The sequence below is a fragment of the Schistocerca cancellata genome, chromosome 9 (assembly GCF_023864275.1).
Source record: "Schistocerca cancellata isolate TAMUIC-IGC-003103 chromosome 9, iqSchCanc2.1, whole genome shotgun sequence".
Classification (NCBI taxonomy): Eukaryota; Metazoa; Arthropoda; class Insecta; order Orthoptera; family Acrididae; genus Schistocerca; species Schistocerca cancellata.
In genome coordinates, this window is record NC_064634.1 from 344,787,125 (window position 1) to 344,907,608 (window position 120,484).

The 120,484-nt window shown below is 41.8% G+C and overlaps 3 protein-coding genes across 5 annotated transcripts; 2 read left to right on the forward strand and 1 right to left on the reverse strand.

Annotated features, from left to right (window-relative positions):
- Window positions 1-11,600: 11,600 nt before the first annotated feature.
- On the forward strand, window positions 11,601-24,875 carry LOC126100942 (c-Myc-binding protein-like). Of its 2 annotated transcripts, none has more exons than XM_049911604.1 (2): window positions 11,601-11,854; window positions 24,248-24,875. In XM_049911604.1, the coding sequence occupies exons 1-2, from the start codon at window positions 11,800-11,802 to the stop codon at window positions 24,664-24,666; spliced, it is 474 nt and encodes a 157-aa protein (XP_049767561.1). In that variant the 5' UTR covers window positions 11,601-11,799; the 3' UTR covers window positions 24,667-24,875. The 2 variants fall into 2 exon arrangements, with proteins under 2 accessions (XP_049767561.1, XP_049767562.1); XM_049911605.1 differs by lacking the exon at window positions 11,601-11,854 and adding an exon at window positions 14,875-15,037.
- Window positions 24,876-28,408: 3,533 nt separating this feature from the next.
- Window positions 28,409-75,664, reverse strand: LOC126100250 (uracil phosphoribosyltransferase homolog). The gene is made up of 6 exons (XM_049910833.1): window positions 75,371-75,664; window positions 75,240-75,282; window positions 75,001-75,150; window positions 74,692-74,836; window positions 74,290-74,420; window positions 28,409-31,002 (listed from the first exon to the last, which is right to left on the reverse strand). The coding sequence occupies exons 1-6, from the start codon at window positions 75,511-75,513 to the stop codon at window positions 30,928-30,930; spliced, it is 687 nt and encodes a 228-aa protein (XP_049766790.1). The 5' UTR covers window positions 75,514-75,664; the 3' UTR covers window positions 28,409-30,927.
- Window positions 75,663-110,312, forward strand: LOC126100251 (trafficking protein particle complex subunit 3). Of its 2 annotated transcripts, none has more exons than XM_049910834.1 (4): window positions 75,663-75,830; window positions 87,465-87,659; window positions 87,738-87,920; window positions 109,302-110,312. In XM_049910834.1, exons 1-4 carry the CDS (start codon window positions 75,792-75,794, stop codon window positions 109,419-109,421), a joined length of 537 nt encoding a protein of 178 aa, XP_049766791.1. In that variant the 5' UTR covers window positions 75,663-75,791; the 3' UTR covers window positions 109,422-110,312. The 2 variants fall into 2 exon arrangements, with proteins under 2 accessions (XP_049766791.1, XP_049766792.1); XM_049910835.1 differs by lacking the exon at window positions 75,663-75,830 and adding an exon at window positions 75,839-75,934.
- Window positions 110,313-120,484: the final 10,172 nt, after the last annotated feature.

Sequence of the window (120,484 nt, forward strand, 5' to 3'; positions counted from 1 at the left end):
TTCCCTTCTTTGCTTAGAACTGGGTTGCCATCTGAGCTCTTGATATTCATACAAGTGGTTCTCTTCTCTCCAAAGGTCTCTTTAATTTTCCTGTAGGCATTATCTATCTTACCCCTAGTGAGACAAGCCTCTACATCCTTACATTTGTCCTATAGCCATCCCTGCTTAGCCATTTTGCACTTCCTGTCGATTTCATTTTTGAGACGTTTGTATTCCTTTTTGCCTGCTTCATTTACTGCATTTTTATATTTTCTCCTTTCATCAATTAAATTCAATATTTCTTCTGTTACCCAAGGATTTGTACTAGCCCTCGTCTTTTTACCTTCTTGATCCTCTGCTGCCTTCACCACTTCATCCCTCAGAGCTACCCATTCTTCTTCTACTGTATTTCTTTCCCCCATTCCTGTCAATTGTTCCCTAATGCTCTCCCTGAAACTCTCTACAACCTCTGGTTCTTTCAGTTTATCCAGGTCCCATCTCCTTAAATTCCCACCTTCTTGCAGTTTCTTCAGTTTCAATCTGCAGTTCATAGCCAATAGATTGTGGTCAGAATCTACATCTGCCGCAGGAAATGTCTTACAGTTTAAAACCTGGTTCCTAAATCTCTGTCTTACCATTATATAATCTATCTGAAACCTGTCAGTATCTCCAGGCTTCTTCCATGTATACAGCCTCCTTTCATGATTCAGGTATGTACACCAAATAAATTAATAAGAGATTGTATTGAACCCCCTTATACAAAAACAGGTCAGAACACTGTTGCCGGATGCAACGAAAAAAGAGTGCCAAATTTGAAAGAATGCGAAATATCCCAGATCGGCGATCTTTTACTGAAACTCGAAAATGCTCGAGCTCTGCCTCAAAATCTGGCAGAAAATCCATAGAGATACTGGTCGTATTTAAAGTACAGGGTGGTTATAATTAAACTTTCGGTGCTAGAGAATATCCCCAAGAAAAACGAGTGATCGTAGACAATGAAACTTTGTGCAAACGTTTGCGAGAAAATGCGGAATAACGAATAAACCATTGAAAGAAATACATATTTATTTGCACGTGAGAGGGTAACATTTCTTAACTTCTTGTCATGTTTGCGTCCCAGGATACAAACGTTGCTCGCAGCGACGACCATCTGCATCTACGATAGACAGGAACCGCACTAGAGACATCATTTCACAATTATTCGCACCATTTTTCGAACGGTGAGCCATGGAATGTTCAATTATCGTGACGTACCTCGTCACCTTTTGCAGATCACATACTGCGTCGAGCATTCTCAGCCATGGCAACAATAACTTCTTCAACAATGTGTGGGTCCGCAGCTCGTGGTCGTGCGGTAGCGTTCTCGCTTCCCGAGCCCGGGTTCCCGGGTTCGATTCCCGGCGGGGTCAGGGATTTTCTCTGCCTCGTGATGACTGGGTGTTGTGTGATGTCCTTAGGTTAGTTAGGTTTAAGTAGTTCTAAGTTCTAGGGGACTGATGACCATAGATGTTAAGTCCCATAGTGCTCAGAGCCATTTGAACCATTTGAACAATGTGTGGCGCAATTGGCCATCGGCCTCTCCCAGCGGCGATTCCCAAATCGAACTTCCGACTTATATGTTTTTCAACTCCGTTGCGGAAAGAGGACCTGTCCTTACAATGCGTCGACGTTCGCGAAGAATAGCAGCACTATTGGTGGTGTTTTGATAGAACAGCTTTACGGGTGAAGCCTTGCTCACCTTGTCCAGACGCACATTGACCGTCCGCAACTGTACGGCGCGCTGAAGCTTGGGTTTCAACCCTGCGTCGCTACCAGCACCGGCGCCTAACGGCGAAGCAGTGTGCGATTTGCAGGGGGGGATGGCGGGGATTTCCCCCCCTCTGCATCAGACCATCCCCTCCTCTGGTTTTAGTTTATGCATCCCAACCTGGGATGTTTATTTCCCATGCACTGGAGTAAAACTTTACATATAATTTAAATTTGTGGAGCCGAGCAATGAAAGTTTTTAATACAGTCTTACTATTAATACTATTATTATGCTCGGTTATTAATTTTGAAAAAGTGTTATGTAGTAGGTAAGCATTTCAAAACATTTAGAACTAAATGACAAGACGACGCACGCCACATTTCCGTAGCATGCCACAATGTTGCAAGACGTCGCCCCAGCGTAAACGAGGCTTTCTAAGCCACGTCTGTATTGCATGGTGGATGTGATGTGTTGCGTACGAAACTAAAACCTGCAATCAGATCCAAACGACGTGGAAAACTGTGGAGAGGTGTCATCCTTCAGCAAGATAACGCTCGCCCACATTCTGCCAAACGGACAGCCGACGCAATAAGGGAGTTGAGATTCGAGGTGCTGTAACACCCACCATACAGTCCAGACCTGGCTCCAAGCGATTTTCACATGTTTGGACCCTTAACGGAAGCACTACAGGGAAGAAGATTTGAAAGTGATGAAGACGTCATTGCTGCGGTGCAAAATTGGTTACAGATGCAACTGATGAACGTATTTTCTGATGAAATAAAAAAAACTCGTAAAACGTCGGGAAAACTGCATTGAAGTCCAGGGAGGTTACGTAGAAAAATAACGCATGTTTCAGTTTTCTATCATCAGAATAAGTACAGCTTTTCACAAATGTGCCTTTACTTTTTGAATTCCCCTCGTATACCTGTATGTCGATGATTTTGTAAATAAGCTTCACCTATAATGTACTTTTAAAGATTTAACAAGGGATGGCTTTCCTAATAGTGCATACGCGTGAATAGTGAGTTTCGGCATTAACATCTATTTATAAATAACTGTTTAACCATGGGTAACGCCACAGTCAAAGCTAGTAACGTATATAATTTTATTAACCCCCTAAGAGATCCCCCCACTGGTAAAAGCACAAATCGCACACTGCGGCGAAGGATGACTCTTACACTACCAGACGCGAATTCTGCACCTCAGAATCAGAACATCATTCCTACAAAGTTGGGTACCCATTATGCAAATAGTGGCTCCAGTAGGGAAAGTTCCATTATAACCACCACACCAGCGGCAAGACTCAATCAATACCTTCACTGCACAATGTCAATGGTAATGTAACTGGCAACAGTGTCACTAAAACAGTGTTACTGAACACAATTTTTCGAAGTTCATTCATCAAAGAAGACGAAGTGAATACTCCAGAATTCGGGTCAAGAACAACTGCATCACTAGTAACTTTGAAATATTTACCCTTTGTGAAGCGAAGCAGCTCAAATCACTTAATAAAGGCAAGGCCTCCCGTCCAGATTGTATACCAGTTAGATTCCTTTCAGAGAATGCTGATATACAATAAATCCATACTTAGAAATCAAATGCAATCGCTGGATCGTCGAAAGATCCTTACTGAAAAATTGTGTAGGTCACACCAACACTCAGGAAGGGAAATAAGAGTAATCCGATGAATTAAAGAACTAGATCACTAACGTCGATTTGCTGCAGGATTTTGGAACATATACTATGTTTGAGCATTATGAATTACCTCGAAGAAAACGATTTATTGACAAAACAGCCAACACTGATTCAGAAAACATCGTTGCTATCGACAGGAAATCTCAAATTGATTCCATATTTTTAGATTTCCAGAAGACTTTCGACATTGTTACTCGCAAAACGACTTCTAATCGAACTGCGTGCCTTCTTAGTTCTGTGACTGAATTCGTGAGTTCTTGTCAGAAAGGTCATAGTTCGTAATAATTGATGGAAAGTCATTGAGTAAAACACAAGTAATATCTAGCGTCACTCAAGGAAGCGTAACAGGCTTTCTGCTGTTCCTGATATGTATAAATGATTTAGGAGACAGTCTGAGCTGCCCTCTTAGATTGTTTGCAGATGATGATGTCATTTGCCGTCTTGTAGAGTCATCAGATGACAGAAACCAATTGCAAAATGATTTAGACAAGATATCTGTACGCATGAAAAGTAGCAGTTGATTGTAAATAATGAAAAGTGTGAAGTCATCCACATGAGCAAAAAAATAAAAAAAAATAAAAAAATACACTAATATCCATTGCATTATAAATCACACAAATCTAAAGCTGTGAATTCAACTAAGTACTTAACAATTACAGATATGAATAACTTAAACTGGACCACATAGGTAATGTTATGAGGAAACCTTACCAAAGACTGCGCTTTATTGATAGAAAACATAGAAAATGCAGTGGGTCTACACTGGCTTGTCCGTCCTCTTCTGGAGTACAGATGCGCGGTCCACGGAGGACATCGCAAAAGTTCAAAGAAGGCCAGTTCGTTTAGTATTATCATGAAATAGGGGCGAGAGTGTCACGGATATGATACTCGGACAGTGGTGACAATAATTAAAACTAAGACGTTCGAGAGTGGAACGGTAAGCCGCGCCCACACCGGCCGCGCAACAACGAACAAGTTCCGCGCAGTGTCGTCGGTACATCGAAGGAAATGGTTCGATCGTGCACGATACTATTTGGACGGCTTTTCTCGTTTGTCGTTGTTATTGACGAGCGCGCACACACACACTGGAACATTGCTACTCACCTACGAATTATCTGCTTCATTCTGCAAAGTTTTGCGGCGTTCTGCACTGCTCTGCGCCGCGCAGATTTGCAGTACCTTTTGTGGCATTAATTTATAAAATAATTTACTTTGTATTTTACTTTATATAAATGGGTATTTTTACATGGAGTTCGAAAAACTGTTGCAGTTAAGCTTCTAATTTTAAGAGAGACGAGGTTTTTATTTTTGAGTAGAGGTTGTTGTCGAATTACTAATAGTGGGAAAATCTGAATGAAAAAAATATTCAGATTGTAAATCAGAGTATCTAGTTTATGGTGTATCAAAATTATACAAGATATTTAAGTTCTTTGGTATATAAATGAGAAACAGCAGTGCTTCTTAGCCTGATGTATCAAAATTATACAAGATATTTAAGTTCTTTGGTATATAAATGAGAAACAGCAGTGCTGCTTAGCCTAGTATTCCGTGAATTTACTATTGTTGTATTCTTAGGTATCCGTTTTTTTCCTGTCTTTTTGGCATCAAGAGGAGGTTTACCGGAAGTTTCCATTTTAAGATCTGTAAGTAACACTCATACGGTGCCACATTTTTTTTGTAGCATTGCATTATTAAACGAAAGGGGGAGTATATTACGAACTTCCGTAGCATAATTCGCTGCCTTAATGCCAAAGTACATTGCTCACAGTCCCTGTTACCTTAATTAACAAACAGAAATATAGAATGAGAATCTTTATCACAACACAGTAAACATACAAAACGGCTTCAGAAGATTTTAATGGGGAAATCTGCCGTATCTACATCGACATCTGCATCTGTACTCTGGAAACCACTGTGAAGCGCAGAGGATACGTTCCATTGTATCAGTTATTAGGACTCCTTCGCATTCAGTTCACTATGGAAGCGCGGGAAAATGATTGTTTAAAAGCTTCTGTGCGCGCTGTAATTAACCTAATCCTGTCCCTTAATCCCTAGGAGAGCGATAGGTAGGGTGTTGTGTATTCCTAGAGGGATCATTCAAATCCGGTTCTTAAAACTTTGTAAGGAAGCTTCCTCAGAATAGTTTGCGTCTCTCGTCAAGTGTCAGCCAGTTCAGTTCCCTCATTATCTCTGTGGCATTCTCCCGCTTGTCAAACAAATCTGTGAGCATTCGTGCTGCCCTTCAATATCCCCTGTTAGTCCTACTTGGAACGAGTTCCACACACTTGAGCAATATTCTAGGATCTGTCAGACGAGTGTTTCGTATGCAGACTCTCTTGTACAATGATTGTACAGCCCCAGTATTCTGCAAATGAACCGCAGTCTTCCGTCTGCTTTACCCACGAATGGCCAATGTGATCGTTCCCCTTCATGTCCCTGCTGTACGCCCTGGTATTTATATGGGTTTATCGATTCTCCATGTGATATTCATAAAGATACTGTGTTTTTTGCGTTTTGTGTGGTGCGCAGGTTTGCATTTCTGAACATTTAAAGCAAGTTGTCAGTATTTACACCAATTTCAAGTTTTATCAAAATCTGAATATTTTGCAGCTTTTCTCCTACAGTAGCTCATTACAGATAACAGCATCAACTACAAAAAGACCGAGGTTACTGTAAATGTTGTCCGCTAGGGCACTAACATACAAATGTACGGCAAAAGTCCCAACACACTTTATTTCGCCCTCATCTAGACTTGTGCCAGAAGACATACTGCGCCCTCCCTACTGAAAAATCCTCTATTTAGTCAAATTTCGTTTGATATCCCATACGATCATATTTCTCAAAATAAGCGTAGAGGTGGTACTGAGTCAACTGCTATTCGTAAATAGAGAAATACTGCACTTACTTGACTGTCTTGATCGTTGGTTTGCTGATGTTACGAAAGAAAAGGGCGAGCTGTCTTTCACATGTTCGATGTTTTCGGAATCATTGCTGCTTGGCATGGATGAGGCAATTTTATTCGAGATGCCTCATTGCGTTTGAGTTAAGTATATGTTCTAACGTTCTATATGTGAGGTTTGTGTCTTCGGAGTTCTGTCTTAGGAAAATCTTTGATACCATACATTGTTTTGTGCTACGGACGAAACAAAGACAAAATGTTCCTGTCGCAGTAACCATGGGCTGGACTCTCCATAATGACAGGTTTGTGGCAGATAACTTTATTACCTTGTAGTTTCTTTTTAGTACGTTTCCTTCTAGAGAAAAAAGTTATGCTCAGTGTCTTGTTGGTCTACGTGTTATTGTTTCATATTTCTTGCTTCCATTCATCTGCTATGTCTCTTAGTGCTTTACGACTTTTTGTTATAAAGAAAAGCTGGTTCGAATGTAGTTGAACCATCCGAAATCTTGGTCATGGTGTAAAAATGATCTCGAGGTCTTAAGTTAGCTCAGGTGAGGATTTGGGGATCCTGTGCGATTGTCGTCGTCTTCCCTAGTGGCATGATGGAGAAAGTTGCTGTGCAAACATTTCTTGTCCCTCCGTAATTTTTTTTTCCCCAAAACGTCTTATATTTGTTCTTTTAGCTTCTTTCATGACTGTATCACAGACATCCCAAGAGCTCCATGCCATGATACACACGTCGATTTCCATGTAATAGTGGTGGGCAGGAAATCGCGTATCTGTTAGAAATCACAGTGACTGAGAAGTCACAGATATCACAGTAGCAACTTTACAGAATCTAACTGCGATTTCAGTCACAGTTAGCAATCGCAAGAAGTATTTCATATTCAAAGACGTGAGCCATCTATTGCTCGAATTTAGCACTGCTTTCTGCGATTTCAGTGACAAGTCGCAACTAAGAGTCGCAAGTAGCAACTAAAAAGCGCGGTTAACAGTGGCATCTGTTGGCCAAAGTTCGTACTACGTCCATCTCTTCGATACGGTATCGGGTCTAACTGCGATTTCCGTGACAAATCGCAACTAAGAGTCGCAAGTAGCAACTAGAAAGCGCGGTTAACAGTGCCATCTGTTGGCCAAAGTTTGTACTACGTCCATCTCTGCGATACGGTATCGGGTCTAACTGCGATTTCCGTGACAAGTCGCAACTAAGAGTCGCAAGTAGCAACTAGAAAGCGCGGTTAACAGTGCCATCTTTTGGCCAAAGTTCGTACTACGTCCATCTCTGCTATGCGGTATCAAGTCTAACTGCGATTTCCGTGACAAGTCGCAACTAAGAGTCACAAGTAGCAACTAAAAAGCGCAGTTAGCACTGCCATCTGTTGAGCAAAGTTCATACTACGCTATTCGCTACCGAGGCAAACTGCGATTTCTGTGACAAATCGCAACTAAGAGTCGCAAGTAGCAACTAAAAAGCGCAGTTAACATACTTTTCCTAGTGTCATCTGTTGACGGACGTACGTACTTCGTTATGAGAGCCTTGTGCCTCACGAGTTCGATGTGCTGTGTGTGCATATGAAGGGCTTATTTCAATAGTGGTACAAGTCCATTTTTGTTCATTTTGAGATACAGAGTCGTAAAGTTAAATGAGCGCTGACAAATCTGCATTTGAGATACCAGAAATATTCAAGCATATGGCTTCTTGCTAGAGGTGAACCTTTATTTATGTTTGTTTGGATCACTAATTTCAGACGCATTATAGACAGAAAAGTGGAGGTAATGGACTTGTACCACTATTGAAATAAGCCCTTCATATTATATGACGACATGCACATTCAGCATCAGTTATGGTTGGTCAAATACTGCTGTGACTCTGAATGTATTATATTAACATTGCCTTTTTCTCCTGAAAATATCAAGTAACGTAACAAATGTGTTTGATTCTGCTTCCAATATGACAGTTTTGGTTAATACTCCACATGCCTACAGGACTTTGTAGTGTTAACACAGCAGAACTCAGACATCTGTATAAGTGTAGAGAAATGAAAACAGTCATATGAATGCCTCACTTTTGTTCCGACACAGTTCAAGACTCGGGAGAAAAGTTTTACACCTGGTGTTCTACATGGCAACTTCACACACAAGAACTTTTTGCCGACACTACTACCACCTACATAAGTAAGCTTTTCCTGTGTTACTTTCAAGTAATGCACTTAAGCTATTCCTGATTTAACTGGAAGATCTGTACTTCCCACTTTCATATCAACAGCCTCAAAATGCATATTGTAGACTTCGGGATAAGTTACAGGTCAGTGTCACACCAAGATTGTGGAGAAAGGGGGGGGGGGGGGGCGGCATGTCACTCTCCAACAAGTGTTTACCAATAAGTAAGTGGCGGAAAATTATGGGTATAGGGCGGCTTAAACATGTGGAAAATGAGATTTTTATTATTCACTCACTGTATTTGACATTTATTATTCCTTTAAAATCGCACAACAACTTCAATAAAACACAGTGTAATCATTCACACACTTATTTCACTTTTAAACTGCAAATCCTCTAAGAACTGTCTTGAATCTTCACGAGTCTCTCTCAAAAACAGCCTTGATGTGGATAGATACGTACAGCAACCAGTAATCAGAGTCAGAACTGAGTCTGCAAAAACACAAGGATTATTAAACAATTTTTGCTGTCATTAATTACTAGCAATATAATTGACAGAGTAGATTGCTAATATTTGCTATAATGAATATCACATTTGCAAGAACGATCACACTGAAGTAATTAAGTCCATCGAAACGCTTAGAAACTAACCTCTCGTCTGACGAAAACGGTCTAAAGACGCAGTGGCAATTTCTTCAGATCTGTTGACAATGATATTTTGAGTTATCACTTTACTGAGTGACTGAAATGTAGTTCAGGTACCTGTGAACATAACAATATGTTACAATTCATTTTCTAAATACGAACTATTACGGTACTGTACGGCTACTTACATATTAATTACACTATTAATATTTTCACAGTTGTTTCTTTAATACAAAATTAAAGCCAACGGAAGAAAAAACGTAAAACATACTTGCCAAAGACAGGTTTGTTGAGATGCAATTTTCTGTGTTGACAGATGTAACTTTCTCATACAGTGGTAAGTCGCAGAAATCGCAGGAATCACAGAAATCGCAGAAGTAGCAGAAGTCACAGAAATAGCAGAAGTCGCAGAAGTCGCAGAAATCGCAGAAGTAGCAGAAATCGCAGAAGTAGCAGAAGTCACAGAAATCGCAGAAATCGCGGAAGTAGCAGAAATCGCAGAAATAGCAGTGGCGGAGGGATACACGACCTATGTTCCTTAACTGCGACTCTTAACTGCGACAAATCACAGTTAAGAATCACAGATACTCAAAAGTAGCATTCACAGAAGTCACTGATATCGGAAAATCGCAGTTTAGCCCATCACTACCATGTAAGAAATTTATCATTTACTTCCGTTCGTGCTATTTATCGACGTCTCCACTCGATCTATTATATACAGATAGTTTGATTGTTGCGACAGGCCTGCTCGTTTCGATAAAATGTTCGTTTGGTCGGAGTTTTGACTGGACATACATCCATGTAGCCTTTTTGCGATACATTATCGCATGATTTCATTACGAAAAATATCTTGTTTCTATTTTATCCCGCACTGTATATTGCCGTCTCTGCTGCTGCCCTTTTTTTTTTCTACAGCGATTATCTATGTATGACTTCCTTCAGACGGAATTGTTCAGCTTTCTTTCTTTTTTTTTAAGGGGTGTACTGCAGGTTTTAACTCAAACTATGTAGCTAAAGCTTTTTTTGCAATAATTCTCCTTCGTATTTGTATGTCGCAGTTTTAACTTGAACTACATACGGAATTTTATGGACTATAAGACGGACTTCTTTCTTCGAAAAATTGACTCCAAAATTCGGGTGCGTCTTATACTCGAAATTATTGTAAAAATGACCTGTGAATCATTTAAAATTCCCAAAATGGCCATATATTCGATGCCGAGAGAAGTGTATCTCCATCTGGCAACACTGGATTCAACTGGCGGCAGCAGTGCACCGATGCGGAGAACATGAGTTGCGGGGATTCACAAGCTTGCTAACACTGTCTCCATTCGGCCCCGCCATCACTGACAGTCTCTTCTCTATGTAGCAACCTCGAGTCTCGTCTGTGTGCGTCATTGTAATCTGCAGTGACAGTGAACTTGAACTGAAAGTGATTTGTATTGTCGGTAACAGTACAACAGTTTTGTTAGGAGCTAGTTTAGTAATAGAAAAAATAAATAAAAGGTGTTCATGTGAAGCGGGTTATGATTTTATAGTAACAGCGTATGCAGAAGAACATGGAAACAGAGCAGCTGAACGGCGTTTCGGCCCTATACCAACAGAAAAAATCTTTCGCGATTGGCTGGTTAGTAAAGGAGAACTGAAAAAAATGAGGAACACTAAATGTGCAAATAGACGACTGAATGCCATATGGCCAAACTAGAAGATGACGTATAGGATGGATTCAAGGACACCGTCAAAATGGCATTGGAATTAATACAAAAATGACTCGAATACACGCTCGTAAGCTAACGCTACCGTGGAACTTAAACGACTTTAAGGGTGGAGTTGGTGGGTGCTACAAGTTAATGAAGCTTAATGGACTTAGCATGCGAACCAAAACAAAAATATCTCAAAAAATACCACTAGAGTATGAAGAGAAAATATTATGTTTCCATCGCTTTATTATTCAGCATCGAAAGAAAACCAGTATGGAACTAAGCCAAATAGTGAATTTGGACGAAAGAAATTCCACTGCCATTTGATGAGCCAAGTAACATGAAACGTGCTAGAATTGTAACAATCAAAACACGTGGACACGAAAAAAATGCACTACAGTGTTGTCATTTCATGTTATCCTGACGGTAACAAAATTAATCCAATGATCATTTTCAAGCACAAAACAGTGCCAAAACCTTCTGAAACACCACCAGGTGTTGTTCTTCACGTACATGACGAAGGTTGGATGGACGAGGCTGGTATGAAATTATGGATTAACCGAGTGTGGCAGAGAGGGAAAGGTGTTTTATTGAAGAAGAGTTCTCTTCTTGTGCTAGATCTGTGTAGTAGTCATTTGAAAAAGTCTGTGCTTTGTATTTCCATGTCTCAGTTTGACAGGGAAATACAAAGCTTGCTGCTATTCCTGGAGGACACGCAGCGTCTTGATTTATCGATAAATAAACCATTTAAAGAGTATATGAGAGAGGAATGAAACAAATGGATGGCGGATGAAACCCAACACGAGTTCACGACGAAGGGAGCTTTAAAACGACATACAATCAAACGAGTGTGTCACTGAGTAAAACAGTCGTAGTCTAGGGTGAGAAAAGACATTGTTGTTGAATCCTTCAAGAAATGCGGCATAAGAAATGCTCTCGATGGCAGTGGAGAACATCTTAATATATGAAGAGGACTGATGATGAAGAGAAAAAAGAAGAACGTTCAGGTGACGATTTCCAGGGATTTTAAAGGTCAGTTCGGTTTTACAAACTAAGAATTGTTTATTAGTCGGGCTTTTCAATCTAATAATAAACATGTAATTTTTTTAAAGACTTGCTTAAAAATTAAGCTAAGTCTTAATATATAGTCCGTCGCGTCTTATAGTCCGTAAAATAGGGTAGTTCAAGTTTGGCTTGCGGTACATAATATTTTTCCTAATCAAAACTGTCGGTTTCATTTATTTTACATAATTGGTATTTATTTGTCATTCATTAAAGGACTCTTCTCAATTGAGAATCTTAAATTTTTTGGGCTGTCGACAAATGCTTTGTATAACGTGACAATGGGTGACGCGGTATTTATATAAGTTAAACCTCCTTTCTTTAAAGAATCGAACGCCCAAGTAAAAACAGCTTCAAACGTCTGATTACTTGACAAATGAGATAATGTGGGTAATATTTGCCTTTAAACACCTGAGCGACAAAAATTTTAGGAGAGGTTTGAAATTATGATTTGAGTTTGTTGGAAGTCACTAAGTGCTCTCATATTATTGTGAAACTGGATAATTTGCGTTCCATATTAAGGAAAAGCCAGTTCTTTACGCATCTAAATATTTATGAGGTCGTATCTCCTGGTTTGCATGTCGAGCAGTGATATAATGGTGCACGTACATTGAGTGGTGTATGTAGATACTATCTGCAAAGTGTTGCGAATAAAGGAAGTACTAAAGAAGTAATAAATTAAAACAAAAAGTCTTACTGCGCGCCATTTCAACCGAACGCTAGCTTTTCAAGCATTTAAATGTTACGACTTCATTTCTCCTGAACTATGTTTCGTACAATGATATAATTTTGCAGATACATTTAGTGTTATATGTGGATACTATCTGCAATCTGTGTTGCGAATATACTTAAGAGTAAACAAGTAATAAATTAAAACGTCGTGCATGTACAGAGGAAAATGTAGCAAGCGATAATGTTTTTTTTTTTTTTTTTTTTTTTTTTTTCATCGCCGGCTTTTGTGGCCGAGAGGTTCTAGGCGCTTCACTCTGGAACCGCGCGACCGCTACGGTCGCAGGTTCGAATCCTGCCTCGGGCATGGATGTGTGTGATGTCCTTAGGTTAGTTAGGTTTAAGTAGTTCTAAATTCTAGGGTACTGATGACTTCAGATGTTAAGTCCCATAGTGCTCAGAGCCATTTGAACCATTTTTTCTTTTCATCATTTTATAGGGGGTGTCAGCGAGGAAAAAAATCTAAGAGGTTTGAAATTGTGTGTGAATTTTGATGGAAGTCGCTGAGTGCTGTTATTCTTAAATACTGAATGAATAAAGTCGGTGCAATTGCGCTCCGTTATGTTCGTTGCCACAAGACAAAAGCACAGTTTCTAACTGTAATACTTGATATACAGTGTTAAAATTTTAACTTGAGATTATTCCTAATTATCAGTAGACTATGACAGCAATTTAAATTTTTAAATTTGATTAATAATCACGCGACATACTGAAAATCAAATTTTTGTTTACCCTGGAGGCCTTTAGATAGGCAACCCGCTAGACATAATTTCCTTGTGGAGTTGGTTTTTAACCTGCAGCCAAAGCATTCTGCATGACTGCTGGAAGCCAGGTGAAAAGGTGCGGCAAGAAAGTGTTGAATACCATTACAGGTGCAAATCTTTTGAAGTCAGAGTTATCAGTTTGGAGTCATAGTTATCAGAAATTAGGTGCTTTCAAGGGCAAAGATATTTTTGCAAGGCCGTGGTAGTAGCAGAACTAGTGTTCTGAGAAACGCAGAACACAAAAGGTAAGCGAGAGAAAGAATCAATCACATGTATCCAAAAAGCTGGCCAGCAAAATCCAAGTTGATACAGATTCACAGCATCAGGCCAGGGAGCCAACTGCTGAGGAGCTGCAGCTTGATGAGCTTGACAAGCAGAATAGTGGCAGACCAGGTCCATTTTGTCGGTGTTAATATTTGGCAAAATATGTGTTATCATGCCAGACATTTCATCCAGGACAAGCGCCAGTGTGCAGGAGGTGTAGCACTCGTGGCCGAAAAGACGAAGGAATCAGGATGCGGCAGAGGTCCTCATCCAAGACCTACACCAGAAGCCCTTGATTTAGATGTAGTTGATCTCGTGGTGGCCAGTAGGGACAAAACTCAGGCCTGGGAGGCATGTTCTAGCTGCCTGTGTTGTATAAAGTGAGCAACACTACATGATATCGAACTCTTCCGATTGCAGCCATGGATGTTAAGGGAAAGGATGGAACAGACAAACACATACTGGAGTCAGCCTGGAAACACACCATTTAAGTTGGTCAGACAGTGGGTCTGGTCTGGTGCGGATCTGGGACAACATATCCATGTTTATGTGTAATGCTGCTGCTTGATAACCGAGAGATTAATGAAAATTAGATAAGTACAGCACCGAGAGCTGATAAGCAATGCGTAAAGCCAACTATGGTGAGTAGAGGGCAATTATTTGTGATAAGATGAAATTTCTGCCTGTTAAGGAATAATTTAAATTTATGAACTGGATAAGTGATAGTGAGGACCTCTCTCTCTCTGTCTGAGAATAGCTGAGAATTGGCCATGTCTTAGAAGCACATGTAAAAGGATGCTCAGTGCTATATGGTAATTATGGTACAGGACTGTGCCACTATTGTGGGGGAAAGTGTCAGTTACTGTCAGAGGTGGACCAGAGGAGTATGTTGTCAAACACAACATCCACTTATGGCAATCATTTAAAATCTGGGAAGATTGTTGACAGCAAGGTGACCATTTGCAATATTTGCCTTGGTGTCATATCTGGTTCATTGGGTAACAGGATTCTGTGATAGGTTTGCAATGAATTGGACATAATAATCGATCTTAACTAGAAATACTTGTAAACCTTTTATAACAGGGAGAGGGGGGGGGGGGGGGCATTACACTTTATCGGTCACAACAATATAATTCCTCATTGGTTCCAGTCTATTTGCTGAGAGTTTAAATCCTAAATATGTAAGGAAGACTGCATAAGGGAACACTTGTACAGGTTGCAATTAAGTTCTTTTACTGTCAGTGTTTGGGACAAAAGCTCGAAGTTGTAAAATGATCATCCAAAGTTGACTCTGTGACAAAAATATCATCATGCAGCATGTCACAGTTGGGAATATTTCATAGTAATTGACCCATAAAGTGCTGAAATATGACAGAGGGCTGAGAAGTTCCAAAAGGTAAGTGATTACAGTATAATGATAAAGGTTGTATGACATTTTAGCTGCCCCCTGCGGGTTCGGGGGTTAGAATAGGCCCGCGGTATTCCTGCCTGTCGTAAGAGGCGACTAAAAGGGGTTTCAAACGTTTCGGCCTTATGTGCTGGTCCCCTGTCGTGTTTGATCTCCATATCTCAAAATTTTTCCGAAGAGCGAGCCGATTGGGGAAGGGCGCCTTACTTGGTGCATTGTGTCCATGTTGTGTTGAGAACTTTCGCCATCTTATTCGTCGTTGCATTGCAGTCCTGCCCCCTCTCCATTGCTTGGGCATGGATACGCTCCTGCGTGCACTTTCTGCCAAGCACTGTGCAGGGCCATTTTCTGCACTGACGACGCCCATGGACCACATGTCACCTAACATCCAGCACGGTAGCCAGTCCGTTGTGGTGGGGCCGCCATGTACCCTCTTGGTTGTAGCCCCCTGACAACACAGGGCTCGCTCTACTGATGCCTGCGCCGTTAACTCCCCACGTATGCCAAGGAGTAGGTGCCCATCTCCCTGGGGCATCGGGACTCCCGGCAATGGCCATCCTGCCAGGTGGCCTTTGCTGTGGCTGGGTGGCGCCCGTGGGGAGGGCCCTTGGTCGGAGTAGGTGGCATCAGGGCGGATGACCCGCAATGAAGCGCGGTACATCATCTCTCGCTGGCGGCCAGCCGTCAGCAGTCTCTAAGCGTTCCAAAGCTCACTTTAAGGCTAATGTGTATGACCCCAAATTGTTCCCCTCCCTCGCCACACCATGGGAGGAACGAAAGGCATTGCATGAAAGTGAGACGTATTCGCCCAGATATCTTGTCTGTACCAGAGCTGATGGGGAATCTTTTATGTCCGTGAAGCCTCAGTTCTTTGTAGAACATTTAGAGGACAAGTTTGGGGAGGTGGAGGGTTTGTCCAAGATGCGGTCCGGATCGGTGTTGATAAAAACGGCATCCTCAGCCCAGTTGCGGCCTTGCTCGCTTGTACTAAGCTGGGGGATGTCTCCGTCACTATCACGCCCCATAAAAGTCTGAATATGGTCCAGGGCATTATCTTCCACAGGGATCTCCTTTTACAGTCCGATGACGAGCTGCGCGCCAACTTGGAGCGCCGCGGTGTCCATTTCGTCCGGCGCGTCCACCGGGGTCCGAGGGATCGTCAAGTTGCCACCGGTGCCTTCATCTTGGCCTTCGAGGGTGACACGTTACCTGAGAAGGTCAAGGTGATGGTGTACCGTTGTGATGTCAAGCCTTATATCCCTCCCCCGATGCGGTGCTTCAAGTGTTGGAAGTTCGGCCATATGTCTTCACGCTGTGCTTCCGACCTCGTCTGTCGCGATTGCGGTCGACCATCCCATCCTGATCATCCCTGTGCCCCGCCTCCAATCTGTGTGAACTGTGGTGCGCACCATCTGCCTTGCTCGCCAGACTGTCCGATTCTGCAGAGGGAGCGGAAGATCATGGAAATCAAGACTCTCGACCGCCTGACGTACACTGAGGCGAAGCGGAAATATGATCGGCTTCATCCAGTGCGCATGACAGCTTCTTATGCCACAACTGTCACTCCTGCTACAGTTCCATCCGCTCCAGTCAGCTCTCAGAGTCGAAGTCCCACACCTGCCCTCTTGATGGTGGGGGGCACTAAACCACTGTTGCTCCTGCTCCATCTACTTCAGGAGCAACACCCCCCCAACCATCGGGGACATCAGTCCCCCCTTCCCAGCCGGAGAAGCGTAAGACTTCTTCGGCTACTCTCGTAAGGAAGGGGTCCCTTGGGGACCTCCCTTCGCACGTTCCGACCAGTTCCAAAGCCGACGGCCACAAGTGGCTCAAACAACCGCCAGTCCCTGGTCGTTGAGACACACGGTCATCGTCTGTCCCTGAGACTGACCCAGTGACGCCCTCCCAGCCTGAACCACCCAAGGCGCAGTGCGAGAAGCAGAAGAAGAAGAAACTCCCCAAGGCTACCGACATTGCGGTGGCCCCCATTCCACCGCTTCCTACAAGCTCTGCGTCTGAGGATGAGGTGGAGATTCTGGCGTCTACTGAGGACATGGATCTCGCCAGTCCCTCGGATGCAATAGATAGCTGTTGTCCAGGTGGTGACTCAGTAGCAGCAGGGGCCCCGGAGGCGTAATCTGCCTCCCCAATCCCTTCACGCCTTTCCCATCCATGGCTAATACCATCCTCCAGTGGAACTGCAGCGGTTTCTTCCACCATCTAGCTGAGCTCCGCCAACTTATCAGCCGTCATCCTTTCCTTTGCATTGCTGTGCAGGAAACTTGGTTTCCAGCAATGCGAACCCCCGCCCTCCGTGGCTATCGGGGTTATTTTAAGAACCGGGCAGCTTATGAAAGGGTGTCTGGTGGCGTCTGCATATATGTCCTTAACTCTCTTCACAGCGAGTTTGTACCTCTACAAACAGCTTTAGAGGCTGTCGCTGTTCGGGTGTGGACGCCACAGGCTATTACCGTCTGCAGTATTTACCTTCCACCTGATGGTGCTGTCGTGCAGCATGTCCTGGCTGCTCTGATAGCCCAACTGCCGCCACCTTTTTTGCTGCTGGGCGATTTCAATGCCCACAACCCTCTATGGGGTGGGACTGTCTCCGATGACCGCGGTCGGGCCGTGGAGCATGTGTTGGCTCAGCTCGACCTTAGCCTCTTGAACACCGGTGCTCCCACGCATTTCAGTGTGGCCCATGGCTCATTCTCGGCCATCGATCTCTCTATTTGCAGCCCTGGACTTGTCCCATCCCTCCACTGGAGAGTGCATCCTGACCTGTGTGGTAGTCACCATTTTCCCATCTATTTGTCACTGCCCCAGTGTCATTCTTCTGGGCGCTTGCCCCGCTGGGCTCTCCACAGGGCTGACTGGCCAGCTTTTACTTCCGCTGCAACCATTGAGTCTCCCCCACAGGGTGACATTGACGAGGTGGTGCGTGTTTTAACCACGTCCATCATTTCAGCGGCCGAGGCTGCCATCCCCCGTTCTTCTGGCCACCCTCGGAGGAGGGCTGTACCCTGGTGGTCGCCGGAGGTTGCTGAGGCTATTCGCGACCGTCGGCGGGCTCTCCAGCGTCATAGGCAGCACCCGTCTCTTGAGACCCTCATCACCTTTAAGAGGCTCCGTGCCTTCGCCCGTCGTCTTATTACACGGCATAAGCAGGAGTGCTGGGAGAGGTATGTCTCATCCTTAGGCTCCCATGTCTCCCCCTCGCTCGTGTGGTCCCGGATCCGGCGGATTTACGGAAACCAGACCCCTATGGGTGTCCCTGGGCTCTCCTTGGACGGCGCTGTCTGCACGGGCGCTGCCGCCATTGCTGAACGGCTTGCCGCGCACTTTGCTCAGAGCTCTGCGACTGCATCCTATCCCCCCGCCTTTCGCTCTCTAAAGGAGCGAGCCGAGCAGACGCCGTTATCGTTCCGCACGTGTCGTTCTGAAGAATACAATGCTCCTTTCAGCGAGAGGGAATTCCTCGCTGCCCTCGCTGATTGCCCTGATACAGCACCAGGCCCAGACTGCATCCACGCACAGATGCTGAAGCATCTCTCCAGGGACTGCCAGAGACACATCCTCGCGATATTTAACCGCATTTGGAGCAAGGGCGTGTTCCCGTCGCAATGGCGAGAGGGTGTTATTGTCCCCATCTTGAAGCCCGGTGCGGACCCACAGGCGGTGGACAGCTATCGTCCCATTACCCTCACCAACGTTTTGCGCAAATTGCTCGAACGTATGGTGGGGCGGCGTTTGTGTTGGGTCCTTGAGTCACGCGGTCTCCTCGCTCCATCCCAGGGTGGCTTCCGTTGGGGCCGGTCTGCCACGGACAATTTGGTGCGGCTGGAATCTGCTATCCGTACGGCCTTTGCCCGACGTCAGCATTTCGTTGCTGTATTTTTCGATCTGCGGAAGGCGTATGACACCACATGGAGGCATCACATCCTCGCCACATTGTATGAGTGGGGTCTTCGTGGTCGGCTCCCGGCTTTTCTTCAAACCTTTTTATTGCGCCGCTCTTTCCGGGTGCAAGTCGGTGCCGCCTCTAGTTCATCTTATATACAGGAAAATGGGGTCCCGCAGGGCTCGGTGTTGAGCGTCTCCTTATTTCTAGTGGCCATTAATGGTCTGGCTGCAGCCGTGGGGTCGTCGGTGTCTCCTTCTTTGTATGCCGACGACTTCTGCATCTCATTTAGCTCCACGACTACGGGAGTCGCCGAACGCAGGCTGCAAGTCGCCGTTCGCAAGGCAGCATCATGGACTCTGACTCATGGTTTTCAGTTCTCTGCAGCCAAGACTCGAGTTATGCACTTCTGCAGGCGTCGGACGGTCCACCCTCATCCTGAACTTTACCTCGACGGCCACCTGCTTGAAGTGGTGGAAACTTGCCGCTTCTTGGGACTCGTGTTTGATGCCCGGCTCACATGGGTTCCTCATATTACTCAGCTGAAGCAAAAATGCTGGCGGCACCTGAACGCCCTCCGCTGCCTTAGCCATACGTCTTGGGGTGCAGATCGCTGCACGCTTCTGCGATTGTACAGAGCCCTTGTGCAGTCCCGGCTTGATTATGGGAGCCCGGCCTATGGGTCTGCATCACCCTCAGTGTTGAAGTTGTTAGACCCCATACACCACTGTGGGGTTCGACTTGCAACTGGCGCTTTTCGTACCAGCCCCGTGGATAGTCTACTGGTGGAGGCCGGGGTTGCCCCGCTGCGGATTCACCGCCATCGACTGCTCGCCGACTATGCTGTCCACGTGCATTGCTCGCCAGGCCATCCCAATCGTCGCCTGCTTTTCCCTGCCATGGTCCTCCATCTGCCCGAACGGCGACCTAGGTCTGGGCTTTCTGTAGCTGTCCGTGTCCAGTCCCTGCTGTCAGAACTGGGGCCGTTCCCTCTTCTGCCTCCCTTCCGGGTCCGTACACCTACGCCTCCCTGGTGTTTGTCCCGGCCGTCCGTCCATCTGGATTTGGCACAGGGACCTAAGGACTCGGTTCCGCATGTGGCCCTCCGTCGCCGTTTTCTTGCGCTCCTCGAATCATTTCCGGGCTGTGAGCCTGTCTACACTGATGGTTCCCTGGTTGATGGTCGCACTGCCTACGCTTTTGCTCATGCTGCCCATGTTGAGCAACGCTCCTTGCCGGCTGGCTGCAGTATTTTTACTGCAGAGCTGGTGGCCATCTTGCGCACTCTTGAGCATATGCGTTTCTGCTCAGGTAGGTCTGTCGTCATCTGCAGTGACTCCCTGAGCAGCCTTCAGGCCATCGACCGCTGCTATCCCTCTTCTCCTCTGGTGTCCTCTATTCAGGAGTCTGTTTCCGCCATTGCCCGCTCTGGTCGTTCGGTGGTCTTGGTTTGGACGCCAGGTCACGTTGGCATCCCGGGGAACGAACGTGTTGACAGACTGGCCAAAGGGGCGATCGACACCCCAGCTTTGGAGATCGGCCTCACAGCTCGCGACCTGCAGCTGGTGTTGCGCCGTAAGGTGCTTGGGGTGTGGTCTGTTGAGTGGCATGGCATGACAGCCCAGAATAAACTGCGGGCTGTCAAGGAGACGACCGATGTGTGGCGCTCCTCCCTGCGGTCTTCTCGCAGGGACTCTGTCATCCTGTGTCGGCTCCGCATCGGCCATACATACCTGACGCACGGCCATCTTTTACGTCAGGAGGATCCCCCCCTGTGTCGGTGTGGGTCCCGGCTGACGGTCGCCCACGTTTTATTGGAGTGTCCCCGACTGCGCACCCTTCGGCAGTCTTTTAATCTCCCGGGCACCTTGCCTTTGATTTTATGCGACGATGCCTCCATGGCTGACAGTGTTTTACATTTTATCCGTGCTAGTCCTTTTTATGGTTCCATTTAGAGTGGTCCTGCACCTTTCCCTTTGTGTGTCTCTTGTCCTCGAGTCTCTCATATTTGGTTGCAGCTTTTAGTGTGTAGTTGGTTGGTTGACTCTTTCCCTTTTTTGTTGTCGTGGTCAGTCAACCAGTCTCCGGCCATCTTCTTTTCTTCTATTTCTTTCTGCCTGGTGTTCGTCTGTACTCTTCTTTTCTGTAATGTTCGTTGCCTAATTTGTGTTCTTTAGCACCTGGGGGGGGGGGGGGGGCAGTCTCCTTCCCCTTGGGGTTTTATCTGCTCTGCGACTTTGTCTCGCTTGTTTTTGGAATGGGGGACTGATGACCTTAGCTGTTTAGTCCCCCTTAAACATCCCAACAACCACCACCATCACCACCACCACATTTTAGCTCTAGGTAAGCTTGTGATACTGCATCTAGTAAGATTTGACAATATGTATCTGTGAGGTTAACTGATGTAAATTTGCAGATAGTTCATTTGGGGTTGCTGGAGGATGAATCTCCACTCCAGCTTGTGCTTTTATTGTAACTCTAAAATTAGCAAAAAGTATCAAGAAGCCACTGTGTTTGCATGCTGTTACCAGGGGAGTTGCCCATTGACTATGGCGAATAGGCATTTCATCAGGGAGTCAAGCAATTTTTTAAGGAGGTGCAAGGCCCTTTGGATTGCATGGCATGCAATGTTTCATGAAACGTAAATTCAAAACCATTAGGACTATCCAAAAAAAACACTGTGCACTTTGGGCTAAGCTACTGCCAAAAAATTTACTGGACAAGTGACTTGTTGTAAGTAAGTAAAACTGGAAACATTCCTGGCATAGGTACACGATAATGCCCATTGGCCAAAAGTTTTGTCTTAGCTACCAGCAAAGACATCAGCACTAAACTTAGGTAACTTACATTGGTTTAGTAAGACATAGAAGCACCCATCTCAGAATGACCTCACAGGGTATTTGCCAACAAATGCATCAACATACATTTTCTGTGCTGTGTTCTGAGAAGTGTACATTTCCACAGACAAATCACTCATATGGTCCACTTCCACAGGTTGGGGCATATCAGCAGTGGAACTGCTACAACAAACATCTTTCATGAATCACTTTTTGCTACAGTCGTACCATGTTCCAAGCCAATGGGGACACGTGCTGTGTGTGTGAGGAAGGAAACAATATTTACAGCGGGGCAACGGGTCTGCTACTGACATTGTGTGTTGCAACTGGTATAGTTGTTTATAGAGAAACCGGACCACAGAGCAGCTGAAAGCCCTCATGGAGGTAGCGTCATATCCTGATCCAACACAATATGGGCTGCGTGGTGTAGTGTTTTGAGAATTTCTGCGTAAATTCTAGAACCACTCAGCCTTCTACTGTCTCGAATACACGATATTTTAGATGTAAGCGTGGGATGGTAGAATCCTACCTACTGCGTGTCACATGTTTGTGTGTGCAGGTTTGAAATTCAGTCACGAGAAGAATGTAGACGCGGCGGTCAAATGGCAACGACAAGTACTTGTCGGGTGATCCATGAAAGTTTTAGTGAAAGTGTATGGAAGAACCAATGGAGCTTCTATGTTATTCTGTGCCAATTGTGACAGTGACCATTGTTATAACAACGAGAAAAGTTTAGAAGGTACCCTTGAGAAAAACTTTTGTCTTAGCCTTGTTGAAGGGAAGATGTGTATCCTGACTCATGTTGAGAATGGACAGGGTGTTTAAGTCACCATTCTCTTATTGTAAATTAGTTTGTTTCTGACGTTTGGAGACACGAGAGACTTACTAAACAGTATGTATTTAAGTGAACATTTTGTAAAATGTCTGCGGTTCAAATATACATCGTTAGTTGAAGCAAATTTTTATAAGTAGAAAGAGTCTTGAGAGATTCCTGTACCTAGCAGCATACTTCAGAGAAGAAACAAACTAATTTACATATAAGAGACTGGTGGCCTAAACACCTTGTCCATTTCAGCATGAGTCAGGATACATGTCTCCCCTTCAACAAGACTAAGACACAAGTTTTTCTCAAGAGTACCTTCTCAACTGTTCTTTTTTCACTAACAATAGTCACTGACACTATTAGCACAGAATAACATAGAAGTTCCATGGTTCTCATGTATGCACTTTCACTGAAACTTCCATGGATCGCCCGACAGGTACTTGTCGGTGCCGTTTAACCACCACGTCTACATACTGAATTTAAACCTGCACACATTAACATGTGACGCGCAGCACAGGTGGGAACTACCACTACATGTCCTTGGCTCTTACCACCCACCAGGCCTTAATTTACATTAATTTCTTCTGTCTCACCATTTATTCAGTGCAACTACTCTTTGCTTCACTCCGTTTGGGGTTTCTACATCTTTCATTGTCTTACCCGTCTACTTTTCACCATCCCCCTCCCACTTCAGTTACATACAATGCACTAGCTTTTCACTCTTATTAACTCACGTGTGATGTTTATGCAGTAGTATCTGTCTGCACATTATCCTGTCTTCCACCTTTAAGCTCTCAGGTTTTCAAATCTTATCCGATGCACTCCCCAACAATCAGTCTTTCCTTCTCATCCTGTATGGTAAGTCTCCCTTGAACCGTGGTTGTGAGTGACTTCCACAAAATCTACCCCTTCTCCTAGACCTCTCCAGACCTTTTCCTTCACTCCTCTTGCTTCCCCTTCAACCCTTGTGCCTGAAGAAGAAGCCACTGGCTCCAAGAGCTTGCCAGTTACAACTGTCTTTTATGTTTGTGTTCTGTTGCTGCTTGGTGAGTAGGTTTTTTTATCAATCCAGTTAAATAATTTTGTCAATAATTAATTGTTTTCATTTTTTTTAAATTATAACAATCGTGATCTGACCAGCCTTTGGATATTGACAAGTTACACTTAGTAATGATGTTACAGCAATTAACATGTGTTAAGGTGCCGATTATAGTGTAAGCATGGTAGGTTTTTTGGTTCTCTCTAAGGTTTTAATACCTCTGTATTAAATTACATGATTTTAAAAAATTGTTAAGAGGTCTTTACATAAACTAAAACACAACTTTTGTGTTTGTTTCTGTAGATATGGGGCTGGTTGTTAGTCAACCATCACCAGTAATCATCTAGTTTGTCATTACATTATAGTATGATCAAGACCATTAAATTTATAATACAGATAGTTCTCTCTTTTCCACCTGACGTGTCAGGTCTTATAAATTTAAGCTGTAGTAAATTATTGGTACATTTTGCATCTCTATTGTAAACTCTATAAAAAGTTTTCCTACATAATACCCCCTTATTTCTGTACTACTACTACTAATAACCAAAATGCTGAAGTTAAAATAACTTGGTAATGTTTTTTCTTTGCACTTTTCTAGAAATAATGTCGGACTACAGGCCGATAGATGCAAAGCGTGAGGAATTCCGAAAGTATTTGGAGGGTGCTGGCGTGTTGGATGCGTTGACCAAGGTATTCATCTCATTGTATGAGGCCCCTGAGAAGCCAACGGACCCGCTAGAGTTTGTCCGTTGCAATATTGGTGATAATGTACCAGATATGGCAGAGTATGAAGCAGTACAAGCGGAGCTGGCACGTAACAGTGATGCAATCGAGAAATTGCGGGCTGAGAATGAAGCTCTACGTGCACGCATTGCTGAGTTGGAGCCGGTGACAGAGGGTGGTGAAGAAGGAGCAGCACCAGAGGAAGGTGCTGAGCAAACGGAAGGAGGAGAGGAGCCACCTGCAGAGGGAGAGGGAGAGGAACCACCACCACCTGAGGAACAACCTGCGGAGTAGTGTCGTGTGTGGCCAAGCCAGCACCTTGACAAGGTCTCACTGCTTGGGAGGCGGTTCAACATGTCGGGTTTGTACCGCATATATGACTGCATACAAAGAAGTAATAAATGGTTGTTATAGAAAAATACCAGTTTATTTAATAAGCTTAAAACTATGATTCAATACCAGAAAAAAGAAAGAAGACACTATGGAGGAGCAGCAAGATTGTGTGAAACAATACAAACACTACAAGTGATGATGTGAATAAACTGTCAAACTCTCAGACCAATAAAATCAAATTATTATTTTTCTATTTTTTCTGTGTAGCAGGAGTCCTATTGTAACAGATCTTGTAATGCCACTTTCCCAATCTGTTGTTTCTTCTGGTTAGGTCATCCAACTGATTCTGTCATTAATATTCAAATTATACACAATTAATGAACTGTTGTCAAAGAAACTGTTAAGCAGGCCAACATCAGCATAGAGCAAATTCTAAGTCTTGCCATGGTGCCTGACAGTGATGAACAGCAAGGTCCACAGTGTTGACTACTGATGCTGCCCAACTGTCAATGTGGAAACATGTCACACAAATCAACAGGGCAACAGGAACAGCTTTCGATTTACCTATACAGCATTATAATCCAGTGGAAGAGACATTTACGTTTCAATTAGTTACCGAGTGTGTTTCAAATTAGTTTTTGTGGAACATGATCTAATGCCTTCTCCAAATCTAGGAAAATGATGCGCAATTGCGTATAGCTTTTTCTTGGCATTGAATAGCCTGTAAAGATGGCCACAGACCATATGTGTTATAAAGTCATACTAGTTGGTCATGAATTGAATGATACTGTGGCTGTGATAATCTAGGATTCACTCAAATATCTTTGTGTTAGGAGACTAATTGAGCAATAGTTTGCATGTGTTGTTGGGCCCCTAGCACGGAGGAATCAAAAGTATTTCTCCTGTAAACAGACACAGTGGTTTCTTTCTTTTCTACGAGTTTGAGTTCCTTTGCATGATTTATGGCACCATAGATAAGTGGTCTCTCCCCTGTGGTGGTGTCCATGAGATGATAAGGGAATCAGTAGTCACAAGTTTTTCATTCATCCAGTGGGACACCAAAGTTCACAACACTGACCTTGCCATCGAGCAGCGACAACACTTGGTAGTCAGATGGTGAGCTGTATAAATCCAGCTATGGTATGCACTGGTAACATGGGTGAGTTGGACATTAAAGACTGCAATTTATTCTAGTGAACTACTTACTTGATAAAGTTTTTACTTCTACAGTGCTCACATTTGCATGTTTTTCCTATGATTGAAGATGTCAGTGGAAATAAGTACTAATGCTCAATTTAGTGAAAACTGGCTTGCTCACACAGTCTGTTATGATTTCAGCTGCACTACATGCTGGCAGAAAGTAGTTCTACGTGAAGTATAGGAAGTGCTTGTTACTGTATACATTGGTTTGCCTTGCCATATTTATGTTCTTACCATTGAATGAAATCTTGCCACACCACAGTATCAATATGGCAGCGATGTCAAAATATTGTTATCGAGTAGGGAGATGGATGCTTGGCGAGGATGTCAATGGTGACAGTGGTCCACATCCTGATTATGCCCAAGGGAATACGTCTGATGTTCAAGGTACTGCAAATATGACTTGACATTATACTATCACCAGTCCAACCTCAAAAGTTTTAGACACAGACTTATTACATTTTGAGGAATTCAAATACAAATACAAATGCATGGTAATACACATCAATAAATGCCTGTGAAGTTGCTACAGTAACTGTTTTGATTTATGTTGCAACAATAGAAAACGCAGCTGAGTGCGACAAAAATCTATTTTTTTGTTGTATGATGACAGGAGAAAATACTTCACAACTATTCTCAACAAATCTATACATTCTTACATAGATCACTATCCTGATTTTATAATGGATGCACATAGCTATAGGCTCAGGTCTGAAATCCATTCAGAAGTTTTTGCAGACTAGTTGTGAAGGTCGTCCGTTGTCCCTTTGAAGGTTCTGAGGAAACATTCAAATGCTATATGATGTACTGTTCACTGCTGTCACATCCATGTGGAGATTCTATCTCTATTGGTGTAGCAATGCTCCACGTCCGTCCTGGTCAGTTCTGATATGATTCAATATGTAGTAGTGTTGTCAGTTAGATGGAAACTGCTGGTCACTCCCTGGGAATTTTAATTAATTGGTGGTGCTTCAAGTAAGTTTGCTGCTGCCATTGGTTGACCTATGCATTTTGCATGCTAGTATGACTACCTTGCAGGCTGGTGCTGTGCGCCAAGATGATTTTTTCCCTTATCTAAGTAGGCAGGGTTCTGGTAAATTTAGGAGTGAAATGGCAATTCTGGGTTGTTTTTTTACAGAGTTGTGAAGCTAATGCCTGCAAATATAACTGCTTCTGAATGACATCATGTGGTGCAAAGCAAGCGACTGAAGATGGTTCTGTGCCAACCTTTAAAGTTCAGAGGCGATAACTGACTGGAGTACTCTGCTGACCGAACTATCTAAATATGATACATGGCCCACCCTCACAGCCTTACTTCTGCCCAAACTTCAGATCAACTGTGAATTTCTAAATCTGATCAGTCGGAAACAGTGCTTATGCCACGTATTTCATTACCTTCAGTGTCCTGCCTTTTGATTTCAGGAGACTGCAGTTTCCCATCAAAGTGTATTTTGCAGGGACAAACACTCAAATTCACAGGATTTGATCCGAGACTAGAAAACACAAAGTTATACAAATCATCTTTGTGTGTAAGATCACAGTGCAGCTTGATTGTTTTGGTGTCACCCTGCAAAATAATGATCATTGTCAACAGAAGTGTTGTAAAAATGGAAAGTGATATTTACCTACACATACTTATCATTTATCTATCGCCATCACTATCAAAACATCTGATGACCTATGTAAGTAACTTCACGATACAGCTAAACTCATTTCTAAACTCTTACACAAATTTGTCGCTATCTTCACTTGGTCGCAACTAATACTTTGACCAACAGTAAAGTCATGGTGCTGTTAGCTGTGATATCCCAAAGGATAGGTTCAGTTACCTAGTTGGGAAGGATTTCTTTCTTTGTGCATATAGGCACTTTTTATATGAAAACTTCTGTAAGTATACATTTTGAATGTAAGGAATAATGAACGGATATGAGCAGTGTAGGAGATGCCAATGAATGAGAAGGTGAAGCCCAATACTTGCATACAGTTTTCTACTCTCCAAAGCACCAAGGCAAGCAAATAAGCTTAACGTCTCTTAACACATACAGATGATCACCATCAATAGCATCATATGCTTTGACTATATGGGCCACTACCGAGATACATGCAATTTAATTCAGGACACTGGTGTAAAATCTAGAGATGATTTTGAACTTGGATTTTCCACATACAAATTCCATATGTCGCTATTGATTCATGATACACCAGCTAGTATAACTTGAGCTGCTAATTCCCATACTTTGTGAAATGAATCCACCATAATTGGGAAATGGTATCAAGTTGTAGTTCTAGGTGAATGTGGTGACTGGGTGAATGTGTTACCAGAGTAATGGTTTGTGCATGCTTTTCTTTAAATTCCGTAGTGAAGTGTGAGTATTCAGCTAGTATTAATTATTCTTTAGTTCTTTTGAAGAGAGGAGGGGCACATAATAAGAGTACTTAAAATTATGAGAATAGTATTTTGGGAGGGAAGTGGGGATGTGAAAATAAATTGCATTACAACCAATTAACAAACATTGTATAACTTTATTACACAATACAGGTACAAACATTTAGTAACATGACAAGTATTTATGAAGTTTCAAATGTGTAAGAATAAAGAAAAATTTTAAATGTGTTTACTTTCGCATAAGTTTACCTTTACAGCACTGTCTCAATAGACATACACATCTGAACTCTCAAAAGAAGTATGACTATCAAGTTATCACATATTCAAAGAGAATCACACCATCAGAACAGTTAAAGATCAGATACATAAGTGAAATTCATATGCTGAAACAAGTAGTCACCTGCAACTCATAAAAATATCTCACAACACTATGACATAAATGCATTACAATGGAAGGCTCTGAATTTCAAACTGTGATTTTAACATTAATAATCAACTGCTTCAGGAACAATGGCTATCAAACATAATTTATCACATGTTGAACTAGAATTACATATAAGTACAATTAATAAAGTAAAGAAATTCTAGTCATCTGCAAATTAAGAGAATTCTAAAAAACTGTGTACATGTAAAAATGGCAGTATCAGAATTTCAAGCAGCAAATTTAACATTAAGAATTAGCTCTTTCAGGAACAAAATTAACCAATAAATACTAAGTTAGAATTAAAACTCTGAATATGCCTGTACAATGATTTTTACACAAAAGAGGCAAAATAGGAAGTAAAATTTTTGGGCACACGACTAGTATTTAAACTGAATCAAGAGATTCATATTTCCATAATCATCGCAGAGTTCTTATACCAAAAGACATTTCACTATAATTTAGTAGTCTACTAGTAAATTGCAGTTAACAACATCAGTACCCTGCAGTAATTACTACACACCCTGACACTGACAAAATCTGCCTGACTAGTTTTAATTTCTTCATGTAAAAGATCACCACAACTATGAATTTCTGTTTAATTCTTACTAAGTTACTAGAATACCATTAGCAACAGCGCAGGTACAAACTTAAGTTATCACAACTCAGTTTCAACTAATGATTCTCATTATAAAATGTTTGTTATAAATATGATTATACAAACTGGTTCACCGGTATAAGGGACATATAGCCCTTTTGATCTCATCAGCCACCTAGTTTTAAGCAGAATTTTAATATACGAAATTCAATAAATACAGAAGTGATATAAATTAGTAACATACTAAAGGGCAACTGGAAAAAAAATCACTTGGCATTATATGCATGTTATTGGGAGCAAGCCCTAGCCTTGCTCTGAATTAGGAACATGCTCATTTAGCTGGGCAATATTTACTCTTTCATCACACAGAGTATCATCACAGGTGAACATATTAAGTACCATATGGAATTCCTGAACCAGACAGACATTAAACACCAAACCTTTGGATTGATAGCCTGACACTTAAATGACAGATAAAAAGCCACAATGTACATCAATAATAATTATTAAAGACTTGGACAACTAGCCAAAAGGAATACACCCATATTACATTCACAATAATAAGTATAAACATCAGCTGATAAAATCTAAAAATGCAATTATAAATTAACGTGTGTGTCTACTCTAAATGGAAGTGATAATGTACTAGTACACATGTAACATCTTTATCTTGAGAAAACAAGGATGACAAAAAAAATTGAAACACTGCTTAACTTGCTGACTGCCACGAGGCTGCCGGCAGCAAAAGCAAAGCCACACACATGACACTGTGGCCTGGTGGTGAAACATTCACAACTATGCATGCTGCAGCTGTTGTGTTGAAAACTCATAGTTTCATTCAATACTTGATTTTCTTGTTTCAAGTTTTGGTGAAACTATTCATCTGCTATTAAAGGTGTCTAGCAAAAAGCATCAACCACCGAATCCTTGGAACTAAATATTTCTCAGTACCCCCTTCACTGAACATTTGCATGTGTCTCCACTGGTGTGAATTCAGCTCAATTTTAAATGGAGACTGGTAATGAAAAAAAGCAACAAATATAAAAAAAATAGAACCTTAGGTTTTTGCTTTTCACTGTATCCTGGTAGCTTCTCCGTCTACTGCTAATAAGCATGTGTACTAACTAAGAACAGTTTTAAGCCCATGTTTGGATAAAAAAAAATATTTAACATAATAGTTAATTACCGTGTTATATTAAGTATACAATCAATACTGGAAAAATGTGGTGCAGGGCACACACATATAAGTACCATTAATTTGGAGAGACAGGTCTAAAAACAGAAAATTAATGCTCTATGGAAATACTAAATAAAAAACGATTCATTATTCTTTGGAAACTTACACACTGTAAAAATATGTTGTGCTATTTTCATAGGAAACTAAAACAACTGACTCACCAGTAATCCTTACTAAATTTACAGGAAAAGCACTTTCTCAAGTAAATAGTATCATTAAAAAACACAATACTATGAGGGGAGGAAATGCTTTCCCAATTTGAAAAATTCATTCAAGAATGCTTCACAGTATTCTCCCAGAAGACCATGTTTAAGATGACATGTATCGCCGAATTTTCACTTTCCATACAGCACTTCTAATTTGAGGATATCTGTGATTTTTCAGTCAGTGCCAAAGTATTTTTGACCAAAATGGTTTGGAGCCACAGCATGTATTTCTGATGTTAATATCTTCATCTGTAACACAATAGAAACAATGAATAAGTGCTGTTCTATGCAAAACAAAAGGTTCTAAATCCATGTACAATGATTTTTGTAAAACAATCAAATAAAAGCAAAGCACCAGCTCCATCATCACCATTCGGTAACCTTTCCAATAATCAAACACACATTGCCAAAACGGAATGTACTTGGCAGAAGATAGTACCTTCCACTACACACAATATAAATTTTTCAGAACCACCAACTGATTGTCATGTGCTGCAATTCCAATTCAGTTATTGTGAATGATTTTTACTCTGTGGCAAAGACTTTGGGATTCAAAGCATTTAAAATTTGTGAACAGATAAGAATGTTCATACTATTCCAAGGATCATTAAATACACTCCAGTTTTTGAATTTAAAAAATTAGAAAAAAAAATAATTCTAACATCGTACTCCCTTTAGCTAACCATTCTTTTAGTATCAACTTCACTAATGCCTGTAACATTCACCTACAGTACAAAAGTAATGAAAGTTATCTATGTCTCACATAAGGATGTTATAAAATTCTGGATCTCAATAAAATGTAATCTAAGGACCAATTTATTTTAGGAATGGTATAATGAATTTTGCAAAACAGCCATTCTGTTTTTTTTTCCAAATTTTTTAATTTATTTTAAAGTGTAAGAACATTCCCACCCAAAACTCCATATTCCTACTCAGATCCTGCTACTGCGATAGTTATGACATCACGGTCTCCATACTGATTAATAGGGTCACTGTTCAAGCTGACAGGTTGTATCGTATTCTTCAGTATATCCCGCAGGAAAAAGTGAAAATGCACACCTTAATTTAAGGTTGGTGGAATTAGTTAATGAGGATGTAGTAGGTGTGGGAGTTGGGCAGTATGTGTTGTGATCAGATGGACTAGGCCTTTCATAGGATAAATCATGACAACAGGCTTACCTACTTTAAAAATAACTCAACCAATTTAGAAATTTCTTCAGTGTGTAGAAGAAAGATACAATTTATCACTCTGGAAAGCACAAACACCACAGAAAGTTGCTCAGAATTATCTACTCTTAAAAAATCGACAGTCTATTAAAAATACACAAGCTTGCAACTGAATTAGTCTTTGAACAGCATGGTGGTATGCATTACAGAGCACTGGTGTAGACGCAACGAGATATAGCATATACTGTTATCACCATATGAATGTGCAAATTGCTACTGTAGAACTACATTATAGGGTGGGGTGATCCTGTTTTTATATCAGAGGTGGCACACAGTTTAGAGCTAGAGAAGGTCTGATTACAATTAGTGCAGGTAAGCATTTTGAATTGGCAACAACTAAATTAACATCCATGAGGAATTAATCATTCTGTTTGTGTGTACCACTCACGTAGTGGTAATGTGGACATTTTCTTCACCAGTCCCAGAACTAACATAACGATTTGTGAACAAATGAACATTAGCACAGACTTTGACAATGAAATTGATAATAACTTCATAAGCATTTTGAATACATTTGGTGTGGCACAAATGGCAAATTCTGCAACTATATGTGGAATTGTAAAGAACCCACTCACAAACCTGCGAGGGGAAGCACTACAATGGAAGTTGAAGATGGTTGAAATGAAAAGATGAAATATGTTTTAACAAAAAATATGTTACAGGCCCTACAAAAATTTTACAGAAAACCTGTATACCACAAAAATTGTGGTGATTAGATGAGCCCATTGAACTAAACGTTTTGCATGGGATATCCCTCATCTCCTGGCACGATGAGAGGTAGTCAGAGCCCCTTGGAGGATGTGGTGGAGCATTCAATGCCAGGGTAATAACAGATGAGCAGAGTCATGCTGGTCAGTGGCTGGTTAACACACTAAGAAGATAAGAGATGAGGAAAAGGAAGTGAAGTTATGACTGGCTCAAGCTGATACCCTCTCCTGTATAGGGACAGTCAAAACTCTCAAACAATGAAAAGTCTCTCTCTCTCTCTCTCTCTCTCTCTCTCTCTCTCTCTCTCTCTCTCCCCCCCCCCCCCCCACACACACACACACGCACACACACACAGCCATCTCCGTGTGCTAAGGCCCAACTGCAACTGTGTCTGAGGTGAGCAGGAATCTAGAGGTATGGAAAAGGTGTGGGGCAGGGGTGATGCTTGTTGGGGCATGTAGGGACATCGGTGGGGACAGGATGGAATTCTAGGCGCATCAGTGGCTGTGCTTTCGGAAAGAAGAGTGGGGGGACAGGAGAGCTAGAGAGGGGGAAAGGACTATACAAGTGCTTTTTCTGAATTGTGCAGGTGGAAACTCTCCCTAAAACATACTATTCATTCCTGTAACCCCTGGCCTCAACCTTTCTTAGTTGCTGTCCTCCACTTCCCTCCCTTCCTACTCGCACCCCAGTAATAAACATTGCTTGTACCTGCCAACCCTGGCGAATACAGTCCTTTCCTTTCTCCTTCTCTACTCCCCACCCCATTCACAGTACTACCACTTGATGCTGCACCTAGCAGCCCTATCTTGCCCATCATGTCTCTGTATGCTTCCATAGGCAGAACTAGTATCTTCCCTATCCCTTCCCTGTTATCCCACCCCACACCTCTTCCATACCTCCACTACATATGCCAGCTATATTGCTGCTCACCACAGGCACAGGAGCAAAATCACAGTTTTATCTTAAGTGTAATTAAACAACAATAAAATCAATTTATATTATATGAGCTAAATTACTGTTTAATTCAACAATAATAAAATAAATTTTCATTGTATCACTGTGTTGCCACATACAAGTGTTATCACATCGTAATTACTTCCTCTGATGATTAAACAGTGTCATTGCATCAGACCACTGCCAAATGCTTATTTGATTACTAATTGTGTCATAGACAACTGCCTCATTGTGGGATTGTGCAGCTAGCTCAGAATCTGGGGCATTTTCTTGCGGGAGTCAAATTTTTTTTCTCACCTTAGCTTGCTGTTTTTATTATATTACTGCTGTTCCCTTGGACATATGATACAGTGTATCACTGTATTAGCTTAAGCAATGATTAAGAAATACGTACACGCTCGCAATTGTAAAACAACAATGGAACTGTACAAGACAATTTATTTGGGGTTGGCACACTTTACAGGTCAGCTCAGTCGAAAGTTAAGCTGTAATTTTCTAAATCTTATTGTTCAGTGTATAATTTATATGTGGCTGATGAAAAAAGTATAAGCTGAGCAGAAACATTTTATTTAATGAAATATTCAAAATTTATTTAATGAAATATTCAAAATTTAAGTTTCAGAAAGGTAGCACACATGTGAAAACTGGACCCCAGTAATTGTGTTAGCATTGGCAAGCCCAGACCAAAGACAGCCCTAACCTATCTGTTGCCACCACCTGATGCTGGAGTTAGACTGGCCAACCTGTTTAGCCATAGTATTAAAAATTTTAATGCAATATTAATTTTGTTTTAGGGTTCAAATAAAGACAAATTTTTATATAATTTGCTTTTATCATCCTACAAACAACACTATAGTCACTTACTTTTTAAAATAACCAAAATATCTACTTTATGAGCTTTCATATCTTTGAGAAATTTGCTATCTTCAATATATCATGTTCAGTACTAATCAAAAATGAACTGGTCAGTCTACTTTGTTACAACAATGACCTGAGATAATTTTAAATCCAGAAAAATATCTTACACTTTGAGCTACTGTGACTGATGATGATGGTAAACTCTAATGTGGGCAGGGCCCCAATCTGACATGGCAAAACTTAATGCTGAAATTTTTCATGCCAGAAGTAGTGCACTGTCAAAATTTTAGCTGCTAAGGTGCACTATAAGTATTTTTAAAGAACTGTTAAAGTTGGTAATTTTTGCCTCACAATGAATCACTTATAAACAGCAGTTTGTACAGCCTTTCCTCTTTCCTGTCTAGCGTGCAAATTGGCAGATGCAGCCATTACTAGAGGACATAGTGCTGTACAGCGCCAAGTCCAAAGTGCACACATGTGAATTTTTAACAGTTAAACCACACCAAAAATGTCTCCATCTTTTATATCAACATCTTAATTGTTGTAAACCTAATTGTTACACGAGTGATTAGCAGAGGATAAAAAATCAAGGCCGATTATGATGTTACATTAGGCACAACTTCTATCAGTCAGGACTTTAATTTGTTGACATCAAATCTTCTATAACAATTCCAGACGCACAGTTCTTGTGATAACTTTTGAATAATGTGTACTTTCTTAACAATGAAACACTTTGTTTATTCCCTGTAGTTGTAGAAAAATGTCAAGAGTGTATTGGATGACAAAACAAACATTTTCCTTACACCAGGCAGACCTGATAAAAGAAAAATTTAAATATTCAGGCATTTTACAATAATTACTACGTTATTTAAACAGAACTGGAACAAAGTAAGATATGGTCAGGCTGTTATTCTATACATTGTGCTGTGTATCAGGCTTACTTGATCAAATTCGAAAAATGTGTCAATACAAATGCATAAATGAATGAAGTTTAACAATACTTTTTCGGTAAGAAACCTGAAAGGACAATGAGCTATCGGAAACTATACAATCCGACAGTTTTTGTGAAAAAGTGCTTTACACTGTCAAAAAATTTATTTGCCGAGAGGCTAAATTAAATTATTTATGGAATATTCCGTTGCTTCTTGATAGAACAATTCCATATTGAGGATTGAATAACACTTAGGCGGTTTTTTGTTGTTCTGACTTTTATTTGTATGAACTAGTTTTCGGCTTATTAGGCCGTCTTCGGATAACTACTGGCTATTGTTTACAAGGAGCTTGGGGTCTTACGAACCAAACATTCTGGACTAAGATACAACGCACTTACATACGATCTTTAGTTGTGGTATTGTCTTTGGAATTGTCAAACGGGTGTTTTGACTTTTTGTTCTGTAAAACTGTTCTTTAACATAATAAATTTCATTTTATGGTTTGTCAGTACCATATATGAAAACAATTAGAATTATGTAGAATACACATTATTTCAAAATTACAATTTTTTGTATTTGTTGTGAACAGTTGCACTGGACACTAATTGTTGGTTGTATAACAGTGATGTTTTCTTTGGGGGTTACATTTTGTTATTAAAAAATTGTGCATTAATAAATACCAAATATTACATTGTTACAGTTGAATTACAGTTGGGAATGTAAACACATAAGGGACATTACATTATATTGGGGTGTGAATTTGTTTACTATTGGGACACTTAGTGGTTAGTAGCAGGTTTACTTTATTGTGTAAAATTTAAGAGTGGTGATGTGCTCAGTTGCAATTGTTCATTTAGAACCAGCTGGGGATTTAGGGATAAGCATTTGTTAGTTTCAAGTGCTTCTAGTAGGCTGAGTTTTCTGTCTTTGTTGGCTATATGTAGCACTTCTGTGTGTGTTAGATATTTGTTTCCTTCTTTGAGCACATGTTCAGCAAATGTGGAGTCTGTTTTATTTAATCTCCAGCTGCGTTCATGTTCGGTCAGTCCTGTTGATATGGCCCGGCTCGTGACCAATGTACAGTTTATTGCAGTCAGTGCAGGTTATTTTGTAGACCCCACTGTTGCTCAGTTTATCTGTTTTGTCCTTGCTGTTGAATAGGAGATTAGCTGTAGTGCCTCTTACATAAAATCATGTTTTTAGTTTCGGGATTTCAGTGTTTTGGCTAGTTTGTCTGATAGCTTACCGAGGTTTAAAGACAGGGAAGGGACCAAACTACGAGGTCATTGGTCCCTTGTTCCTAATAAACAATGCCACAAGGGTGAGAATAAAACGGACTAAACATATAACACAAACGAAAAGAAAGCAAAAGCCACAAGAACAAAGGGAAGGCAACAAATACTAAAAGGAACAAAAGAGTGAAAGAAAAGACAGAGGTGCTAGTAACAGAAGGGAGTAAAACATGAAAGCAAATTACAGTGGCTGGCCAACCACGAGAATAAAAAGGGAAAGCCAGCCACTCTGCAACACATTAAAACCTCCACCCTAAAAGCATTAGGGTGGACGACACAGAGGGACAAAGGACATGCGCTAAAACCTACATAGAAGTATAAAACCCATTACCACGGATAAAGCGTAAAACTACAGCTGCTGTGGAGGCAGTCGCCCAACACCGAAGGCAGGGTGCTGGGAAAGTTAAAAGTCTGCCGCAGAGCAGCTAAAAGTGGGCAGTCCAACAAGAGGTAGACGACTGTCATTTGGGAGCCACAGCGACACAGGTGGGTCCTCGTGATGGAGCAGGTAACCATGCATTAGCCACGTTTTGCCAATGCGGAGCCAGCAGAGGAGAACTGATTCCCTGTGAGAGGCCTGCATGGAAGACTTCCACACATTCATAGTCACTTTAATGACACGCAGTTTGTTGTGCATGCTGTTATGCGATTCCGTCTCCCAAAGCCGGAAAACCCTGCGGTGTAAGAAAGAACGCAAGTCAGCTTTGGAAATGCCTATCTCCAGAAGCGGTTTTCGCGTCGTCTGTTTGGCCAGCCTGTCGGCAAGTTCATTGCCAGGGATTCCAATGTGTCCTGGGGTCTACACAAACACCACGGAACGGTGGGATTGTTCCAGGGCTTAGATGGACTCCTGAATGGACGCTACCAGAGTGTAGCACTGGTCGATAGCTTGTAGGCTGCTCAATGAGTCTGCACACAGGAGAAATGACTCGCCTGGGCATGGGCGGATGTACTCACGAGCATGAGATATGGCCGCCAGCTCTGCAGTGAAAACACTGCAGCCAACTGGCAAAAAGTGCTGCTCAACATGTTCTCCATGAACATATGCGAAGCCTACGTGACCATCAGTCATTGAGCTGCCGGTGTAAACCACTTCAGAGCCCCAGAACACGTCAAGAATCGAGAGGAAGTGACAGCAGAGAGCGGTGGGGTTAACAGAGTCCTTAGGGCCATGCAAAAGGTCCAGACGAAGCTGCAGTTGAGGCATACACCATGGAGGCGTATGTGAACGGACTGCAAGTAGAGGTGCTAAAGGGAAGGACTCCAGTTCGGAGAGAAGGGACCGCATGTGAAACGCAATCGTTAACCCCTCTGGGCCGCCGATGCGGGAGATGGACTGCCGCAGGCGGGAAAAGGAGACGGTAATTCGGATGCCCAGGGGAACTATGAATGTGTGCTGCGTAACTGGCGAACAGTTGCGCATGCCTGATCTGTAGTGGAGGGACACCAGCCTCCACCAGTACGCTGGTCAAAGGACTCATCCTAAAAGCTCTTGTCGCTAATCGAAGCCCACAGTGGTGCACAATGTCGAATAAATGCAATGTTGAAGGCGCTGCCGAACCATAAACCACACTCCTATAGTCAATTCGGGAGTGGAAAAGGGCTCTGTAGAGCTGCAGCAGCATACAGCGATCTGCATCCCAATTGGCGTTGCTCAAGCAACGGAGGGCATTGAGGTTCTGCCAGCACTTCTGCTTAAGCTGACTAAGATGAGGGAGCGAAGTCAATCGAGCGTCGAAAACCAGTCCTAGAAATTGATATGTTTCCACTACAGTGAGTGGATCGTCATTAAGATAAAGTGTGGGTTCCGGATGAACGGTACAATGCTGAGAGAAGTGCATGACGTAATACCACTTTCATTTGGCAGTCTATTGGGATCGGCACAATATTGCCCTGTTATATTGGCCATGGACGCAACTTCCCGCTAGTGCTCGTATAAGACCCACCACATATGTTACAAAATAAGCAACAGCAGGAAAAGACGGAAAAATACACCCCATATGGCGACACTGGTAAACGAAAAGGAGAATGCACCAACAAGTGCAGAAAATTCATTTGAGTCAGAATTACGACTCCAAAGAATAGAAGACAGAGAAGTTGGCCCTGGCAACCAGTGATCAACAACATTGCCTTATAAAGCACACAACAAGAAATCAAAAATAATTAAGAGCTTCTTTTGAATGAATTGTCTATGAAAGAATAGTAAACACATAATGAATCCAAAATATAATTTACTGTCGCAAAACTGAAACAGAAAGAAAGAAAAATACAGTGGCAGCAGAAAGTGCACCCATATTACAAGCAGTGAGTGCACAAAATTAGTTCAGAACTTAACAAAATTGTTTTGACTGGATAATGCATATGGTGGACGTCGATACGACAGGAGTTATCGATGCAGAGCAGCGAGCAATTGCGCGAGTATGGGGAGGTGTGTTGTCCAGTCAGCAGCAGCACGAGAGCAGACGTCAGCTTCAGCTTCACTGCCAGCTTTGGCTGTTCTACAACCAGTATGCAGTTCACAGTTCCCAAGAAGGGTGAGCCGTGAACATTTAAATAGTAGAAGCAGTTCTGTGAATATAGGGTTTAATACTAATACTGTCGATTGGTAATAAATAGTGTATGCCAATCACAAGAAAGATGAGAATGCAAAACGAGGAATTACGATCAATACTAGAAAGTATAATTAAAGAAGAAGCAGAGAAGGGTAAGAAAGGATAGAAAGTGGAACAAGTAGAATTAATTAAGTCCATTAAGGAACAAATTACTGAATCAATAGATGACATACTCAGCCATAAAATACAAGAGGTTAAAGCTAACTTAGAATCTAACTTCAACGCACAAATTAATGATCAAAACATTAAAATAATGGAAATAAGTTCTAGAGTAAATGAATTATGAGAATCAATGCCAGTAGAGGTACAACAAATAGCTAAACTAGTATTAACAGATGGTTTACAAGAAAGTGTACATAGAATAACAACCCGACAGCGGACGGGCTATGTAGATAATGTGAATTCCCGATTCCATGCGGTACGACTAGTATTTCCGATGCAAATAAGTGCATCACGTCCATACAGAGAAATGCTGTAAGAGGGACACCTGATGCTATAAAACATTTGGAAAAACATTTACAGTTACTCATAGAACAAGAAGTAAAAGACAAAACAGAAATAAATAATGACAAAATCACCTCTGGGGAAGTGACAATTAACAATAAACAAGAACTTAATAGAATATGGAAAGCAGTAGACGATAATAAAAGGAAATTAGAAAAACAGTAAACCTGAAACTATGATGGGAGTAACTAAAGATGTAATACAGGATTTATGTACAGGAAAATGGGTTTAAATTAGCAAAGCAATTTCCAAAGTATAAACCAGACGGTGATGTACACCCAATTTATTTTTTACGAGTGTTTGCCAGATCTTTACCTAAAAAGAGGGATGACTTGAAGAAAATAGATTTTGCATTAGGATATTTAATGGGAGATGCTGCGGAATGGGGAAATTCTCACGCAGAAGAATGTGTGTCTTAGAAAGATTTTGAGGAAAGCTTTAAGAGAAAGTACTGGTCTTCAAGTAGTCAGGAAAAATTAATCTTAAAGTTATTAGACCCTACTCCATACAATAATTCATGGGGCACATATAAAAAGTACACAGAATGGCATTTGACAAAATCGAAATACTTAGATGATCCAATACATGAAATGCACTTAGTAAAAGTATTCATTAGACATTTACCATACCACACTTGACAAGGAATATTGTCTAGAGGATGGAAAACCATGACCGAGTTATTAACATTTATTGCAGGTTTAGGCACACTGAATACTGAAAGAAATGAAAATTATTCAGTGAATGACCGAAATACGGGAAATAGGAAGAACAAATCCTTTCCTAATTCATTACCGCAGACGAAGGAATCCAATTATTGTATAGTAAGCAATAATGAAACTGTTCACAGCAGGGATACCAGTCTAAATCACAATAACCTAGAGGGGGAAGAAATCAGACTGATAAACTCGCAGGTGTTTAAACCTCAAAAATCAACAAATAAATATGCAACGAAATAATGACTCCGAAGCAAATCAGCATATTATTGAAGTAAGTTCCAACTGGTATCCGGTCACTGTGATGGAAAACGTGAAAAATCCTGGGTCAAGGGCCAGACTCCAGTATGTCACAGAACAATACTTGGCCCATATATAAATAAAATGATCACTAATAGTAAAATATCACTTATTAATGATTGGTTATTAGCGGAAGAGAAAAATTTAGAAAAGGTGCAACGCAAACCAATTGTAATCGGAAGAATAGGAAATAAAGGAGTGGAAATTTACACTGATTCAGGAAGCAAAGTATGAATAATTTCGGAGGAATGGCCATTAAGTGGAAAACTAAAGGAATTTCTTAAGTTACCTTATTGTAGGTATTGCAGGTACTAAGAGCAATGTAGTGAAATGGGAAACAAGGATTACTTTTGGAACAGATCAACTGATGTTTGAACAAACCATGTTAATAGTCCCTAAAATAAATAACGCAAGTATTACTAGGAGTAGATTGGTTAATGAAATGCGCAGTGGTAAGAGACTTTCAGAGTGTTTCTTTTAAGTGCAATCTAGATAACTGTAATGAAGAGATCTTGTTTAAGACAGATGGCTGTCAAGGACTAAATGGGAGTAATTATTTACAGTTAATAGCAAATATGAGTTCAATGGAGAAGGATGTAAGCAATCTACAACAAACTGCAAATAAAGCTGATTTGTATGCAAAGGCTTACGAATGGGAACTGTTAACCTTTACTCAAAAGGAAGAGCTATATGGAATATTATGCAGATATTCAGATGTATTTTCAGACAAACCAGGGAATATAGATAATTAAGTATGTAGTTTTAAGATAAAAAACAAGGAACTTTTTTTCTGTAGACCTTACACAGTAACTATCAACATAAAACAGGAAGAAATAGATAAAATGGTAGATAATAATGTTATAGAAAGAAGTACAAGCGTATACAACAATCCACTGTTAGTCGTCAAAAAGGCAACAGGAGTTGTGTGCCTAATACTAGACGCAAGAACTTTGAATTGTCACAGTGAACCGGAGAAAGATCGTCCCATATGCATAGACAACCTACTTGCTCATTTTGCAAAAGTAAATTATTTTAGTTCCATGGATCTTACAATGGGTACTGGCAGGTGAAATTAGTTAAATAATCTAGACCTTATACTGCATTCCTATATGACGGAAAGTAATAACAGTTTGAAGTTTTGCCATTTGGGTTAAACATATCAGTATCAGTGTTTATAAGAGCATTAGATCAGGCATTAGGGAGAAAGTTGTTACAAGAGCTATTGATTTATGTAGATGATATACTTATTGTTTCAGAAACCTGGGAGGAACATTGTGATTTACTTGCAAGAACACTAGTAGAGAAATTTTATACCAAGGGAATAACTATTAAGCTCGCTAAATCACACTTTGGGCGAGAGGAACTAAAATTCTTGGGATATCTTGTAGGAATAAGAGGAATTAAGCCAGATCCAGAATGTATTAGGGGGATTAAAGACTGTCCACGTCCTCAGAATGTAAAACAGTTGCGTTCCTTTTTAGGATTAGAGGGATTTTATAGACAGTATATACAAGGAAAAGTCATGAATAGTCTATATCTACTATTGCTATTAAGGCAAAAGGTGAAATAGGTATGGGATGAAAATGCAGAAAAGGCATTCCAGGAAGTAAAGGATACCCTAGTCAATGCTCCTATTTTAAACCATCCAAGTCTTCGTGAACCATTTGGCATCACAACAGATGCATCAGAATATGGCATAGCAGCAGAAGTATTTTAAGGGAAATGGGACCCAGAAGAGGGAGAACATAAAACCATTGCTTTCACTAGTTGCAGCCTAGACAAACATGAGCTGAATTATACAGCAATGGAGAAAGAATTACTTGCTGTGGTATGGAGCTTAAAGAAATTTGAAACACTGATTTGGGGTTTACAAATCATTATTTATACGAATCATCGAGCATCGATATACTTAATGGAAAGCCATTTATTACATAAGAGGCTCATGAGAAGTTTCAGATACACATAGTATACATCAAGGGAACATTAAATTGCATACCAAATGTTTTATAATGATAGCCATTAGGAATGAGTAATTCTCAGAGAACTACTGGACAAGGAATGATTTTAATATAAATTTTATGAATATAAGCTATACGAAAGACGGAGTACATGTGTTAGCTAATAAAATTAGGCAAGGAATGAAAGACAAAGAAGAGTTAAATCTTAAAATGTTATAGTATGAGAAAAATGAGTTACGGCCCACAGAAGACAAACTTTGGACAGTGATCAAGCAAGTGTTGTTTTGGAGAAAGAATACAAATACATCATATTGGAAATTACGTGTACTTGAGTGTGCACAAAATGATTTAATTTGGTTTATACATAAAGGTATGGGTATTTTGGAGTAAGAAAGTGTATAAAACATACGATGAAGTTTTACCATTTTAAACACCTACGTAAGAAAGTTGTAAGATTACTACGAACCTGTCAAGTCTGTCGAAAGGTGAAGGAAAATAATAAAGGAACACATTACACAATGTATCCTATAATACCTAGAGCTATACATGATTTAACAGCTTCAGATGTCTATGGACCATTACCAACAAGTCAAGGAGGTGTCAGTTATATTTACGTTCTATTAGAGCGTTGGTCTAAAAATATTACACTATACATAATTAAACAAGCACAAGCTAACACAGAGACAGTTACAAACTGTATGTGCAAATATTTTGTAGAGGTAGGAAAACCTAGGAAATTATTAATGGGTAATGGTTCACAGTTTGTGAGTCAATCATTTAAAGAGTTTGTAGCTTGGGAGAACATAAGGCATACCGCGATATCAAAATATAATCCAAAATTGAATCCATGTGAAAGAGTTATGAAGGAGATAGGACGTTTATGCAGAACTTACTGTTCACCGAGACATACAACTTGGGCAAAATTAGTGCCAGAATTTCAAATGGTTTTTAATTAACTACCCCATTTGTCTATGGGATTGTCTCCTGTAGAAATACTATGAAGAAAATTTATAGGGGAACTGCCATTAAAATTCATCATATGGCGAGAAGTACAGCAGGAAGAAAGTGCTAAATTAGACAAAATAGTAGAAAATCAATTGCATAGATCAACTGATATAAAGATTACAAAATTATAATATGTCAGCAATAAAACCAACATTTGAAATAAACGATCTTGTGTTGGTAAAAGAAGATCATCATAGTTCTAATCTCAAAAAGGAATCACAGGACCATTTATGATCATGGATAGTCCACACCTGAAAGCATAATATCTAAAGAAATATAATCAAGGAATAAATCAATTTAAAAATTATCTCTCTCTCTCTCTCTCTCTCTCTCTCTCTCTCTCTCTCTATATATATATATATATATATATATATATATATATATATATATAAATATATATATATATATATATATATATAAAAGCGCTGGCAGGTCGATAGACACACAAACATACACACACAAAATTCTAGCTTTCGCAACCAACGGTTGCCTCGCCAGGAAAGAGGGAAGGAGAAGGAAAGACAAAAGGATATGGGTTTTAAGGGAGAGGGTAAGGAGTCATTCCAATCCCGGGAGCGGAAAGACTTACCTTAGGGGGAAAAAAGGACAGGTATACACTCGCGCACACACACATATCCATCCGCATATACACAGACATTTGTAAAGGCAAAGAGTTTGGGCAGAGATGTCAGTCGGGACGGAAGTACAGAGGCAAAGATGATGTTGAAAGACAGGTGAGGTATGAGCGGCGGCAGATTGAAATTAGAAATTAGCGGAGATTGAGGCCTGGCGGATAGCGAGAAGAGAGGATATGCTGAAGGGCAAGTTCCCATCTCCGGAGTTCTGACAGGTTGGTGTTAGTGGGAAGTATCCAGATAACCCGGACAGTGTAACACTGTGCCAAGATGTGCTGGCCGTGCACCAAGGCATGTTTAACCACAGGGTGATCCTCATTACCAACCAACAAACACACACACACACACATATATATATATATATATATATATATATAAAAAAAGAAAGATGATGAGACTTACCCAACAAAAGCGCTGGCAGGTCGATAGACACACAAATAAACACAAACATACACACAAAACTCTAGCTTTCGCAACCAATGGTTGCCTCGTCAGGAAAGAGGGAAGGAGAAGGAAAGACAAAAGGATTGGGTTTTAAGGGAGAGGGTAAGGAGTCATTCCAATCCCGGGAGCGGAAAGACTTACCTTAGGGGGAAAAAAGGACAGGTTTACTCGCACACACACACATATCCATCCACACATACACAGACACAAGCAGACATTGGCCTTTACAAATGTCTGCTTGTGTCTGTGTATGTGTGGATGGATATGTGTGTGTGTGCGAGTAAACCTGTCCTTTTTTCCCCCTAAGGTAAGTCTTTCCGCTCCCGGGATTGGAATGACTCCTTACCCTCTCCCTTAAAACCCAATCCTTTTGTCTTTCCTTCTCCTTCCCTCTTTCCTGACGAGGCAACCGTTGGTTGCGAAAGCTAGAGTTTTGTGTGTATGTTTGTGTTTATTTGTGTGTCTATCGACCTGCCAGCGCTTTTGTTGGGTAAGTCTCATCATCTTTCTTTTTAAATATATTTTTCCCACGTGTCTGTATACCTAAAAACAAATATGATGTGACTTACCAAATGAAAGTGCTGGCAGGTCGACAGACACACAAACGAACACAAACATACACACAAAATTCAAGCTTTCGCAACAAGCTGTTGCCTCATCAGGAAAGAGGGAAGGAGAGGGAAAGACGAAAGGATGTGGGTTTTAAGGGAGAGGGTAAGGAGTCATTCCAGTCCCGGGAGCGGAAAGACTTACCTTAGGGGGAAAAAAGGACGGGTATACACTCGCGCACACACACACATATCCATCCACACATATACAGACACAAGCAGACATATTTAAAGACAAAGAGTTTGGGCAGAGATGTCAGTCGAGGCAGAAGTGCAGAGGCAAAGATGATGTTGAATGACAGGTGAGGTATGAGTGGCGGCAACTTGAAATTAGCGGAGATTGAGACCTGGTGGATAACGGGAAGAGAGGATATATTGAAGAGCAAGTTCCCATCTCCGGAGTTCGGATAGGTTGGTGTTAGTAGGAAGTATCCAGATAACCCGGACGGTGTAACACTGCGCCAAGATGTGCTGGTCGTGCACCAAGGCATGTTTAGCCACAGGGTGATCCTAATTACCAACAAACACTGTCTGCCTGTGTCCATTCATGCGAATGGACAGTTTGTTGCTGGTCATTCCCACATAGAATGCATCACAGTGTAGGCAGGTCAGTTGGTAGATCACGTGGGTGCTTTCACACGTGGCTCTGCCTTTGATTGTGTACACATTCCGGGTTACAGGACTGGAGTAGGTGGTGGTGGGAGGGTGCATGGGACAGGTTTTACACCGGGGGCGGTTACAAGGGTAGGAGCCAGAGGGTAGGGAAGGTGGTTTGGGGATTTCATAGGGATGAACTAAGAGGTTACGAAGGTTAGGTGGACGGCGGAAAGACACTCTTGGTGGAGTGGGGAGGATTTCATGAAGGATGGATCTCATTTCAGGGCAGGATTTGAGGAAGTCGTATCCCTGCTGGAGAGCCACATTCAGAATCTGATCCAGTCCAGGAAAGTATCCTGTCACAAGTGGGGCACTTTTGTGGTTCTTCTGTGGGAGGTTCTGGGTTTGAGAGGATGAGGAAGTGGCTCTGGTTATTTGCTTCAGAACCTCCCACAGAAGAACCACAAAAGTGCCCCACTTGTGACAGGATACTTTCCGGGACTGGATCAGATTCTGAATGTGGCTCTCCAGCAGGGATACGACTTCCTCAAATCCTGCCCTGAAATGAGATCCATCCTTCATGAAATCCTCCCCACTCCACCAAGAGTGTCTTTCCGCCGTCCACCTAACCTTCGTAACCTCTTAGTTCATCCCTATGAAATCCCCAAACCACCTTCCCTACCCTCTGGCTCCTACCCTTGTAACCGCCCCCGGTGTAAAACCTGTCCCATGCACCCTCCCACCACCACCTACTCCAGTCCTGTAACCCGGAAGGTGTACACAATCAAAGGCAGAGCCACGTGTGAAAGCACCCACGTGATCTACCAACTGACCTGCCTACACTGTGATGCATTCTATGTGGGAATGACCAGCAACAAACTGTCCATTCGCATGAATGGACACAGGCAGACAGTGTTTGTTGGTAATGAGGATCACCCTGTGGCTAAACATGCCTTGGTGCATGACCAGCACATCTTGGCGCAGTGTTACACCGTCCGGGTTATCTGGATACTTCCTACTAATACCAACCTATCCGAACTCCGGAGATGGGAACTTGCTCTTCAATATATCCTCTCTTCCCGTTATCCACCAGGTCTCAATCTCCGCTAATTTCAAGTTGCCGCCACTCATACCTCACCTGTCATTCAACATCATCTTTGCCTCTGCACTTCTGCCTCGACTGACATCTCTGCCCAAACTCTTTGTCTTTAAATATGTCTGCTTGTGTCTGTATATGTGTGGATGGATATGTGTGTGTGTGCGCGAGTGTATACCCGTCCTTTTTTCCCCCTAAGGTAAGTCTTTCCGCTCCCGGGACTGGAATGACTCCTTACCCTCTCTCTTAAAACCCACATCCTTTCGTCTTTCCCTCTCCTTCCCTCTTTCCTGATGAGGCAACAGTTTGTTGCGAAAGCTTGAATTTTGTGTTCGTTTGTGTGTCTGTCGACCTGCCAGCACTTTCATTTGGTAAGTCACATCATCTTTGTTTTTAGGTGTGTGTGTATATATATATACAAACGAACACAAACATACACACAAAATTCAAGCTTTCGCAACAAACTGTTGCCTCACCAGGAAAGAGGGAAGGAGAGGGAAAGACGAAAGGATGTGGGTTTTAAGGGAGAGGGTAAGGAGTCATTCCAGTCCCGGGAGCGGAAAGACTTACCTTATGGGGAAAAAAGGACGGGTATACACTCGCACACACACACACACATATTCATCCACACATATACAGACACAAGCAGACATATTTAATGATATTTAAAGATATATATATCTGTCTGTGTGTGTGTGTGTGTGTGTGTGTGTGTGTGTGTGTTTAGTCACCTCATAAATTAGGAGGGGGGAGAGGACAAGCAACCAAGTACTAAACAGTCGTCATTATGGGTCACCGCAAAAGTCAAAAGTGCATCACAGCCCCAGTATGGTGAAAGTTATGGTGATTCTCGTGTACGTCTGTGATGGTGTTATCTTAACGCATTACATTCCTGCACGACAGACCATCAATGCACAGTATTACTGTTCATTTTTGGAGCATCACCTGCAACCAGCTTTGCGAAAGAAGTGGCGACACTTTCTGTGCAACCCACCCATCATTTTGCAAAACAATGCACGGGCACATACAGCTCAAGCTGTGGCTGCTCCGTTCGGTTGATGGGACTGGGAAGTACTGTACCATCCATCATACTCCCTGGACTTAAGTCCTTGTGACTGATTTGTTTCCAAAGATGAAGAAACCACTTCATGGCATTCGCTTCAGAACTTTTCCAGAGATTCAACAGGCAGTAGACAGCTCCATTCGCACCATCAACAGAACAGGCTCTGCTAACAGGTTCTACACAACACTGGTGACTACTTTGAAGGACATAAACAGGTGCAAACATAAAACTTTTGTATCGGTTGTGAATAAATAGTTGCCACTATTTAAGTTCCAACCCTCATTTATTAATAATTATCTCTGACTTTTCGCAGATGATGCAGTTATCTAAAATGGAGTACTGTCTGAAAGAAGCTAAACAAATATTCAGTCAGATCTTTATAAGATTTCAAACTTGCTTTACATTTTAAGAAATGTAATATTGTGCAGTTAAAAAAAAAGAGACTGCTATACCTTTAAGCTTTTGGCCAAATGATCTTCTGCAACAGAAAACACACACACATTTACAAAAGCACAACTCATACTCATGATCACTGTCTTCGGCCGCAGTGGCTGGACTGTAAATTTCAATGATGCCCGATGGGAGCAGCAATCTGGAGTGAGTGGTGATGGTAAACAGGAGGCATGGGGCGGGAGGGGGAGGGATTGTGAGGCAGGGGTAGGGGAAAGAATAGGCTGCTTGTGGGAGTGGGCACAGATGTAGAGGGGACAGGATAGGGCTACCAGACGCAGTTGGGATGTTTGGAGGGGGGGAGGAGAGAAATGAAGGAGGGAAGAACTAGTGGTTGTGTTAAGAGAAGGTTGAGGCCAGGTAGGTTACGGGAAGATAGGATATATATTGCAAGGACAGTTCACACCTGTACAATTCAGAAAAGCTAGTGCTGGTAAGAAGGATCCAGATGGCACATGCCTGGCGGTGGCATTCAAGTGACAGACAGCTTGTTAGTTTTCATGCCCACATACAAAGCAGCACAGTGACTGCAACTTCCTGTAAAGGTCTCAGTGAGACCCCTGGCATATTTGGCAAGGGACTACTTGTCACTAAAGATGCAATGACCAAAGGTGGCTAGGCTGCATGGGAGAGACTTATGGAATGGGTGACAGCTGTCAAAGTGGAGGTATTGTTGCTGGTTGGTAGGTTTGATATGGATGGAGGTCAACATCAGGTGGCATGCTGGGTTGAGGAGGGCCAGATGAAGCAAATGAGAAGAAGGCATTGAGACTGGAGAAATGTGGATGGGATTTTTTCCCTATCTGTCCAGATCACAAAGATATCATCAATGAATCTTAGCCAGGCGAAGAGTTTGGGATTCTGGGCAGTTAGGAAGGACTCCTCTAAATGGCTCATGATTAGGTTAGCATAGAACGATACCATGTGGTTGCCCATTGATGTACAATTCATTTATTTGTAGGTGTTTTCTTTAAATGAGAAGCAGCTGTGTGTGAGAATGTAGATGGTCCCAGTGACCAGGAAGGAGGTCGTAGATTTGGAGTCAGTTGGGCATTGGAAAAGGTAGTGTTCCATAGCAACAAGACTGTGGCCACTGGATATGATAGTGTAGAGGGAGGTGGCATCAACGCTGACGAGAGGTGTGCAGTATGGTAAATGAATAGGGAAGGTGGAGAGTCTATGGAGGAAATGGATGGTTTCTTTAATATAGGAAGTCATGAGAGAGAGAGAGAGAGAGAGAGAGAGAGAGAGAGAGAGAGAGAGACAGAGTAGGGGCAGAGGTTCTGGGACGGGCCTAAAGATCTGCGGACGGGCTAGGTGGAAGAATATTATAACTGGCAGTCCGTGTGTTTCAAAGCCATTGTGGTGGACCCTTTCTCAGCAAGCTGGATTTTAAGATAAGGACTAGTTTTAGGTGGCAGATTGCAGTTCTTCCGGCATAAGAAGTCACCCTCATTCTGCCAACAGCCTTGTCAAAGAGGTCAGAAGAGTGGACAAAGGTTCAGGGCACTCTCTTGCCCTTGGATTGGGAAACTGCCCCTAAAGGCAGAAGAATCAGCAGTGACCAATGGCATAGGATGCAGAAGGCAATGAAAACCACTGCATTAAAGACACAGAACATGTATCCACAGGATATATGGCCTGTAATTGAAAAAGTTTAATGATGATCTCTTCATTGACAAAAGATTCTGGAATTGCCCCCCAACCGGATCGCCAGGAGGGGACTGCCAAGGGAGAGGTGACCATGAGAAAAAGATTGAATAAGCAACAAAATGATAACATTCTATGAGTCGGGATGTTGAATGTCAGAAGTTTGAACATGATAGGGAAACTAGAAAAGGGAAATGCAAAGGCTCAACCTAAATATAGTATGGGTCAGTCATGTGAAATGAAAAGAAGAGAAGGATTTCTGGTCAGATGAGTATAGGTTAATATCAAAAGCAATAAAGAATGGTATAGCGGGTATGGGATTCATTATGAATAGGAAGGTAGGCCAGAGTATGTTACTGTGAACAATTCATTGATAAGGTTGTTCTCCTCAGAATCAACAGCAAGCCAACAACAACAATGATAGTTCAGTCATACACCACTCCGACGTCACAAGTTGGAGAGAGAGAGAGAGAGAGAGAGAGAGAGAGAGAGAGAGAGTATAAGGATACTGAAAGGGAGGAAGATGAAAATCTAATAGTCATGGGGAACTGGAATGCAGTTGTAGGGGAAGTAGAAGAAGAACAGGTTACAGAAGAATACGGGCTTGGGACAAGGAATGAGAGAGGAGAAAGACGAATTGAGTTCCGTAATACATTTCATCTAGTAATAGCGAATACTCTGTTCAAGAATCACACGAGGAGGAGGTATAGTTGGAAAAGGCTGGGTGATATGGAAAGATTTCAGTTAAACTGCATCATGGCCAGACAGATTCCGAAATCAGATACAGGATTGTAAGGCATAACCAGGAGCAGACAGACTCAGATCACAATGCAGTAGTGATGAGGAGTAGGCTGAAGTTTACGAGATTTGTCCTGGAGAATCAATATGCAAAAAAGTGGAATATGGAAGTACTAAGAAATAACAAGATACATTTGAAGTTCTCTAAGGCTACAGACAAGGCAATGAGGAATAGCTCAGCAGGCAGTACAGTTGAAGAGGAATGGACATCTCTAAAAAGGGCAGTCACAGAAGTTGGAAAGGAAAACACAGGTACAAAGAAGGTAATAGAAGAAACCATGAGTAACAGAAGAAATGCTTCAGTTGATCAGTGAAAGAGGGAAGTACAAAAATGTTCAGAGAAATTCACGAATACAGAAATACATGTCACTGGGAAATGAAATAAACAGAAAGTGCAGGGAAGCTTAGATGAAACGGCTGCATGAAAAATGTGAAGACATTGAAAAAGAAATAAATATTGGGACTGACTCAGGATATAGCAAAGTCAAAACAAGCTTCGGCGAAATTAAAAACAAGGATGGTGACATTAAGAGTGCAATGGGATTCCACTGATAAAGGCAGAGGAGAGAGCAGATAGATAGGTGGAAAGAGTACAATGAAGGATTCTATGAGGGGGAAGATTTGTCTAATGTGATAGAAGAAGAACATGGAGTCGATTTAGAAGAGATAGGGGATCCAGTATTAGAATCAGAATTTAAGAAAGCTTTGAAGGACTTAAGATCAAATAAAGAAGGAGGGATAGATAACATTCCACAACAATTTCTAAAATCATTGGGGGAAGTGGCAACAAAACGACGATTCACGTTGATGTATAGAATGTAATGTATGAGTCTGGTGACATATCATCCGACTTTTGGAAAAAAATCATCCACACAATTCTGAAGACTGCAAAAGCAGACAAGTGGGATAATTATCGCACAATCAGCTTAACAGTTCATGCATCCAAGTTTCTGACAAGAATAATGCACAAAAGAATGGAAAAGACAATTGAGGATGTGTAGATGATGATAAGTTTGGCTTTAGGAAAGGTCAAGGCACCAGAAGGGCAATTCTGACGTTGTGGTTGATAATAGAAGCAAAGGGTGAAGAAAAATCAAGACATGTCCATAAGATTTGTTGACCTGGAAAAAGCGTTAAACAAAGGATATCAATGATACAATTCCCTGATGACATTGCTATCCTGAGTGATAGTGAAGCAGAATTACATAATCTGCTGAACAGAATGAACAGTCAAATGAATATAGAATATGGATTGAGTGTAAACTGAAGAAAGATGAAAGTAATGAGAATTAGCAGAAATGAGAACAGCAAGAAACTTGACATCAAAATTGATGGTCACGAAGTAGGTGAAGTTAAGGAATTCTGCTGCCTAGGCAGCAAAATAACCAGTGACATATGGAGCAAGGAGGACATTAAAGGCAGACTAGCATTAGCAAAAAAGGGCATTCCTGGCCATGAGAAGTCTACTAGTATCCAAGATAGGCCTTGATTTGAGGAAGAAATTTCTAAGAATGTACTTTTGGAGCACAACATTATATTGACATGAAACATGGACTGTTGGAAAGCCAGAGCAGAAGAGAATCACAGCATTTGAGGTGCGGTGCAACAGATGAATGTTGAAAATTAGGAGGACTCATAAGGTAAGGGATGACGTGGTTCTGCGCAGAATCGGAGATGATGGGACATCTATTAACACATCAGGGAATAACTTCCATGGTACTAGAGGGAGTGGTAGAGGGCAAAAACTGCAGAGGAAGAGAGAGATTGGAATACATCCAGCAAGTAACTGAGACGTAGGTTGCAAGTGCTACTCTGAGCTGAACACATGGAGAGGTTGACACAGGAGAGAAATTCATGGTGCGCTGCATCAAACTAGTCATCAGAGGATGGATGAAAAACAAAAAAAGAAGGATGTGTTGATTGATGGCAAGGCAAGGTTCAAGGTTAAGAAATTCTGGAAAGTTAATGGGCTCGTTTTGGGGTCATAGGGGTGAATCAAAGTTGGTACTGAAGATACTATCTATGAGTCACAGCTGGAATCAATTAACTCTCATGATTTATAGGCATATAAAATGGAATGATCAGATAGTCTCAGTCATAAGCAAAGCAGGTGGCAGGATGCAGTGCTCACTGATGGAATACTAGATAAATGCAATCAGTCTACAAATGAAACTGCTTACAAAACACTTGTGTGACCCATCCCAGAATACTGCTTGGACTAATAGGGAATATTGAAGGGATACATAGGAAGGATGGACGATTGGTCAAAGGTTTATTCAACCCACGAAGAATGTCATGAAGGAGCTGAAAGAACTGAAGTGGCAGAAGTCTGAAGAAAGACACAAACTATCTCATGAAAACCTACCTATAAAGTTTTTAGAAGCAACTTCAAATGCTGAATCTAGGGACATATTACAACCCCCAGCACATGACTCCTACAGGGATCACAAAGACAAGAGTAGAATAAATAGAGCATAGTGTCTGCCATGTCCTTTGCAGCAGTTTGAAGAGTACAGAAGCAGATGTGCATGTAGATATGTGGGCATGATCACCAATGAGCTGTCTACCAGAATGAATGGTCATCACAAAACTTTGGTCAAGAGCTCCTTCCCACCAGAAGCAGCTTTTCTGAACTATATAGCTGGAAGTTATTCTTGCAACATCCCTCTTGGTCTAAATCTGCACTAACCCACTATCTCCACACACTATCTGATTTCTTCTGTCCTGCATCCCCTCCTAATCCTCTCCTCCACATCATCATCTTCGTGTGGCCTGAACTCGCTAGCTCTCTGGTACCCACGTGTCACAGTCCTATCCTGTGCACCTGCTGCCTCTCCCTCCTGCAGTCCTATTCTGTGTACCTGCCGCCTGTCTCCATTCTGTCAGCCACCTTTCCCAACTCTCCCCCCCACCACCACATTCTGTCTCTGTTCTCCCTCTACCCACCACACCCAATACAATCTCTCACACCAAACTGCAGCCAGTACAGAGTGAGTGAGTGAGTGAGTGTGTGTGTGTGTGTGTGTGTGTGTGTGTGGCAATCTGAACTGTTAGTTTATTGAAGGGAGGTATGATCAGAATCTTTATGAATGTACTGATCTTTTGGACTCTTGCTTTAATAGGATTCTATATGCAGAATGAGATTTTCACTCTGCAGCGGAGTGTGCGCTGATATGAAACTTCCTGGCAGATTAAAACTGTGTGCCCGACCGAGACTCGAACTCGGGACCTTTGCCTTTCGCGGGCAAGTACTCTATTCTATATGCACCATAATTATATTAAAATATCCACTTCCTGCCACGCCCCCCCCCCACCCCCACTATCCACACAGAAGCACTGTACATGTGGCACATATGCAACAGCTACTGAAAAGCAAGTGTAGACAAATATATACACGAAGCCACATAGCTCAAAAGATAATACACAGCAAAAATATACCTAACATATGCATATGCTTCTCAGCTTTTGGCAAGATCTAGGTGTAGTATAAAAGTAAATCCCATAATGTGCTGTGGCATCCCAAAATCTTTTGTGTATTACATCACATTTGGACTTGTGTGTTTCATCATGTATGTAAAATGCAACTACTAACGGGAGAAATAGTTAGAGCCCTAAGGAGGACATCCACCCTCCAAAAGACTCACCATGATAAAAAATTTATTTGTGAACCTTTTCACAAAAATTCCTTCAGTCACCTTCAAAGTACTCTTGATTAGATGCAATGCACTTGTCAAGTCTTTTTTCCCAATGTTTGAAGCACATCTGGAACTCTTCAACTTTCATTTCGTCCAGTGTCCTTTGTGAAGATGTTTTTACAGCTTCCACATCATCATAACACTTCCCTTATAGCATTTTTTTACATTTGCAGGAATGAGAAAAAAATCACATGGGGTTCAGTCTGGCAAATACAGAGGGTTGGGGAATGACAGACCAGGCGGTATAAATTCCCAATGCACATTTCCATGAACACAAAAAAGACAATGATCATCGTCTTCACATTCGACCTCACTTGAATTGCTTTTTTTTTGGTCTGGGAGAGTTGAGTGCCCTGCACTAGCTTGACACTTGCTTGGTTTCTTGGTCATATCCATAACATCTGCTCTCATCACCTGTCACGATTTTGTTCAGAAAGTCTGGGATCACTTTCCATCTCTGTTTTCAAGTCCTGGCACTCATTCAAGCGCATCATATTTTGTTCCTGGGTGAGAAAGCGAGGAACAAATTTAGCGGCAACACATTTCATGTGCAAATCCTGACTCAGAATACACTGGCATGAGCCCCAGTGGATACATGTCTCTGTTGAAATTTGGTTGATCATTAAATAATGATCCTTGAGTTTTTGGCGGATTTTTCAACGTTTTCCTTGTTTTGGGGTGTTGCAGGGCATCTGGAACATGGTTGGTCTTCAACACTCATCTCACCACATTGGAAGTGCCCAAACCAGTCGAAAACGTGTGTGGCTCATAGCATCCTCCAGGATAGCCTCACAGCATTTGGTGCGTCTCCATTGCCAATTTCTTAAGCAGGAAACAAAATTTCACACACACTCTTTATTCTTTGCAAGCGGAACATGCCAACAGTCAGAGAAACACAATACTACACTCACACATTCGCCTAAACACTGACGCTGTCTGCAGAGTTGTTTCATGATGGTCTCTACTAACCCCACCTAATGAGAGAAGTCTTTACTATGTTACAAATGGCAGTGGCACCCCCCTCCCTCCTCTTTTTTTGCCTCCCCTTGCCTATAATTGATGTTTTGGGTTCTTGTTGTGGGGATTCTATATGTACTACCTATATAGGATGGTAATCCCAACAGTGAGATTTTTTTTTAAGTACAGAATTCTGTTTGTGTGGCAGTCTGTCACACTGTTATGAAGACTGCTTTACGCGCTGTATGTAAACATGCACACGCTAGGCTGAGGCGCTCAGTCTTGGCTTGGCAGCTGTTGAGAATGGAGTTCCCGTTGGATGTTACCGCCAAGTGCAAATTGTGCGCAGTTATTTGGTTTTTGAACGCAAAGGGTACTGCACCGATTGAAATCCATTGCCAATTGACTGAAGTGTATGGTGAGTCGTGCATGGATGTCAAAAATATTCGTAAGTGGTGTAGAGAGTTTGCAGCTGGTCAGACCAAAATTCACGACGAACAAAGGAGTGGGAGACCGTCAATTTCTGAGGAGACAGTGTTGAAGACTGAGCAAAGCATGCGTGTAGATTGGTGGATCACCTTGGATGATCTCTGCACGTTGGTTTCTGAAGTTTCCTGAATCACCGCTCACAGAATTTTAACGGAAACACTGAACTACCTGAAGGTGTGTGCAAGATGGGTGCCACGGATGCTGACTGAGGACCACATGCGGCAACGAGTTGATGCACCCACGCATTTCTTCACCGCCTTGCAGCCAAACAGGACAACTTTCTGGACTCAATTGTCACAGGTGACAAAACCTGGGTACACCACTTTACACCTGAGACCAAGCAACAATCACACCAGTGGCGGCATCCTTCTTCACCAAAGCTGCGCAAATTTAAACAAACACAGTCTGCCGGTAGTCAAGACAACCGTTTTTTGGGATTGAAAAGGGGTATTGTTGGTTGACTTTATGCCCACTGGGACCACAATTGACACTGACAGGTACTGTGAGATTCCGAAAAAACTCAAACGGGCAATTCAGAACTGGAGAAGAGTTGGGTTGATTTCGGGGAAAGAGACCAAACTGCGAGGTCCTCGGTCTCATCAGATTAAAGAAGGATGGGGAAGGAAATCGGCCTTTCAAAGGAACCATCCCAGCATTTGCCTGAAGCGATTTAGAGAAATCACAGAAAACCTAAATCAGGATGGACGGACACGGGATTGAACCATCGTCCTCCCGAATGCAAGTCCAGTGTGCTAACCACTGCGCCACCTCACTCGGTGAACCGGAGAAAAGAATGTTGAGCAAGGGCGTAGACATTCTCCATGACAATGCTTACCCACACATCGCTCGGCAAACCGTTGCTCTCCTGCAACAGTTTCAGTGGAACACAATCACCCACCCACCCTACAGTCCTGATTTGGCGCCCAGTGACTATCATCTGTTCCCTAGGTTAAAAGAACATTTGGCTGGAAAGCGATTCAGCTCCGATGATGAGGTGAAAGAAGAGGTTCGTAACTTCGAACAGCATGGCGGTGAGCTGGTGTGACATGGACATGCAAAAACTGCCACAGTGTCTACAAAAATGCATTGACCGAAATGGTGATTATGTTGAAAAATAACAAAATGTTCAAGCTGTAAATTGATGTAAACCATTGTAGAAATAAACAGGTCTATGTATTTATAAAAAAATAGGCAACCTCACTTTTGGGATTACCCTCGTATGTAATACTGTAAGTTTTTGAAATGAAATACACAATTTATGCCACAGCACACTATGTGGCCCAAGGTGCCTCCCTTTATGCCACATATTGATTTAACAAAAGCCGAGGAGTGTACGTGTATGTTAGACATATCTTTGCTGTATACTATCTTTGGAACTAAGACCTTATGTATATCTTTGTATGCTCACTGCCACCGAACAGCTGTTGCATGGGTGCCACATTTGTGATACATTCAAAGGGAAGATGTGTCGGGGTGAGGTATTTTAATATAATTATGGTAAACAGCGCTGAAATACCTAAGACTCAAAAATCTCCTGAAGGAGGTGGCATTCACTCAGAATTACTAAGATGCTTGGGAGAGCCAGTTATGACAACACACTTCCACTTGGTGTGCAAGACATATGAGGTGAATGCTCTCAGACATAAGAACAAAAATTATTCCAGTTGAGTGTAGCTAAATTACCAGTTTAGTAGCCCGTAATCAATCCAATACCTAGTAGAGGCCTACCTCCATGAAGTTCAGTTTGGGTTCCAGAGAAAATGAGGAACATGCACGACAATACTGACACTATACTCTATCTTGGTAAACAGACTGAAGTAAGGTAAACCTACATTTATAACGTTTATATAGATTCGGAGACTGTTTTTGAGAATGTTGAATGGGATACTCTCAGTGATATTCTGGAGGTAGCAGGGATAAAATACAGTGAACAAAAGGTTATTCACAACTAGTACTGAAACTAGTCTGCAGTTATACATCTACACCTACTTTTACATGACTACTAACAATGTAGGAAAAGACATATTGCTACTTACGGTAAATAAGACACATCAAATTGTAGACAGGCACAATTAAAAGACATTTCCATATGCAATTATTGCACAGCTTTTTATATTGGTATGACTACTGACCAGCTGTCTGCCAGGATGAACGGCCACCGCCAAACTGTGACCAAAAGCAAAGTAGACCACCCTGTGGCACCACATGCAGCTGAACATAACACAGTTGATTTCAATGGCTGCTTCAGTACCCGAGCCATCTGGGTCCTTCCCTCTACTACCAGGTTTTCTGAACTGTGCAGATGGGAGGTATCCTTACAACACATTCTCCACTCCCGTAATCATCTTGACCTCAATCCTGTCACCTCCTTCCCATTCTCATCTTCCACCCTGTTTATTTACAGCCCTCTGCCAACACATCCGTCTGTCCTTCCCCACTCCTCTCCTTTTTCCCCACCTCCATGCTTCACAAACTCCTGACGCTGCACCTGTTGGCAGCCTAGTCCCTGCATACTCCACTAGACAGCATTCATCTCTCTCCACACCCGTACAATACTACCCCTTCCCCTTCCCCAACCCTTCCAGATTGCTGCTTGCAACCTACGCGATAGTTGCGTTTCGGCCCAAGATGTCTTTTACTGGTAAAGGCTGTGCCTGAAACTTTATGTAAGTGTCTAATTGTGTCTGATACTAAAATGTAGACTCTCCAGCAACTTCGACTTGTCTCCTTTATGGTAAGTAGCAATCTGTCTTTTCCTACATTGTCGATATTAACTGGAGTTTCCACTGTTTGATTTACATGACAGCTCTTAGATTCACTGATGGAACGTGGTTCAAAATTGTTTTCTTTGAAAATGTCTCTGGAATAATAGTTAAAACTTGCACCTTTTCACTGTAGATACACAATATTCAACACCTGAATTGATATTTGTGAAAAATTCCTGGCAGGAGGTGCAAGAGTGTTTTGGTTCATTTTCTTCTGAAGATGGAATTTCTACTTAGAAGAGTGTGGGCAGTTTTTCTGTAGTGTATTCATCCATAGCTTTAATAATTTCTCTGTGCTTTCTTGATGCATAGAGCTTATGACTCTACCACTGACCATGGGTTCTTAATAGGACTAACATCTACCTCTGTAGTTGACTGATTTAAGGTATTTAATTCTTCCTCTGTCTTCACCTTGAAACAGAGTCTTCAAATGAGAACACTTATTCCCAACCTGAACAAAGCCTTATATATCACTCTTTTATGGATATGCAAAAGTCGGCACACTTCACTCTCCCGTGGCCCCAGTCAGAAGACATTTCAAACAGTCCGTTTCACAAAACACACTGCAACTATTTCTATTGGCAAATTCCTCAGGAAAACAGAGAACCCACTGGATGGTCTCAGGTTTCTTAGAAGCCTCTTCAGTAAACAAATTAGCACTGAACAACTACAATGTAGAAACTTGCAATGAACAACCACGACAAAAACTGACAAAAAAGTACAACAAAGTGTAAGAAATATCTGCAAAAATGAAAGGGATAAGAAGTAACTGCAACATAGAAAGTGATAACAAATAACTGCAACAAAGATAATAGAAATAAATATTGTAACAAAGAAATTGGTAAGAAAGAACGCCAGTGAAGACATACATTACCCTTGAAAGTTAAAAAAAAAGAGATTATTTTTTAAAATAACACCTGTCCAACTTAAAAGTGGAAGCTCTCCTTTACAGAGAATATAGTACTACACGGTACTAATCAACAGAAAAAAAATCTAACTTTTCTGGACTGGCATTTTTTAAAAAAGTTTTTTTCTGTCAATTACAAAAAAAATTAAAAATGCAACAGTTAAAGAACTTTGACAGATATGTCCAAATGGAGGATACTATTGTAATCATAAAGCAGTTATCTTTCAAATAAAAAAAGAAAAAAACCAACAAAATATAATGAATGTTACAGAGATACAGCATTTTAAAAAGTTTTCCAAAATTCGAAACATCAAAATGGCGTTTGCAGTGTCATCTTCGGAGGCCTGTATCTCGGGGGCAGGAATTTTTTTGGAGAAAACAAAAAATATGTGTTTCTTACTTACCGCTGAATTTTAACATATGCTAAATTCAATAACATCCAAGACTATGAAGGTAACCCCCTGCCTGAAGTGATATGGATTATTCCTTAAAAAGTTTGATCATGTTGGGTATCAAAAGAAATTTGGCAGTGGATTGAGAATTTTTTGGTAGGGAGGATGCAGCATGTTATTTTGGACGGATGTACGGATGTAGAGGTGACTCTGGATGTAGAAGTGACTTGGGTTGTGGCTCATGGAAGTGTGATTGGACCCATGTTGTTCATGTTGTATATTAATGACCTTGCAGAAAATATTAATAGTAACATCAAGGTTTTTGCAGATGATGCAGTTATCTTTAGTGAAGTACTGTCTGAAAGAAACTGCATAAATATTCAGTCAGATCTTGATAAGATTTCAAAGTGGAGCAAAGATCGGCAACCAACTTTAACTGTTTCAGAAATCTAAAATTGACCACTTCACAAAACTAAAAAAATCATAGTATCATAAGACTATAATCTCAGTTAATCACAGATGGAATCAGCCAACTCTATAAATACCTGGGTGTAACACTTTGTAGGGGTATGAAATTGATGATCACATGCGCTCAGCTGCAGGTAAAGCAGGTGGTAGACTATTGGTAGAATACTGGGGAAATGCAATCTGTCTACAAAGGAGATTGCTTACAAATCAGTTGTGCGACTGGTTCTAAAATATTGTTCAAGTGTATAGGACCCATACTAAACAGGACCAACAGACGATGTTGACCGTGTACAGAGAAGGGCCACTTAAAATGGTCACAGGTTTGTTAGACCTGTTGGAGAGCATTACAGTGGTGCTGAAGAAACTGAACTGGCAGACTCTTGAAGACAGACATAAACTATCCTGAGAAAGTCCACTAACAAAGATTCAAGAACCAGCTTCAAATGACGACTCCAGAAACATACTACAATCCCCTGCATATTGCTCAGAGAAGGACCATGAGGACAAGATTAGAATAATTACAGCATGAACAGAGGCAGTCAATCAATGATTCTTCCAACAAACCAACCCTAATAACTGGTACAGTAGGACGTACCTTCTGCCATTCACTTCGGGGTGGTTTGCAGAGTACAGATGTAGATGTAGATTTTCTGATCAAGATATACTGCAACCTACATTTGAACCTGCACACTGTATTTATACGATGGTTTCTCTTTGCAATTTTATCCTGCACACTTCCGTTCACCACCAAAATGATGATACCTTAATACCTCGTGGTGTGTCCTATCAACCAACCCTGTCTTTTAGTCACATTGAGCCAAAAATTTATTTTTTCGGCAGTTTAGTATTTCTTCATTAGTTATGTGATCACTCATCTAATCCTCAGCATTCATCTGTAATGTCACACTTCAAAAGCTTCTATTCTCATCTTGTCTGAACTGTTAATCGTACATGTGTCACTTCTATACACAACTTTACTCAAAACAAACACCCTCTCGAAAAGATCCTTAACATTTACGTTAGATGTCAAAAAATTCCTCATTTTCAGGAATGCTTTTCTTGCTGTTGCCACTCCTCATTTTATGGCTTCCCTATTTCAGCCATCATCAGTTATTTTCTTGCTCAAATACAAAACTCATCTACTTGCAGTGTCTCATTTCCTAATATAATACACTCAGCATCATCAGTTACTTAGACTACATTCTGTTACTCTTGTTTTACTTTTATTGGTGTCTGTCTTATAATCTCCTTTCAAGATACTATCTATCTTGTTCAACTACTCTTCCAAGTCCTTAGCCATCTTCATCTTCATGATAAATCACACAGATCTAAAGGTTGTCAATTCAGTTAAATATCAAGAGATTACAATTATAATCAACTTAAATTGGAAAACTCACATAGAAAATATTGTGGGGACAGTAAACCAAATACTATGTTTTATTGGCGGAAATCTTAGAAGATACAACAGATCTACTAAAGAGAGTGGCTACATTGTACTTGTCCATCTGCTTCTGGAGTATTGCTGAAGGTATGGAATCCTTACCAGTTGGAATTCATGGAGGACATCAAAATAGTTCAAAGAAGGGCAGCTCGTTTTGTATTATTGCGAAATAGGATAGAGAGTGTCGTGGATATGATACAGAATTTGGGTTGGTAATCATTAAAACAAATGTGTTTATTACTGCAGTAGATCTTTTCATGAAATTCCACACACCAGCTTCCTCCTCCTGAATGTGAAAATATTTTGTTGATGCCCAACTACATAGGGAGAAATGTTCGTTATTATAAAGTAAGAGAAATTAAATCTTGCAAGGAAAAATGTGTGTATTTTTCCCTTGCACAGTTTGGGAGTGGAACAGTAGAGAAATAGTCTGAATGTGGTTCGATGATCCCTCTGCTAAGCACTTCTTTGTTCCTGTCTCTGTAGCCTTGATGGACCTTGGCCTGTTCTAGGACATCATCATTTCATCTGTTTGTGTCCAGTGTTCTGCATCACCATCCTTTGACACCAATAATTTTTAGACGTTCTTGCATTTCATCGAAGCCTTGGTCTTCCCCTGCTTCTTCATCATACTGGCTTTTGTAGAAGCTCTATTTTAGTTTGATTCTTATGTTCTATGCAAAAATCTTGGCCAACCCATTTCAGGTAGTTTATTTTCATGAACTTCATGATTTCAAGATCTTTATGTAATCAGTAAAGGTCAAAATTATATCATCTGTGTGACCCTTCACCTTCATTAGACGCCACATAGATTTTGCGTAACACCATACATTCAAAATATCCTATTAGCTCTTCACACTGTTGTGTCAGTGTCCAGGTTTCTGGGCCATATGTTAATACTTGGATGTGCTAAAGTTTTATATAGTTGACACTTTGTTCTCCTGGACAGATTTCTGGGTTTAAGTTGTGAGGCCAGCCCATAATAGCACTTGTTACCTAGATGGGTGTGCTGCTTCATTTTCATACACATCATTCTATGATGTTACCAGTGTTCGCAGATTGACTAAATCACTAACAGATTTTGTTTGTGCCTGGCCAATTTCTAGCATTGTATTTACTTCTGCTTGTGTTATTCACATGTAGTTGGTTTTATTCATGATCACTTCCAGACCTATTTCTATTGCTGCTGCCATCAGTGTCCTGTATGTTTCTTTGGCAACAATTCTGGTCTTGTAATAATATTGACATCATCTGCATTTGCCAGAATCTGTGCCATGTATTGCATATTGTCCCTTTTGTGCCAGTTTGAGCTGTCATAACATTCTCTTAATGCCATGTTAAAAAGCATACATGAGAGTGCAGACACTTCAGTGTGACAAATCAAGAAATGTGAGGTCTGTAAAAGAAGTCTTTGGAAGACCAGATCCTTATTATGGTCATCCTGTAGAAGCAGCTCAGGTTCAAGTAGTGCAGTCATTTTTATCTGGATGATAAATGGGACTGTTCTCGCCAGAGTGCCAACAGAAAAGACACTATAACTGTAACATTTGAAGGTCAAAAAGCTGTGAAAGTGTAGAGATACATGACTCGCAGTATTAAATAAACTTTTGCAATTTATAAGAGCAACTATACAACTTCACATATTGGAAGATCAAAATTTTATGGGCTACAACCTAAGTGTGTAGTTCCACACCAAGCTAGAGATGCCTGTGAATTTTGAACTATGTGTGGTAACTTACTGGAGCACGTGACATATGACACCTTGGTTGGGCGTGTGAAGTCATTAGTAGTCTGTGACATAAAGCAAGAGACTTCTTTGTTTCAAGAATTTGTGTGTGTGTGTGTGTGTGTGTGTGTGTGTGTGTGTGTGTGTGTGTGTGTGTGTGAGGTTTACGGGTGCTAAACAGTGTGGTCATCAGCACCCAAACGCATAAAAACAGGAACACATGCAGTGAAGGGACTAAGACGAACAGCGAACAAGGAGAACGGCTAAAAGACACAGACCTGACGCAGTTCCAAATCCTCACATACAGAGGCAAAACAAGAGGAGAAGAAACACACTAAAAAAAAGGAAAGGAAACACAAGGAAAGGAGAACAGAAACCGAAGGGAAACAAGGAGGTAATCGTGACTGGCGGACCTCTTACCTAAAACCTGGGTGAGCCAGTCACCCAGCAGCACATTAAAACCCTCTCCCTAAAATCTGAGGCAACAAATTGGACAGGACACAAAACCGTAAGACCTTAGCCACAGTCGTTACGTCGTCTTGCAAAATAGAGGGCAAATCCGGTGGCAAAGAAACCACCGCCCACTGGTCAGAGAATAAAAGACAGTCAAGTAAAACATGGCGGACAGTAATCTGGACGCCACAAGCACTGCAGATTGGGGGGTCCTTCCGCCGGAGTAAAAAACCATGCGTTAAGGGACTGTGCCCGATGCGGAGGCGAGTGAGGAGAACCTCACCCCGCCTGCATGACTGGTAGGACGTACGCCATGGCCGCGTGGTGGCCTTGACCAGACGCAGCTTGTTTTCACCAACTGTCAGCGTCAGCCACTCCTCTTCCCACTGACACATAACACGAAAACAGGAGGGAGGTAACAGCATGGAGGGGAACGGCACATTCAACAACGTTAGGGAGGGAACATGCATCTTTGGCTGCCACACCCGCCAGTTCGTTTCCCCTAATACCCACGTGCCCCGGCACCCAGCAGAGAGAAACCTCCTTCCCCTGCCGTTGCAGGTGGAGTAGGGCATCATGGATGTTCTGGACGACCGTATCCGCTGGGTACAAGTGTTGCATGGTCTGAAGGGCACTCAGGGAGTCAGAACAGATGAGAAACTTAAGACTGGGAACACATCTCATCTGCTCCAATGCCCGCAAGATCGCAAACAATTCGGCATCAAAGATGGTAAACGCTGCAGGAAGCCTTAACTTGACGACTCGATCAGGGAAAACAACAGCACAACCAACAGAGTCCCCCTGTTTAGAGCCATCCGTAAATACTGGTACATGGTCGGGATGCTGGTGTAAAATATCGGAAAATAAGGAGGTAAAAACAAACTCAGGAGTGCAGCTCATCCGGTACTCTGACAAGTCTAAAAGGACGCTGGGCCTCTGGAGCAACCAGGGAGGCAGGCGGGTAAAACCTTGGAGTTGGGGGGCCACACACTCCACACCAAGGGACTCAAGCAAATGCTTGGCACGAATTCCAAATGGTCTCATTGCCCTGGGACAACTGGAAAAGAGACGTTCCATAGGCGGTCGGGCAACGGTAGGGTACGCAGGGGAGGTAGGACAGGCAAGGAATTGACACACCCGTCGAACCATGAGGAGTTTCCGCCGGATGGCGAGCGGCGGTTCCCCTGCCTCAGCACACAGGCTGCGGATGGGATTAGTGCGGAAGGCACCAGTGGCCAGCCTGATACCCTCATGGTGTACTGGGTAAAGAATCTTCAGATACGAAGGCCTCGCTGACCCATACACGGTGCAACCATAGTCAAGAAGCGATCGGACGAAAGCCCTATAAAACTGCAGCAGACGCACCCGATCTGCTCCCCAGGACCGATGGCTCAGACACTTCAAAATATTCAGTGCCTTCAGAGCCCGCACCTTGAGGTCTTTAAGGTGAGGCAACCACGACAACTTGGAATCAAAGTGAGGCCCAAGAACCTCACAGTGTCGCTAAAAGGAAGAATGGTGTCCCTCAGACGCAATTCAGGGGAGGTAAAAAGACGTCGAGAACGATTAAAATGAACACACACACATTTGTCTGCAGAAAAAGTAAAACCCGTCTTCACAGTCCATGCCTCTAATCGCTTTATCGTAAGCTGCAACTGCCGACTAGCAGTGACAAGACTGGAGGAAGAACAGAAAACAGCAAAATCGTCCATACACAAGGAGCATTGGGCAGGACTCCGGATAGTGGACGTGATACTGTTAATGGCGACGGCAAAGAGGGTGACACTTAAAACGCTTCCCTGAGGAACACCATTCTCCTGCACGTACAAATCAGATAGCACCCGATATCGAAAGAGGCAGAGGGAAGGAAAGGACCGAATGAAGATGGGGAGACGGCCACGAAAGCCCCACTGATGGAGGATAAGGCGGCGCCAAGTAGTGTCATACACCTTACTAATGTCAAAGAATACACGTAGACAATGCTGGTTACGTAGGAAGGCCTGCTGGATGGCCGCCTCAAGCAGGGTAAAGTTGTCTATAGTGGAACGGCATCTCAGAAAGCCACACTGAGAGGGGCTAAGGAGCTGCCTGGTCTCGAGCAGCCAAACCAGGCGACGGTTGACCATGCGTTCCATCTTCCCGACACAGCTCGTCAAAGCAATACTTCGATAACTACTGGGATGCGTTCGGTCCTTCCCCGGTTTGAGGAGGGGAATCAAAATCGCCTCCCTCCACGAGTCAGGGCACGTGCCGGATAACCATATCATATTAAAACAATTCAGGAGAACTTCCTTGGATGGCAACAAAAAGTGCTGCAGCATGCTGAACCGGATTTGATCATGACCAGGCGCAGTATCATGAGCCACAGACAGTGCCGAATCCAGTTTCCACATGGTGAAGGGGCAGTTGTAGGGTTCAGAATTTGGAGACCGGAAGTCCAAGTGACCCCTCTCGATGGCAGTGCGGTAGCGGCAGAAATCTGGATCACAATTAATAGTGGCAGTAGATTCCGCAAAATGCATGGCCAGTGTCTGGGCAATGTCTCTCGGCACCGTGAGGAGACATCCCTGATGCAGCAATGCCGTGACAGGTAGCTGGCTGAGTTTCCCGGAAATCCTCCTGATGGCTTCCCATACGTTCATAGAACTAGTGGAGTGGGAGATGGAGTTCAAGAACGATTGCCATGACCGTCGTTTGCTCCCTTTAATCACTTGTCGCGCTTTGGCCCTTGCCACCCGAAAGGCCGCAAGATTGTCAGCTGAGGGACGACACTTGAAGCGGCGCAGAGCGGCACGGCGTGCCCGGATGGCTGAGCGGCACTCAGTGGTCCACCAAGGGACAGGACGCCTCTTGGGATGACCGTGGGATTGACAATTCAGCAGCATGGGAGATCACGGCTGTAACATTGTCTACCCATTCGTGGACGCTGGCACGGTGTTCCAAAACAGCCAGTTGGCTGAAAAGTGTCCAGTCAGCTCTGCAGAGGTGCCACCGGGGCGGCACTGGTAATGCCACAGCCTCATCCAGGAGGCGAATCCAAAGAGGGAAGTGGTCACTAGAATGGAGGTCAGCAGCAACCTCCCACAGAGCAGAATCCACGAGTGCTGGAGAGCAAAAGGAAAGGTCAATAGCTGATGACAACCCAGAAGCAGTACAGAAATGAGTGGGAGCACCAGAGTTGAGGATGCACAGTTCTTCAGACATCATGAGGCTTTCCAGAATGCGACCCCTGGGGCAAGTAATCGAAGAGCCCCATAAGACATTATGAGCATTGAAGTCCCCTAGAAGAAGAAATGGGCGAGGGAGTTGGCTAATAAGGTCTGTGAGAGCCTCAGAGTCTATTGCATCCTGTGGTGGTAAATAAACTGAACGGACTGTGAGCCTCCGACCCACAAGAAGGTCAACTGCTACTGCTTGCAAGTCTGTAACGAGAGGGAGCTTAGATGAGTGGTACACGTCACGGACAAAAACCGCAACACCACCCTTTGCCCTTTGCCCCGTCAGATCATCTTTTCGATATACGGTATAGCCCCGTAAAAAGGGAGCATCAGTAGCCTGAAATTGTGTCTCTTGGAGACATAAGCGCAAAGGGCACTCTCATACAAGGAGTTGTAATTCGGCCACATGCGTCCTGAACCCATTCCGGTTCCACTGTAATATGGGAGCCAGTGATCAGGGTGGCTGAACTTTCACCCTGCCTCTGTGCTTTGGAGGAGAGCCCGTACTGGCCGGAGACTTATTCCTGGGGCGAGAAGATCGCCCCCGATCGACATCAATGTCCATCAGCTCTGATGACGACCCACAGGAGATGTCAGACAGTACGATGGCCTCGTCATCGGACCGACCCTGACTAGTCTCCTCAGGTGGCAAAACCTTCACCTTTGGCATCTTTGTCTTGGGGGGGCTTAGAATGCAGAGCCTTGTCAACAGTTGGAGCTTTACTCGCCTGGGCAGAAGGCACCATATGGGGAGAGGCAGGAAGTACCCCAATGTCAGCAACCACGGCCTTGTCCGACGTTGCAGGGAGAGCCACAGGTTTGAAAACAACCGCAGCAGCACGAGTGCACTGGCAAACGCAGGTATTAGTGCTAACACTAGCAACCTCCGTTTGCGTAGCAACAGTGGCCATTTGTACCGGTTTTTTCAGAGCGGAAGCGAAAGATGATGTAAACACAGGAGGTTGCATGACCTTAAAGAGCTTCTTGGCCTCACCATAGGGGATGTGCTTAGATCTTTTAATCTCCTGTATCTTCCGTTCTTTGAGATAGATGGGGCAGACCCGGCTCCAGACAGGGTGACTCCCAGAGCAATTCACGCACTTCACAGGCGATGAACAATCGGCTCCTTCATGGGCAGGCTGACCACATTTACCACAAGTGGCTATCCCATTGCACCCCAACGTAGTATGCCAAAAGCACTGACATTTAAAACAGCGCATTGGGTTGGGGAAATATGGTCGTACTGGCAAACATAAGAACCCCACTTTAACATGCTCTGGGAGTCTCGGGCAACTGAACGTGAGAATAAACGAGTTGGATTTGACGAGGTCCCCATCGACTCGTTTCATAATATGCTGCACGTCAACAATACCGTCGTCAGCCCACTCAGATTTTAACTCTTCTGTGGGGATATAAACTCGGTCTCGATAGCATACTCTCCGAGACAGGTTGCTTTCCAAAGAGAAGCGACTTGACGGGAACTAGAAGTCTCAACTAACAGAGTCTCATTGCACAGTCGCATCACAGATTTCAGTGTTCCTGCAATTCCCTCAAGACCCTTGTGGATGTAAAAGGGAGAAACCCTCTCAAAGCTACCCAACTTCCGTTTAATAATCAAAAACACATTCTGTTTATCAGCATGTGCTCTGTTACGACAGTCTGAGAAATCTCTAGCAACACCAGGCGCTGGAGGACTCATAGCACGAAGTCGCTTTTTCGATAGGGTGTGTTTTCCTACCAGTGGCCCACCCAATCACCTGGTAGGGGGAAATGTAGAGGTCGAAGGGTCCATTGCGGTCCTACGAGCAGCTAGGGAACTAAACGTCCGCTCAGACAGAGCCCCACGTGCCTGAGTAAGCCTTATACAACTGGGGTGCGGCAGGTGCCCCAGAGGTTGCCCGCTTGCGACTGTTCCACCCCAACAGCCATGCATCTTGTAGGCGCGGAGCACACCGTAAGATTGAGGGGTTGTTATAGAGGTTGGCCTTCCTCGCAATCCAGGTGGTCAAGCCAAGATTACCATTCCCCGCAGCACACAACATTCCACCGCCGCGCTATACGGTGGTCGCTGAAGCATGTCCGGGGTTACGGTGACAGGAGACTGGCGGCGCTGACCAGTCCCCAGCTCAGGACCCCGGGGTCGCCAAGCCCGTACTCAGCAAATAAATGCTGAGCCCCTGGGGGCTTCAAGAATTCGATGACTGCCCTGGAAAGGGAGGACTGTCTTTTTAGACACTTGGCCTGGAAGACATAGCAGATAACTCTGCAAAAATTACATATGCGATGTGGGAGGAAAATAAACTAATTAAAAACACTGTTGCCTTTCACAGTTTCATTGATGAACTTGGTATATGGTAAGTGAAAGCAGTAACACACCAGCATCTGAAGAAGTTGCAACAACATACTGCAAATGTTGAAGGGTGTGTACAGGCTGAAGAACTATGTTTAGTGCTTTATTGTGAGTTTGCTGAGAACTGGTCTGTAATTGTCCCACAAGAAGTACAAGGGTATCATTGGAGTAATAACCAGGTTTCAATTTTTACAGGAGTGACATATTTTTAAAATAAGGCAAGTGTTGTAGTTATAAGTGATGACACATGAGATGACTCAGCACACACTTTGCTAGCAATTCGCAAAGTTCTTCAACTGAGCAGAAAAAAAGAAGAATGGTCCAAATTATTCCTGTGAACGGAATTCAGCAGACACCTTTTTGGACTCAAAATGATGGGCAAACTCATATAGCATGCACTTTAAAGAGCAAGAAATAAGACATTTCGTTCGCTCGGCCAACACCTCAGAAACAGCAGGATAATATTCAGATTCACAACCTGAGAAGGGGGAGGTTTGTGGTGTGTGTGTGTGTGTGTGTGTGTGTGTGTGTGTGTGTGTGTGTGTGTGACTGTGACTAGTGGGTGGATTGCAGAGATTATAGACACCACTTATGAGTTAAATGAAATTGTAGTGGATTTTATGCTATCACATGGATCAGCTGCTGGATATAGGTTTCCAGCTGAAGGACAGCAACAACCCCATCAATGCTCGCTCCCTGTTCACAATGATTTGAAGATTGTAAGTGCTCCAGTTCGTATTGGTTCAACAGGAAGGCATCACTCTATATCAAAGGAAGACACTGAAGCAGTGGAACACATTTTTAGTTCATTGACTGGCTAATTTCAGGACGAAACAGAGTGCACAGATGTTGTATAAATTGAAGCTTTGGAGCTTTCACATACATTTATGAACCATTTAAAATGCTTGAAAAATGAGTCTCTTATTAATCTTTCAAAACTAAAATTATGTTAAATAAGGCTAGGTTTTGATTTTTATGAGCCTTTTATGTGATGATAAAACAGGTTTTATGTATGGCAAAAATTTCAATTGTTTATAAAACCTGTTCAACCTAAAAGTGGAAGCTCTCCTTTTCAGGGAATGTGGAACTATATGGTGCTAATCAACAGAAAAATCAAAATTTTATGGATTGGCATTCGCGAAAAAAAAATTGTTTTCCATAAATTATAGAAAAGTTCAAAATTCTATAGTACAAGAACTTTGACAGTAAGTCCAAATGGAGGATTTCTTTGTAATCATAAAGCAATTACCTTTCAAATAAAAGAAAAACCAACAAAATATCTAGAACTGTTCCAGAGATACAGCATTTTAAAAACTTTCCCAAAATTCGGATCTTCAAAATGGTATGCACACTATTGTCTTTGGAGAGCTGTATCGCAGAGTAGACTTTTTTTGGAGAAAACAAAAGAATATGTGTTCCTTACTTAGTCCTTCATTTTAACATATGCTAAGTTCAATAACATCTGATACTATGAAGATAAGATTTTTTCCTAGCCTGCCTGAATTGATATTGACTATACCTTAAAAATAGATACTGTGTAAAATATTTTCCAGAAATCAAGATATAGTGCATATACCTGACTGCCTTGATACAAAGCTTTCCAAATGTCGTGTGAAATGAGTCACACAGTTGATGTTTCCAGAATCTGTGCTAACTGGCACTGAAGACGTCATTCTCTGAAAATCTCATTATGTCTGAGCTCAGAATATGTTCTAGGATTCTATTACAAATTGATGTTGAAGATATTCTACTACCCTTCTTGTGTTTTCTTCCAACTACTGGGCATGGATTTTAGTTAGAAGACGATAAAGAGGAATATTCAATACTAGCCGTTGGCTTTGGCCAGTGAGGTAGGAAACATGGCAAACTTCGTAAATGGCATGGCAACTACAATGTGATATCTGCAGCAACTTTTTCAAACATCGTAAACAACACAGGGGTTATAACTCAGTATCAGTGGTGTTTTCTTCAAATGGGATAAGCTACAGATTAGTTTGTTGCCACAACCAAGTATTACACTTTTACATTCACTGACTTCGCCAAATAACAAGCAAATTGCAAAAATATGTACCAAAAAATGACATCACAGCTGTCATAAAGATTATAACACAGGTCAAAGTTGACGACCAGTACTGAATATTCCTCCTGATCCGTGATTGACAGCTACCTATTTATAAAAGAGCTACCACAGCAATAATGAACCTGAGAGCAAATATGCTGATGCTTCTGTTTTGTTCATTGTTGTCATCCCGCATCCGACCATCCTGATTTAGGTTTTCCGTGATTTCCCAAAATCGCTCCAAACAAATGCCAGGATGGTTCCTTTGAAAGGGCACGGCCGACTGCCTTCCCCATCTTTCCCTAATCCAATGAGACCAATGACCTCACTGTCTGGTCTCCTTCCCCAAACAAACCAACCAACCAACCAACCAACCAAACAAACAAACAAACCAACCAACCATTGTTGTTACATCAATCTATGGATGACAGTCACCACCATAACACAACTGATGCAATTCATTTTTTTCATGTGCTTTTTTTCTTCGTGCTAATTTTTTTAATAGCACACAAAATAATGTATACAGCTAACAGCCAACTTAATGCCGCAGGTGACCGGAAACATATAAAGGAATTCGATACTGGAATGTACAGCTGTTTTGCTGCAGTCATACTGGGCATGCAGGCAATGGGAAACCAACATTATTGCCTTTTTCTGTGCCTGACAATCACTTTGTTATTCTGCTACAGGTACAGTTAGGCACAGATGAAGAGACTTGTACAGGATAGACTAGTGAGAAAATCTGCATGAAACCAGCCTTCAGACTGAAGACCACATCACAGCAGGTAAATAGCAGCTATTTTTGTGCCAATTTGAATGGTCTTCAAAAATGCCTTCACGTAGACAATTTATGTGATGGCATTTGAGAGGATTCCTTAACAGGAAAGATTGTATGCACAGAGGTATTCAAGCAATTATTCTTCCCATGCTCCATATGAGAATGGAACAGGAAGGAACCTCAATAACTGGTACAGTGGGATGTACCCTCTGCCATGCACCTAACCGTGGTTTGCAGAGTCTAGATGCAGATGTATGTGTAGTATGCTGGTGGCCACAGTATTACTGCACATTATACATGTGCGAGCTTAAACTTTTGTTGAGTGTTTGACTTTTTCCATACCACTTTGACATGCTTGTTAAAAAGCTATTAACACAAATGCTGTTGTGGAATTTATGTTATTAAGCCATAGAGTTTAGCACTAGTGTATCTACACATATTACTAAATTAAAGTCTCCCACAATGTTTTTTGTGTCTACATGTGGAGATTAATCTCAGGAACTACTGTAGGGATTTAGATATAGTTTTCACTAATAGATAGACTGATTCGCGAAGAAGGTTTGTGTATATAATTATACAACTGGTGAGTGTAATATATGTATTGTTATCTGTTCCACATTTAATTGGCTTCTGAAGTGACATCTTTTGGCAATGATGGGAGTTGCAAGTTGATCAGCTACAGAGGTAGTTACTTGGTAGGAGAAGCAGTAAACAGCTGCCACAACTCCAGAAAGCAACCAAGTTTAAACAGAATCTGTACATATCTATATACATATTATAAATTTAAGTCAGCTGCTTGGTCTTTGTCAGTATGTGGAGGCTAACTGGCAGAAGATACTTAGAGCTCCACTACCTGTGCAAAGCTGGGGCAGTTCACTACTAATGTCTAAATGCAGAGGGTACAAAATGATGCTACTGGCTGTAAAAGCAGATAAGAAAAAGAACAACATATAATGAAATTTGTGTAATAAAAACTTTGGTATCTGGAATGAGATACAGCATAGTAATTTATGAGATTATTTTTGTAGAAAGTACTTTTAAATAATTCCACATTTCAAAAGGATTGGTAAGATTTAATATCTTCACCCCACTTTCACTTACATGTAGATAATGTTCAGTAAACTATTTGTTGGAAATTTAGGAGTATCATGTAATTTTTTGAATTTATCTTACAGTTATACTAAAAATGCCTTAAATATAAATTGAACACAGGACTCTAAGAAACACTACAGATCTCTCTAGTGCTACTACTTTTATTCTGTCTCCTCTTTCACTGACTTTGCCGTCTCACTAACAAACTGTAATCTTCCAACCTAACTCATATCTTGAGCTATGCTACATCAATCTGCCTACAACTAAGATTTTTTGTGGGGCAGACACTGCCTTACTAGAGACTAAGCACGAGATGAGCCTTGTATGCAAACTAAGTACCTGTGGATATGCTGCAGTCACTAGTTTCGCTGCAAATGGTGTGCAGAATAGATTTGAGAGAATTATATTTTCCTCTGGTACATGGTGTTCCCTGAGGACAGCAACTGCTTTAATCACCGTGTTCCCTGTACCTGTAGAAAAAGATAACAACGCTGAGCATTACTCACTGAAGTAGATAAGAAAGACTTGGTAATTTGATCTGCAACAACTGTATTAAATGTAAAGAAAGCCTATATTCGCAAGGTGATTAATTTGTCTCTGAAGTCCTTAACAGACTCCTACACCATAAGTGGTTTGAAAGGATTAAACTTCGGGAAGCTGCTGTACATTCTTGATAGCAAATGCTGTTTTCAACTAAGCAACAGCATAAAGGCAATGCTAAATTTCTAATGATTTACTCACTCATGATGGGGTACATCACAAGAACTTTTCTATCTGCGATGTCCTCTGGAAAGCGCGCATACACCACACGAGCTTCGTGAGTTTCTGCATCCGATTCTACCAGTATCTTCCCAATTCGAATTGAACGGCAACAATCGCGAAGCCCCTGAAGGAACGACCAAACATTTACGTGACTTCAAATATATTCCAGTGAACTGGAAGCTGAGAAAGTAAATCGATTTGTCTGCAAAACAACTCTTGTGTAAGTACATGCACTTGCATAAGGCTTTAAATATCAACCATCAGTTTCTAATTCTACTCTTACCGTACCTGTTCCATAGCTTCTCCGCTCCTTACAATACTAACTCCACAGTTTCCTTTCTGATACTTTAGTCCTTCGTACTTGGCCCCTGTCGGTGTCGTGACAACACATTTCGTGAATGGCAACTGATTCAGGCTTTCTTCAATTACGAGCCGGATCTGAAAAACGCATACTGTTGAACACGCGGCCTATCCATGGTACTACGAAAATTATGTCTTCATTAGCCTTGCGCGCTAGATGCACTTACTAAGCGATCTGCATAAAATTTGAAATCACTTCTGGAGGTATTTCTGGAAAAAAGGTACGTGTAAAATTATAAATTATTCTACAACTTAAAGTAGCCGTAAAAATAACTTCCAAAAACCACTCGTTTTTAACCTGTCTCGTAGTATTGTCTGCAATTCCTTCACTTGATCATTGTTCGGCAGTATCTTCAAATTTGGACCGTAATCTTCTTTTATTTCATTTTTATGTTCAGGTAATCTACTGATTAAACCACTTAATTCACCGGCACTTCCCATAATATTGCGACGGATAATGTTGTTCTCTTGTAGTCTGATTACGATGAGAGCAGCACTTTACAGACTTGTAAGCGCCTACGTAAATAGCGAAAAAATCGTGTGATCCACACTGTCGTACATCCACATTGCAATTCGCGGTGCGAATCACGAGTCAAAGATAATAAATTAGCCATGTTTACAGTTGCTGTGCTTTGTTTTGACATGTGGGATGTTTTTTCCATTGGAGAACATTGGCCCGTGACAGTGAAGTGTGAACAACCTGAACAAGTGAAGTGATCATGTCCAGGCAAGGAACTCGGTTGGATGCCAAAAAAGTGGTAAGTAATTACGAGACAAACGGTAGGAGTAATGTAGTAGCACAACTGCAAGTTGCATCGAAGATGACCCGTTAGCTGATTGATGACAGAAAAACAACGAATGGGTAACTAATAAATTGTATTTGCTCATCCCCCGTTCACTCTTATGCTGTCAATAATTCCTGTTGTCATTAGCTGTAACTGGATGAGGGTGTTGAACTAAAAAATTGTATTCGTGGCACGCCCTTGTGTTTGCATGAATAGGGCAGTAACAGTTTATTTTACGGCACAGAAGCCATTAGTTGTTGAATTAGTTAGCCATTCTGAGTACCACAAATTAATCCACTGCATCATAAAATTATTGAAAGAATACTGCCTGCATAGAACATTTTCAAAGTACGTAGGCAAGTTGTTAACCCACAGTTATAAAATTGCTACGGCTATCCATGCCAGTGCCGAAGTTAATACAATGCAATACAATCCTGGAATATGTGAAAATTGTTGAATGATGTAGGTGAACGGCATGTGTAGGTTATTTTTGTCCTTCAGTGCTTCAGAAACGTAGGGACTGTTTCCCCCCTAGAAACGAGGCTACTTCTTGCAAACCACAGAGCACATACAGTTTATTTTATTTATTTCGTACTCCATCGATCCAACTATGATAAACTCACAAGGACATTGTGTGTGTCAGTAAACAATCAATACAATTATAGTAGTAAAGCAGTCAATCAGACAAAAGTAATACTACATGTTTGCTAGACACATATGTTGTAAGAGTGGCAGATTACATCAAACATTACACGTAGAACGTGAAAACAAATTAAAACCCAGTGAAAATGACTATGTTACATGGGTATGGTACCTACATCATTGCTCAAACTTAAACTATGGATTTACCATAGTTTAAATACTCAAAATATCTGGTCCACAGACCTAGGTAGTTTTTTTCATTGTGGCTAAAAAACACTTTTAAACTGTAAAATGACCTTTCCAGTAGAAATTACTACAGATGCTCCATAAAAGAGGAATGGTTATCAAATTTGTTTTTAATATCTGGAGGGAGAGCATTAAAAACTTTTGCACCAGAGTACTGTACACCCATTTGCACCATAGTCAGGTTTTTACATTCATTGTGGCAATTGTGCTTTCTCCTGGTATCATATGCATGGTATTCACTATTTCTTTTATGGAACTCAGTATTTTTGCCGATGGAACCCATAAGGGAAAATATGTACTGGGACGTGATAGTAAGAATTTTTTGTTTCCGGAAAAGATTTCTACAACTGCGTCTGGAGTCTACGCTGCTCATTATTCTTATAACACGTTTTTGGGCCAAGAGTATTTTCTTTGCTAGTGTTTTGTTTCTCCAGAATATAATACCATATGTTATATGAGAATGGAAATATCCACAGTATTCTATTTTCATTGCGTGTATGTTTCCGCTCTCAGAGAGAATGCGTAGGGCAAAAATCGAGGTGAATCTCTTCTGAAGATGTGTTATATGATGAGACCAGTTTAATCTGGAGTCAATTAAAATGCCTTTGTTGTCTCAACCCTTTCTATTGACTCTGTTGCATATTTCACAGTTAATTCATCCTCCATTTTAGCAGTTGCTGTGAACTGAATATAATTAGTCTTATTAAAGTTCAACGAAAGTCCATTGAAGCTAAACCATTTCACGAAATCAGTTAGAATATTCTTGACAGATCCTTGAAGATCTTCACATGTATGACAATCAATCACAATGTAGGTGTCATCTGCAAAAATAGTAGAAAAGCACTGTAACATTGTAGGCTACGTTGAGATAGGTCATTTATAAATATGAGGAATAGTAGAAGACCAAGAATGGATCCTTGGGGCACTCCAGATTTAATGGTTCTCCATTCAGATGAAACCAGGCCACTATGGATCTCTTGGTACTATATACTACTGCTTTCTGCTTTTTCTCTTTGAGGTATGATTCTAACCACTTATTTACTAAGCCAGTTATTCTGAATAGGTTTGCTTTCTGTAATAGGATTTGGTGGCTCACAGTGTCAAACGCTTTTGACAAGTCACAAAATAATGCAGTTGTTACCATTTTGTCATTAATTGGTTACAGAATATTATTTGTGAAAGCATAAATTGCTTGTTCAGTTGACCATCCCTTTCGGAATCCAAATTGACTTTTGCTGAGAATGTTATATTTATTTAGATGTTCCAAAATTCTCGTGTATATAAGCTTTTTCAGTATTTTAGAAAAGGCTGTTAGAAGAGAAATTTGCCTGTAATTTGTGACTTTGGTTTTGTCACCTTTCTTGAAAAGGGGTTATACAACTGCATATTTGAGTCTGTCAGGCACAGTTCCATGTTGTAAGGATGCATTAAAAATTTGGCTAAGTACATCACTAATCTAAGCACAGCACTGTTTTAGTAAATTATTAAAGATATTATCTACCCCAGTGGAGTAAGAATTCTTGAGGGAGATGATTATTCTTTTAATTTCAGATGCTGTGACAGGTCTAATGTGAATTTTACCTGTATGTTTGGGTATTGTCTTTTGCATCCTATTATTCTGAAACTGACAAGAAGTGGTTGTTGAAAATTTTGGCTATGTTATCAGGATCGTGTAGTAGATTACCTTCATGTTTAATTTTGAGTTCTTCAGAAGTTCTTATAGTTTTCCCTGTCTCCCTTCTAACAATGTTCCAGATAGTCTTAATTTTGTTATGAGAGTTATCAATTTCTTGATCAAAATACAATGCTTTTGATTTTTGGATTACCTTTTTTAGTACATTTTGTAATGGCTAGTTTTCGTATTGTCCTTAGCATTCTAGTTGCAATGTCAAGTTCCCTCTTTGTTTTACATGCTTGTTTAATTCACTTTGTGATCCAGGGTTTGTTCTGTGATGTACCAGTTTTGCTTCTGACAGACTTTTTTGGGAATACCTCTTCAAATCAGGCTGAGAATTCATTTATGAATATACACTACTGGCCATTAAAATTGCTACACCACGAAGATGACATGCTACAGATGCGAAATTTAACTAACAGGAAGAAGATGCTGTGATATGCAAATGATTAGCTTTTCAGAGCATTCACACAAGGTTGGCGCCAGTGGCGACACCCACAACATGCTGACATGAGGAAAGTTTCCAACTGATTTCTCATACACAAACAGCAGTTGACCAGCGTTGTCAGGTGAAATGTTGGTGGTTGTTCAGGGTACTAATTTCTCAGGATCTATACACCCAAATTGCATGAAAATGTAATCGCATGTCAGTTCTAGTATAATATATTTATCCAATGAATACCAGTTTATCATCTGCATTTCTTCTTGGTGTAGCAATTTTAAGGCCAGTAGTGTATTAAATTTGGCATTAATATCATCCACCCTGTATACTGGGCTCCAGTCCATCTGTTGCAGTTTGTGTTTAAAGACATCAAGTGAATCACTAGTCATTATCCTAATAGATTTCCAGGTGGAGGTTACTTTCTTGAGGGGGTGTGCTGTCATGTAGGGTGAGGAGCTGTCCATCATGGTCAGACTGACCATTCAAGACAGGGATGACAGTGAAGCAATGGTGCCTACTTAAATCTATAAAAATATTGTGTATCAAAGACTGACTCTCCGGTGTGATTCTGGAGGGAAAGTCAACTACTGGAGTAAGATTATATGAATTCATCAGATGCTGGGGCTATACTTTCTTGTTGTTTTCAGTTACAAAGTCTACATTAAAACCCCAAAGAATGATTATTTTCTTATTTTTAGAAAATAGAGTAGATAACAATAATTCTATTTGCACCATAGAAGCCCTTAGGGCTTAGTTCCAGGTACCCTGTAAAACGCCACTATTATTACTGGGGAGCTATTTACTGTAACTTCTATTGCACAGGCTTCAAATAGTTGTTCTAAACAGTATTTACTTACATCTGTAGATCTAAATATGACTTTATTTTTAACAGAAATAGCTACACTACCTCTTCCCTTGATGTGTCTAGAGTAGTAGCTTGCAATGTTGTAGTTAGAATCTAAATGTAATAAGTTAATACCATTTGTGATATGATGTTCTGTAAAGTATAATATTTGAGCATTGTTTATACAATTTCTGTCTTTTAGGCCTGTATTAACAGACTTCTGATCTACGTTGCTTCTAAGTCCTCCAATGTTTTGATGAAAGATGGACAGGTTAGACTTGTTTGTAGAGGTGCCACTTATCTTGGGTGCTTCTTGTTCTTTGTATCTGTAGTTAAAGAATATTTTAGATGTAATGGGCGAACTACTTTCCGTCTGCTTGCTGTTCAATGTGCAGTCTGCTTGGCTGTTGTTGTTTCTTCTGTTGCTGGTGGTACTTTTTCCTTTTCTTCTTCTGCAGGTGACATTACGGCTAAAAATTCTTGGTGTATTTGTTGAGTATGGCTTCTGCTTCTTGGTGACAATCAAGTGGTGAAGTTATTTTTGGAGCTTGCAAAATTTGTGCTTCATTCACCACCATCCTTTTTGGCTTGAACCATTTCGTAATTTGAGGTTGTTTTACGATTTGATTGTTCCTTTCTGGGTTTAAACGACTTCGTAATCTGCAACTGATTGAGGGCTTAAGTGTTTGCTGCTCACCATAAACCGTTTGTAATTCTCATTAGGGTGCTACTTGTCCTTTTTTCTTAATTGTGAGGCGAGTTAGTAGTAAATATTTTATCAGCAAGAACCTCTTTTTCCTGATGTGTTTAAATGAAGGCCATTAGCTGTATAGAACCTTCGCTCTAAAATGTTTGTGCCTGTTACATCAACATTCTGGAAATGAGAACATATTTCCATGAAACTCTTGTTAACGACACTAATTTCGCGGTTCATGCATGCCCAACTCGGTAAATCATGATGCTGTGAGACATTCCAAAGGGAACATTTGTATGAGTTAAATTATTTAGAGAATTTCTCAGTTCTGTGATAACCTTGTATGATTCATTTCTATAAACATCGTTAGCTCCTCTGAGCAAAACAACAAAATCATCCATAGTCAAACTAGTTACTTCATTAGATTTTGTTAGGTTTGTTAGTTCTCATAATGAGGCCCCAGGCATCATGAATCCAGATGCCCTCAAGTTGTATCTTTCCGTTAACACTGCAGAAATTCCCTGGGCGTGATTATCCCCTAATACACAGATCTTCTCGTGTTGATACATCTAATACTCATATCCTGGTGTAACTAAAAACTATAGAGAAAACCTCAGTTTATGTGAACCCAAGTACCCAATCATACTGTAATTATTGATGGAGACTTTAATCATCCAAACTACAATTTTGTTAGTGGTGGGTGTGATAAGACACCCTATGAAGCATTACTAAATGCCTTCTCTGAAAACTACTAAGAAGAGATTGTTAGTAACCCCACTCATTGGTGAAAACTCTAATGCCAGCAAATAGATCTGCCCTCTTTGAGGCCAGTGGGCGAGACATTCATAAATGGGCATTTGCCTGGGAATTTGCCCAAAGCTGTTTTAAATGCCCAAAATCTGGGCAGTTGTAAACAAAAGTACTTTTAAAGTTTTTATTGCTAGAATGTATAATTTACCAATTAAAATACGGGAATAGGACAGTACTCCCAATATAAAAAGTTAGTAAATGCTTACACCTGCCTTTATTACTAAGAAAGAAAGGAAAGAAAAGATAAGCATGTTTTTTCTACTAGTCTCTCAACATGCTGTATGAAGGAAGGGCACATGTTGCTGACAACTGCTTATATTTATAAATCCCTTTTAATTTTTACCAGTTCTACACCTCTCTCTCTCTCTCTCTCTCTCTCTCTCTCTCTCTCTCTGTCTGTCACACACACACACACACACACACACACACACACACACACACACACACCATTGAACAGTGTAGTGATAAGCCGGTATAAAATACGTTGCCCTCAGGTCATTGCTTTGTAATATAACATGCTTTATAGTCTGTGTCAAACCTCTGAATATTACATATAACTGAAGAGTGATTATTGATAACAAAATCATTACTGAACATATTAAACAGCTAGCATGTGTTTCTGAATGATAAATGTGATTCTTAAATATTAAATTGTTTATGGTGAAAAAACAAAAAAAAATTGTTTATTGTCAGATGTAGTGACTTAGAGACAGACTATAGTTTGCTTTATTTATCGACTTTTGTATGACTGCAATGCTTTGAAGATAAAATAAGAATGCTAACATAAAAAAGATTTGATAACAAAGAATCGACACTGGAATCGTTTGATTCCAATACTAGTTGATTCCTAGAGGATCCACGATTCTTGAAATTGTGGAATCGGTATTGCTGCATGTCATATCCCTAACTAAAATCACTATGGATAATTTTTTTAACTCTAATTCCAGTTGTGAGATTTAAAACTTTCCCGGCCTACATATTGTTCCACAAAATTTTGGGCGAACTGCCGGATGTTTGCAACTTCCTGCCACAATATTTCGGTGCGGCGTCTTCTGGTCATCTTCAGGTGATACTGGCGAAAACTCCCTGAGCTCTAGTATTCAAGGCCCCTTGGGGACATGCGTGGTGGATTTACTTGGCGTTGCACATGAGCTACTTGAACGCGTTCGATTCTGCTGTGCTGCGTGTCCTACGTGGTGAAAACTCACCGCATCGATATTAATGCAATTGTCTTTCTGTGGTTCCATCACAGACCACTTCCCTACCATTGGTCTCAGCAAAGATGCCAAATACTTTGCTAAGTCATAAGTGGCTGCTCCAATATTACTTACAATTGGACATAATGGCATGTTATCCTTGTGAATCTTTGGCAATCCATATAGCCTAGGTGGAACTGAACTATTTGGTTTCAGTTTCTTAGTTACCTCCTTTGGTAAGGAACTGTTAGTCAGAAGTTCTGCTGTTTTCCTCGCCACTCGGGTAGTAGGATCGTTATCTTTTTTGCGATATGTTGAGTCGCTTAATAGAAATTAATCTTATTAATATAGTCCTCTCGTAGCATTAAAACAGTAGCATTACCTTTGTCCGGTTTAAGTACCACTGTATCCAGGTCTTCTCCCAAGTTCCAGAGGACTACCCTCTCCGTAGGTGAGATGTTGCTCTTCGGCGGTGTATCTCTTGTCAACACACATCAAGACTCCCGGCGCACTTCCTCAGCTTCTGCAGCAAGACGACGTTGTGCGTTTGGGAGGATGATGGTTCAAACCTGTGTCCAGCCATCCTGATTCAGGTGTTCTGTGAATTCCCTAAATCACTTCAGGCAAATGCTGGGATGGTTCTTTTGAAAGGAGTGTCCAAGTTCCTTCCTCATCATTCCCTAATCTCAGATTGTACTCCACCTCTAGTGACCTCCTTGTAATGTAAAAAAGAAGTGCCCTTCTTTGAAGGCCTTCACACGCCAGAGGATTTATGCTGGTCTTATTGATACAAAGTCTTTTCCACTAATGATGCCAGTGTACCCATATGATCTGATGACAATTTTTTTATTTACAATTCATACTTGAGGAGATTGATGGCTAACATGTATCTACTAATTTTGACTTATTTAAGATTGCTAATTGGTAACACAAATTATAATTCTTTAATTTTGTGTGAAATGTTTGTCCATGTGAACTTCTGACTTGCCAGCCATTGTGTAAAGCTACTTTATCTTACCTATTTTTAACATAGGTAATCCCATAAATTCCTTCTTTGATGTACTTACATTAACATAGCTAAATGTATTACCTGTTTTTGATATGGGCACATATGCATATGTAGATAAATGCATTTTCACTTAGATTTGGGTTTACACATTTGATTTTTTTCCAAATAGTTTAACACTGAGGTGCACAGTTGTTCTGTATGAAAGGTCAAAATGGTGTATTAAATGTGCAAACAAGGTTTACACTCGGCGCACTGGCTGATGGAAGGGGCTGTAAATGGAAAATGCCTTTGCAGACACTCCCATCAGCTACCACGCCAAGTGTCAGCATTGTTTGTGCGAACAATATTTGTTTCTCATTACAGTACACTATCTACAACGGGTAAGGTTTTGCGTTACAAACAACTGAAGAGTCTTATATGCCTCTACCTTGATCAGAACATACTTATTCCAGATGGTCAACATTGTTACATATCAATACCTTAGATTTCTTTTGAAAAATTATTATGTGAGTTACATTTGACATAACTATTGCTAGTGTAGCCACAAAATGTATGCTTTTCTCTCATATTCACTTTTACGTTTATTAGCCCTTAGGCAAGAAATACAGGGTTATTACAAATGATTGAAGCGATTTCACAGCTCTACAATAACTTTATTATTTGATATATTTTCACAATGCTTTGCACACACATACAAAAACTCAAAAAGTTTTTTTAGGCATTCACAAATGGTTGATATGTGCCCCTTTCGTGATTCGACAGACATCAAGCCGATAATCAAGTTCCTCCCGCATTCGGCGCAGCATGTCCCCATCAACGAGTTTGAAAGCATCGTTGATGCAAGCTCGCAGTTCTGACATGTTTCTTGGTAGAGGAGGTTTAAACACTGAATCTTTCACATAACCCCACAGAAAGAAATCGCATGGGGTTAAGTCGGGAGAGCGTGGAGGCCATGACATGAATTGCTGATCATGATCTCCACCACGACTGATCCATCGGTTTTCCAATCTCCTGTTTAAGAAATGCCAAACATCATGATGGCAGTGCGGTGGAGCACCATCCTGTTGAAAGATGAAGTCGGCGCTGTCGGTCTCCAGTTGTGGCATGAGCCAATATTCCAGCATGTCCAGATACACGTGTCCTGTAACGTTTTTTTCGCAGAAGAAAAAGGGGCCGTAAACTTTAAACTGTGAGATTGCACAAAACACGTTAACTTTTGGTGAATTGCGAATTTGCTGCACGAATGCGTGAGGATTCTCTACCGCCCAGATTCGCACATTGTGTCTGTTCACTTCACCATTAAGAAAAAATGTTGCTTCATCACTGAAAACAAGTTTCACACTGAACGCATCCTCTTCCATGAGCTGTTGCAACCGCGCCGAAAATTCAAAGCGTTTGACTTTGTCATCACATGTCAGGGCTTGTAGCAATAGTAAACGGTAAGGCTTCTGCTTTAGCCTTTTCCGTAAGATTTTCCAAACCGTCAGCTGTGGTACGTTTAGCTCCCTGCTTGCTTTATTCGTCGACTTCCACAGGCTACGCGTGAAACTTGCCCGCACACGTTCAACCGTTTCTTCGCTCACTGCAGGCCGACCTGTTGATTTCCGCTTACAGAGGCATCCAGAAGCTTCAACCTGTGCATACCATCGCCGAACGGAGTTAGCAGTTGGTGGATCTTTGTTGAACTTCGTCCTGAAGTGTCGTTGCACTGTTATGACTGACTGATGTGAGTGCATTTCAAGCACGACATACGCTTTCTCGGCTCCTGTCGCCATTTTGTCTCAGTGCGCTCTCGAGGCAGCAGAAACCTGAAGTGTGGCTTCAGCCGAACAAAACTTTGAGTTTTTCTATGTATCTGTAGTGTGTCGTGACCATATGTCAATGAATGGAGCTACAGTGAATTTATGAAATCACTTCAATCATTTGTAGTAGCCCTGTAGATATTCTATGCCAACATTTCTACTTACTTCATTTCTGGTTACTCTTTTACTACTGTTTATGCACGAATCCTGCCTGTTTCTTCATCGAAAAAGTTGGTGTGGATTGTACCTTTCATTGGTTTACAGTCCACAGATTGTTTTCAATATTATCGCTATTTTTGTTGTAGTATACTGTATCAGGCCACTAGTTTTTCTCTGCCACACATGCAACATTTAACTGAACATCTTAGTGTTTGTGAAATCTTGGAATTGCAACAGTGATGTCACTAACCACATTTTCTTGTTCTTCAGATTGACTGTCGGATATTTCTGTGACTTTTTTGTCTCTGTTTAATTTAATTTCCCTGATATATCTCCATGGTCTTCCTCAGTCTTGCCACCCTGTTATTAGTGCATATTTCTTTAAACTGATGACATAAACGTTTTATACTCAGATCTTCAGGGGAAGAGGTTTTCCATTTGGGATTTGACTTTATTAACATGGAACAGTGTGCTAAAACATTCTTAATTCTGTTCCACATAAATTATTACTTGAATTTATTTACTCTTTAAAATTACTTTGTGTGTAATGGTAACTCAGCACCATCCACTGCGAAGTATTAGTACTTACTTCTTCCATCCCATAGCTCTCTCTCCATGTGACACAATGTCTCTGGAACAGCAGGTAACTTTCCCAAATGCTAATCCAAACTCTCACATGCACATCCTCGTGCCCTCCTCTATGTTGGTAGCTACTCCACAGCCACTCAGCTACTATCCCACCCTTTACAATTCTGCTTGTGTATACATTGTGACTGCTCTTAGAACATTTGCTACCGCCGCCTTCATCGTCATCATTCAGTTTTCTTTTCTCATTGCCTATGAATTTCTTACAAGTCATTGTTCTCAATTCTGTCTTTTGCTACTCGCTAGCCAATATTATGTTTTCATAGTACACATTTTTAAACATTTCTTGCCTTTGTTACTGCAATTTTACCTTATAGATCAGCCAGTGACATTCCAATCCAAAGTGTGTAGTCCACACTGCCTGCAGCTGTTGCCACAATACACACTACTAATAAATCAGATGTAAGCAATGAGATGCAATTCTGACTTGATCTGACAGTAATACTGAATTTTTCATGTCTTCTTAAATAATAACAATTAAGTTAAGCTTTCCCTTCAGTCCTGTTACTACACTAAAACATGTTACTATGTTAAAATTCAGCTAACTGAATCAACTGCTGCATTTCAGACTCTGCTCTAAAAAGCCTTGAACTCCAGTTATTTTCATTTGGGTCACCTGAGTGTTGTAAAGAATTAACAGCTTGTCCTGTATTAGGGGAGGGGGAGTTGCTCACAGTTCTCTCTGTCAGGATGACTCTGTTGAAATAGCCTACATGAAGAAACTTCCCAGGTTAAATTTAACGCCCGATGTGACTGGAACATCAAATTTCTACTGCACCTTGTCAAGATAGGAGAATTACATGGACTGATATCGAGAAGAAAGTGTGATGTGTTATGGACATAATGAACAGTATGCAAAAACTCAAACTAATGAGGCAGGGTACTCACAATTATGACAGTTAACACATGTATACAAAATCAGTGACAAAGTAAAAGAAAATCTGTTCTTTTGACATTGGCAAGATACCCTCTAAAATGAAAGCTAAGACATTTGAAAAGAAAACATGAATTCCAACATTAATTATTATGGCAGTTTTGCTAAGACGAGAAACTGTGACAGAAACACAAGGGAAATTACTTATAGAATAAAGCAGGTTAAATTATAATTCACCAAGTAGAGAAGTTTGATTATTTTGAAATATATTGAAACTTGCATGTTGAGCCAACTCCAACTGAAGTGTGTGAGAATGGACATACAGGTATAGCCCATCTGGATTAGAGTCCAGTGTGTCGTTATGTCTTTCTTAATTTACTCATCATTAATATCAGGAGGCCTATATCTTATTTGTTTGTGTGAGCTCAGAATTATAGAGGTCAAAAGTGTGGATACCTGGCTTGAAGCAACTGTAAAGCTTTGCAACGGAAATGCACTTCTCAGAAGCCTATTAATTAGACTTTCCAATAAAGAATTTCACTTTAATCTTTATTTCGTTTTTATTTCAGAATTCGGAGCTGTTTACCCTCACATATGGAGCACTGGTATCTCAGTTGATGAAAGATTATGAAAATGTTGAGGATGTTAACAAACAGTTGGAGAGAATGGGTTACAATATTGGTGTACGGTTAATAGAAGACTTCCTTGCTCGTACTGCATCTGGAAGGTGTTATGATTTCCGTGACACTGCAGAAAAAATCCAGGTACCTCAACATATGTACATTTCACTTTTATTTTGGAGACATTTATTATGTTATGGTAACAGAAAATAATCATTTTAGATGGGCTTCAGGCTGTTTCTGGGTGTAACCCCTGTAATTACAAACTGGAGTCCAGCTGGAGATGAGTTTTCTTTGCAATTTGAAAGTAATCCATTAACAGAATTTGTGGAGCTACCAGATCATTGCCTGACACTGAAATACGCAAACATTCTCACTGGTGTCATCAGAGGAGCTTGTGAAATGGTAAGAAACAATTTTCAATGTTGTTTTTTTTTTATGTTTGGTTTGCAGTCATCAGCAAGTGCAAAAATGCCCAAGTAAACATGGAGTAGTTAACATAAAATTTTTCTGAGTATTGTACCATGTCATATTGTAAAAACTATACTGGAGAAACCAATGTTTCGGGACTGTAACTGTGGCCTAAACGTTGGTTTCTCCAGTAATAGCTTTTCAGAACTGATACTGTGCGATACCCAAAAAACTTACACAAGTAAGATATGAAATACTTTCATATCTTAACAAGGGCACCCACACATGGGGGCCCACACTCCCCTCCCCCTTCCCCCTGTCCACTGCTCTCAGGTAAATGAAAAAAATAGAGTGTAGTCAGGTGCTTTTCTTTTGAAATAAAGATTTAAAAGTCTGTATTACACAGGTTTTTAGCAGATCATATCTAGAACATTTTTATGGCCACTTAAAAGTCGCTATTGGTCCTCCAAAAATTAAAAGTACTCCATACTGCCAGGTCTAGCCCCCAATCCTCTCCTTACAGGCTCTAGCCTCCATCCCCTCCTTTCAAACTCTCATATGGGTGCTCTAGTGTATAATGCACACATTATGCAGGAATGAGACAAAATGTGTTGATAGAACAATGAATATGCATTGACTGAAGTCTGAGATGGCCAATCCATTTAAAGACAAAAACATGATTATTTTCATTCAAAGCCATGGCAGTACCCAGAGGCATAATAGGCGATCTGCAGCTCCACATCGGCCACGCGATCCATGGCCCGTGGGCACCAAGACTGCCTGGTGTAATTCTGTACCCAACCTCACTGCAGTCTACCCTTCTCTTCCTTGACAAGAGAAGAAGCAGAAACACAAGAACAAGGACAAGGCCCCTCTGGTACCCCCTGAGGTGCCGCCTTCCTCTCCTCCAGCCAATGAACCAACAGAGTCTGACCCCACCTATATGGACATTACCCCATCCTTATCGGAGACAGATGGCAGCTTGGGGGCGTGATCGGCTCCGGTCCGTTCGCTTTCCACTTGGACTCCAGCTTGAGAATCCTCCAGTGAAGTTGTAATGGCTGTTTGAGTCACCTCCCAGAGTTGCAGCCTCTTCTTTCATCCTACAGTGCTGCTTGCATTGCTCTCTAGGAGACCCATTTTGTCAATTCTTACTCACCCACCCTTCCTGGGTTCCATGCTTTCTGTCGAAACCGAATTGGCCCCTTGGGGGCTTCTGGTGGTGCTTGCACATTGGTCCACAATGACATTGTTAGTAAATGGATTCCCCTCCACACCACTCTGGAAGCAATAGCTGCCAGGGTCCATCTGGCCACTCCAATCACAATCTGTGATATCTACTTCCTGCCTAAGAGGCCGCCCACGTCCCTTGCCCTAACCCCCCTTCTTCAACAACTCCCTTCGCCCTTCCTGCTTCTAGGGGACTTTAATGCCCACAACCCTCTTTGGGGTAGTCACATGACTACTGCCCTGGTCAGGACAGTTGGAGCTGCTCTGGCAGGGCTTGACCTCCGTCTCCTAAACACTGGCACTCCCACACACTTTAGTGTGGCACATGGCACTTTCTCTGCCATTGACCTCTCCATCTGCAGTCCTGGCCTTCTTCCCTCCATTCAGTGGGGTGTCCACGATGACTTATGTGACAGCGATCATTACCCGATTGTTTTGACCTTCCTTCAGTATATCTCGCTCCATCACCCTCCCAGGTGGGCCTGCTCTAAAGCTGATTGGGGTGCCTTCTCCTCTGCTACCACCCCCCCCCCCCCCTGTACTACCACACAGTAGTATTGATGAGTCTACACAGACTTTGACTGCCACCATTCTTTCCACAGATCCCTTCTTTTCTTCGGGCTCCCCCCGTCAGAAGATGGTTCCTTGGTGGACTCCGGAAATTGCTGCGGCCATAAAAGACCGCCGCCGTGCTCTTCACCGCTTCAAGCGGCACCCTTCTACTGCTCTCCTTCTGATCTTTAAATGATTCTGTGCCTGGGCCCATTACCTAATCAAATTTTAGAAACAGATTTGCTGGGAACAATATGTAGCTGCCATAGGACCGCACACACCCTCCTCACAAGTCTGGGCGAAACCCGTGCGAATTTTTGACCATCATCCTCCCAACGGAGTTGCAGGAATTTCTGTGCATGGTGTTGTTCTTACTCATCAGGACTTTGTCACAGAGCATTTCACTTAACACTTTGCCCAGGCCTCTGCATTGACTCAGTATCCGCCCACATTCCTCCTCCTGAAAGAACACTCGGAAAGATGGCCTTTGTCTTTCGTTTCTCGCTGCTTGGAGCCTTATAATGCCCCTTTTAGTGAGTGGGAATTCAACAGCGCCCTTGCTCTTCGTCCCAACATGGCTCCTGGACCGGATCGGATACATAACCAAATGCTCCCAACACTTATTGTTGGCTGGCCACCGTCGTATACTGACCCTTTTCAACAGATTGTGGAGTGAGGGGGTATTTTCTACCCATTAGCAGGAAAGCATTGTTATTCTGGTGTTGAAGCCACCTCTTGTTGGATATCTACTGTCCAATTAGCCTTACCAACACCCTCTACAAGCTCCTTGAACGCCTGGTGAGTCGGCGACTGTTTTGGATCCTTGAATCCCGGCACCTTTTGTTATCAACTCAAGGTGGTTTTCGCTGTGGCTGCTCTACGGTGGATAACTTAATCCACCTGGAGTCTGCTATCCGGTTGGCTTTTGCCCATCGGCAACACCTCATTGCAGTCTTCTTTGACCTGCGTAAAGCCTACACCACCACCTGGCGCCACCACATCCTTACCACCCTTCTTGAATAGGGCCTTCGTGGCGCTCTGCCCATTTTTATCCGTAACTTTCTTTCTTGTTGCTCTTTCCAGGTCCAAGTTAGTTCCTCCTACAGCACTTCCCATTGGCAAGATAATGGGTTCCACAGGGTTCTGTGCTTGAGTGTCCCTCTCTTTCTCGACGCCATTAATGGACTGGTGGTGGGCTGCTGGGCCAACAGTGTCCCCCTCTTTATATGCTGATGATTTTTGTATCTACGTCACTTCCTCCATCATGGGCACTGCAGAGCACCATCTACAGGGGGAAATCTAGTGGACGCAATCTTGGACTCTCTCCCATGGCTCAGTTTTTCGGTGGCCAAGTCGTGTGTCATGCATTTCTGCCGTCGCCGTACAGTCCATCCCCATCCGGACCTGTTCCTCAATGGCCAATCCCTCGAGGTGGTGGACACCCATCTTTGCCAAACAAGCTCAGGGTGACAAAGGATTCTACAACTATGTGGTGGTCCTCCTTACGGGCCTCTCATAAAGCCTCTGTCTTTCTTTGCTGGCTCCACATCATCGGCCATACTTGGCTGACTCATGGTTCATGGTTATCTCCTCCATCGTGAGGACCCCCCACCCCCCTCTCTGTTGTTGTGGATCACTGTTGACTGTGGTTCACCTGTTACTGGACTGTCCTGACTTAGCTGCCCTGCGCCGGACTTTTAGCTTTCCTGACTTGCTACCCCTGGCGTTAGCTGACAATGCCTCAGTGACTGATCTAGTTTTATGATTTCTTCATTATGAGGGTTTTTATCATTTTATTTAAGGGTGGGACCTTCAACCTTAGTGGGTGGAGGGGATGACAGGCCGTCTTGCTTCCCCCTTCGCCCCGATTGGACTGGCTACGACTGGGCCTGGTGGTTCGCCCCCACCCTCTGCCTTCCCACTCCTTTCTTTATGGGGTCTGTTTTATCGTGAGTATCTATCTTGTCTACCTGTGCTTCTCCCTTCATGCCCCTGTCATTAGACACTTTCTTTCCCTCCTGTCTTCTTCCACCTTCTTCCGTCCTTCTCTGTCAATAATTTGTAATTTTATAGCCATTGTAGTTCCCTCTTATAATGTGAGGCTTTATCGGTTTTAGTTATTCCAAGGTCGGAGGGACTGATGATCGCGTAGTTTGGTCCCTTTCTCCAATCCAAACAACCCGCCCGCCCACCCACCCACCCGCCCTCCCTCCCTCCCTTTCCTGGAATCCATAAGCCTTCAGCCCCTGGTTTGGTTTAGTTACATTGATGATGTGTGTGTCATATTAACTCATGGCAAGGCTAACCTCTTAAAATTCTTAGAATCTCTAAAAATACTTTTTCCCAATTAAATTTCACATGGTCCTATCCTGAATCCTATGCCACTTTTCTTGATGTTGATCTCATCCTCACCGAAGACCAGCTGCATATTTCTGTCCACATTAAAACTACTAACAAACAACGGTTTTTGCGGACAGTTACCATCCTTTCTATGTCAAATGTTCCCTCCAATACAGCCTTGGCATTAGAGATAAATGGATTTGTTCGGATGCAGACTCTTTACAGCAGTACACCACCAGTCTCATCTCAGCCTTCACAGGGCTCAATTACCCCACCAGCCTAGATTGAAAGCAGATTTCCTGGGCCATCACATCCAATCCTGCTACTGCTGATCCCTCTAAGAAACAAATTCGGAGCACGCCACTCGTCACTCAATATTATCCTGGTCTTGAATGTGTGAATCAGCTACTGCGACAAGGCCGTGACTTCCTAAAATCATGCCCTGAAATGAGATCCATTGTGTTACAGATTTTGCGCGCCACATCTAGAATACCTTTTTGTCATCCTCTCAATCTCCGCAGTATCCTTGTCCTAGCCTACGCTCCTTCTGCACGCATTTTACCCTATGGCTTCTACCCTGTGACCATCCCCATTGCAAGACTTGCCCTATGCGCCCTTCTATTGTCACCTATACCAGCTGTGCAACTGGAAAAACATATACTATCAGAGGGAGAGCCACCTGTGAAATGACATAAGTGATATAATAGCTGTTGCGTAAACACTCTTTGGTCTTTTACATTGGCATGACTGCCACCAAGTTATCAGTTAGGATGAATGGGTACAGGCAGAGGGTGTACAGTGGCAACACAAAATATTCTGTTGCAGAGTGTGCTCTACAGCATGGCAGTCGTGACTTCAGTGCGTGTTTCACCACACGTGCCATCTGGATTCTTCCCCCAGACACCAATTTTTCAGAACTCCACAAATGGGAAGTAGCACTACAACATGCCCTAGGTTCTTGCCACCCACCTGGCCTTAATGTACATTAATTTCTTCCATCTCGGCATTTCTACACAGTAACTACTACTTTCTTCACTCCGTTTTAGTTTTATACTTTTTTATTTTCTGACCTGTCAATTTTTCACCATCTCTTTACATGCAATGCTTTTAGCTTTCCACTCTTATTAACTCATTCACTATGTTTTAGCAGTAATCTCTGTCTTGCATATTATCCTGTGTTCCACCTTTAATCTCTCGGGATCTCGTCCAGTGCAATCCCCAGCAATCAGTCTTTCCTTCTCATTCTGTCCGGTAAGTCTCCCCTGATGCAGGGTTCTAGGTGACTTTTCTGAACTCTACCCCTTTTCCTTAGCCTCTCCAGTTCCATCCCCTTTACCCCTCTTCCTCCCCCTTCAACCCTTCTGCTGGAAGAAGGAGCCACAGTCTCTGAAAGCTTGCACGAGTAAAACCTTTTTTTATATATGTGTTCTCCTGCTGCCATTTGGTGAGTAGATTTTTTATCTATCCATTTATGTTATATAACCAACAAGTTAGAGGTTCTGCCTTCCACCGAAACTGAAACGTTGCCAGTGAGGCTCACTTCTTGTGTCAAGAGAGGCAAGTGCGAAAGGGAAGGGGTCTAATCATTGTCAGGTGAAATGTACCCTTTAGGGAAATGCAGTAGCTAGCAAGCATCCATTGATCCTGGGGATGTATGCGAAGTTGCAATACTTTTTTGGGGGGGGGGGGGCCCTTATAAAGTCCAAAGTTTTCAAGGCGGCAGTGTAACTAAATTTGGCACAGTTGTTAAGGCATGTTATATGGAAGCATACATACATTTTCATGCTTATTGAAGTTACAAACTTTTAATAATAAACAATTGTAATTTTTCAAGAAGGTGAGTACAAATGTACCTTTCTTGAAAAATTTGTCGGAGCAAAATTAATGTATTTTTGTGCAAAGTTTGATATACCATTATTACGAATATCTGTGGACCAGAATATTAATATCTTCTTTTGTTAGATTTCTACAGCTCTCCAAATTTCTGTGAAAAAATTGTAATCTTAGGGCTTTTCTCTTACATAAAAGCCATACTATTGTAGTAAATGAAAATTCCTTCCAGAGAGTTTTTCACTATAGCATTGGCTAATTACATGCCAAATTTAAGTTTTATAATGCCAGTGGTTTGCGAGGAAAAGGTACATAAAGTTCGAAAATGTAAGTTATGGGAAACCAGAATCAAAGCTTTGACAGTCTTTATACACTGAAGAGCCAAAGAAACTGGTACACCTGCCTAATATTGTGTAGGGCCCCCGCAAGCATGTGGAATTGCCGCAACATGACATGGTATGGACTCAACTAATGTCTAAAGTAGTGCTGGAGGAAATTGACACCGTGAATCCTTCAGAGCTGCTCATAAATCCGTAAGAGTATGAGGGGGTGAAGATCTCTTCTGAACAACAAGTTGCAAGGCATCCCAGATATGCTCAATAGTGTTCATGTCTGGGGAGTTTGGTGGCCAGCAGAAATGTGGGGTGATACAGTCATCAGAATGCACAATGGACATAAATGGATGCAGCTGATCAGACAAGATGCTTATGTTCGTGTCACCCGTCAGAGTCATATCTAGACGTATCAGGGGTCCCATATCACTCCACACCATTACAGAGCCTCCACCAGCTTGAACAGTCCCCTGCTGACATGCAGGGTCCATGGATTCATGAGGTTGTCTCCTTACCTGTACACGTCCATGTGCTCGATGCAATTTGAAATGAAACTCGCCCGACCAGGTAGCATGCTTCATGTTGTGTCACGACCTTTAAATCGGCCGCGGTCCGGTAGTATACGTCGGACCCGCGTGTCGCCACTATCAGTGATTGCAGACCGAGCACCGCCACACGGCAGGTCTAGAGAGACTTCCTAGCACTCGCCCCAGTTGTACAGCTGACTTTGCTAGTGATGGTTCACTGCCTACTTACGTTCTCATTTGACGAGACAATAGTTTAGCACAGCCTTCAGCTACGTCATTTGCTACGACCTAGCAAGGCGCCATTATCAGTTACTATTGATATTGTGAATCATGTACTGTCAAGACCGACGCTCATCATTAACGGATTAAAGTTAAGTATTCCACCAGCTACGTCCGTTTTTCTAAATTCTAATTTCCTTGTCCTGTTCCAGACCTCACGCCAGCCTGCGTGAGCTAAAACACGTGCCTTCCTCTAGTAACACGGTGTTGGCTCTCCTGCCAACCACAACACTTCCAGTTATCAACAGTTCAGTGTCAGTGTTGATGGGCTCAGGTAAGGGGTAGAGTGTTGTTTGTGCCGTCGTCAAGGGTACACGAGTGGGCCTTTGACTCCAAAAGCACATATCAATGATGTTTCAGTGAATGGTTCGCACGCTAATACTTGTTGATGGCCCAGCACTGAAATCTGCAGCAATTTGCGGAAGTGTTGCAACTCTGTCATATTGAATGATTCTCTTCAGTCGTCATTGGTCCCAATCCTGCAGGATCTGTTTCAGGCTGCAGCGATCTCGGAGATTTGATGTTTTACTGGATTTCTGATATTCATGGTATACTCATGAAATGCTCGTATGGGAAAACCCCACTTCATCACTACCTTACAGATTCTGTATCCCATCGCTCATGTGCCGACTATAACACCCTGTTCAAACTCACTTAAATCTTGATAACTTCCTATTGTAGCAGCGGTAACTCATTTAACAACTGCGCCAGACACTTGTCTTCTGTAGGCATTGCCGACTGCAGTGCCATATTCTGCCTGTTTACATATCTCTGTATTTGCATACGCATGCCTATACCAGTTTCTTTGGCACTTCAGTGTATTAGGCCATTCATTATCTTGGTGAACTAGTGCAAACCATATGCATTTTCCTCATCATCCTTAAATAGTCTTTTCTTTGCTTGTCCTATTAGGTTACAATAATGTGATCTGTGTCAGTTCTCGTTACCGATTTCCTTCAGTATCAACAGTGTTACAGCTCATGGATCAAATCCTAGCCACTGTAGAATCTGTAGTCTGCCAAGGACAGCATAGTTAAAAACTAAACAAATGTCATACATTGCAACTTCATCGGCAATCGTCGAAATAAATGTAGTCATGAGGTGTGGTTTTCCTATCATTATGATTTCAGTCTTTTTTTTCTTTCACACACATTTGTAGAAGTTCTGGATCTGCTAAACATCAAAATATTCCACACATTGTGACTGCATAAAACTGGAAGAAAACACCCCAGGAATAAATAATATGAGGAAAGAACAACAAAGGGGAATGGCCCCATGCAAATTTTCATTATTTATTATTTTTATCACACTGAGGTGTACAATTGCAGTGTAATATTCAGGAACTAAAATTTCAACACCATGTAGTAAATGAAAATTCAATAAAATTTTTGTCACAATTTTGCTTGCTTTCTTGTACATCCCCCCTTAAAGATGTTGAAGAGACTGTTTCTGCAGCCATTGGGGGATACAGGGTGCAACTTACTGCAGATTGTGGTGCACGTTGAAACAAACAATGCTTATCACATGGGCTCTGTGATCATAAGTGGATCATTCCAGTGACTGGAAGAGATGGTTGAGAAGAACAGTATGTTCAGAGAGTTTCAACCAAGTGCACTACCTGCAACATTGTTCCCAGAACTGATCTTGGCCCCATGCATGTGAGTTGAGTGGAAAGCCTGAACCATATTTGACTGGGACATACCATTACAGGTATAGGCTGGACCTGGTGGCATCTCGTATGACACCTTTCGACTATGTTTAGCCAATAGTCCTTTCATCAATGCTTAGGGCCAGTCTTGAGTTTAGTCTTAAGCAGAAGCCTCAACACGACGACTAACACAGAAGTGTTTGTCAGTCTCCTGTTGTAACTTTAGCAAACCTTACACAGATCGTGTACTACATTTCATTAGCCAGCTTGTGCTTTCAGTGCCATGACTCAAATTAGTTAATAAAACAAGTGTCACATTAGGAAGTGTCCGTCCACTCACTCCGCATCAATTTTCATTAGTCTGGGGAGGGGTCATAACTATTTTGTGAGTATGTGTGTGATGGGCCTCAAGCCATTGCTATACTTCTTCCTTTCCCGTTCAGCAGTTTTACTCACTGACTGTACCTTCTCAGAATTATTCTGTAGGACAGATTCCTTGCAGACAACCTAGCTTGCTTTTAGGATTCCTATTATGGCTTTTCGCACCCCGTCCCATTATTTTACATGACATATTTAGTTTAACTTATATTTGATCCCCTCATCTAGGTTTTCAAATTCTTTTACAGACTGTATGGGCCATGCGAGGAAAGTCTCCCACTACCCAGCATGGTAGCCAGTACATATGCAGGGGGGGGGGGGGTTGTCAGGTACTAACACGGTGGTAAGCCCGCCCCCCCCCCCCCCCCCCCCCCCCCCTCCATCCTCCACTCCCTCCAGATCATGCAGGGTTCACACTATTGATACCCAAGCTGTCACCTCTACATGGTTTCCAAGAAGTAGGTGCCTGTCCATTTGGGAGCACTGGGACTCTGGGCACTGTTCATCAAGCCAGGTAGCCTTTGTTCTGGCTGGGTGGCACCTCTGGGGAGAATCCTCATTCAGAGTAGGCAGCATCATAGCTGGTATTTAACAACATGAAACAAACAATGTTATCAACCAGTGGCCTTGAGGCTCTGGAAATCTCTTCAGACAGACCACAATCATTAACATGTTAGAAACTTTACCTCCTTGACCACACAGTGGAAGAGAAACAAAACCAAATGCCTTGCAGATATTTACTATTCTCAGTTCCTGTTCTGTGCTTGTCACTCTACTTAGCGAATGTTCTCTGTGGAGAATATTAAAAACATATATGGTGAGCTATCTTCCTTAAGTAAATTAAGAAATGGTTTCATCTTCATTAAGATGATTAAGATTCTACCCAGTCCCAACTTTACTCTCTTGGAAACAACTTGGTGATGTACCTTTTACCATAATGCTCAACAAGGGCTTAAACATGGTATAAGGATAAATTTTTCACCAGGACTTAATACTGTAGATATATGAAGATTTCCACAAACACTTGGAGAGCGAGCGATCCACTTTGTATGTCGAGGCCTGCAAGACAACAAGTTTGACACCAGTGCATTCATGCTTGTTTTAGAAATGGATTTGCTTTCAGAGAAGGTCAAAATTGTGGTTTACTGCTGCGATGTGAAGCCATATTTCCCATCCTTGATGTGATGTTTTAAATGCCAGCACTTCATGCATATTTCTTCCCTGTGTTCACACAACCCAGCTTGTGCAGACTTGCCAGCCACTCATGAAAATTGAGTTGTGCGAATGACCACCCAGTACTGTATTACCTTTATGAAGGAACATAAAATCCAAGAACTGAAGGTTACAAATCACTTCTCACATTTTGAAGCTTGGCAAAAATATGTTTGTATTCAGTCTCTGTGATATTGACTTTTGCGACCACTGTGGCCAGGTCATTGACAGTACCTGGCACATGTACTCCCCTGACATCACTCTCTGTGGTCACACACTTAACTTGACCATGGGGGCAATAGACCATCCCCTCTCATGATTCCTGCAGCACCATAGTCAGTATCCTGCACCCGGTCAGAGAAGAATCCTCCTCCTCCTCAAGTGTCTACCCGTGACAAGGACACCCATTCAGGAACCTTCACTCTGAAAATCCACAGATCAGCAACCCACCACCAACCACTTGCTGACGGAGCCACAACTTGTGGGTCCTAGCGCTGCCCACTCTTCTTCCGTTTCTACACCCACAACAGATATGCCCTCATGAGTTGAGACCACCAAAAGATGTGAAACAGAAAAAGAAGAATCAAAGAGAATGCTATTACAGTGACCCAGGAGATGCCAAATCCTCCCATGCTATTAGATTCCAAATTGATATTTGTTGAGGTTGTTCCATCCCCACTGGTGACAGATGATCATGGAACACGACCTGTCCTCCTGACCCTTTCATGCCCCCTTTAACCACTAGACACTCAACGCTATGGTCCAGTGGAAATGCATGTAATGGATATTACTGTCACCTGCCAGAACTACAACAACTAATGTCCTCTTGTTTCACGATCTGTGTTGCTCTCAAAGAAACACAGTTCACTGATGACCATTCTCTGTCTCTGTGAGGTTATTGTGTATTCTGTCGGAACCATACTGGCCCCAAGAGATCACCTGGAGGGGCCTGTACATTGGTTCACATAAATGTCATGCATTGGTGGGTTACCTCACATATCTCGTTGAAAGTAGTAGCAGTGCAAGTACAAATTACTCCAGAGGTCAGCATTTATAATATTTATTTACGTCTAGGGAGGTCACTTACTTACTACCTTGAGATGCAAATTTTAATCCAACAACCCCCCTCCCCCTTTTCTCAGCAGTACTTTACTGCTTCACCTGAAAGGGACCTTCTGTTTGACCAGCTTCTTTCCACTCTCAATCTATGTCTTCTTATCTATGGTATTCCTACCCACTTTAAAGCCACCCACGTTTCCAGCTACCAACTTTGTGATCTCTTACCCCAACCTCATGGCATACTACAATGGTCACTGTGCATGATCTTTGTGACAGTGACAAATTTCAAATGATCCTGTCGCTTTATTGTTGTGGCTTGAGGGACTTCAAACCACAGTGGGCTCTTCAAAGAGCCAGCTGGAAGTTGTACACCTCTACCATCATCTTTACCCTCCTTGTCAGACTGCATTGATGAGGTTGTGGAAGACTTCTTTGATGCTCTCACCCACATTGCTGGAACCACCATCTCCCTATCTATGAGCCCACTCAGCTGTTGGCTAGTGCCATGGTGTACCAAAGACACTGCAGCAAGCTATTCAGTATCATCAAAGAGCCCTGCAATACCTCAAGTGACATCGTTCACAGATCGCCCTCATCACTTTTAAGTGGCTCCATGCTAAGGTGCACTATCTAATTAAACATATTGTCCTTGGTCACTTCCTTCATGCCAGTATATCTACCCATGTGTAGATTCTTGCAGAACACCTATGACCTAGTTTGCTGTTGACTGCATAAAAGACAAGGTGAATATATCCCTTTATACTTTATCCCCCATCACGCTGAATTATCTAATGGACATTTAACTGTTAGGAACTGCTTCAGGCCCTTGACTCATTGTACAACATGGTGCCAGCCCTGATCGATTCTTAATTAATGATCCAACATCTGAATTTTACTCAAACACTCCTTCTCAGGGTCTTCAGCTTATTTGGTTGGAAGCTGTTTTCACTCCTCAGTATCGTTATCCCAGTCCTTGAACTAGGCAAAATCCCAATGTCCATTGACAGCTATCAAATGATTAGCCTCACAGCTCTGTAATCTTCTTGAAAGGATGGTAGTCTGACAGTTGTGCTGGGTGCTCAGATTGTGGGGCCTTCAGTCAGTGTGGTTTCCAGGAGGGACAATCCGCAACATATCATCTCATTAGGTTGGGATCAGCAATCTGACAGACTTTTTCTAAATGACAACACATCAGTACACTCTTTTTAACCTACATGAGGCTTATAACACAACTCAGTGCCATCACATTTTACTTACCCTTCATGACTGGGACTTAAACTTTATTAGGCAGTTTTTATCCCACCAGTTGTTTTGGTGTAGAGTTGGTATATCACTCAGCTTCCCAGGGGTCCAAGAGAATAGTGTCCTGCAGGGATCTGTGCTGAGTGTTACACTCTTCCTAATCACTGACAATGAGTGATCACTCCTGTTCTGTATGTCAACAACTTTTAAATCTGGCAAAGCTCCCATATGTAGCCTTAGCTTTTCATTAGCTCCCAGGTGCCATCTGCCTGCACTTGGACCCTTTTCAATAGCTTCCATTTCTCTATTTCAAAAACACATGACATGCATTGCTGTCACCGTACAATGACCCATCCCAATCCAGAACTCAGCTAGGTTACCCAACGCTTGAATGTTGTTGCACAGTCCTGAGTTTTGGGACTTCTGATTGAAAAAAAAAATCTGACACGGCTGTGGATTATGCTACAATCTTCCATATATACTGGGCCTGGTCTTGTCACAGTTAGATTATGGTTGCCAGGTTTATGACTCAGCAGCATCTTCAGCTTTGAAATTATTGGATCCAGTCCATCATCATAGAGTACGACTGGTCACTGGCATGTTCCACACTAGCTCAAGAGACATTTTCCTTGCTAAATCCTGAATCTTCCCTCTTCAGTCCTGATGTCACCAACTTTTGCTCAGTAAGAGAAGCAAAAGGTCAAGCAAACAAAGAAGTCTGCTAAGAAAAAGGACCCTCCAGTGGGCCCAGCACCACCACTCCCTACCAAGTCTACATCCGTGGATGAGGTGGAGATCTCGGTGTCCCCTGAGGCCCTGAATCTCACTGATGCCTCATCCTCCATAGGAATGGATACAAATACTCAATCGGTGACAGCAGGTGACCCTGAGGTGTAACCTGTCTCCTTGCATGCTTCATGCCTTCCCAGCCTCACAATAATGTCATCCTCCAGTGGAATTGGTGTGGTTTTTTGGTTTTTTTCTACCACCTGGCTGAGCTACGGCAACTGTTAAGCTTTACACCTGCTTTCTCCATTGCCTTCCAGAAAACCTGGTTCCCAGGAACGCAGACCTCTACCCTTTGCGGCTATAGGGGATATTACAAGAACCGTAGCGACTATATTAGAATGTCAGGTGGAGTTTGTGTCTATGTCCTGAACTCAGTATGTATTGAACCTGTTCCCCTTCAAACCCCTCTTGAAGCTGTGGCTGTCAATTAAGTACGACATAGGAAATGGCTGTCTGCATTGTTTCCTCCAGATGGTGCAGTACCCCTGAACGCATTCGCTGCACTGATTCATCAACTTCCTAAATCCGTCCAACTTTTGGGAGATTTTAACACCCATAACCCCTTGTGGGGTGGTGCTGTGCTTACTGGCTGAGGTAGAGATGTCGAAACTTTCGTGTCTCAACTCGACCTCTGCCTCCTAAATACTGGGACCCCCACACATTTCAATGTGGCTCATGGCACTTACTCGGCCATTGATTTATTCCTCTGCAGCCCAGGACTTCTCCCATCTGTCCACTGGAGAGCCCACAGTGACTTGTGTGGTAGTGACTACTTTCCCATCTTCTTGTCACTCCCACAGCACCATTCCCCCAAACGTCTACAAGATGGGCTTTAAACAAGGCAGACTGGGAAGCTTTCACCTCTGGTGTCACCATTGAATCTGCCCCACAATGTACCATCGATGTGGTAGTTGAGCAGGTCACTAGAACAATTGTTTCTGTGGCAGAAAATACGACCCCATGTTCTTTACGGTGCTCCCAGTGAAAGTCAGTCCCTTGGGGGTTGCCAGAAGCACTGAGGTCATTAAAGAGCGTCAGCAAGCTCTATAGCAACACAAGTGGCACCCTTCCCTAGAGCACCTAACAGCTTTTAATCGGCTCCTTGCCCGCTTTCACCAGCTTATAAAAAGACAGAAACAGGCGTGTTGGGACAGGTACATCTCAACCATTGGGTGCCATATGTCACCTTCCCAAATCTAGACAAATATCAGATGTGTTTGTGGGTACCAGACCCCGACAGATGTTACTGTCACTAACATCAATGGCATGTTATCTGCTGACACAAATGCAATTGCTGAGCACTATGCTCGCGCCTCCGCATCAGAGAATTATCCCCCAGCATTTCACACCCTCAAATGGCAGATGAAAAGGAAAGCCCTCTCATTCACTGAACGTCACAGTGAACCCTATAATGCTCCATTTACAGAGTGGGCACACCTTAGCATCCTTGCACATTGCCCCGACACAGCTCCTGGGTCAGATTGGATCCACAGTCAGATGATCAAACATCTCTTGTCCGACTACAAGTTACACCTCCTTGTCATCTTCAACCAGATCTGTTGCGATGGCATCTTTCCATCGCAATGGCGAGAGAGCACCATTACTCCAGTGCTCAAACCCGGTAAAAAACCCACTTGATGTGGATAGCTATCGGCCAATCAGTCTCACCAACATTCTTTGTATGCTGTTAGAATGTATGGTAAGTAGGTGGTTTTGTTGGAACCTGGAGTCACGTGGCCTACTGGCTCCATGCCAGGGTGGTTTACACCAGGGTCTCTCTACCATTGGTAATCTAGTTTCCCTCGAGGCTGCCATCCGAACAGCCTTTTCCAGGCGCCAACACCTGGTTTCCATCTTTTTTGATTTACAATAAGCTTACAACACAACTTGGTGACATCATATCCTTGCCACATTATCTGAGTGGGGTCTCTGGGGTCCGCTCCCAATTTTTATCCAAAATTTCCTATCGCTCCTTACTTTCCATGTCCAAGTTGGTGCCTCCCATAGTTCCCCCCATATCCAGGAGAATTGAGTCCTGCAGAGCTCTGTATTGAGTGTATATCTATTTTTAGTGGCCATTAACAGTCTAGCAGCTGTTGGGCCATTGGTCTCATCTTCTCTGTATGCAGACGACTTCTGCATTTCGTACTGCTCCTCCGGTACTGGTGTTGCTGAGCGGTGCCTACAGGGAGCCATCCACAAGGTGCAGTCATGTGCTCTAGCCCACAGCTTCCAGTTTTCAGCCGCAAAGTCGTGTGTCATGCACTTCTGTCGTCATCGTACCGTTCATCTGGAACCAGAACTTTACCTTAATGACGATCCACTCACTGTAGTGGAGACATATCGATTCTTAGGACTGGTTTTTGATGCCCGATTGATGTGGCTTCCTCATCTTTGTCAGCTGAAGCAGAAGTGCTGGCAGCACTTCAATTCCCTCCGCTGCCTGAGCGACACAAACTGGGGTGCAGATCGCTCTGCAGTTCAGGGGCGCCTACAGAGTTGCATTTACTCGACCCATTACTACCACTGTGGCGTTTGACAGACAACAGGAGCTTTTAGGACGAGTCCACTGACCAGCATCCTGGTTGAGACCGGAGTCCCTCCATTGAAGGTTAGGCATGCACAACTGCTTGCCAGTTACATTGCACAAATTCATAGTTCGCCTGAGCATCCGAATTACCATCTCCTTTTCCCACGGTGGTTCATCTCTCACATCAGAGGCCCAGGTCAGGGCTTAAGATTGCGGTTTGCGTCCAATCTCTTCTGTCTGAAGTGGAGTCCTTGCCTTTACCACCTATACTCAAGGACCTTCACGTACACCATCATGGCGTACACCTAAGCCGAAGCTTTGCTTGGACCTTTCGCATGGTCCTAAGGACTCAGCTAACCCCGCAGCTCTATGCTGTCGCTTCCTCTCAATTCTTGACATGTACCGGGACCATGAAGTGACGGCTCAATGGCTGATGGTCACGCTGGCTTCATGTTTGTTCTTGGAGGACATATTGAACAGCACTCCTTGCCAGATGGCTGCAGTGTTTCCACTGCAGAGCCGGTGTCCATTTCTCGTGCTCTTGAGCGCATCTGCTCGTGCTCTGGCGAGTCGATTCTTCCCTGTACTGACTTCTTGAGCAGCGTAAAAACTATCAACCAGTGCTACCCCTGCCATCCTTTGGTAGTGACAATCCAGGAGTCCACCTGTGCCCTGGAACTGTCCAGTCGTTCCGTGGTGTTTGTGTGGACCCCAGGCCACGTCGGAATCCCAGGAAATGAACTTGCCAACAGGCCAGCCAAACAGGCTACACGGAAACCGCTTCTGGAGATTGGCATCCCTGTAACAGATCTGCGATCATTATTAAGCCGCAAGGTTTTTCAGCTTTGGGAGACAGAATAGCATAATCTCAGTATGCACAACAAACTGCATGCCCTTAAGGACACTACGAATTTGTGGAAGACCTCCATGCAGGCCTCTTGCGGGGACTCTGTGGTTCTCTACCGGCTCCGCACTGGCCATACGTGGCTAACACATGGCTACCTCCTCCGTCGCAAGGACCCACCTTGGTGTCACTGTGGCTCACATATGACTGTCGTCTATATCTTGCTGGACTGCCCTCTTTTAGCCGCTCTGTGTGCTTCCCAGCACCCTACCTTTGGTGTTAAGCGACAATGCCTCAACAGCAGATTTAGTTTTATGTTTTATTCATGAGAGTTTTTTTATCGTACCATATAAGGGTGGGCATTTAGCATTCTCTCAAAGGTCGCCACTCTCCCTCCATTTTAACTGTGTCACACTTTCTTGACATTTGTTTGTTGTGGTGGTCATCTTTTCCCTACATCTGTTTATCTCGCCTTGTCTTTTTGGGGTGGACATTTTAATGTGTTGCAGAGTGGCTAGCTCATCCTGTTTTATTATTGTGATCAGCCAGCCCAGACCATATGCTCTATGGTTTTAGTACGTTCTTCCACTTTTTATTGTGGTGTAGGTTTTCCCCGTTTTGTTGTTCGTTCCATTCATTTTCTTTTTAGGTGTGGTGCTCGGTGTTTTTGTACCTTGAGCCTTGCTTGTGTCAGGAAAAAGGGACTAATGACCCTGTAGTTTGGTCCCTTTATACCCCAAACCAACCAACCAATCTTGCTCACTTATGCAATCACTATCTGTCAATTTCTTTATCATCAAACTTATCAAGTTCTTTCTGCATACACAGGGCATTGACCACCTGACACATGCGTGTGAATGAGATGTCCCAGGTGGCATGCACTTCGAGGCCCTCTCCAGGACCTTTGCCTAATCTCTTTCAAATGTGCTCCCGGTGTTTCCTCGGATGTTTCACCTTGGTTAGTACTCAGTCCATGAATCAGGACTGATCTATTTCAAGAAGCGTAAGTTTCAGTGCCACTATGACCTTACGACATCCATTCCTCTACAGGAACTATATTCCTCTGCAGTAACGTCTGGGTGCTGCTGTCATATGGTCTTTAAAACCATGGGTAGGATGGGATATGCTTTTACAATTCCCACCAGTCAGGGACAGCGTCTGTTGCTGGTAACATGTAGTGTTTTTTATGGTGGGACTGACAGCAACTGACACAGCCATGCATTTTATCAAACAGATCTCGCTCGACTATGTTTTAATTTGTAGTGACTGAATGAGCAGTCTGCAGGCTATTGATTGAAGATATTGTTGTCACCCAATGATAAAGTTATTCCTATATATATATCTAAAAACAAAGATGATGTGACTTACCAAACGAAAGGTCGATAGACACACAAACAAACACAAACATACACACAAAATTCAAGCTTTCACAACCAACAGTTGCTTCATCAGGAAAGAGGGAAGGAGAGGGAAAGACAAAAGGATGTGGGTTTTAAGGGAAAGGATAAGGAGTCATTCCGATCCTGGGAGCGGAAAGACTTACCTTAGGGGGAAAAAGGACAGGTATACACTCGCACACACACCCATATCCAACCGCACATACACAGACCAAGCAGACATTTGTAAAGGCAAAGAGTTTCGGCAGAGATGTCAGTCGAGGCAGAAGTACAGAGGCAAAGATGTTGTTGAAAGACAGGTGAGGTATGAGCGGCGGCAACTTGAAATTAGCGGAGGGCAGATAACGAGAAGAGAGGATATACTGAAGGGCAAGTTCCCATCTCCGGAGTTCTGACAGGTTGGTGTTAGTGGGAAGTATCCAGATAACCCGGACGGTGTAACACTGTGCCAAGATGTGCTGGCTGTGCACCAAGGCATGTTTAGCCACAGGGTGATCCTCATTACCAACAAACACTGTCTGCCTGTGTCCATTCATGCGAATGGACAGTTTGTTGCTGGTCATTCCCACATAGAAAGCTTCACAGTGTAGGCAGGTCAGTTGGTAAATCACGTGGGTGCTTTCACACGTGGCTCTGCCTTTGATCGTGTACACCTTCCGGGTTACAGGACTGGAGTAGGTGGTGGTGGGAGAGTGCATGGGACAGGTTTTACACCGGGGGCGGTTACAAGGGTAGGAGCCAGAGGGTAGGGAAGGTGGTTTGGGGATTTCATAGGGTTGCCCAAGATCCGCTTTGGCAAATGGGGATAGCAGTCTGATAAGTAATGTTTGCTTTACCCATATGTAACACTTTGACTATAGCAGATCTGCAGTGTGACTGGCTGTGGGAGGGATTGCCACCATTGCATGCAAAGCCGCAGGTGACCCTCAACTGGCCTTACCCACCTACTGACCTGATTATTACTCTCACCTTATTTTATTATTTATTGTCGGTCCTACTGATATCCATTACATTTTTAGCCTTTTCGCTTTATTGTTATGAATCTCCTGGCTGTAAGGCATCCTTTAATCTGTAACTGTCTTTGTATTTAATTTGGTTGATGTGGGGCCAGATGTGGGTAGGGTTTCTCTCACCACAGATTAGATCTGGAAGACCCCACAGGAATTTCCCTCCGCTTTAAATTATTTCTCAGCTTTGCCATACATATTGTTTTCAGGGCCTTGATTTTACCACTCTTACATACTTTTATAATAAGCTCAAATTTCTGGCTGATGTCACTAACTTCAGATGAATTATCTCTTGACCGAGGCACCAATGACATTGGTGTTAAGTCCTTTAACCCTGAACCAACCAACCAGTTTTCATCTTCAAGGAAAGGTAAATCTCATGGAAGTGCCTTTTTTTTTTTTTTTTTTTTTTTTTTTTTTTTTTTTTTTTTTTTTTTTTTTTTTGAATAATGACCATGCGAGGACATCTGGCTGTTGTTTCTTCCACAAATGTTCCATAAACGTTCAAAAATGTACACCAACTGTTATGAAGTTCTGAAGCTTTCCACTGTTGTTTATATTTACATTTGGTAATTATTGAGTTGAGATGTCAGTGCCATTAGTTGCATATGAGTCAGGTACAGCTTTATGGGTTTCAAAATCTTCAAATAAAGGGTGTTTGAAAAAATGTGTCACATATTCCTATAGGAGATAGTGTTGGTCAAAACTAGAAGAAACGTTCCTGTAGTTATATGTGTGTGCAAACCAATACCTGTTGAGGTAGTGGCTATTTCATTTGTGACAAATAATGAGCAGTTTTCAGTGGTGAGATAAAGCAGGATTCACAAGAGATGGCAAGTAAATTATCACAGTACACACATACGTGCAAATGCAAATCATTGAGCTGTCATGGGTCATCAGGATCACTTCAGTAAAATGTATGGGCAAGAACTGTCTATGACAGACTCATTGGGCCATACACTTCATCAAACAGATTAACAGGTGCTGTGTATCACCGATTTACACAGTGAATTACCAGCACTATTGGAGAACGATACTGTTGCAGACAGAAGTGACTGTGGTTTGTACCCTACTGGGCACCACAGCATTTTCATGTATCATGGAATAGTACCTCACCACAACATTTCGTGGGTGATGGATTGGTTGCTGTGGTCCAGTAGCATGGCTTCTCTGTTTATTGGAACTGACTCCATTAGATTTCTAATTATAGGGACAATTAAAGGCATTGGTCTATACACAAACATCAATAGTGAGTAGATATTATAGGAGTGTGTAAGCAATGCATGCGATGCAGTTCAAATGGAGCCAGGTGTATTTAGGACTCACTGCAAAGAAGGGCTAGAGGATGTGTCAGGATGCCTTGTGATGACATATGGTTCTGCAAATAGTGTTTAGTCCTGTGTAACAGACAAATGGGAATGAGTGGACAGATTGGCCCATATCTTAACAGGTATTGGTTTCCAGATATATCATTACAGGAATTTTTCTTCTATTTTTGATTGATACTATCTCCTGTAGGAATATATGACACTTTTTACTAAACACCCTCTATATGTAATGTCAAATTCGTGTAGGTTGCTTTTAGCTAGACGAGTTTTCACTGGATGTGTAGTCTACAGTAAAACCATGTATCACCTGCAGCTATAAAACAGCTGCCTAAATAGTATACACAAACCAGTAAGATGAAAATGTGAGCAACATCTTGAAATGGTGTAAGCTTTGTGCAGTTAGGACATGAGTTTGAGTGCATGGGAGGGCCATCTACTCCTGGCATCTGTTACTGATACACAAGGATTTGTCATTAGTTTCCTTTATATTACCCTCTTCCACAACAGCAGTGCAATTCATTGTCACTAACCATTCTACATTATTTTTTACAAGTGGATATTCTCACTCTCAATATTTAAGTCTCTTAATCATTAAGGTTGACATGTTAGGAATAATTAGTGTGTTCTCATGAAACACTGTGATACAATACTACAAGAACTTAAACCATTAATTTCTATTACACTTTGCCTTGATTGTTATTGATGACATGTATTTGATACTGAACAAAGCACACACACACACACACACACACACACACACACACACACACACACACACACTTACTTTTGCTCTTTTGAATGCTAATAGAATAGTTTGCAAACTATATATTGATAATGTGTATTTGTTTTAGGTGCAAATGGAAGTTACTTCATGGTTTGTACAAGATCAGCTGAAGGGTGACAGTGTAACTGAACTGCGCATTAAATTTGTGAAGAGACTAGAAGATGCCATACCAGCAGGAGAAGACTGAATGAAACCCTTGAGAGTTTTTTGAGAAATTACAGTAGGCATCAGAAAACCTCATGATATTCAACATTCCATTGTCCTGCAGGAAGGAGTGGAAGTGCTGGTTTTTTTGTCATTGTTTGGATCAAAACTGTAACGTCAAAAACGAGGAGAGAGGACCACATATGTGTGGTATAAGAAGCCCGTGTGCTATTATGTTTGTATTGTGTGGAAAGCAAACCTGATGTAATCGTGTGATATTGGAACATCTATCCTTCTTTGTTTGTCTGAGACAACCATCAGCATTATTTCTTTTTGTCCTTGAAGCACTGTATTCTGTATGACAGTATTTATGGAGTTTAGAGTCATTTTTTGGAGATGCAAGAAGTATGTTACTTTGTTAGATATTGAATTCAAATATATGTGCTTTCACCTTACTTTAAAGGCAAGTAAGGACTTCATATGAAGTAGTTAATGATTTGTATGTTTCCACAATATTTTAGTTACGTAGATTTTGTATGGTGCAGTAACAAATGTTGTTTAAAACCAAGTATTGAAAGAACTTCCAGGAATTTACAAAATTAATTGAGGTCATTAGGCTTTCTCAACTTATTTTACGTTCTCCCCCCCCCCCCCTCTCTCTCTCTCTCTCTCTCTCTCTCTCTCTCTCTCTGTCATATGTATATAAAATTATAAAAATCCCCCCTCCATGTTCTCCTTCTTTCCTCCACATATTATTTTCACCACCAAAATTAAACAAGGGGCTTGCTATATTTGATTATAAAAAACGAAATACTTTTGCAAGCACTGTTGATGTATAACAAGAAAAAGGGAGTGGTGCAAATTCATCAAAAATTTAAATAGTCTTTATTTGAGCAGTAGCTACTCAGTTTCCAGAGGATAGGGAGAAAGGTGGAAAATTGGCCTCATTTTGCATGTTATATTCCCCTGAAACTTGGCAATTCTTCCTTTGATAGATGGTGGATGCATCCATCACAATGTTTTATTTGTTATTTTATGTTGTATGATTTTGTTCAGTATATTTTAAAATTTAAATGGAGTTTTATATGATGATGTACTACAATTTTTTTTCCCCCCACAGATTGTGAAAATATTTGAAATATTTTTCTGTCATTATATCAGTGATTTTTGTTGCATATATGTAGTCAGCTTTGTGCGTAGTATATGTAAACGTAAAAGGCTCTCAATAACTTCCTCAACTTTGACTCTTGCAGGTCCACTTGGTTGTAAACAGCTTAATATGCAACTTGCTGCTTAACTGATTGAGAACTTTGGCCTGAGGCATAATTCCGTTTTCTGTGCTGCAGTACTTTATAATTATCTTTTTTTCCCTCCTTGATTTGGGAAAGGAAGAATGGCAGTTATTTTTTCATTTCATTGACGTGTTTGTGGTACATTTTTATACAACCATAAAGTCATAAATTTCTTGTATCCAATTGTATGTTAATTTGTTTATTGTTAATACATACAATGCAAATGACTGGTTAAATGTGTAAAATAAAATTGAAGACTTGTACTCAGTTACTGTCTTTATTTCTGAGGATAGTATGAAAATCTGTATATGTGTAAACAAGTGTGTGTGTGTGTGTGTGTGTGTGTGTGTGTGTGTGTGTGTGCGCGCGTGCGCGCGCCCAGGATCACTGCTCAAACCTCTGGCTTGATTTACAGCAAACTTCACAAGTGTCAGCACTGTGGGGTTTATAACCTCCTAGTTCCGATAGCCCCCCCCCATGAACCATGGACCTTGCCGTTGGTGGGGAGGCTTGCGTGCCTCAGCGATACAGATAGCCGTACCGTAGGTACAACCACAACGGAGGGGTATCTGTTGAGAGGCCAGACAAACGTGTGGTTCCTGAAGAGGGGCAGCAGCCTTTTCAGTAGTTGCAAGGGCAACAGTCTGGATGATTGACTGATCTGGCCTTGTAACAATAACCAAAACGGCCTTGCTGTGCTGGTACTGCGAACGGCTGAAAGCAAGGGGAAACTACGGCCGTAATTTTTCCCGAGGGCATGCAGCTTTACTGTATGATTAAATGATGATGGCGTCCTCTTGGGTAAAATATTCCGGAGGTAAAATAGTCCCCCATTCGGATCTCCGGGCGGGGACTACTCAAGAGGATGTCGATATCAGGAGAAAGAAAACTGGCGTTCTACGGATCGGAGCGTGGAATGTCAGATCCCTTAATCGGGCAGGTAGGTTAGAAAATTTAAAAAGGGAAATGGATAGGTTAAAGTTGGATATAGTGGGAGTTAGCGAAGTTCGGTGGCAGGAGGAACAAGACTTCTGGTCAGGTGACTACAGGGTTATAAACACAAAGTCAAATAGGGGTAATGCAGGCGTTGGTTTAATAATGAATAGGAATGCGGGTAAGCTACTACAAACAGCATAGTGAACGCATTATTCTGGCCATGATAGATACGAAGCCCACACCTACTACAGTAGTACAAGTTTATATGCCAACTAGCTCTGCAGATGACGAAGAAATTGAAGAAATGTATGATGAAATAAAAGAAATTATTCAGATAGTCAAGGGAGATGAAGATTTAATAGTCATGGGTGACTGGAATTCTAGTGTAGGAAAAGGGAGAGAAGGAAACGTAGTAGGTGAATATGGATTGGGGCTAAGAAATGAAAGAGGAAGCCGCCTGGTAGAATTTTGCACAGAGCACAACTTAATCATAGCTAACACTTGGTTTAAGAATCATGATAGAAGGTTGTATACATGGAAGAACCCTGGAGATAGTAAAAGGTATCAGATAGATTATATAATGGTAAGACAGAGATTGAGGAACCAGGTTTTAAATTGTAAGACATTTCCAGGGGCAGATGTGGACTCTGACCACAATCTATTGGTTATGACCTGTAGATTAAAACTGAAGAAACTGCAAAAAGGTAGGAATTTAAGGAGATGGGACCTGGATAAACTGAAAGAACCAGAGGTTGTACAGAGTTTCAGGGAGAGCATAAGGGAACAATTAACAGGAATGGGGGAAAGAAATACAGTAGAAGAAGAATGTGTAGCTTTGAGGGATGAAGTAGTGAAGGCAGCAGAGGATCAAGTAGGTAAAAAGACAAGGGCTAGTAGAAATCCTTGGGTAACAGAAGAAATATTGAATTTAATTGATGAAAGGAGAAAATATAAAAATGCAGTAAATGAAGCAGGCAAAAAGGAATACAAACGTCTCAAAAATGAGATCGACAGGAAGTGCAAAATGGCTAAGCAGGGATGACTAGAGGACAAATGTAAGGATGTAGAGGCTTATCTCACTAGGGGTAAGATAGATACTGCCTACAGGAAAATTAAAGAGACCTTTGGAGATAAGAGAACCACTTGTATGAACATCAAGAGCTCAGATGGAAACCCAGTTCTAAGCAAAGAAGGGAAAGCAGAAAGGTGGAAGGAGTATATAGAGGGTCTATACAAGGGCGATGCACTTGAGGACAATATTATGGAAATGGAAGAGGATGTAGATGAAGATGAAATGGGAGATACGATACTGCATGAAGAGTTTGACAGAGCACTGAAAGACCTCTGTCGAAACAAGGCCCCCGGAGTAGACAACATTCCATTGGAACTACTGACGGCCTTGGGAGAGCCAGTCCTGACAAAACTCTACCATCTGGTGAGCAAGATGTATGAAACAGGCGAAATACCCTCAGACTTCAAGAAGAATATAATAATTCCAATCCCAAAGAAAGCAGGTGTTGACAGATGTGAAAATTACCGAACAATCAGTTTAATAATACACAGCTGCAAAATACTAACACGAATTCTTTACAGACGAATGGAAAAACTAGTAGAAGCCGACCTCGGGGAAGATCAGTTTGGATTCCGTAGAAATACTGGAACACGTGAGGCAATACTGACCTTACGACTTATCTTAGAAAATAGATTAAGGAAAGGCAAACCTACATTCCTAGCATTTGTAGACTTAGAGAAAGCTTTTGACAATGTTGACTGGAATACTCTCTTTCAAATTCTAAAGGTGGCAGGGGTAAAATACAGGGAGCGAAAGGCTATTTACAATTTGTACAGAAACCAGATGGCAGTTATAAGAGTCGAGGGACAGGAAAGGGAAGCAGTGGTTGGGAAGGGAGTAAGACAAGGTTGTAGCCTCTCCCCGATGTTATTCAATCTGTATATTGAGCAAGCAGTAAAGGAAACAAAAGAAAAATTTGGAGTAGGTATTAAAATCCATGGAGAAGAAATAAAAACGTTGAGGTTCGCCGATGACATTGTAATTCTGTCAGAGACAGCAAAGGACTTGGAAGGACAGTTGAACGGAATGGATGGTGTCTTGAAAGGAGGATATAAGATGAACATCAACAAAAGCAAAACGAGGATAATGGAATGTAGTCGAATTAAGTCGGGTGATGCTGAGGGAATTAGATTAGGAAATGAGACACTTAAAGTAGTAAAGGAGTTTTGCTATTTGGGGAGCAAAATAACTGATGATGGTCGAAGTAGAGAGGATATAAAATGTAGACTGGCAATGGCAAGGAAAGCGTTTCTGAAGAAGAGAAATTTGTTAACATCGAGTATAGATTTAAGTGTCAGGAAGTCATTTCTGAAAGTATTTGTATGGAGTGTAGCCATGTATGGAAGTGGAACATGGACGGTAAATAGTTTGGACAAGAAGAGAATAGAAGCTTTCGAAATGTGGTGCTACAGAAGAATGCTGAAGATTAGATGGGTAGATCACATCACTAATGAGGAAGTATTGAATAGGATTGGGGAGAAGAGAAGTTTGTGGCACAACTTGACCAGAAGAAGGGATCGGTTGGTAGGACATGTTCTGAGGCATCAAGGGATCACCAATTTAGTATTGGAGGGCAGCGTGGAGGGTAAAAATCGTAGGGGGAGACCAAGAGATGAGTACAGTAAGCAGATTCAGAAGGATGTAGGTTGCAGTAGGTACTGGGAGATGAAGAAGCTTGCACAGGATAGAGTAGCATGGAGAGCTGCATCAAACCAGTCTCAGGACTGAAGACCACAACAACAACAGTTCCGATAGGAATGGAGATAAAGGGAAACCCCCACCCCACCCCCAGCCAGGGTGCCCTGTATGACAGATGTGTTTGTGGGAATAGTGTTGGCCTGCCCTATCGACCTGCTTTGCATGGAAGCTTACATATCAGAGGGCAAGAAACAGTTTTCCAGCTCCTGATGTGTAGGCTGCCCTGCATGGCAGGCATGTTGTGTTTGAGTAGTATCAGGGTACTTTATTGGCTTGTTTTGCAAGGGCCACACATGTGGATGAGCATGGCTAGTAGAAGGACAGGGAGAGAGCAGAGCAGGAGAAGATGGATAGGGAGAGAGAGTGGCAGGAGGGGATAGACATGGAGAGGAGGAGAAGGGGGAGGAGAAGATGTACTTAGAGAGGAAGGAGGAGGAGATGGACAGAGAGAGTGGGAGGAAGGGAGGAAGAGGTGACCATAGAGAGGAGAGATGAGATGTGTATGTGGGTGAAGCCACAGGGTACAGGAAGATTGCTTCAGGTTCTGTTTATATAATTTGAAACAAAATCTTGGAAGTGCAAGAAAATAATAGTGTTATCTGTTTCGAGACATATATGTCATCAAAGAAATAGAAAGTAACTCAAGCTATATAAATTCTTGCATTTATGAAAAATTTTGGGATTTTGCAATACTGCTGATATTTAATTTATGGCCAAGCCTGAGAATTATGACTTGGACCATGGCCTTACACCAGTAAATCAAATATCAGCAATATAGCAAATACTGGCCGTGAAAGCCTACATTGTATGAGTTTTGGAATTACTGTGCTACTCTAAATATTTAATATAGTGTTGTCCAGAAAGATGTTATCATTTATGCGGGATTGAATTTTATTTTATTTATTGTAATATAAAAACACTCACTATGTATACAAGTCCAAATGAAGCTAGTGCACTTCTTCGACCTGTAATCCTTGGTTGTCAGTGCATGTGTGAAGTCTTTTCATTGTATTGGGCATAGCTCTTTCACACGTTTCCCTAGGTACAGAGTAGACAACTGATGTTATGCATTCTTTAAGACATTAAAGTCAGTAGGTATTGTGGCATACACGTGTTCTTTCACCACTCCCCATAAGTAGAAATCACATGGAGTCAAATCAGATGACCTTGGTGGCCACGCCAAAGGTCAACCTCTTTCATTCCAGCATCTACAAATGTTTCATCCAAATAAGTTTGAACCTTTAAGGAATAATGTGGTGGTGCACCATCTTGCTAGTAACTTGATGTTGCGATAAGGAGGGGAAGACTATCAACAACCAAATCCTTCAACATACCTAGGTAAGAATCTCATATTACAGTCTGATCATTTAAAAATTGTGGGGCAAGTACTCCAAACTTCAAAATACAGCACCATACACTAACTTTTGGAGAGGATTGAGCGTGACCTCTTAGTTCATGAGGATTGTCTGTATGATGCAGTTGTGGTTATTCACATCGCCATTGACTTAAAGAACTTAAAATAAATGTCTACATGCATAATTTCCAAAAACACTTCTGCAGCTCTCACATGAGCAATTTTTGTCAGCATAATATAGCACCTGTGTCATGATCTCTCAGCTTTTCTTGGCATGATTGATTAATAGTGTGCTTCCAGGTGTTCAGCTAAGTTGCTGTTTTCCATTTTTTTGCAGAATATTTTGACTGACTGACCCAGCAGTCTTCTTCAGGTGCTATGAGTTTTGCTTTTATGTGCAACTGCTGGCTGTACTCCAATGAGCTCTTAGATATTGTTGGTCTCATGCCCCTATTTATAACAGAGTTATGTTCCCGATGTCCACTGTGCCCTTTGATGCTCTTTTGTTTTACATAGTACCCACTGATACTAGATAAAATGTAAATTCCCTTGGTGTTTTCCAACTCTGATGAATGTGATGATCAGTGAGGTTTTAATAAATTGAGTGCTGGACTCCAAACATTATTTAAATTGAGACCTCCATTCCTGTTTATTAGGTTTTCTGACTTCTTAGTTTTGATGGACTTCTTAATTATGCTGTCCCAGAAACTTGGCCTTCGCACCACAGCACTGGTCTCATCATATTTCAATTCACGATTATGTTTGAGACAGTGTTAAGCAACAGCTGATTTGGTCAGCTGTTTTAGTTGTTGTGCCACCGATATTCATTGCATCTCTCTACGACTGTTCTGATAGTCTGCCCAACATAAGCCATGCTGCATTCACATGAAATGCAGTACACACTCGGCTTTTGCAAGCTGAGATCATCTTTAACATTACAAAGAATACTTTTTATTGTGATAGAAGGGAACAAACTACACTGAATGCCATGTTTCCATAGGAGTCTGACAATCTTTCTGGATATGCCGATGCCGATGGTGATGGGTAGTCCAGTATCACCTGGCATGGAAAACCTATAGATGAAACACTACTGCAAAGGCAGTAGAACCCACAAATTTTTATCAGTATATGTTTGACACGTTTGTGATGTGCCCACATGGAACAGATGCTTGTGATAGTCTGCTTCTTATATCCTCGTACCTCATCCAACACGTGTTGTGTAACTTCCAAGGTAGCAGACTTCCTTCCCTTAATCTACTATATGGTGATAATTTTGCTGTTAATTTTATTGCTAATTTCATTTCTAATACTATTCATGCTTTTGATTTTCTTTGGTTTATTCTCAGTCTGTATTCTGTGTTCATTACACTGTTTGTTCCTTTCAGCATGTTCTATAATTCTTCCTTAAATTCACAGAGGATAGCAATGTTTTCATTGAATGTTATTGTTTATATTTTAATCCTGCGCCTGAATCTTTCTTTTATTTCTGTCATTGCTTAGTCAATGTACCTGTTGAACAGCAGAGAGAAGAAAGTCTTGATCCCTAATTTATGGCTCTTTTGATCCAAGCTCTTATCTCTTGGTCCTCCATTCTTTTTGTTCCCTCTTGATTCATGTACATTACTTGTCTACCCTGTACCTGATGAACATTTTTTTGGGAATGACAAACTTCTTGCACCATTTCACACTCTAACTTGTTTTAGGTTGACAGATCCTATTAAGGTGTCTTAATTTTTCTTGTGTTGCGTGCAATATCAGAACTGCCCCTCTGGTGCTTTTAGTTTTCCTAAAGCCAAACTGATAGTCATCTGATGGATTTTTATGTTATTTTCCTTTTTCCTGTATGTTATTTTTCTTTTTCTTATAGGTTATTTTTGGAGGCATGAGCTGATAAGTAGATTGTATGATAGTTCTCACATTTATTGACCTTTGATAGATTTGTATTTGTCTGGATCAGTGTTTGTCAAACATTTTGGCTCAAGTGCCAATAAAGAGCATGTGGTGTGGCACCTTGGGTTGCATATGTACCAATATTTCTTTCCTTCTTTCTTCTTCTTTGTCATCAGCCTCCTGGCTGGTTTGATGTGGCCCGCCATGAATTCCTTTCCTGTGCCAGCCTTTTCAGTCTCAGAGTAGCACTTCCAACCTACATCTTCAGTTATTTGCTAGATGTATTCTAATCTCTGTCTTCCTCTACAACTCCCTGTAGTTCCATGGAAGTTATTCCTTGATGTTTTAACAGATTTCCTATGATCCTGTCCCTTCTTTTTGCGAGTGTTTTCAATATATTCTTTCCTCACTGAGGCTACGGAGAGCCACCTCGTTTTTTACCTTATCAGTACACCTAATTTTCAACATTCTTCTGTAGAACTACTTCGCAAATGCTGTGATTGATGTTTCACTACCATACAGTGTTGTGCTTGAAACAGTCACACACTTTTTTTTTTTTCCTCTGACTAAGGCTTATGTTTGATACTAATAGACTTCTCTTGGCCAAGGATGTCCTCGTTGCAGTGTTAGTCTCCTTTTATATCCTCCTTGCTTTGTGGTGCAACATTGGTTATTTTGCTTCCTAGTTAGCAGAATTTCTTAACTGTCTGATTACCAACTTCAGTGTTAAATTTCTTGTTATTGTCATATCTGCTACTTCTCATTACTTTGCTTTTTCCAGTTTACTCTCAGCCCATATTCTGCACTCATTAGACTTCATTCCGTTCAATAGATCCTGTAATTCTTCTTCACTTTCACGGAGGATAGCAATTCATCAGCGAATTTCATTGATATCCTTTCACCTTTTATAGATCGATAAATCCTAAGAGTGTGTCTTAATTTTTCTTCAGTCTTGCTTCTGTTGTCAACCACAATGTCAGAACTGCTTTTCTGTTGCCTTTACATTTCTGAAACCGTAATGATTCTCAATTTTCTTTTCCATTCCTGTTTATATTATTCTTATCAGCAACTTAGATACATGAGCTGTTACGCTGATTGTGCGCTAATTCTCGCACTTGTTGACGTATTATTTTTGAAGTTGTATTGATGGTGTTTTTCTGAAAGTCTGATGGAAGTAGTTAGTGTTAGAGTCCAGGAAAGATCGGTGGGAAGCAGTGACAGATGTGCACCTGCATAACATTTTCTCAGGTGCTAAACTTCCAAGTGGATTCGACCTACCATGCAAGTCCTGGACTACTCTGAACAGAATCCAAACCGACCATGGCTGATGCAAGGATGCTCTCTTTAAGTGAAAGAAGCTGCCTGATCCAGTCTGTGACTGTGGGGCTCCATACCAGACTGTTCACCACATTGTCATTGAATGCAGGATTCGAGCCTATCATGGCGCCAAAGAGGACTTCCTGCTAGCAACTCCAGATGCAGTGCGCTGGATTGAAGACAAATTTAAGTTTCTTGTGTGTCAATATGTACATGTAATTTAATTTCATGATATGTCTGTATTAACCATACGCTAAATAAAGTGTTGGAGTTGCACTTTTTTTTTGATTGAAGTCAGCTGATAGGTGTGTCTGCTTAAAGGAAGTCCCTCAACAGAGGAACCACCTTCAAAGGAGGCCAGATTATCCAAGTAGTGAAGTAATTAGCATATTTCATCAAAATCTAAGAGGTATTACAGATACAATTAGTGAAGTTCATTGATGTTGACTCTGACATTATTGGTATATCAGAGCACCACTTAAATAATTTAACAATTCAGTGGCCACCTTTACCAGGATACAGATTAGCTGGCTGTTTTTCAAGGAGTTCTTTGCAGAGTGGAGGAGTGGCCATGTACGTAAAAAACAGTATTCTATTTGAGTCCATAGACGTATCTTGGCACTGCACTGAACAGGTATTTGTATGTTGTGCAGGGGCAGTTGAATTTAGTGAAACTAAACTTCTAATAGTAGTAAAAGGGTGAATGGCCTTTCAGACCATGATGCACAAATTTTAACACTAACAGGTTTTTGTACTCAAAACAACTGTTATATATAATTACAAACTGTGTATGAAAGCTAATCCAACAGCAACAATAATAATTGGCTCCTTCTACCAACTCCCCCGACTCAGATGATATAATAGCTGAATGGTTCAAAGAAAACTTGAATCTCATTACAAATAAGTACCCCACTCATACAGCTATAATTGGTGGAAAATTCAATCTACCCTCGATTTGTTGGTGAAAATACATGTTCAAAGCCAATGGTAGACAGACAACATCTTCCGAAATTGTACTAAATGCTTTCTCTGAGAATTACTTTGAACAATTAGTTTATGAGCCCACACGAATTGTAAATGGTTGCGAAAACACACTTTACCTCAGCCACAAATAATCCTGATCTAATAGTGTGTCATGACAGCTACAGGGATTAGTGAACACCAGGTCATTGTAGCAAGGGTCAAAACCATATCAACCAAAACCACTAAAAATAAATGCAAAATATATCTATTTGAAACAGCTGATAAAAATTCGCTTGATGCCTTCCTAAGAGAGAGTCTCCATTCCATCCAAGCGAATTATGTAACTGTAGACCAGATAAGGCTCAATTTCTAAAGTACAGTATCGACAGCAATAGATAGATTCATACCGCATAAGTTAATAATAGATGGGACTGATCTACCCTGGTACACAAAACATGTCAGAACACTGTTGCAGAAGCAATGAAAAAAGCATGCCAAATTCAGAATAATGCAAAACCCCCAATACTGGCTAAGTTTCACAGAAGCTTCAAAATATAGTGCAGACGTCAATGCGAGATGCATTT

Coding starts and splice junctions, on each gene's coding strand:
- LOC126100251 (XM_049910834.1), top strand. CDS start 75,792: ATGTCCAGGCAAGGAACTCGGTTGGATGCCAAAAAAGTG. Junction 75,831..87,464: donor GGTTGGATGCCAAAAAAGTG/GTAAGTAATTAC, acceptor TTTTTATTTCAG/AATTCGGAGCTGTTTACCCT. Junction 87,921..109,301: donor TCAGAGGAGCTTGTGAAATG/GTAAGAAACAAT, acceptor TATTTGTTTTAG/GTGCAAATGGAAGTTACTTC.
- LOC126100250 (XM_049910833.1), bottom strand. CDS start 75,513: ATGGGAAGTGCCGGTGAATTAAGTGGTTTAATCAGTAGATTACCTGAA. Junction 75,151..75,239: donor AATTTTATGCAGATCGCTTA/GTAAGTGCATCT, acceptor TGCGTTTTTCAG/ATCCGGCTCGTAATTGAAGA. Junction 74,837..75,000: donor GCGGAGAAGCTATGGAACAG/GTACGGTAAGAG, acceptor TCGTTCCTTCAG/GGGCTTCGCGATTGTTGCCG.
- LOC126100942 (XM_049911604.1), top strand. CDS start 11,800: ATGATGAAGAGAAAAAAGAAGAACGTTCAGGTGACGATTTCCAGGGAT. Junction 11,855..24,247: donor GATTTCCAGGGATTTTAAAG/GTCAGTTCGGTT, acceptor GCACTTTTCTAG/AAATAATGTCGGACTACAGG.